Source organism: Carcharodon carcharias, chromosome 15 (genome assembly GCF_017639515.1).
Source record: "Carcharodon carcharias isolate sCarCar2 chromosome 15, sCarCar2.pri, whole genome shotgun sequence".
Classification (NCBI taxonomy): domain Eukaryota; kingdom Metazoa; phylum Chordata; class Chondrichthyes; order Lamniformes; family Lamnidae; genus Carcharodon; species Carcharodon carcharias.
In genome coordinates, this window is record NC_054481.1 from 69,713,269 (window position 1) to 69,835,164 (window position 121,896).

General features: G+C 40.1%; 1 protein-coding gene across 1 annotated transcript; it reads left to right on the forward strand.

The window, feature by feature from the left end:
- The first annotated feature begins 30,332 nt into the window (after positions 1-30,332).
- On the forward strand, positions 30,333-115,736 carry rab40c (RAB40c, member RAS oncogene family). The gene is made up of 6 exons (XM_041207414.1): positions 30,333-30,855; positions 81,027-81,087; positions 93,407-93,467; positions 99,478-99,555; positions 111,790-112,012; positions 114,028-115,736. The coding sequence occupies exons 1-6, from the start codon at positions 30,693-30,695 to the stop codon at positions 114,303-114,305; spliced, it is 864 nt and encodes a 287-aa protein (XP_041063348.1). The 5' UTR covers positions 30,333-30,692; the 3' UTR covers positions 114,306-115,736.
- Positions 115,737-121,896: the final 6,160 nt, after the last annotated feature.

A 121,896-nucleotide genomic window follows, 5' to 3' on the forward strand; every position in this document is an offset into this window, starting at 1 on the left:
TACTTTTGAACCATTTTACTGCGGGTTTTTAAACCATTGCGAACTAGGTAGAAACTACAGTACAATCATATTGTACAATTGATTAATATTAATGCATATATTAGAACCTGTCTAAATAATTGTTTCACTACCACAAACACAGCAAATTCCTCCTCCTATAAAAGAGACTGATAAAGTTTGAGGTTTCGTGTAACGAATGAGATAGACACATTGTTGGTGTACGTATCACTTCCTGAGGCAAAAAGTAACCAGCTGGACTTCTTGTTCATTGCCAGACTTTCCCATCCTTCTCACACCTCAAAAAAAACTTCCCAACTGGTAGACATCTAGCAAACTATCTCTAGGTTATGTTTCGATCATAAATGCACAGCTCGCCCCCGACAACAGTCACCAGAGTTTCCCGCAAGAAAGCACACATTACTGGGGGTATGTTGTCAGCCCAGCACCAATTGTTTGCATTTTAAACACATATTGTAAATGAGAATCCTAACCATATATCACTTCATAATTTTTTTTATGAATTGCAACTTCATTTCTCTGCAGGCTTCATAAATGATTAAAGTGAAAAGCATGCATATTGTATGGATGCTTCTTGGTGAGATTTTGTGCCAGGAATAACAATTTACAGATGCCCCCACCCCGAGGCTGGATTTTAAACCCTTTTGAGTCGTCTTGCTTTATCGTTAGATTTTACATCTACAAGCAATCAAAATCTGATTTTTATGCAAACTCACAGAAAAATTGGGTAACCTTATCACATTGGCCAGAGGTTTAATAGCTATTGTTGATGTGGTGAGCCGCATAATCTGTTTTCATAATGAGTTAGTGAACAGCTTATTTACTTCTTCGTTTTGTAATAGAATCATGATCACTGTCTGGGCAAAAAAGATAAGGCTGGTTCAATATAAACAAACCTGCTGTGATAGTTATCTGGTATAGTTGCTAATCTTGAAGCCCACCAGAAATTAAACTCCAGTTGTCACTGTTAAAGCTATTGTATTATTCCCACAGAGGCATTATCATTGTGATAAAATAATGTGAACTATTACCATAAAATACAAAATACCATTTAAGTTATTAAAGTTGGGTCTCCCATAACATTATTTATGAATGTTCAAATCCAACAATGTATATAGGTGCAGTTTGATTTATAAATATTCAGGTGGGTTTGCATCTGTGTTGCAATTTTTGTTATTCCTGGTTCCTGTTCTTTCCTCTCCCACCACCTGACTGCGCAACAATCCCAGCATTAGTCCAATATATGCCCATGGCCCAAGACACAGGGCACAGAAACCTCAATGGCTCACAACTTACCATGATTCTGAATGCTCAAAGCACTATGATCTATCCTTTTATTTTGACATAACTTGCTCTTCTTGCCAGCATCATAAGACGAAACACTTTTGTGGCATATACATACCTGAATAGACAATATATGGGATATAACAAGCAGTCAATTTTTATGTGGCTCAATGCAATGCTCCATCGAGTTTCTACTCTAACCCACCCCCACCCCCAACCCCCACCCCACTCCCTTAAGATCAAGTCATACCAGTCTGAGGCAGGGAGGTGGTAGCTAAAAGTATAAGATTTGCAATCCATTGTCTTCCTGCTATCATAGAAATGGCCCCCAATAGCAGCATCATTCTAATGGCGATCAGTATAGCTTTCCCATATATACAACTGTGAAATATTCTATAAGTTTATACAACGGTATAAATGAGTCTATACAATATGTGCCATTGCAAAGCTGTGTATAAATAAAATGTTATGTAACACAAAAATTTAATAATCCAATATGTAACCTATAACTTTAAAATGGCAGGATAACAGTAGCTCCTGTCCGTAAGAGTCTGGCATCACGCTTCCTCTGTTATGCCGTGGCATCATATCTTTTGATTACCCGAAAATTTAAAGAATACACAAGCACAACTCTGTAATGATTCCAATCTACTGAGTTCATCAAGATCTACTAGATCTGAAACTGAACCAATCAGATTGATCAAAACATTTGGCAAAATCCTTTTAACGACTTTTTTTTTTAAACAATAACTGAAATTTATTGGGGCCTAGATTCATTTGGGCCCCAAAATGAGTATGATTCTGGGGCCATGCAATGCCAGAATGGAGGGGCTTAAGAACCAAATGAATTCATTCTCAAGCGTCCTGGGGGCAAATCAGGTCCAGGGTGACCAGTTCAACAGTAGCCTGAACTTCTGTGCAGGTCAGGTGCAGGCCTCCCCTCTGTCAAATAGGTTACTGATATTTTTGGCTCATAAAATGGGTGCAACAATTAGGTTAGGTTTCAAATCCATAATGTCTAAACAATATGAACATAATAAATAGGAGCAGAAGTAGACAATTCAGTCCCTTGAGTCTGCTCTGTCATTCAATAAGATCATGGCTGATCTAATCTTGCCCTCAATTTCACTTTCTTGCCTGTTTCCCATAACCTTAAACTCACATGTAGTTCAAAAATCTGTCCATCACATCCTCAAATATATTCAATGGCCCAGTCTCCACTGTTCTCTGGAGAAACTATTACAAAGATTAATGACCCTTTGAGAGAATAAATTCCTCCTCATCTGTCTTATATGGCCACACCTTATTCTGAAACCATGACTCCTAGTTCTACATTCCCATATGAGGGGAAACACTCTCTCAGAATCTACCCTGTCAAGCCCCCTCAGAGCCTTATATATTTCAGTAAGATCTCATTCTTCTAAACTCTGATGAATATAGGGCCAATCTGCTCAACCTTTCCTCATAAGACAACCTCTTCTTCCCAGAAATCAAACTAATGAACTTTCCTGAGCTGCCTCCATAGAAAGTACATCCCTCCTTAAATGAAGATCCCAAAACTGTATGCAGTATTCTAGATGTGGTCTCACAAACATCCTGTACAATTGTAGCAAGACGTCCATACTTTTGTAGTCCACCCACACCAACCCCCCCCCCTCCCCCCACTTGGAATAAAAGCCAACATTCCTTTTGCCTTCCTGATTACTTGTTGTCCCTGTAATTTAACTTGTTATGTTTCATGTATGAGGACAACTTGATCACTTCGTACCACAGCATTCTACAGACATTTTTCACATATACTCCATCTGCCAACTTTTTGCCCATTCATTTCCCCTATCTATTCCTTTGCAGACTCTTTGCATCCTCCTCACAACTTGCCTCCATTTCTATCTTTGCATTGTCAGCAAATTTAGCTACAATACACTTGGTCCCTTCATATAAGTCATTAAGATAGACTGTAAATAGCTGAGGCCCCAGTGCTGATCCTGTGGCTCTCCACTAGTTATAGTTTGCCAACCTGAAAAATGACCTGAACCTCTGTTTCCTGTTAGTTAGCTAATACTCTATCCACGTTAATATATTACCCCGGCACCATGAGCTCTTCTCTTGTGTCGTAACCTTTTATGTGGTATCTTGTCAAATGTCTATTTGGAAATCTAGTTCCCCTTTCTCCACCTTGCTTGTTACATCCTCAAAGGACACTTTGTCAAAAACAATTTTCCTTTCATAAAACCATGTTGACTCTTATGAATTGTATTATGATTTTCTAAATGTCCTGCAACTACTTCCTTAATAAATAATTCTAGCATTTTCCCAATGATATTAGACTAACTGGCCTGCACTTTCCTGCTTTCCGTTTATCCATTTTCTTGAACAGAGGTGTTAGACTTGCGGTTTTCTGGGACTTTTCCAGAATCTAGGGCATTTTGGAAGATTACAACCAATCCATCCATTATCTCTGCAGCCACTTCTTTTAAGACCCTAGGATGCAGGTCATCAGGTCCAGGAACTTGTGAGCCTTTAGTCCCATTAGTTTTCCTAGTAAATTTTCTCTAGTGATGGTGATTGTTTTGAATTCCTCCCTCCCTTCCTCATTTGATTTTATACCATTATTGGGATGCTTTTAGCATTTTAAACCATGAAGACAGATATAAAATACTCATTCAAAGTATCTACCATTTCCTTGTTTCCCATTATTAATTCCCCAGTCACATTCTCTAAGGGATCAACGTTTACTTTAGCTAATTTTTAAAAAAATATATATATATACTTGTGGTAGCTCTATTTTTATACTTCTTGCTAATTTATTCTCATAATGTATTTCCCCCCTCTTTATTTTTTAAGTCATCCTTTGCTGGTGTCTAAAATTTTCCCAACCTTCTGGTCTACCACTAATTGTTGCAACATTGTAGGTATTTACTTTCAATCTGATACCTTCCTTAACTTTCTTAGTTAGCCACAGATGGTTCATCTTTCTCTTTCTCAATGGAATAAATAAATAGGCTGGATCACGAGAAAGATGTAAAATTATTTACTTCACAAAAACGCAATTATTTTTTACAATGAAATTATCCCTTGAATCTTTGTTAGTGTTTTCTGTCATTGATGTTTTTACTTGAAGGCTTTTGCTGATACCAAAGCCATGTTTTGCAGGGTACTGTTCCCCAGAGATCTCAATCTGTGAGCTAAAGCGAAGTCCACAGCACTTATGAAACTGTACAACTTGCCAGCGTGCTTTGTAAAATTTTCTCAATATCAGTGGAAAGGTCGATATTCTCATGGAGTAAGAAGGAAACTGAGAATTCCTCTGAGTTTTTCAGTTTTTTATTTTCAAGAACAAGCTGTAGAATGTTTTTCATATAAAGTTTTAAATCAGAAATTGAGCATAAAATGAAGACAATTAGCCAGCCAGAAAGAGAATGAGGGAAAGACAGAGGCTTTATTGGAAGCTGTGCTTTATTTTGTTGGAAGAAGAAACAATTACTTTTTTAGAGAGATACTTAGAGATTGACCCAAAAGCAAAATACTGTGGATGCTGGAAATCTGAAAAAAAACAGAAAGAACTGGAAATAGTCAGTAGATCTGACAGCATCTGTGGAGAGAGAAACAGAGATAATGGGCAGTATTTTGTCCTCATCGAGCAGGCACAGGCGGTGGGCAGGCCCGGGAACAGCCGTGAAAGCGACTGCCGCCCGACCGCAATTTCATGCTGGCGGACCAATTAAGGCCGGCCTACAGCCCAGTGTGAAACCCTTGCTACAGTGCTGCCTGTTTGTGTGTGTGTGTGGGGGTGGGGGGGTGGTATTGGAGGAGGGCTAGCGCGGAAGTTCATGCATACGCACGGGTGCGTACAGGAAAAGTTCCCTGAGGCACAAAGCTGCTTCAGGGAGATGAAGATTTTTCAAAATAAAAAAGAAACATTTAAAAAAGTTAATAACATGTTCCCCCCTCATACGACTCTGTCACGTAAGCAGGGGCATGTTAGAAATTAGTTTGGAAAATTTTACATTTATTTTTAACAACTGATTGAAACCTCATCTCGCCCTTGGTTGAGGTTTCATAAAAACTCCAAAGCCTTTTCACCTGCATGCCAACATTGGACGGGAAGCAAAAAATTCCATTTAATTAGATCTTGAATGGTCTTATTAGGTCTTTCAATTGTCGGCAGGTGCACTGCTGATTCCCACACGTGCCTGCCGACCAAAATATCATGCAAATGCACGATGATGTTGGGACACTTGCCCGTTGTCATCGTGCGTCATTTTGGTTGGGCATGCACCCGCCTGACGAGCGCAATATTCTGCCCAATGTTTCAGCTCTTGTCCTTTCATCAGACCTGGGAGGTGAAATAAGAGAGTGGGGAAAAAAACAAGGGAAAGTCTGTGATAGGGCAGAAGATGGGAGACAAAAATTGCCAAGAGTTGCTGTGACTAGCCAAAGAGAGTAGTAATGGGATGAAAAAGAAACAAAAGATAGGTCCAGAGGAGGTGTGAATGGCAGAATAATGAACAGCAGCCATTCAAAAGCAAAAACAAGAAAAACAAGGTCAAGACTAAAACTTGTAAAAGGTGGCATCACCCAGCTTTACCTCACCACCACTTCTCTCTATCCCTCCACTGTCCCTGTGTTGTCAAACTTCTTATCCAACATCTGGTATTGGATGAGAAGAAATCTCCTCTAATTAAACACAGGGAAGACCAATGCCATTGTCTTCAACCTGCACCTGTTCCCTAGTCATCGATTCCATACACCTCCCTGACCACTGTCTCGGGGTGAACTAGGCCATTCACAACCCTGCTTTTCTATTTGACCCTGAGCTGAGTTTCCAACCCCATGATGTCCCCATCATCAACGTTACTTGCTTCCAGTTCTGCAATATAATCCCTCTCTGTTGCTGCCTCAGCTAACCTTCTGCTGAAACCCTCATCCATGCTCTTGTTACATCCAGATTTGACGATTTCAATGTCCGCCTGGCCAACCTCCCCATGTTGAGCTCATCCAAGCTCTACTGCCTGTGAACTAACTTACACCAAGTTCTGTTCACCAATTACCTCTGTGCTCACTGACCTACACTGGCTCATGCCTCAGCAACATCCAAAATTTAAATATCTCATCTTGGTATTCATACCCTGCCATATCTCCATAACCCCTTCCAATCCTACAAATACTCAAGAACTGTACATTTAGCAATTCTGGCCTCTAGCGCATCCCAACTTTCTTTGCCCCATCATAGGCGGATGTGTCTTCAGCTATGTAAACCCTAAGCTCTGGAATTACCACCCTAAACCTCTTTCTCCTCCTTTAAGGTACTCCTTAAAGATCTATCACTTTGACCAAGCTTTTGATCACCTGTTCTAGTGTCTTCTTCCTTGGCTTTGTGTCAATTATTTTGTCTGATTACTCTCACATGAAACATCTTAGGATATTTGACTACATTAAAGGAGGAATATAAATGTTATGGAATCCGTGGTTTCAAATCTTGTACTTTTTGAGACGGGGCCTAACCAGAAAGGGAAACTGAGGAAGCAAACTGAGAAAGGAGACTGATCTTTCCGGTCTCTAGCAGGAAACTAAGAGTGAAACTGAGATTAGAAACCAAAACTTCTGTGGAGTCTTAAACTGGTTGAAACCACATAAAAGGACACAGAGCCATCTGAGCTAAGGTGATGATCCTAGTACTGCTGTGCAGACAGACTGAAGAAGACAGAGGCTAGATCCAGAAGCTGAGAATAGGCAAACATACAATTGATGCAGTTGTTTCTGCTACGTGTAGATAACATTGGAGGATCTACACCATCCAGACTGTTGTAAACAGAGTTGAAGAGGTTCTGCAAACGTGTGCCACTTTGGTGAAGATCTGTGCCCTTGGAACTCGGGTTGGTTGTGCACTGCTGTTGACTGGGGATCAGGCTACATCCTAGAAGAGGAACTGAAATTCTTCATTAGGAATATAGAATATTGAAGGACTTTGTGACAGAGATGAATGACATATGTACTGAGTGGACTACCAAGCCAATTTGTAAGATCTGTCTTAGTTGTATCTGCCATTTAATATGTATTTTATAGTTTATATCAACTGTAATTTGCATATTAATTCAAGTTTAACTTATGTTGATTCTGGGTGTTAGAATATAGGTGGTTAGGTAAGATAGTATTTAGCATTTGCTTTGCTTGACTCTTGTATAGTAAAAATTCTTCTGTTTCAAACTGTGGAATCTTGTGGCTTCATTATTTTAGTAAATAACTGGGATTTCAGATTTCTTTCTTTAAAAAAAGTTACTGGTCTCTAGCATGATTGTAACAAAATAATTGCAGGTATGTTATTCTGAGACTATAAGCTCTGTTGGGAAGGTAAACATTCCTCCAAGAATATCTCATTCTATTTGCTCTCCTTATAGCTACAGCTGTTTTTGCTCCATCCATCTGCTATTCCCTATTTTCTTCCTCCTCTCAGAGTGGAATTCCTAGAGGACACCCAGCAAGAAATAACTTCAATGTCCAAAAATCCTTAACAGTGCAGAACCTACAATGGGATCTATAAGCACTTTCAAATCTTTAAGGTCAAAAGCGTTGTAGCAAAAAGAATATCTCCAAGCAGCTTTATCTGAGAACAGCGGATAATCCCTTTAAATGTCATTGGAATGACACCTCAATATACGCATCACCCATGGTGGATGGGCAGGAACAGGATGTGACATTAATCAGGCAGGAAGGTGTGAAAATGATGTAAGGTTGTAATAACATCACTTGAACCCAATTTGAATGTTTCATGAGACCTGTTTCGGACAGGAATCATGTTACCTGGAAAACCAAGTCAGCTGTTAAAACTGCTGCCCCAGTTTTGAGAACAAAATGGGCAATAGGAAACTAAAATCATTGCCTGATAGATTTTGAAACCAAGGATTGTCAACAAAATATTTTGGTTAATAAATGGTTTCAAATTTTCACAGAGTCTATCTTCATGCTGTTGAATTATTTTTGAGTTTTTATTTCTAAACAAAGACACAGTGGTATTAAATTCTGAAATATTTTAAGGTAAACACTTTACAAAGGCAGACTAATTACAGATTACAATCTTTTTGCCTGGGCCCTTCCCACACAAACAAACTGCATGGGATGGCCTGCAGTTAAGTGATATACGCTTCACTAATAAGCATATCAGGTTTTCCAATGGACATGAGGAGCCGACAGTAAAGGGATTTAGGTTTTGCTAACATAGCAAACTTCCCCAAAACCAGGGTGTGATTGATTGAACTTAAGGTGCCATCATTATACCTGCAACGAGCCAGCAACCTTCCAAAACAGAAAAGACTTTCACCACTGTAATGTTTAGCTGGCAAGTGATCATCATCGGTGCATTATGCCACTTTCTTGGCAGTTGTCATGATGCTTACATACTGTACCAGTCCTCCAGTTCCTCCTCTCTTAACCCAGCAGAGCAAGACTACAGATGCTGGAAATCTGAAAAAAAGTGCTGGAAATACTCAGCAGGTCTGGCAGCATCTGTGCAGAGAGAAACAGTTACCGTTTCATGTCAATAACTTTTCATCAGAAACTCTGACGTTCCAATAAAAGGTCATTGACCTGAAACAAATGGGCATGATCATGAGTTTTGAATGGGTTAAAATTGGGCCCTTGTTCTTGTTCTTTCTCCACAGATGTTGCCAGACAATTTTCCCTTTAACCTCTGTTTGCTGTGAGAAGCCACCATGCTGTACTGTGTGGTCCCTTTAAGCTTATGGCCATGCATGCGTGCATCTTAGAGAACGTTGCTTGTGCACAGCCTGTTTGTTCCCTATGCAGCACATTCCTGAGCATTTTGCTGCCACACACGTGCACAGCTTTGAGGGAGCTGGCTGCCAGACAAACAGAGTGTCTCCAGAAATGTCTGTTTTATTACACCAAGGCCAAAGCTGGCTATATTCTTTATGTCTGATCCATGGCACCTCCTTGGACTCAACATCACCAGTTGAATGGAGATATAATGTGAGTTATGGGATCACCAGAGGCGTCGGAGAGGAAGGCCATTGGAGTTCAAACAACGTTCTCCTGCTTGGATAAGCCTGTAGGCTTTCTATAGTACAGCTCACAAACAACACTGAATTATGGTCATCTGCTGCATTCTGCAAAACTTAAAATGTAACAAGGACAGCAATTGAAGTTTGGACTGCATGAGGATCTTCATCATCTGATGAGGAAAAGTCAGTGGGATGGAGCATGGGCAGGAATGAAACAATATCTGTTAGCGCCTAGAGATTTTCAGCAGCAGTTAATGGACCGCTGCTTCATCAGAACTACAGCATCCACCCTGCATTAAACAGTCCTGAACACAATCTCTATCAGTCTTTCCAAACATCCAATAAAGTACTTTCAGCCACTGATGACTATTGATATTACTGACACAGAAGGGTCAGCAGTAACTGTGGAACCACTCTGCAGGCAAAGTCACCACTGCACATGGCATAACTTTATAATGGTTTATAGAACTGCCATGGACCAACATTATCACCCATGTGTTAGTCTTTCTGAAGTGATATGTTTGCTAGTGTAGTGCAGTTGTGAGGTGCTCTCCCAGTGACTTCAGCGAGTATGCTGATGCTCAGATGAGGGCTTGTGGTCAGTGACCTCTAGGAGCTTGAGCCTGAGACAAGGCAGCATTGACTGCAGTGTTGACTGCTGCTGGTTTAGTCCTGCAGTGTTGACTGCAGCAATGGCTGCTACTTGGTCAGTCTGTGGCACTGAGCGCTGATGGGTCAGAATGCAGCAGCGACTGCAGCAGTGAATGCTGTTGCGTCGGTCCTGCAGCAATGAGCGCTGATGGGTCAGAATGCAGCAGCGACTGCAGCACTGAATGCTGTTGCGTCGGTCCTGCAGCAGCGAGTGCTGATGGGTCAGAATGCAGCAGTGACTGCAGCACTGAATGCTGTTGTGTCAGTCCTGCAGCAGCGAGCGCTGACGGGTCAGAATGCAGCAGCGACTGCAGAACTGAATGCTGTTGCGTCGGTCCTGCAGCAGCGAGCACTGACAGGTCAGAATGCAGCAGCGACTGCAGCACTGAATGCTGTTGCGTCGGTCCTGCAGCAGCGAGCGCTGACGGGTCAGAATGCAGCAGCGACTGCAGCACTGAATGCTGTTGCGTCGGTCCTGCAGCAGCGAGCGCTGACGGGTCAGAATGCAGCAGCGACTGCAGCACTGAATGCTGTTGCGTCGGTCTTGCAGCAGCGAGCGCTGACGGGTCAGAATGCAGCAGCGACTGCAGCACTGAATGCTGTTGCGTCGGTCCTGCAGCAGCGAGCGCTAATGGGTCAGAATGCAGCAGCGACTGCAGCACTGAATGCTGTTGCGTCGGTCCGGCAGCAGCGACTGCAGCAGGGACTGCTGCTGGCTCAGGCCTGCAGCACCGACTGCTGCTGGCTCAGGCCTGCAGCACCGACTGCTGCTGGCTCAGGCCTGCAGCACCGACTGCTGCTGGCTCAGGCCTGCAGCACCGACTGCTGCTGGCTCAGGCCTGCAGCACCGACTGCTGCTGGCTCAGGCCTGCAGCACCGACTGCTGCTGGCTCAGGCCTGCAGCACCGACTGCTCCTGGCTCAGGCCTGCAGCATTGACTGCCGCTGGGTCAGTCCTGTAACAATGACTGCAGCTCGTTCCGTCCTGCAGTATTAACTGCAACATTTAGTGCTGCTGGGTGACCTGCAGCATTGACTGCTGCTGAGTCAGACTGCAACATTGAGTGCTGCAAGTTCAGTCCTGCAACGTTTGCTGCTGCTAGATCAGTCTGCGGCATTGGCTGTTGCGTTGAGTGCTGCAAGTTGAGTCCTGCAGCATTGTCTGCTTCTGGGTCAGTCTGCAGCATTGATTGCTGATGGGTCAGATTGCATTATTAGCTGCAGCATTGAGTGCTGCTGGGCCAATCTAACTAGCTAACATCATGATAACCATTGGTTGAAGGACTGGTGAGGAAACAACATACATGCAGTCATTCTGTGAGAAAAGTCAATGTGCCACACTTATTTAGCCATTACCAGTCCAATGGGGCTTTTGCTTGGTACTACCACAGATCTACAGAAAAGTAGACTCTAGGAGGTGTGTGACATCATTGAAGCCCATATTAATGTGATGCCCAAGACCATGGATACGCTGGAGCCCAGAGCCTGAATGGCACCAGTTTGCGTTTTAGTCAGTCTATATCGAACTTGCATTAAATTGTCTCAAATTTCGTGTACATAAAATAGCAATCACTTACATGTTCCAAAAGTATTAGAAATGTTTTTTTAATGTTTAAATAAGATGCACCTAGCATTTTCTGGCATATGTATATCTGTCTCCTTTGTTAGACTGGGACTCAAAATGAGTACCTGAGTCTTGCCCTCCCACATGAGTATTTTCAGGTGTGATTGAATATCAAGACCTGTGTGTTTGGAAGCAACCCTGGACCTTACTGGTAAAAGAACTTGTCTTGAAATCCACTGAGTGTAGGCTTAAGTCTTGGGGCTGCCTGACACTCAAATCTATCAACTTCAATTATGATAAATGTTATCAACTGTCAGACAGACTACTAGGTGGAATGCTTGGGAGATGGAGACAAAAGTTAAATCATTCATTTCACTCTACTACATGCAAACTGCCAGTTTGGTTAACAGAGCAGTATTTGTAGTATCAAAGGGATGCTGACAACATGAACCATTCTGGTTCTTACTGAGAGGATAGAAATTCAAAGTTTGAAAAGTGGCAAGAGCAGAAATTACTGCAGATGAGGAATTATAACAATGTATGGGGTACTAAGGTGTAAAGGGACCATTATCTGTATGATCCCAAATTAACAGGCTCTAAACCAACCAGAGGACCTATAGATTTTTATGATGCATCCTGATCTTTCATAGCATTGTATAATTATACACAAATTATTTTCTTCTTTGCCGGTATGATAAATGACCGGTACCAGGTCGAATTGCGTTGAATGCAAAATTGAGAAGGCAAGTCATAAAAATACATGTATGATAATGTACAACGTCAAAGGTTCAACATCAGAGTGCATGACTGGCACCAGATATATGTAATATCAAGCCATAAATCTGCAGGTTTGATATCAGGAGCACATGATGATTAAGAGAATTGTACATACCATGTTCCTTTAATGCTAGCTTGTAATGTTCAGCATTAAGTATTTTATGAAAATCATGCTTGTCTGAATGACATGACAACGATAGCTGTAAGGAAGTTTTTGTGTAAAATATATGAGTTTCTGAGTAGAACTATTTGTTTTCAGGTCTTTTTGAATATAAGCACTTCATACTTCAGTTTTTCTATTGAGAAGGTAGCACATAAAAAGACAGAGACAATTACTACTGGAGATGACCCTTTGACACCTCTAGAGAAATAGGCCCTCCAAATGCAGGCACAGGAATTGGATTGGGTATTGGGACATAGAGAACCAGACAGCATGGTCCCAGTTCAAGGTTTGTGCAACATTTATCCTCGCTTCACTTTGCACTCTATTCAATAACACAATCATTGCTATGAAAACCTGCAGATGGTGGTATTCCCATATGCCTGCTGCTCTTGTCCTTCTGGGAATTGATGCCATGGGTTCGGAAGGTCTTATTGAAGAAGCCTTGGCTGAGTGTACTTTGTAAATAATACACACTGCAGCAACAGCGCGCCAGAGGAGAGACTTAACTTTTAAGGTAATAGTTGGGGGAACCAGTCAAACCGACTGCATTTTTTTCTTTCATGGCATCATGGTACTTAAACATCGCTGGCGAGACCAGCATTTTGTTGTCCAACCTTAATCGCCCTTGAGAAAATGTGGTAAGCCACTTTCTTGAACTGTTGCAGTCCACATGGTGTAGATACACCCACAGTGTTGCTGGGAAGGGACTTCAAGGATTTTGATCCAGTGACAGTGAAGGAATGGCAATATAGTTCCAAGTCAAGATGGTGTGTGGCTTGGATGGGAACTTGTAAGTAGTGGTATTCTCATGCATCTGCTGCCCTTGTCCTTCTAGGTGGTAGAGGTTGGGGTTTTAAAGATACCGTTGAAAGAGTCTTGGTGAGTTGTTGCAGTGCATCTTGTATGTGATATACACTGCTGCTACTGTGTGTCGGTGGTGGAGGGAGTGAATGTTTAAGGTGATGAATGGGATGCCGATCAAATGGACTGCTCTATCCTGGATGATGTTGAGCTTTTTGAGTGCAGCCACAACAGTTTTTGGTCAATGGTAACCCCCCCCCAGATGTTGGTGGTGGGGGGATTCAGCAATGGTAATGCCATTGAATGTCAAGCAGAGGTGGTTAGATTCTCTCTTGATGGAAATGGTAACTCCTTGGTATTTGTGTGGTGTGAATGTTACTTGCCACTTATCAGCCCAAGCCTCAATGTTGTACAGGTCTTGCTGCATGTGAAACCAACTGTTTCAGTATCTGAGGAGTCGTGAATGTAACTGAACACTGCATTCATTAGCGAACATCCCCACTTCTGACCTTATGATGGAAAAAAGGCCATTGATGAAGCCGTTGAAGACGGTTGGGTTGAGGACACTATGCTGAGGTACTCCTGCAGCAATGTCCTGGGGCTGAGACGATTGACCTCCAGCAACCACAACCATCTTCCTTTGTGCTAGTTATGACTCCAGCTAGCAGAGACATTTCCCCTGATTCCCATTGACTTCTTTAATGCAACTTTAATTGCAATCTTAGTGATGTTGCAATCTGGAAGTGTGGCTCACAATGTGACATGCACAGAGCAACACTGATGAGGTGTCAGCTTGACTCATTTAGTCATAATCAAGCATCAAAATCAGGAAGCTGCGGCATCAAACTCAACTCCCTGACTTGAGCACGTTATCTATGTTGATATTGCAGTGCAGTAATGAGGGATTGCCGTATCGTGTATAATTAAACCAGTCTGTTCTGGTGCTTCAGCTCGACAATAAAAATCCCATGGCACTATTTGAGTCAAAACAGATAATTGTCCAGACCAATATTTGTCTCTCACCTTAACTGATGTTTACAGGATCTTGGGTATGTGCAAAAATGGTTGATGTGATTACCTATGTAAATTACTTTGGGGCATTTCTGAGTAATATTACAATGTGCTGTATAAATTTATGCTTTTTTTAAGCGAAATTATAATAAATGCAATTGAACAGAGTAAGGACAAAGGTTATGCCTTTCATAAACAAACAGACACCAGATATTTTGCCATAAATATTATGCCCATCAACATGTAGGCTATTGGCCTGTTCACAAAACAAGAGACTGTTCAAAACAAACAACTACAATTTGATAGCCAATTATTACTGCTTGAAATTTTTGTTACCTTTCAAATTTTTCATATATGGTTATCAGCATAGTTTAAATCAGGGCTGACCAAACTTATTGAACCTAAGAGCTGCTTATGATAATCTCCAGATGTTCAAACGTTGCAAGACATGAACAAACTTTACACAGACCAATTACTGCTAGTAGAGGTCTTGTAAATCTCAATCCTGGCTGCAAGTCTTTGAAAATCTGGCTGATATTTGTCAAGGCTGTATGAAGGAGGTCCATCAGGTGTTGATTTGTAGGGACTGCACGATATTTCGACTTAACAAACTTCATTACGGGGCATACGCCTCTCTGTAGTGTGGCATTAAATTGGAATGTGTTATTAGTTGCTGAAATTTTGTATTTGAGTCTAAAACTGCAACAACTTCAGTAATATTCTTCTTAACAAATTCTCCATCAGAGTATGGGCATTGGCTGTATTATTCAGCTCAGTGGTTCTTGCAGGATATGATCAACAGTATAGCTTCAAATATGAATAGAAAATGCTGGAAACACTCAGCAGGTCAGGCAGCATCTGAGAAGAGAAAAACAATCAATGCTTCAGGTCTGTGACTTTTCATCAAAACTGGAAAATGTCGTAGATATCATAATTTTTAAGGGGGGAAAGGGGAGGAAAGAAAAAAAAGGCCTATGATAGGGTGAAAGACAGGAATAAGCAAATGAACATCATTAACAGCACCTGCTGTACAAAAAAAATGGGAGTGGTGTTTATAATATGAAATTATTGAACTTGATGTTGGGTCCAGAAGGCTGTAAAATGCCTAATCAAAAGATGAAGTGCAGTTCCTCAAACTTTCATTGAATTTCACTGGAGGCAAAGGTCAGAAAGGGAGTGTGATGGAGAATTAAAATGCCAAGTGACCAAAAGACTGAATGGAGGTGTTTGGAAAGCGATGTGACACCTTTTTTGAAGAAAGGGTGTAAGGACAGTCCTAGCAACTGCAGTTGGCATTCGGAGAGGTTTGAGCTAATTTACGGAGAGCCAACATGGAGTTGTAAGAGGCAGGTCATGCTTGACTAATCTAACTGAATTATTTGATGAAGTAACAGATGAACAGAATGAGTGATGTTGTCTATGTAGATTTTAAGAAAGCTTTCGACAAGGTACAACAGAAAAGGCTGCTGAACAAAATTGAGGCTAATGGAAAAGAGTGCCAGTGTACAACAGGATTAAAAACATTGACTTAATACAGAAAGCAGAGGGTCTTGTTAGATGGTTGTTTTTCGGACTGGGGAGTGGTAGACAGTGGTATTTCCCAGGGGTCGGTGCTAGAACCAGTGCTTTTTTTGCTATATATAAATTACTTGGACCTTGGAATGTGGGGTAAAATTTCAAAATTTGCTGATGATATTGAACTTGGAGTGGTAAACATTCAAGGTGATACAAATTGCCTGCAACAGAACATAGGCTAGCAGAACAAGTAGCAGATCGAATTTAATACAGTGAAGTGGGAGATATGTATTTTGGCAGAAGGAACGGGGAGAGGCATTATAGATTTAATGGCATAGTTCTAATGAGTGCGCAGGAACAGAGGGACCTGGGCTGCATCTGCATCGATCTTTGAAGGTGGCAGGGCACATTGAGAGAGTGCTTGGCAAAGCATAAATGATCTTGAGCTTCATAAATAGAGGCATTGAGTACAATAGCAGGAAGGTTATGCTGAATCATTATAAAGCTCTGGTTAGGCCCCAACTAGATTGTTGCATCCAGTTCTGGTCACACACTTTAGGAAAGATGTGAAGATATAGCTCTTGGGGCAAAAGGGATCAAAGGATATAGGGAGAAAGCAGGAGCAGGCTATTGAGTTGGATGATCAGCCACGATCATAATGATGGCGGAGCAGGCTCGAAGGGCCAAATGGCCTACTCCTGCTCCTATTTTCAATGTTTCTATGTCCTTGAGAGGGTGCAGAGGAGATTTACCAGAATGGTTACAGGGACAGTGGGTTTAGTTTCAAGGTTCAGTTGGAAAGCTGGGGTTGCTCTCCTTGGAGCAAAGGAGATTGAGAGGAGATTTGATAGAGATGTACAAGATTATGACAGGCTTAAATAAGGTAGTCAAGAAAAACTCTTCCCATTAGCTGATTGTATAAGGACCAGGGGACACAGATTTAAAATTTTGGGCAAGAAATGCAGGGACAATGAAAAGAACAGCCTTTCTATGCAGCAAATGGTAATGACCTGGAACTTGCTGCCCACGAGGGTGTTGGATTTAGAAACAATCAACAATTTCAAAAGGAAATTGGATGGGCATTTGAAGAAAATAAACTTCTAAGGTTGTGGTGACCAAGTGAGGGAGTGGGACTGGCTAGACTGCTCTGTGGGGAGCCAGCATGGGCTCCTGGACAATGAAAAAGGAGGACCTGAAAGGGCAAGTGTAGTATCTTCTGAGCTTGCCTAGTAAGATGCTGTCGGAAGGGGAGCAGATGTTGGGGGTGATGGATGAGTGGACCAATGAGTTATAGAGGGAATGATTTCTTCAGAATCCTGAAAGGGGAGGGAAATGGAATATGTGTTTCGCAGTTGTATCGCACTGGAGATGGTGAAAATGGTGGAGGATGATCCTGTTGAATGTGGAAGCTAGTGCGATAGAGGTGTGGACAAGAGGAAATCTATTATGGTTCTGGGAGGGAGTTGAAAGGATGAGGTCAGAAGAGCAAGAAATGGGATGGACACAATTGACAGCCCTGTTCACAGATATGGTGGCAACTTACCCCAAGAAAGAGAGAGAGATTGAGGAGGAAAGTGAAGAATCAAAGATTGGCCACATAAGGATGAGCTGGGGAGATGGGCGGAGGAAATTTGAAGCAAAGTCAACGAAAAGCATCTATAATTTCAGTTGTATAAATGGAACAGCAACGTACAAATAAGAGCTTTCTTTTCGCAAGTGGCAATGTGAGACTTGAAAGCTTATATATGCATACTTACATTTTAGAGCTCATAAATACACTGAATCAAAGAATACATTACAAGCAATGGAGAACAAGGGTTTATAAGTTCCAATTTTAAGACAGAAGTTGTTTCTACAAAAGATAAATAAGATTCTGTTTTAGTTTCGTTATGTGATATCACAGAATCACACAGGACAGAAGAGGCCCTTCTGCCCATCGAGTCTGCACCGACACATGAGAAACACCTGACCCACCTACCTAATCCCATTTACCAGCACTTGGCCTATAGCCTTGAATGTTATGACATGCCAAGTGCTCATCCAGGTACTTTTTAAAGGATGTTGGCAACCCGCCTCCACCACCCTCCCAGGCAGTGCATTGCAGACCGTCACCACCCTCTAGTTAAAAAAGTTTTTCCTCACATCCCCCCAAATCTCCTGCCCCTCACATTGAACTTATGTCCCCTCGTGACTGACCCTTCAACTAAGGGGAACAGCAGCTCCCTATCCATCCTGTCCATGCCCCTCATAATCCTGCACACCTCGATCAGGTCGCCCTTCAGTCTTCTCTGCTCCAACGAAAACAACCCAAGTCTATCCAACCTCTCTTCATAACTTAAATGTTTCATCCCAGACAATATCCTGGTGAATCTCCTCTGCACCCCCTCCAGTGCAATCACATCCTTCCTATAATGTGGCAACCAGAACTGCACACAGTACTCCAGCTGTGGCCTCACCAAGGTTCTATACAATTCCAACATGACCTCCCTACTTTTGTAATCTATGCCTCGATTGATAAAGGCAAGTGTCCCATATGCCTTTTTCACCACCCCACTAACATGCCCCTCCGCCTTCAGAGATCTATAGACACACATGCCAAGGTCCCTTTGTTCCTCAGAACTTCCTAGTGTCATGCCGTTCATTGAATACTTCCTTGTCAAATTACTCCTTCCAAAGTGTATCACCTCACACTTTTCAGGGTTAAATTCCATCTGCCTCTTATCTGCCCATTTGACCATCCCATCTCTATCTTTCTGTAGCCTAAGACACTTAATCTTACTGTTAAACACCCAACCAACCTTCGTGTCATCTGCAAACTTACTTTTCCTACCCCCCACATAGTCATCTATGTCATTTATATAAATAACAAATAATAGGGGACCCAGCACAGATCCTTGTGACACGCCACTGGACACTGGCTTCCAGTCACTAAAGCATCCTTCTGTCATCACTCTCTGTCTCCTACAACTAAGCCAATTTTGAATCCACCTTATCAAATTACCCTGTATCCCAAGTGCATTTGCCTTCTTTATAAATCTCCGATGTGGGACCTTTTCAAAGGCTTTGCTGAAATCCATATAAACTACATTAACTGCACTACCCTCATCTACACACCTGGTCACCTCCTCAAAAAATTCAATCAAATTTGTTAGACATGACCTCCCTCTGACAAAGCCATGCTGACTATCCCTGATCAAACCCTGCCTCTCCTAGTGGAGGTAGATTCACTCCTTCAGAATTTTCTCCAATAGTTTCCCTACCACTGACGTGAGACTCACTGGCCTGTAGTTCCCTGGCTTGTCTCTACAACCCTTCTTAAATAGTGGAACCACATTAGCTGTTCTCCAGTTCTCTGGCACCTCCCCCCCGTGAGCCAAAGAGGAATTAAAAATTTGGGTCAGAGCCCCTGCGATCTCCTCCCTTGCCTCCCTCAGCAGTCTGGGACTGATATGGTCAAGAATAAGTCTGTTTAATAGAAATATACTAGTTTCCATGATGGTTGATCCAGAGACAAATAACAACTAACTGATCTTGGTCTTTGTGATAAACATGGACTTCATCCTTCTTCACATTCTAAAATGTGTGTTGGTTATATTTTTTCCTATGAAATTGTGGTTAATCTAGGGCATTGTTTTTTTTTAAATTGTAGCTCTGCCAGCTGATCATGAAATGATTTCATTTTCTCATTCATGTTTTGACCATCTCTGGATAGAGCAAATATACAAGCATTTATAGAAGCAGATGTGAGTTAATTGTAAATGCTACAGCCTTTAAAGACTGGTCTGATGAAATTCCAATAGCAGAACCAAACAATTAGACAGCTTATTAGACTGCTACCAATTTCTATTCACCCAGATGGTAAGAAATACTTAATATGATTACCAGAATGTTCAGAAAGGTTTTCAGGGTTTCATCTAAGTAATTTGTCTGCATTAAAAAGTCTTTGATTTTAAGTGTCAGTTGCCATTGAACCAAGTATATTTCCAGATGCAGCTTTCTGTTACACCTTTACTAACCAGGATAATGTCACAGCAACAAAAGGGATTTCCATGGAGCTGACATATCCTTGTTACATTAAAAAAAAATTCTAAAGAAGGATGCTATAAATCTTGAGGATTCCACTATGCTTTGTTATTTTAGCTTCAAGAACTGATTTAAGTATCAGTGAGATTTAAATACTAAATAGTTACTTTATCTGCTGATTTATTTTGTTTCTGTACAAACGAACATAAGAAATTCAATTACCATTTAAATTGAAATATATGTTGTCACTGTGGTGTTCATTTATTGGCATAGTGAAGAGTTTTAATGGGTAACCCATACAATTTCCAGTGCATAATCACAAACACAAGATGGATTGCTAACCCTAAGATATGCTATTTTCATACACTTCATGCATAATGTTCAGATTCAGTTTACAGGAACTGTCTTTTGCAATAAAGAGCTTCGGCATGGACTGCAAATTGTAACATTATAATCGTTTTTGACTGCAATAAAATGTATATTTATATTATCAATGCAATAATCTCACTGGCCAAACTTTATACAATGATTTATAATGGTAACTGATGTTACTTTATATTTATGAAATAGTACATTGTTCTAAGCCAGGCATTTTATATAAGTCTACTTGTTATTCCTTAAAAAAATCTTTAAAATTATCAATGTTCAGGAACAGGACAAAATTCTATTAAGAAGCAACATAATTGATTTAGATTTAATTTAACATAACTTTCAGCTCTTAGAGAAGCAAAATAGGAGATAAATAGATATTCTATGCTTGCACTGAATATGAAATAGGAGACATGCTAAGTAAAATGGTGGCATGAACACTTTTGTATATTGGGACAGGAATCACAGTGTAGTGGGAAAAATGAGCTAATTCCAGAAAATAGCCATCAAACTAACTGAGAGGTTAATAGTACTTGCTGTTATTTAGCACAAATGCCACAACAACTTTAGGAAATGGCAGATACATGATTAAATTAAGAAATTGAAAAGTTGCTCTAGGAGATGTGCTGCTCCACTGTCACCATCTTATTGTCTGGCTCACCATTCAAATGCATTGAGTGGTGCAGAGTTCCTGTACTTGTAAGGTAGCTATGAAATAAATTTGCCACAGAACAATAAGTCATGTCATTTTAAATCTAAGTATGCTTTTAACTATGTGATGTTTTTATTACTGTCAGTCAACCTCCACACACGCATGCACGCACACATAGACACACACTTTATCGTAGCCAATCCACCTAACCAGCACATCTTTGGACGGTGGGAGGGAACCAGAGCACACGGTGGAAATCCACGCAGGCATGGGGAGAATGTGCAAACTCCATACAGACAAACACCCGAGGTCAGGATCGAACCAGGGTCCCTAGAGCTGAGAGGCAGCAGCACCGAGCCACCCTACTGCCCCTTTACTGCAAATTATGGGTTAGTAATATGTTCTGTATTGTTTTCACTGGCATTGTGAATGTTACGTTCTTTAGAAAAAAACCTACAAATTGGAAAATGTGTATGTCAATATCAATGCAAAATAAAAAGGCTAACATTCACAAGCATGGAGAAAAAGCAACTTTGCAATATCTTGAAAAATGATATATTATTTCAGTTTATGTTCCACTGTTATGTTATTCTTTAGGCTTGGCATAAGTTAACCCACAGGCTCAATTCATGGATTTGCTCTTGAGAGGGATGACCTCTTTTGTTAGAGATGACAGTTCCTACAGTAGATATAATTGCAGGTTGGGGAGTAAAAAGTTTTTCATGTTCCCTATTTAGTTAACGTAAGTATGTTTAAAAGTATCTAGATTACAAGAGGCACTATCGATTTGAATGATGATATCATCCAGTTCAGTTCTCTCTCATTATGGACAGAAGTTACAGGTGTTTTCTGGAGCAGCTCCATTAGAAAACTAACAAGAGATTGGCTTTGATGGTGTCAGAGCCTTGAAAAGACTGCACTGACAGTACTATTGTGTGCTGTGTCTGACTAATAACTGCCTCCACTGAGAATTGTACTGAGATTTTAGGGTTGGGTTTACTTACAACATATTTACAGAGGGAATCACTCAGATCCAACAAAATTGCAGAAGCTCTTAAAGAAATATTGAGCTATGATTCATTTCTCTACTGGTCAATGGGTTTGTCTAAAGATATGTAGAGAATTACATTACATAGAACAAATGAAGACTGGTTTATAAATTACAAAAAATTTATAAAACCTGAAAATAGATATATGTATATTTGGAGATGATGGCGCAGTGGTAATATCACTGGACTAGTCGTCCAGAGGCCCAGACTAATGCTCTGCGTATATGGATTTGAATTGCAGCATGAGAGACGGCGGGATTTAAATTCAGTTATTAGAACCTGGAATTAAAAAGCTAGTCTTGGTAACAGTGACCATGAAACCATTGCTGATTGTCATAAAAGCCCAGCTGGTTTACTAATGTCCTTTAAGGAAGGAAATCTGCTGTCCTTACTGGTCTGGCCTACATATGACTCTAGACCCACAGCAATGTGCATGACTCTTAAGTGACCTCTGAAATGGCATAGCAAGCCATTCAGTTGTATCAAACTGCTACAAAGTCTACAAAAAGGAATGAAACTGGACGGATGACCTGGCATCCATCTAGGCACCAGAAACAACAATGGCAAACCCAGCCCTGTCATCCCTGCAAAGTCCTTCTTACGTCTGGGGCCTATGCCAAAATTTGGAGAGCTGTCCCACAGACTAGTTAAGCAATAGCTTGACATAGTCATACTCACAGAATCATACTTTACAAATAAAGTCTCTAGACACCACCATCCCTGGGTATGCCCTGTCCCATCGACAGAACAGACCCAACAGAAATGCACAGTGGCTTACAGTTGGGAGGGCATTGCCCTGGGAGTTCTCAACATCGACTCCAGACCACATGAAGTCTCATGGCATCAGGTCAAACATGGGCAAGGAAATCTCCTGCTGATTTTCACCTACCGCGCACCTCCCCTTCAGCGGATGAATCAGGACAACTCCATGTTGGACGCCACTTGGAGGAAGCACTGTGGGTGGCAAGGGAACAGAATGTACCCAGGGTGGGGGACCTCAATGTCCATCACCAAAAGTGACTCGATAGCACCACTACAGACGGAGCTGACCAAGTCCTGAAGGACATAGTTGCTAGTCTGGATCTGTGGCAGATTGTGAGGGAACTAAAAAGAGGGAATAGCCTACTTGACCTCGTAACTCATCAATCTACCTGTCACAGATGCATCTGTCTATGACAGTATTGGTAGGAGTGACCATAACATAATTGAAGTCCTGTCCTCAAATTGTGAATACCCTCCATTGTGTTGTGTGGCACTGCCACCGTGCTAATTGGGATAGATTTCAAACAGATCTAGCAACTCAAAACTGGGCATCCAAGAGGCACACTGGACCAGCAGAAATGTATACAACCACAATCTGTAACCTCATGGCCTGGCATATCCCCCAGTTTATCATTACCATCAAGCCAGAGGGTCAACCCTGGTTCAACGACGAGTGCAGGAGGGCATGCCAGGAGCAGCACCAGGCATACCTAATAATGAGGTATCAATCTGGTGAAGCTACAGCACAGGACTACTTGCATGCCAAACAACAAAAGCAGCATGTGATTGCCAGAGTTAAGTGATCCCACAACTAATGGATCAGCTCTAAGCTCTGCAGTCCTGTCACATCCAGTCGTGAATGGTGGCGGACAATTAGACAACTCACTGGAGGAGGAGGCTCCACAAATATCACCATCCTCAATGATGGGGGAGCCCAGCACACCAGTGCAAAAGATAAGGTTGAAGCATTTGCAACAAACATCAGCCAGAAGTTCCAAGTGGATGATCCATCTCAGCCTCCTATAGTGGTTCCCAACATCACAGATGCCAGTCTTCAGAAATTAAATTCACTCCATGTGCTATCAAGAAATGGCTGAAGGCACTGGATATTACAAAAGCTATGGGCCCTGATAACATTCCAGCAAAAGTACTGAAGATTTGTGCTCCATAACTAGCTGCACCTTTAGCCAAGCTGATTCCGGTGCAGCTACAACACTGGCATCTACCCGGCTATGTGGAAAACTGCCCAGGTATGTCTTGTATACAAAAAGCAGAACAAATCCAAGCTGGCTAATAACCGCCCATCAGGCTACTCTTGATCATCAGCAAAGTGATGGAAGGGGTCACCGACAATGCTATCAGGTGGCACTTGTTTTAGCAATAACCTGCTCACTGATGCTCAGTTTGGGTTCCACAAGGGCCACTCAGCTCCTGACCTCCCTACAATCTTGGTTCAAACATGGACAAAAGAGCTGAACTCAAGAGGTGAGGTGAGAGTGACTGCCCTTGACCTGAAGGCAGCATTTGACCAAGCATGGGATCAAGTAGCGCTAGCAAAACTGGAGTTAATGGGAATATCAGGGAAAACTCTCCACAGGTTGGAGTCATACATAGAGGATGATTGTGGTTGTTGGCAGTCAATCATCTCACTCTCAGGGCATTACTGCAGCAATTCCTCAAGGTAGTGTCCTAGGCCCAACCATTTTCAGCTGCTTCATTAATGATCTTCCCTCCATCATAAGGTCAGAGGTGGGAATGTTCGCTGTGGGAACATTTGCTGATTATGCACAATATTCAGCACCATTCGCGACTCCTCAGATACTGAAGCAGTCCATGCCTACATGCAGCAAGACCTGGAGAATTTTCAGGTTTAGGCTGATAAGTGGCAAGTAACATTTGCACCACACAAGTTTCAGCCAATGACCATCTCCAATAAGAGAGAATCTAACCATCTCCCCATGCTGTTAAATGGTATTATCATCACTGAATCTCCCACTATCAATATCTTCAGGAGGTTTAATCATTGACCAGAAACTGAACTGGACCAGCCATATAAATATTGTGGCTAAAAGAGCAAGTCAGAAGCTGGGAATTTTGCAGAGAGTAGCTCACCTCCTGATTCCCCAAAGTCTGTACATCATTTCCAAGGCACAATTCAGGAGTGTGATGAAATACTCCCCACTGCCTGGATGAGTGCAGCTTCAACAACACTCAAGAAGCTCAATGCCACCCAGAATAAAGTGCTTGATTGGCACCCCCTCCACCACTTTCAACATCAACTCCCTCCACCACCAACTCTCAGTGACAGCAGTGTGTACCGTCCACAAGATGCACTGCAGCAACTCACCAAGTATCCTTCAACAACACCTTCCAAACCCACGATCTCTACCACCTGAAAGAAGAAGGACAGCAGATGCTTGGGAACACCATCATCTGCAAGTTCCCCTCCAAGCCACACATTATCTGGCTTGGAAATATGTCACCTTTCCTTCACTGTCGCTGGGTCAAAGTCCTGGAGCTCCCTTTGGGTGTATTTACACCACATGGACTACAATGATTCAAGAAGATGTCTCACCACCACCTTCTCAAAGGCAATTAGGGATGTGCTATAAAAATGTTGGCTAGGACCTGTGAAAGAATTTTAAAAATATGCTGTCACCTGATTTCACAAGCAGACATCTTGCAATTTTCATAAGCTGTATCAATATGGTATTTTTTAGGTCACTTGTGATTTAATTAGGTTGGAATTCCTTTGCCCTTTTAAAGACTGGACATCAGTTATCAACATAATATGACACACATCAGAATTCCAAATGGTTAATTTTTCAGCCCACAGAAAGAGTGAAAGCAGCTACTTCTACCTGTCTGATTCTTCTCAGCAAAATAATTTGTATGAGAGTAAAAATTTATGTTGGATGCAACATAGGCAATATTACTTTGGCTGTTCGTTATACGCCCACCAATATTCAGTACCAACTGCTTCAATAAGGACAGGCTTCCTTTATTTGCCATTCAAGCTGATTCTTCCCCATGATGGAAATCTGAAATGTTTCAATAATCTTTTGGAAACATCCTCTTGACAGCTGTTGGCAAGGGTATAACATAACATAAATAACTGGTTTTCAATGCTTAATTATATTTGCACATGTAGAATTCTATATATTACTGTGTATGAAAGAGTTCCTGTTTAGTTCAGATAGGTTAATACCCTAAAATAACTAAGGAAGAATGACTTCTGTATAGATTAAGCTAAATCAGCTAATATAAAAACTGTCATTTCTAAAATATAATCTTTTCATATGTATAGATTTGCATGCCTGGCTTTTCCTCTGTTAGTTAAACTTGGACCAGGAGCTGTTCTTGTGTAATGGAGAAGCTCAATTGGAAGTGTTTATATCCCATTCAAAAAGGCCAGCTCATTAGTATAGCTTTGATGCAAATTTAAATGGTTGTAAGAAGCACACCAGTAGCAGAATCATAAAATTGATAAATACATATCTTTAGTGACCCTCAAGAAGCATCTCAATCCATTAGCATCCTATATCAAGATTGAAGCGATAGGAGACTAACAGACAACTAATAAAGAATCAGGAATCCCACTGTGCATGAAGAATCTGCGTGCAAGTGGTTGGGCTATTTAATTCACTTCACTACTGAAGTGAAGGAGGTCCCACAAGAGATGATTGCAAGGACAATAGTCCTTTGTATCACTCCAAGGGACCATCCCCATATGTCAACAGTACAAGATTTCTGCTGAAGACTGCATCCAAGGCCAAAGTTGACCATTACTTCCAATCTTCTAGGTTACGCTGATTTCAGGTGCTCTTGCAATATGTGGTATGATTACATCGGCTCTTTGTTGACTCAGATCCTGGGAAGATAATTCTCCATGGTCAAACCAGGAGATACAGAAATTGTTATAAGCATCTTGGTAGATCAGGCTACAATGATTCTTGCCCAATCTGGTATGACTTTTCATTCAGTGCCATGGTATGCATACTGTAATTGGGGTACTTCCAAAGAAGCATTAAAAATTACAATTAGTCAGGTGTTGAGATATCATGGTGGTGCTTTCTATTATCCCACATTCCTATAAATTAGTGTGCACTAATTACCTGCCAAAGCAAGATATGATCACTGCTGCCTCCAGGTGGAGGTGTGCAGTTACTGATGTGTGGGCATCTCTCATATATCTTGACTTACTAAAACCCTCCTCGTTTTCATCCAAACAAGTCAGATAAGTGCCAGTGATGTTATTGGGAAGGAAATTCAATGATTAAATGTTGAGAGAAAAGCATGACCAAAAATTGCAGCAACCGGAAGTAATCTTTTAGACATGAAGTGAAAACAAGACTTCTAATGAGATAGATATATAAAATCACCATTTTCTGAAACGTGTTTCAGATGCAATGACTTCTAGTTCAAATATCTGTCCATCAGCCTTGAATATATTGAATGCCAATCCTCTTTGGGATAGTGAATTCCAAAGATTAGCAACCCTCAGAGGAGAAATTCCTCCTCATCTCCATCTCATCTGGGAGACCAGTTACCTTGAAACTGTGCCCCTGCTAGAAACTTTCTAGCTTTCCTCACAAGGGGAAACATCCTCTCAGCATCTACCCTGTCAAACCCCCTTAGAATCTCATATGTTTCGATGTGATCACTTCTCATCCTTCTAAACTCCCATGAGCATAGGCGCAAGATGTTCAATCTTCTCTAACTGAAATCAACCTAGTGAGCCTTCTCCAAACTGCCTCCAATGCAAGTATGTCCCTCCTTAAGTAAGCAGACCAGCACCTGATCAAATAGCAGTCACCAGTGTATGTGTTTAGCTTACTAGCTTTCTGTCTGTTTCTGGCCACAGTATTTGAGATCAGAGTCATAGCACTTGATCAATATTCTGCTCCAACCCAAATTCAAACATTAGCCTTCAGTAACAGTGCCAGTTGGAGATATACTCTTTCAGGCAAGACATCTGACTGAAGTCCAATCTGCCTGGTTAGGTAGACATAGAAGATCTCATAGCATGAATCAAAGAAGAGTAGAATGTTTTCCAGACCAAGTAACATTCTTAGGGGTCTCCAGGGAACAATGTAAAGGAAATAACAGAAACATGGTCAATCAATGAGATGGAAATGAATATAGGATTCAGGGTACGAGAGTGTCTAGAAAAGGCAAAGTGGACAAAAGAGGTGGTGTGAACCTCCATCTTATAAAAAAAAGATCTATGGAAGCAGGATAACTACAGAATACACTACCCAAGTCAGGTATTTCTAATGGCAAAAATTCCAAACAAACACTAGGGATATGCTATAGACTCCCAGTCAGCAATGGCTATATAAAGGGATGGAAAGGATGTATGAAAACAAAAAGTTTTTAATGGGAGACTTCAACCAACCAATCATAAACTGACAACTCTCCTAGGAAGTGCATACTTCCAAACTACTGAAACTGGTCATTTATTGAGGTCTGATGAAGCTGAATGTCCAACACTACATTGGCAAGAGTTTCTCCAGCCACTGTCCAGAAGCTGCATGCTACTCATCATGCATCAGGCCTTTGGGCAGGGCTGGCAGCTTCTCTTAGTCTGCCAGTGATGACTGGGTGAGTCCATTGTGCACTATGTCCTAGGAGTTTAATCATGTCATTTCTATTCCCACCATCTCAATTAGAGGCAAGGCCATCTCTTATCACTTATTTGTATACCCTACCACTCACAACCTCCTTTCTCCCTCTGCGTTCACCCCTGGAAAAGACTTTACTCCAAGAAACTCACAAAAGTACTTTCAAACTCCAACTGTCTAGCCTTTAACCCTCCATTCTCACAAGACGACCTGAAAGATATAGGTCAGGAATACTCCCCACTTGCCTGGATGAGCTCCCACAACACTCTAGAAGCTTGACACCATCCAGGGCAAAGTAACCCACTTGACTGGCACCCCCATCCACAAAAATTCACTCCCTCTACCATCGACGCATAGAGGCAGCAGCGTGTACCATCTACAAGATGCACTGCAGGAATTCACCAAGGCTCCTTAGACAAAAGTTTGTGAACTCCCCTAGAGCCGCTGTCAGTGTGGGAGAGGGCTGTTTCTCTACCTATCCCAAATCACCTGTATACTGTAGTGTAGACACTTGGTTGCCCTTCACTGCTTCATTATGTGGTTCACATTAGGAGCTATTGAGGTTGGGCATGATTCTTCGCTCATATGAAGTCCACGTAAAAGCATCTCCCATTAGAGAGTCATTAGGGATGCTAGAGCATCACGGAATTGCATCTAATGTTAGACACTGTGTTTTGAGTTTTGCAAGCACAGGCTGGTTGGTACAGCCTGTACCTTGCCAGTTGCAAACAGCGGTTGGGACATGCTTTCCCAACACTAGATGTGATTCTGTGACTGGACAGCATTTGCTAACTAACCCTCAGTGCACAAAGAATTACACTGACAGCCAATGTGAGATTATCAGTCAGGCTCGCACTGTGACACGTTTACGTGTACTGGAAGCTACATATATTAATAAACAGGACTCTGTTCTTTGCCGACAGAAAGCACAAGTACACACATTGCGCCTGTTTCAGCTAAACAAAACAAGTGACAACCATTCGCCGACTCATTCCTCAGGGCAACGCCTTGACCAATCAGGGTAAAGCTGCCTGGTTTAAATTTCAAACAATGGTTAGCAGTTAACTGTCAGTTAACATCACTGGCGCATTCTCCATGGCAACACCTCTACCAATCAGCACTTTCTTCACATACAGCATAAATTGTTGTTTTCCCCTTATATTGGTATTCTTGTGAAGTGTCCTCATGAATGCAAGACGAAAAGCTTTGGCATGTCTCTTCAGCAATATTCGAGTTCTGCACTACCATTGATCTAATTGGCTGACCCGGCTCAAGGGGCTGAATGGCCTACTTATGATTACCTAGCTAACAAGAGAAGTATTTGAGAGGGAGGATGTACCCAACCTTACAAAGGCTGCAGACAGAACAAGGAAGTATGTTACCTTTGTCCCAGTCACATAGAATGTTTCTGATATAACAGCTACTGTACTTCAAAAAGTACTTCATTCACTATGATGAGCTTTGGGCACTATAGAAAGGGACTATACAAACGTAAGCAAAGGCGCAAAATACTGGAAATCTTAGTTCTGGTGAAGGTTTATCGACCTGAAACATTAACTCTGCGTCTTTCTTCACTGATGTTGCCAGGCCTGCTGAGTACTTCCAGCATTTTCTGTTGCTTCCTTATTTCCCTTTTAGATTAGTTCTAATTGTGAGGAGTGTGCGCACCCTTGAGTGAACATTCTCTTTCCTCCCCTCAGATCTGGCTGAAACAGCTGAGTGGGGATGGGTTATCACTTCTTCCAGGCAAGTCAGCAAGTGGAAATAAAGTGAAGGAGCTAACCGGTTAAAAAAAACAACCGTGGGGACCTTACTTACACTTAGTTCATGAAAAGATGTGGGTTCTCACTAGCTGTGCCTCTCTGAAAATCCAACCTTCGTTGGATTGTTTCGCGCCGCTGATTGAATCCGCGAACACTCAGCGATAAACGACGATTACCCCCTTCACTCAACGAACACTGCCTCGCCCGCCGACCCGCACTGACCAATCAGGGTTTGCTCATACATCATGCTAGGCAAGCCGCAGCCAATCACAGCGCAGCTTGAAAGGAGGTGCCGAATGAGCTGTTGTCTGTCAGCGCTCGAGAGCTAGCGTCCATTAGAAGGGCAAGTGGCGCCAAGCTGCGAATAAGAACTGGGCAGGAAGGAATTTCATATTTATATACCTATATCTATCTATATTCCTATAGAAAAGGATTTGCCTCAGACTGGAGTTACCACTGCTCTTTTCGACTGCGCCTCCTCGGCGCTAACGGCAATGCCAGGCGCATGCGCGGGGACGGGCTCTGGGCTGACTGCGCAGGCGCATTGAAGCCCGAGTCAGCTCTTTCCCCCTCCCCCCTCCGGAGTCTCCATTCGGCAAGCGGCCCGGTGACCGTGAGATGAATCACAAAACCGGGCCTCTCACGGAGGATGATGACGACGGCGGCGGCGACGACCAGCCAGGGAAGCCCAGTGAAAACCTACGATTACCTGCTGAAGTTCCTGCTGGTGGGGGACAGCGACGTGGGCAAGGGAGAGATCCTGGAGAGTTTGCAGGATGGAGCCAGCGAGTCCCCATACGCCTACAGCAATGGTAAGTAAGGGAAGCAGGCAACTACATTGGCACAAACACCGCAGCCTCCTCCAGTATTTACAATCCCTGTCCAGGACGCTGAATGCTCCACTTGAGTATTTAAAACACTTTGTTTGCTTTACTAAATAAGGTTTCTCTTGCACGCTTAACTTAGATGTAGTCAAAAAAATCCACGATACGATCAGGGTCTTATAAAATCGAATCACAGAATCTTTAATGTTTTTGGAAGATGCGCTGGAGTATAAACATGAATGTCCTAAAAGGACATCATTATTTCGTGGTTATCTGTGTTTCCTGATGTCAATGCACTATGCATTTTCAATTGATATTGTATGGCAGAAATACTTCTAACCCCGACGTGAGCAGTTCTCTTAGAGGAAAGCTGTCATGTTTGTAAAGATTCATGATCAAATATCTTAAGTTCTGTAACATTCGTAAAAGCTTGCCGAAGTGCAAGTGCTACCAAATTCTTCTGCAGCACTCAAGGATTGTTTAAAATCTAGTAACCTGGACTGGCATTAGAGGTTGGAACATCTTTTTATGTTGAAATTAATTGGTAATATAAAGTGAAAGAAACTAATCAAGTATGAATGTACTGAATCAAACTTACTGTATTATCTCCTGCTGTGCCTTTCGTGTGGCAGCTAATTTCTCTTTTTTGTTTGTAGCAGAGCAGTATGAGAATTGTTTCTGGCATAACCTATTATATGTGAATCATAGTTCTATCAATGGTTTTAAAATCTCCTACCTACTTTAACTGTTTGAAAGGGAAATGCAAGCATAAATGGCATTGAATGCATTTGGGATGTTACAATTGATTTGCAAATGGCTCAGAAATTGCATTCTGTTGTTTTCTAGAGGACAGGTGACAATGCGTTTCTAATATTTCTAGAAGTTTCTTTTGGTTATTGTAAAAGAATGATTGTTAATACTCAAATGTGGTTTAAAATTGACAATGCATGCCATTCTTTTGGTAAATGTTTTGTTTGTAATTATCACCATAAGAACTACAGATGAAGATCAATTGGAATACGTTGCACAATACATAACAGACTCCCTTTTTAAAATATAGAGAATGGGGAAGCAAATAGTTTCCCAGCGGAATTGGAGTCTGGAAAATAGCACATTAAAGTTGTTGAGGCAGGTTCAGTGTCTTGAGCTGTCCAAAAGGACTGGACGTCCTATCTGCTGATGGAGAAACCTTCACTGCAGGTAAATGATGTCAAGTTGCCAAGTCACCCAAACATTTAGTTAAATGCATGTTTCATCTGTTGTATAAATAAACTCTCTCACTTATTGAGTGATTATTTTATTAACATATTAAATCTTTGTTCTTGCAAATGCCATTGCCCTCAAAGCAGTTTGTTGTGAAAAAATTGTTGTTTTGATGTGCTAAGATGCAAGAAAAATAAAAGCAGTTTTTTTTTAAATTAGTTGAATTTAGATAATTGGAAGAAACTAAAATTTTGGTTACTGTTGTTTGCATTGGATATCTTGCTTAGAGGTTTGGTACAAATGTTATTAAATTAATTTGCATGCTATAATTTTAGTCTGTACATGTTTGATCCATTGAGGTGATGTATCCATCGGAATAATTATGTGACATGCGTGTTTATGAAACTGCATTTTGACTTGAGAAAGGGGCTTGATTGGGTTAGCCTGCTGTTAACTCTGATTGTTATCACTCCTCACCTTTGGAGAGAAACAGAGTTAACGTTTAAGGTCAACAATGACCCTTCCGATGAAGAGTCATCATCGATCTGAAATGTTAACTATGTTTCAGGCCACAGGCGCTGCCTGACCTGAGTATTTCCAGCATTTTCTGTTCTTAATTTTGGATTTGCAGTATTTTGCTTTGAAATCAATTCTTGTGTAAGATCAGTTGTGACATGCATGTATTTTTTTATTTTTAGGCAGCTCATTGTTAGGCTTCTCTCTCTTGCTGGGAAGACAAGGTGATCAAAACCACAAATGTTTTGATATCCACTCAATAACAGTAATGGGCTGGCAGAAACTGTCATTATAGCAGGGCATCTTGCTTTTGTCTGGCATTGTACTTTACAGCTTGATCAGAACAAACAATTCACTAATTGAGACAAATAAGTTCAAGCAGTAGCACTTGTGATCTTGGAGTTCCTAGCTGAGTTGTCTTATGGATGGATTTTTTTTGGAAGAGTAGTTTTATTTTAGTTTTGAATTTGTGTTTAAAATTTCTTGTGAAATGATTGATTTAGTGTAATAGGTATAATATGCTGGTAAATGCAAACTAACCCAATTTGATCTTCAGCTGCAAGTCGGGGTGTAGTTTCATAAATATGTTTAATTATTAAGAAGTCTGAAATTTTTTCTGTACACACAACAAACTGCAAGAGTCGATATTGTACGTTGAATATGCACACAAACGCTCCTATAATTTGATTTTTATCCCATGATAACGATGGAGATCATAGCTGGATAAGTTGAGCAGTCTGACAGAGAGGTAACATTTTGAGTAATTTTCAAAATTTTTTTAAATGTATGTGAAAATATTATGTACTGTAGATTTGAACTAGCTATGGTGACCAGCATGATTGAGGGATTTTAGTGATGGAAAGTAAGTGAGAATTCGGTGGACTATACAGTACATAATCCAGATATTGAAGAAACATGCACACTCACAGACATCACTTTGCTTTTATTATTTCTCGATACACAATTTTTGCCTTTGAGCTTTACCATTCTGATTTGTATTTTACCACTGTCTAATTATCAACAAAATTGAGTTTGTCATGTGGGATTGGATCTTGAATGATTTCGTCTTAACATAAAATGTGGTTTCAGGTGGAAAAATATAATAGGCTCTACCAAGATATTAGTTATCCTATGCATGTGATGATTTTGTAACCTTCAATTTGTGTACTACTTCATCTTCCCTGGTAATTCTACCAGATTGCCAGGTACTCAGAGGAGTGAAACTCTGTTTATTATCACTGACTTCCTCGCCTCTGTAGTCACTTTCCTTTTGCTATGTAGATGCACCTCAAGTATATAAAACATTGGTTTTAATCTTTTGAAATCAAATTGTTAACAAAATGGGCATGTTTATTAATACATTAATGTATCAGTTTGTGATGGTCATTATGAATACACAGTTGTTACCATCATTAACTCATTTTTAAACATCTAGCTTGTGTCTTTGCTTCAGTTAGAGCTTCACTATTGTACAAATTTGCGTTTCTTTTTAAGGTATCATATTTTTACTTTTCTTATAGACAATTGCATGTGGCCATTGCAGCACTGTGCTAAAATATACGCATCTTGGGTGCCAGCTGTGGTATAGTCTTAACACTGAGTCAGTAAGTTGAGAGTTCATATCCCGCTCCAGAGATACGAGCCGAGAATCTAGACTGACACTTCAGTAAAGTACTGAGGGAGTGCTGCAGTGTCAGATGCGATATTAAATCATAGTGTGCCCCCTCAGCTTGATGCAAATAATCCCATGGTATTTTTTAAGGAAGAACAGAGATGTTCTCCCTGGCTGCTCAATATTTATCCCTCAACCAATGTGCGGTGGTTCTCGCATTGCTCTTTGTGGGGCACCAGTGTCTAACTCTTTCTCTTTCGAGTACAAACCCATTTCCATCTGTTTCAGATCTTGTTTCATAGTTTGCCATTGTGAGATTTGAACTCTTGATCTTGGGGTTACAAACCCAGTACCATAACCACTTGGCCATTTAGGCCTACCACTGTGTGTAAGTTGGCTTGCTGTGCTTCCTAAATTAATGAGTTGGTGGCTAATAAGACTTTGTGGCAGGGACTGAAAACAATGGCTTCAGTCTTTGCAGTATTAAAGGAAATTTCTGTTCCTCCAGGCTGAGATGTTGGAGCAACAAATCAGACACAGGCAGAATTGAGAAAGATGTTGAGATGGAGCTGCTCGTTGTCAGTGAATTATGTGTTTTTGAATGATGTCACTCAGGGTCAGAATTTAGATGAGAAATAGTAGGGCCCCTAGCTTTATACCTTCGAATCCAAGGGATGTAGACTTGTGCATTTCTGACACACACCGGTTTTGCCATGTATCACCAGTTCTGGCTGGACCATCCCAAATGTTACCAAACCTTGTTCTCCATATTACAAAGGGATATGGGGATAGTGAGGGAAGGTGGAGGTGAGGTTGAAGATCTTATTGAATGGGGGGAGAGGCTCAAAGGGCCAAATGGCCCCCTGCTCCTATAGCATGTACTCTGTCTGAACCATCCACAGATTCATGTTCATCTTTCATAGTGAAGATAACTCTTAGCTTCTTTTCTCTATAATGTCTTCTCTCCTCCACCTTCAACAAGTGCAAGGAGCTCACGTTATTAAGATTGAGATCATCTGTTCAACTATTTCTGGCTTTCCCCCACTTCCTTTCCAACCAAGCCAAACCTTTCCCCAGGCTCCCTGTTGCTCCATTGCTAAACATGTGTCTATCCCTAGTCTCTTGCTTTCTCTCATCTCCCTTTTATGCCTTGCCCACGAGACCAATCTTCTCTCGACTCCATTTCTTCTGTGATAGACTACTCAGCTTCCTTTTCTGCTAACTGACATTGTAAATAGCTCTGGTCATTAAGTACTGTCCCATCCCTTTCAAAACTGCTGTCGTCATCACCCTCCTCCCATAATTCATTCTTATACCCTTTGTCCTTGCAAACTACTGTTCCATCCCCAATCTCCTTTTTCCTGCCAGAGTCCTCAAACATGCTGTGTCTCAAAGCCATGCCCATCTTTCCCTGCTTGAATCATTCCAACCTCTTTTCCATCCCTGCCAAAGCACCCACAAGAGGTTACAAACTGTGGCCTTGGTGAGTTTTCCTCCTTGATCCCTCTATAATCTTTGATAGAGGGCATTGACTGCCTGCAGTGCCACCTTCGTTGTTCAGCTCAGTGGGACTAGATTTGCTTGGCTTTATTGTTGCCTAGCAATGAGGACCTTGACCATCCCACTTGCCTCTGTGTTGTCAGAGCACATATGAACATACAAATTAGGAGCAGGAGTAGGCCACTCGGCCCCTCGAGCCTGCTCTGTCATTCAGTAAGATCATGGTTGATCAGAATGTAACCTCAACCCCACATTCCTGCCTACCCCGATATCCTTTCACCCCCTTGTTTATCAAGAATCTATCTAGCACTGCCTTAAAAATATTCAAAGATTCTGCTTCCATTACCTTTTGTGGAAGAGAGTCCCAAAGACTCTCAACCCTCTGAGAGAAAAAAATTCTCTTCACCTAACTTAAATGAGTGACCCCTTATTTTTAAACAGTGACCCCTAGTCCCAGATTCTCCCACATGAGGAAACATCCTCTCCACATCCACCCTGTCAAGAGCCCTCAGGATCTTGTATGTTTCAATTAAGTCGCCTCTTACTCTTCTAAATCCCAGTGGATACAAGCCAAACCTGTACAGCCTTTCTTTCTAAGACAACCTACCCATTCCTGGTATTCCTTGGGGGAGCTGTAGTTTTTTTCAGCTAAACTTTGAGAAGATCAAAACCCTCGTCTTCAGTCCCAGCTACAAATCTTGTAATGCAGCCACCGATTCAGTTCCTCGCCCCAGCCAATTCTCTGGGCTGAACAATATGGTTGTATTGTTAATTTTATTAATAATTATTAAATATTAATCTTGGCACCCTATTTGACCTTGAGCTCAGCTTCTGACCCTATGTTCTCTCCACCACATAAGTGAATGTATTTTCACCTCTGTAGTATCACACTCTGTAGCAATTACTCTGCTGAGACTCTCAACTATGCTTTTGTGGCTTCCAAACTTGATTTATTCCAATACGCTCTTGGCAGTCCTCCCATCCTCCACCTTAACAATATGTAAACTTCAACTGTCCATGTCCTATGGTGCAACAAGTCCTGTTTATACACCACTCCTGCCCTCACTGATCTGCATCGGATGCCGGTCTCTCAGCACCTGCAATTTAACATTGTTATCTTGGTCCTCACCCCTCCCTATATTTCACTTTCTTCCCCCAAATCAGACATTCTCTTGACACTGCTATTGGTGGTCACACCTTCAAGCTCCTACTCTATATGCTCTGGAGTCACTGAACCTTTTTGCCTTCTCCTCCTTTAGACCTCCTTTAAAAGCCAACTTTCTTAATATTCCTTTCTTGGATTGGTGTGCCTTCTGAATATGCCTCTGTTAAGCACCTTGGTATGTCTTGCTACATTAAAAGTGTTCTCTAATTACCAGTTGTTCATAAGACCACCTAAGACTTGCATATGCTCGTTATATGTACTTGCATGTAAAGTGATCCACTTATGAGATAACCCTCAAAATTCTACCCAAACAACTCTCAGAAGAAAATAATTATAAGATGTATAATCTTGTGTCCCTGCATCTTAACTTGCTACATTGTCCTCCTATTTTCAATCAGCAAGAGCTTGGATTGAGTTGTGGGTGTACAGTATCCTAATTACTTACTTGTACAATAAAACAGTTTGGATTATAATAAAAGAAAAAGGCTGCCTGACAACCCTGACAGCTTTGAACAGATTGTATGGACACACAGTAGGCTGAAGGTAGCCGGGCAAAGAAAGATATTTCCACCCCCTACTCCCCACTCCCTAAATAAATATCAGATGTTTCAAAACTAAAAGCAAAATCAGAAATAAACTGTCAAACAATGAGTGTCCTGTCCAGGAAATAAAGGCAGAAGTATAGATAAACAGTATTGCCCCAGAACTGCAAACTATCCAGTAACCAACATGGAAACCTTTCGCTTGTGTCCAAACCCCACAAGGTAATGGAGAAACCCCACTCAACCTGTCTTGAGACCCCCTTCCCCCTATATCCTCCTCTCCTACCTCCCTAATCTCTTTGCCCATTTAACTTCCCTCTGCTTCCATTCCCATCTTGCTTACTTCCTTTTGTTCTGCTCTGTGTCTCTGCACACCCTATCACTTTCATAATTCTGGTTGATTTACAAAGTGCTCTTGGTATTAACACCGTATGGGCAAAGCTACAAGAGATTGACTGGTTATAAAATAAAAATAGGAGTACCAGAAATACACCAGGTCAAGTAAAGAGAAAATGTGAGTTAATATTTCAGATGTATTCCTTTAGAACTGAATGCACCCAAAAACATCTCTGACTATGCAGATGCTGACTAATCTGTATTTCCAACAGTTTATTTTTTTATTTCTGATTCCTAACATTTTTCCTCAATTTTAAATTAAACATATTGCTATACTGTTGAGTTCAATACCATTGCAATATTTATTTACCAAAGCATTTTGAAAAGAAACATTCAATACATGTTTGCATAAACCATTGTGATTATAGAACAAAATTGGTATACTATTTCTTAGTTAGACCCTTTCAATCTGTTAATTGACCTTTCTTTCCATATATATGAAAGTACTAGGTATCAGAAATAAAGACAAGTGAAGTCGTGCTTCCAGTTTTCAAAAAGAGAAAAAAACCTTGGCAGTTTTGCAGGTTGAGGCCTTTTATCAGAACCTGATGTTATTCTGTTCTCCTTCAAATACCGATGGGCCTAGTGTGTGCTTCCAGCTTTTTCTGTGTTTACTCCTTTTCCATTTAGTGTGATGATATAAATAACCACATGATGTAGAGCTTCCTAGAAAAATATGGCCACAATAGAACTAGTTACGAAAGGCACAAACTATGATTAACACTTGACCTGTAAAATAATGAATGCAAGATTTGTGAATTTAGTAGAATTAGCTGCCTAAACTACTCGTTTGTTCTTTCTAATCACCATCAAATTCCAGGAAATGTGTTAAACCTTGTTATCTATTCCCACTGATTCTGTCTAATGCTGCTTATTGTTTTTCTCAGTTTTCCAAATTACACTCAGTCCCATAATTAAATTTAAAGTAACTAGGATTAGATTTAATATGCATAATTAAAAAAATATTTGGCCATGTTTCCAGCTACACAGCTCAAGTTGTACTTTGTGGCTTTTGTCTTTTGAGAGGAAATATTCTTGTTTACATGCAAAACCTGACCCTATTAAAATAAGATCTTTGTTTAAAGGCAGTAGAGGTCTGTGGACAATTTGGGTGAAATTTTGTGGAAAAATCTGCAGGTCATTGATTGTTTGCAGTAAATCTCTAACCTAACCTTTGTCAAACTTATTTCAGGACCAAAGTAAAACATTGAAAGATTGTTTTCATGGTCTTTTTATTTGCTAAATAGACAGTAAGATAAACCATACTAATTTGTACTGTTTATTTATGACATAATTGCACTTAAAATAACTCTTTGTTCATTAGTGCTGGAGACAGTTCCCAAGTCCTAACTCATCCAAGCAATATTCTTATTAAAGAGCAGGTCAGAAATCCAGCAGTTTATCTGAAAGATCCAGTTTCTTTTGGTAGTTCTACCATAGTGTTATGGACTTGGCTTGGAAGAGTTTTTGATCTGACAGTGTGAGGATCTAAATGTATCTGCATAATAGTATGGGATGCAGAGGAAAATCATGGATTCTTGTTTTTTAATATACTGCTCATAACTGTTGTGTGGTTTCTGTTCAGTAGTTTGACAATTTACTGCAAAAGTTTAAATATTTGCAAGTGGCTAAGGTAAGGTTCAAGCTGTTATCAAAGTGTAATGTTTATATGGAGCAGTTAGATATTGTCATTCAGTATTCATTTTCACCACTTGCGCATAAACCGATGTGCAATGACATGACAAATCACCCTGCCAAGTAGGGGAGATTTCAGTGAGACATGTTCAGAGCCCTGCTGTGTTCAGAATAGCAGTATGTTTTGAGAACCTATGCAGATCAGCTCAGTAAACAGCTGAGGCACCTTTTGTAATGTACTGCTGTGATTTGTAAGTCTTTAATTACATGACTCCTGATCTCAATTATTTTTCCTATGTCTACATCACTAATTATGCACATTGTGGACTTCTGCCCATTGGATAAGTTCTCCCAACTTGAATGGTAAAAAAAGCAGCACTGGATTACGGTTTAAATATAAACTGGTACTCTCTGTAGTCTTTGTCACATATTGGAACACTTCCACGTTGCATCATCGGCTTTGTTTGCTTGTAGGTCCTAAACACAATTCCTCTCTAGCTGTCTATATAGCTGAATATATGTCAAATGAGTTCATTTGGCACTCTGGTGATGTTTATTTTTCAACTGAGGGGGAAAGAGCTGTGTTGGAGAAGATTTGCTTTCAGTATTCTTTAGAAGTGGAACTATTTTGTTAATAGCTTTCGTAATCTCTGTTTCCTCTGAATTGGTAAGAGCAATATCAGACTCTTGATGTTCTTTGTCATTACAAATACTGGTCACTCAGCATTTGTGTCAAATCTTGATAACTTGCATAGTAACCTCATTAGGTATCCTCTTGTCTCTTTTTTCAGAAACCTGATTATTTCTAAGTGCCAATGCTAAATATTGTACTGAAATAAACTAAATGTGTTATTATTTATAATACGTTCTTTGTTTTTAGCCTGAATAATTCTAACTTATAGCTAAATTTTAGTGGTATATTTGTTTCAAATGTATGAACTGAAAATAGCTGACTTTTGATTGAGAATCTTCAGCATTTCTCTTGAGACCATAGAGTCCAATCTTTGCCTTGGGGGAATGCTGCTTAATAGGTTTGGCACAAAAGGAGAGTTTTCATTACAGCTTCAAAAGGATTTTACAAAAGTATGATGGCCTAGGACTAAAGGATTGAGACAAATGCCTCATCTGGCAGATTGAAGCCTTTTGGCATTCTGCTCTCTTCTGCATGAAACATGAGCTCCAAATAATTGAGATTTGATATTTTAATCCTACTCAAGTAGGTACACATAATAAGAACATCTGGCCCATGCATTAGCTTGTTTTGAGAATTTTACATTTTCTGCTCTGTTGTGCTTTCCCTCGCTATCTTATTTCCATGCCTATTCATTTGTTCTTGCAGATTGTTTGCGATATTTCAGCTTGCTTGGTCTTTTGAGGTTTCTGAATTTTAGCATTGGGTGCTCTTGAAATCTAGATTAAAGCAATTTGAGCATAAGAAAAGTGTTGCGTTTTTCAGAATGGGAGTTTTGTCTTTACATTAGCAAGAATATTAATCGTAATATAAAGCAGAAGGCTACAAACTAATATTAAAGATATTTATAGGTAACCTAAACTGAAGCGTTTTGTTTGAAAAGGTGCAATAATGTAATAGTTTTAGAATAATTGACAGCGATTAAAATGTTTCAGATAATTTTATTTTTGTATGATGCATGAAGTTCCATTATTAGATCACTCTCATCCTCTCCACTTCTTACCCTCTTGAGATATCTGTGCTCCTTCTAACTCTGGCCTCCAGAGCATCCCCAATTTCAATTGCTACACCATTGATGGCCATGCCTTCAGTTGCCTAGGCCCAAATCTCTGGAATTCCCTCCAAAAACTCCTCTGGATCTTTCCCTCTCTTTTTCCTTCTTTAAGACATTCCTTGTAAAGTACCTCTTTGTCCAAGCTTTGGTTATCTGACCTAATTTCTCCTTATGCAACTGAGTGTATTTTTTATAAAGCTCCTGTGAAGCACCTTGGGACATTTTTATTATGTTAATGGCACTATATAAACATTAAGTTGTTATTGTCAGTCAGTCAGTTTATATCATCAGAGCACCATTGATTCCATATCTTGTACAGCTTTCCTGATATGGTACCCTATAAGTTAAGAACCTCTGTGCTGTTCTCCTGTTGGTACTAATTTGACACTGCACTTGCTTCAGAGCTGGGAATGATACTGACTTAGGAGTTGATAATAGAGGTCTAGAAAAAGGCCCTTCGACCCATCGAGTCTGCGCCTGTCAAACAAGTGTCTAATTATTCTAATCCCATTTTCCAGCACTAGGCCTATAGCCTTGTATGCCATGGCATCGCAAGTGCATATCCAAATACATCTTAATTGTTATGAGGGTTTCTGCCTCGACCACCCTTTCAGGCAGTGAGTTCCAGATTCCCACCACCCTTTGGGTGAAAACATTCTTCCTCACATCCCCTCTAAACCTCCTGCCCCTTACCTTAAATCTATGCCCCCTGGTTATTGATCCCTCCACCAAAGGGAAAAGTTCCTTCCTGTCTACCCTATTCATGCCCCTCATAATTTTATACATCTCAATCTCCTCTGCTCCAAGGAAAATAACCCCAGTCTATCCAATCTCTCCTCATAACTAAAACTCTCCAGCCCAGGTAACATCCTGGTAAGTCTCCTCTGTACTCTCTCTAGTGCATTCACATCCTTCCTATAATATGGATTCTGGAACTGCACACAATACTCTAGCTGTGGCCTAACCAGTGTTTTATACAATTCCAGCATAACCTCCCAGCTCTTATATTCTATGCTTCGGCTAATAAAGGCAAGTATCCCATATGCCTTCTTAACACCTTATCTACCTGTCCTGCTACCTTAAGGCACCGGTGGACATACACACCAAGGTCCTTCTGATCCTCAGTACTTCCCTCTGCTGTTGTGGAGGGGGGAGAGCAGAACACTGTGCAAGTGTAACTCTTTCGAGTACAAACACGTTTCCATCTGTTCCTATTCAGATGAAGTTACATTGTTTCATAGTTTGCCATTGTGAGATTTGAACTCTTGATCTTGGGGTTACAAGCCCAGTACCATAACTGCTCTGTTAATTGGCATCCAAATACATGTGTGTAATTGTATTTACACAACTTGGTGTTGACCAATTTAAGCTTTAAAGTTTTCTTTTACTGGTTACAATGATATTGCAGAAGCTATGAAGCCCTAGTGGTACGAATCCACCTCTTGAAGGATCTTTGACAGCAACTGCATAAAATTGAAAGAGAGCTCGTTTGACATGGTTAATAGGGGATGACTGAAATTGCAGCAGTAAGCTTGCTGCCATTGCATTTGTACCATTTACGGATTGAGGTACAAATGTTTCTTTCAACACAGTTTGTTTGAGATAGACATAAAAAAGATGAGGAATTTTAAGCGCAAATTGAGTTCCCACAATCATTTTGCTAGTTTACAATGAATTTTGCTAGAAATCTAAGAAGACTCTGACTATACCCCAATGTAATCAGCAAATGATTCTGTATATTTTTAAAAAATAATATTCACTAATTTAAAATCAGTTATTCAGTTGATTTGAAAATTGCTTATTTTTTGTGAAACCCATTTTTGTTGTATTAATCAAACTGCAGTCACCACTCAAATATATCAAGATTTTTTTTTTAAACAAAATATTGAAGCGCTGCCTGATTGTGCTGGTTTGTGGCAGATTTTGTGTTCTGCAATATATACATGAGTTGAAGGAAAGAAAAATGGTTCTCAAAATGGGCACAAAGTGGAAACTTTTATCTTGATATGTCCTGCAGGATATCCATTAGTGTTTGTGATCTGCTACTACTATGAATTTTTAGTTTTTACATAGAAATGGTAGCTCCTTAATAGTTTTAAAAAATATTATTTTGCAGCCTGAAGCTGCAGGAAAATAATAAGTTGGAATTTATATAGTGCTTTTCATGTCATCAGGATATGCCATTGTGCTTCACAGTAATCTCTATTTGAGGAAACTGGAATCAGTTTTGCCTGGTTTTTGAGTGTAAAACAGGTATAACTGATAAACTTTGTAGTTTGACAACCCAGTCTTGATCTATTTGCACACAGTAAGGCCTCACAAATGAGATAAATGACTAGTTAGTCAGTCTTGGTTGAGAGTTCCAGTACAGCTACAACACTGGCATCTACCAGGCTATGTGGAAAATTGCCCAGGTATGTCCTGTACACAAAAAGCAGGATATATCCAAACTGGCCAATTACCACCCCATCAATCTAACCTCCATCATCAGTAAAATAATGGAAGGGGTCATCAACAGTGCTATCAAGCGGCACTTGCTTAGCAAAAACCTGCTCACTGATGCCCAGTTTGTTCTGCCAGGGCCACTTAGTTCCTGACCCCATTACAGCCTTGGTTCAAACATGGACAAAAGAGCTGAACTCCCAAGGTGAGGCGAGAGTGACTTCCCTTGACATCAAGGCAGCATCTGACTGAGTGTGGCATCAAGGAGCCCTAGCAAAACTGGAGTCAGTGGGAATCAGGGGGAATACTTTCCACTAGTTGGAGTCATACCTAACTCAAAGGAAGATGATTGTGGTTGTTGGAGGTCAGTCACCTCAGCTCCAGGACATGACTGCAGGAGTTACTTAGGGTAATGTCCTAGGCCCAACCATTTTCATCTGCTTCATCAATGATCTTTCTTCCATCATAAGGTCAGAAGTGGGGATGTTTGCTGATGATTGGACAATGTTCAGCACCATTCATAGCAACTCAGATACTGAAGCTGTCCATGTCCAAATGCAGCAAGACCTGGACAATTTCCAGGCTTGGGCTATCAAGTGGCAAGTAACATTCACGCCACACTAGTGTCAGGCAATGACCATCTCCATTGAGAGAGAATCCAGCCATCGCCCCTTGACGTTCAATGGCATTACCATCACTGATTCCCCCACTATCACTAACACTTGGGTGTTACCATTGACCAGAAACTAAAGTGGACTAGCCATATAAATTCTGTGGATATGTGATTAGGTTATTGTGAGATACACTAGCTGTTCTGTGCTTCCATTTGGTAGAATGGGGTACAGAATGTGCTGCCTTCATTAGGATTGTGGAAATTCATTTTATAAAGTTATAGCATGTGTACCACTCGCCATTCTGCTCATGAAGTGCTATTTGTTGTCCACTTATTAAAGATTCTGACCAACCATTCAGTGTTACCTAGAAGAGTTGACAGTGACTCCCCTCATTTTGAGGGGACGTTAATTTGGGTGTATAGGGAGCCAAATTGAAAGATTGGAATCAGATCAGGCCACAGTGCTTCAGGGCATTGTTGATGGTACACCATAAGAAATAGCAACAGGAGCAGGCCATTTGGCCCCTCGGGTCTAGTTCAATAAGATCATGCTTGATTTGATTGTGGTCTTAACTCCCCTTTCCTGCCTCTTTCATAATCCTTGACTCCTTTGTAGATATAATAAAATTTGTAACTCTGCCTTGAATATATTCAATGACCCAGCCTCTACTGTTCTTTGGGGCAGAGAATTCCAAAGATTAACAACCCTCAGAAGAAATTTTCCCTCCTCTCCATCTTAAATGGCAGCCCCTTATTTTGAAACTGTGGTCCCTAGTTCTAGATTCCCCAAAGAGGGGGACCATCATCTCAGCATCCACCCTGTCAAGCCCCCTCAGAATCTTTTATGTTTGATAAGATCACCTCTCGTTCTTCTAAACTGCAATAAATATAGGCCCAACCTGCACAGCCTTTTGTCATAAGATACCCATTCATCTCAGGAATGAACCTTCTCTGATCTGCCTCCAGTGCAAGTATATCCACGGTATATGTGAGTAAGTCCAGTCAGCCGGATTCATTACCAAGACCTGGAGAAGTCAACCTGCCATAGCGAGCCCTTCCACTTGGCTCTAGCTATCTTTGCAAGCTTGTGCCCTATCAAGCCCATTATCTGGCCATTCACCTTATGGCTGCTTGAGAAAACTTGCTTTGTATTTATTGGCTGCTGTGTTTGTCTGCATAACAGCAGTCAGTGCATTTGAAAAGCAATTAATTGGTTATGTATATATCCTGAAGACAAAGTGCAGTATAAATGCAGGTTTTTTTTCCTCGTGGTAGAGCAGTGGGATTGTCACTGGACTGGTAACCCAGAGACCCAGGTTCTAATCCCACCATCGTAGATGGTGGAATTTGAATTCAATAAAAATGTGGAATTAAACATCTAATGAAACCATTGTCGATTGCCGTAAAAACCCCATCTGGTTCACTAATCTCCTTTAGAGAAGGAAATCTGCTGTCCTCATCTGCTCTGGCCTAAATGGCCTAGCAAGCCATTCAGTTGTATCAAACCACTACAAACTCAACAAAAAGGAATGAAACCGGACAGACCACCCGGCACCGGAAACAACAACGACAAACCCTGCCGACTTTGCAAAGTCCTCCTTACTAAGGGGGCTTATGCCAAAATTGGGAGAGAGAATCTAACTATCGCCCCTTAACATTCAATGGCATTACCATCACTGAATCCCCTACTATCAACATCTTGAGGGTTATCATTGACCAGAAATTGTACTCGACTAGCCATATAAATACTGTAACTGCAAGAGCAGGTCAGATGCTAAGAATCCTGTAACAAGTTACTCATCTCCTGATTTCCCAAAGCCTGTCCAGCATCTATAAGGCACGTGTCAGGAGTGTGATGAAATACCCTCCACTTGCCTGGATTAGTATGGCTCCAACAACACTCGTGAAGCTTGACACCATCCAGGACAAAGCCAGCTTGATTGGCATCTCTTCCACAAACATTCACTCCCTGCACCACCAACAAACATCGGCAACAGTGTGTACCAAGTATGTATGTCAGTAAGATGCACTGCAGGAATTCATCAAGGCTCCTTGGGCAGCACCTTCCAAACCCACAACCGCTACCATCTAGAAGGACAAGGGCAGTAGATACATGGGAACACCACCCCTCCAAGCCATTCACCATTCTGACTTAGAAATATATCACTGTTCCTTCACTTTCGCTGGGTCAACCCTGGAACTCCCTCCCTAACAGCACTGTGGGCGCACCTACACATGGACTGTAGCGGTTCAAAAAGGCAGCTTACCGCCATCTCCGCAAGGGCATTTTGGGACTGGCAATAACGCTGGCCCAGCCAGCAACACCCACATCCCATAAATGAGTACATTTTTAAAAATCTTGTTGAGCTAGCATTAGCTTTAGCTTAAGTGCTCAGAGCTGACAGTTGATTTGGTTCCAGTTTTTCATCATGGTGGTTCTTATGTTCTTGTTCATTTCCATCTAAACATTTGGGTGAGTTGGGTGTAATATTTTGGGGAAAGAATATGCAATCTGTATTGTGCAAATAAAAACTCTACCTGTAGCTTGTTATGGAGAAGTTCAAACACCTTTCTGTGCATGCTAAATGTCAAATCAACCAGCAAAAAAATATAGTAAAAGATTGTTCAGTGAAATTCTCAATTAATATAAAGTCAAAACTCATTGACTTTCTGGAATTTCACTGACTCTTAATGTAAACTGCTGGCATAATGGTTGAGCTTTTGTAAGTCTGTATAAGAATGCCTTAATAAAAACAAAAATATAGGAAGCAGTCAGCAGGGCAGAGGGAGATATAGAGTCAACACTTCAGGTTGATTTTATCTTTTATTGACTTGAAATGTTAACAGTCTTCCTCCATAGATGCTGCCTGACCTGCTGGAGTATTTCCAGCGTTTTCTGCTTTCATTTCAGATTTCTGCATCTGCAGTATTTAAGTCTATCTAACTGATATGTTGCTGTTGAACAATTCAACAGATCTTGACAGATTGCTCAAACTTTATTTGTTGCCTTATCAAAGATGACAACCTTCTAGTTGTGAACCAAATACACTGGCTCCTGTTTAAATAGTTTTGAGATGGTAACAACTATTGTTTATTCTGCTGGAAATTGCAGTTAGTTTCTGTATTCAATGATCTGCCATCAATGGTATGACTTTGTGTTTGAGAAATATCCATTTAATGTGCATTATTATTTTGAGTTCATGCGAAAAGCTTTAAGATCATCAACATGTGACGTATGTGTCTGTGGAGGAAAGCCTATGCAATTTCCAAATTCTAATGTTACTTGAGGATTGGGGTTTCCCTTCCAGTTAGTACGAAGCTTCAGTAAGATACCTGATCTAAATGTTTGACTGACAGCGCAGCATTTGGAACTGAGATGCAAATCCAGTTTAAACTACATTATCAAAATGGCTGAAATAAAGCCTTAAACTCCCACTAAATGAATATTCTACTTGTCATATTCTACTTTATAAGCAGCATTCTGCTCGAAATTGATAGGAAACATTCTGCAAATGCATAAAGACATTTTCCTTGCTCAAGAACTGCTGTAGGCAACTGGGGTTGAGTTTTCCTTCATTGAACTGGAAGTAGAATTACTATTAATATTTATATTGGCAAACAACATTAGTCACCAATTGTTTGAAAGTTAAACCAGTAATGCTTGAGAATATATTTATTTCATTAATTTATACATCAGCTTAACATTTGTAGAATGGGTTGTCATTGTAAAGTATTGGTTTGTAGGAAAACTTGAGTGTATTGATTTTGTGATATAAGAAAGCAGCCTATGTGTGATGAAGTAATTTATGTCTTTGAGTTTGGGAGGGCTGCACTGTTTATGTTGTGTATGTGCTTATGAAAGAATGATCAAGTTTTTAAGTCAGCATCTGTGCTTATGATTATTGATGATGGGATGGCGGTGTGGATTAATCTGTTTTGCCATGTGAAAAATCATTGCTCAGTAACAGCTGCATTTTCTGTTGGACATATTTTGAACTTATTAGGAATATGAAGATTTTATGCAAATTAAATCATTAACTAAGCAATTCAGCTGTTCTCCCGCGTGCTCCCTCCCCCGCTCGCGTGCGCTCTGATCTAAGTAAAACACCCAACAGTGGGAATTCATTCATTGTTTTTAAGCAGCTATCTGAAAGAGCCTACATTTTAAAATGAATTCACTGTTGCAGCATATGTAAAATCATTGAGAAATGCTAGTAATGCATTTACTCAGATACATGGAAAAAATAGTGTTTCTTGGTTCTCATTAATTCTTTTTTGCCAGTTTAGCAATGGTGATGCTGATGAAGGTTTCACTACTGCAGATTGCTTCTTTGGCGCCTTTTCATTTATGTGCTATGTAGGTGGGAAGAATGTAAAGTAGAGCACAAACCTATGAAGAAGTCACAGAAATGAATTCTCAATTTAAGATGAGGGCAGATGCCCACATCAGTTTCCTCAGGAGCAACCTGCAGCTGTTACAGTCCCATTGGCCTACCATAGGTTTGTTTCGCAAACCTACACTGACTTCTGTTATGATGCTAGTATTCTTTTTAAGCACTAGTTGCAATAGATGATTGACTTAAATGAGAAGTTTATCATTTTAACCTTTTCCCTCAGTCGTAAGTTGAGATTTTTGCTCTACTGTAATGTTTTCTCAAATAGAAAATTTGTTTTGTATTCTTGTGGTTTTGGTTTATTTTAAACTGATCTTTCATAATATTTAAACACGAACAAGATGAATGGACTAAAACAATGATTGGAAGAAACTTTTTGGGAATAGGTATTTAATAGTTGGGCAAGCATTTCGTGTGACAAAGGTACTTTATCTTATTGCAGTGCAAATTCTGTGCATTTGGTGTGCAAATTCTGTTCCAGGTTTTATTTTAACTTGGTCTTTGTGGCATTCATTTTGTATTTTACTGCAAATTTCAGGATTATTTTAAAGATTTAAAGAATCACCATAAGTAAGAGAGAAAACAAGAGCGGGAAAACTTTAATATTAGCTGTTAACATCAGCCCTCAGGTTGATATTCATGAATTAAAACACAGTAGTCATGACAGACCAATAGATTGTTGCTGAAATATGCAAATTTACATATTCTTCCAATGCACTTTTGTACCACTGTTGTCAGAAATTGGGAATAGATGGGAGCATTCAGTAAAATAGGAAGCCTGTAGCTGGATGCAATTTACACCATCGCATTTTCCATCGTGAGTCACCTGAGTGTAGATATTTATGTTCTAGTTCTGTTTGTGTAAGAAGAAATATTTTTATGCTATGAGGAAGTAACAAGCAATATGGGAAAAGGTGAACCTGTACATTTGGTGTACTTGGTTTTCCAAAAGGTATTTGATAAGGTGCCATGTCAAAGGTTACTACACAAAATAAGAGCTCTTGGTGTAGAGGCTAACATATTAGCATGGATAGAAGATTGGTTAGCTAATGGGAAACAAGTAGGAGTAATTGGGTCATTTTTGGGTTGACAAGCTGTAACTAGTGGAGTGCCACAGGGATTGGTGCTGGGGCCTTAACTATTTACAATTTGTATCAATGATTTGGATGAGGGGACTGAATGCATAGTTGCTAAATTTGCTGATAGCACAGAGATAGCTAGGAGAGGAAGTTGTGAAGAGGATGAGAGTCTGCAAAGGGATATAGATAGGTTAAGTGAGGGGGCAAAAATTTGGCAGATAGAGTTTAGTGTGGGAAAATGTGAATTTATCCACTTTGGCAGGCAGAATAGAACAGCAGTATGTTGTTTAAATGGAGGGAGCTTGGAGAATTTGTGGCACGGGGGGATCTGTGTGCCCTAGTACATGAATCATGAGAAGTTAGTGTGCAGGTACAGAAAGTGATCAGGAAAGCAAATGGAATGTTGTGATTAATTGCAAGGGAAATGGAATATAAAAGTTTTGTAACAGTTGTACAGGGCATTGGTGAGACCACATCTTGAGTACTGTATACCATTTTGGCCTCCTTACTTAGGATTTAATTGCATTAGAAGCAGTTCAGAGGAGGCTCACTGGACTGATTCCTTGGATGAAGGGGTTAGCTTATGAAGGAAGGTTGGGCCTGTATCTATTGCAGTTTAGAAGAATGAGCAGTGATCTTATTGAAACATATAAGATCCTGAGGGACTTGAGAGAGTGGATGGTGAGAGGTTATTTCCCCTTAATGGGAGAGACCTAAATCTAGGGAACACAGTTTAAAAATAAGAGGTCTCTGATTTAAGACTGAGATGAGATGTTTTTTTCTCTGAGGATCATTAGTCTGTGCAATTCCCTTCCCCAGAGAACAGTGGAGGCTGAATCATTGAATGTTTTTAAGGCTGAGTTAGATTCTTGATTGACAAGGAATTCAAAGGGTATAGGGGCTAGGCAGGCCACAATTGGATCAGCCACGATCTTATCAAATGGCAGAGCAGGCTCGAGGGACCAAATGGCCTACTCCTAATTCGTATGAATGTATGTATGTGCATATATACTTCTGGTTACATCAAAAAGAACCCTCAGCAAAAATCATTATTTCTTCCTAAGCATCTATACAAATAAAGTCACTATTGGGCTCCACCTTTTTACTGTTGCTGCAGTTTCTAACGTGCTGCTTTCTCTACAAATTGAGTTGAGGCAGAAGTTTTGCCTTCTGTCCAGTATGCTCTGTTTTTTATTATAATAAACTCCCAAAAGTATTTTATTAACAAAGTAGCTTATTTGTTCCTTCCAAAATTGTTTTGATTTTAAGCAGAGTTCTCCAATTGCAAACATTCTTTTTATTTTGGCTCAAAAACATTGGCTGGCAGATTGATTCTTTCACCAGAATTCAGGAAAAACATCTAGCCATTGGGGGTAGAGTTTCTGCTTTGGGTAGAATTGGCAATTTCAGTACGTATTGCACTTGTTTTGATAAGTTCTCCAACCCCGTGAGTTTCTACCATTAACTAATACAATTGGATCAGCATTTCAAAAAGGATTTTTCAAATTTGGCTTTAATTTTTTTTTCTTCATATTGTTTAAGTGGTATCGGTGAAGTTTGATTTGAAACAGCTGAAAATATGTTTTTCACAAAATGCTAAATTAGTGTTAAACAGCCATCTGTGAGTAATCATTTTAAATGACCAAAAATCACATTTTAAATTTGTAAAACAATTTCTAGTTCTATTTAGGCAGAATACTCAGTTTCTTAGTAAATTAAAATAAAAGTTACATTCAAAAGCTTTTAAAACTTACTTCACAGCCAAAAGAGCCAGCTTAATTTTTAAATCCCCCTTGAAGGCCTGCAATCAAACTCAATTCGTGGAAACTTCAAATGGTGATTAATTCATCTGGGGGTGTGAGCAATTTTGTGGGAGGGGACCTGCTTCAAGTATGATGCTTTTCAAATTAGCAGAAAAGATTATGGAAACTAATTATGCTTGAAATCCCATAATTTTTTGCGCCAGTTGCACAGATTTTGGCTGAATTATACTGAAAAAATCAGTGCAATTGAGCGGGAACTCCAGGCCCAGGTTTTCTGCACATAATGCAGCATGTAGGTAGGAATAGGTCATTAAACCCTTTGAGGCTGCTCTGCTAATCAGTTAGGTCATGGTTGATTTGTATCTGAACCCTATCTGCATTCATTTTCTAACCCTAAATACGTTGCCTCACAAAAATCTATCCAGCTCCATTTTAAAATTTACTATTAATGTAACCTCTCAGAGGGGTTGGGAGGAGAATAGAGTTTCAGATTTTCACTATCCTATATGTGAAGAAGTGCTTTCTGCTATTACTCCTATAGCCTAGCTCTAACGTCCCCCTGTTCTGAATTCTCTCCAGAGGAAACAGCTTTTCACAAACCTTCCCTTGAAAGAATGTCCTTTTTTGTAATGTAATAAGCAGGATATGGTATTTGAAACAAAATTTAAATAACTAATGGAGTAAAAAATAGGACAGGTTTTATTGCAGCAACTTAAAATGAAAGCATATCTGTAACCATGATTTATTTAAATTGATATGGCCCTGAGGATAACTTTATGGAAGGATTGATATGTGAAATATAGATCCACTAGGGTATTAGGTTAAGTTAAACAATGCACATTATCTTATTGCTCCATTTGCACATGCTCTATTAGCTATCCTTTATTCTCTATTTGTCCTTGGCACACCTGTAGTCTACAAACCATGACCATAATTGCAACCGTGAATTATAAGAGTAAGTCCTAGTGAGTCATTACAAGAAACAGTGTAAACATTTTGTATGTTGTTATGCCCTAGCGTTGGAGATATGGTAATTTTTATTCAGTAAATTTGTATCACTAGGAATTGGTTTAAGTATTCAACGTTTTCCTCACTGGACAGTGTCCTTTCTTGAATGTTCATAAATGCTGCCCGGCCTACTGTGTTCAATAAAGTATGATTACACTGGATTACTGAATTGAGTTCAAGGACCTTGAGAAAAAAGGGAGGTTTGAAATAAGCCAGAAGTTGGAGAAAAGATGGTAAATAATGTGTTTTTTGAGGAGCCTATGGTACGTTTTAAGGGAAGAGGGCTAATTGCTTTACTCTTGATAACCAGTGGGTGAAGGAAGAAACCAGAGCAAATCTTTACTTGGTATAGATTTATTCACAAAGTGAATCCATGTACATATCTCCTAGCTTGACTCAACCTGTGTCAGTAAATTTCCCTTTATATGTACTTGAGCAACCATCCAATTGAAGCCTACACCTGTATAAACTTCAGTTGATACAATTAACAATGATGTCTGAGGAAAGGAAGCCATTGTCTATATTGGCTAGTTTGAATGCCTGGCAAGGAATTTGAGTGACCAGGAATTGCATGGGATGGGGATCACAAGTGTTGGAAATGCATTTTGTTGTGCGGAGAGAAAACTTCAGAAAAATGGGGGCTTCAGAGCTCAAGTGAGTGGGGAGCCTTGGGGGCAGAAGGAGAGAGATTTGAAGTCTTTGGTTTTGTTTCACCCCTTCCCTCAGCAAGAATTACTGGAAGTATGTGTTTTAGAGCAAGGGTGAGGCATTTCAGTGGGCTTCAAGAAAGAACAAAAACAGAAATACCTGGAAAAACTCAGCAGGTCTAGTTTTTCCAAGTATTTCTGTTTGTTTTTGTTTTGGATTTCCAGCATCCACAGTTTTTTGCTTTTATCTCTGGCTTCAAGAAAGAGTTGGTAGAGAAGTTACAAAACCTGCCTCTTTAATCATCTCTTATAAGTATGTTGCCCATGGCTCAGTTGGTAGCACTCTTACCTCTGTGTCACAAGGTTTTGGCTTCAAATATCACTCCATCACTTGAATATCAACATGATTTTCGTGCTCCATTGTAGTACTGAGTGAGTGTGGTGCAGCTGAAGTCTGCCCTCTCAAGTGGATGTAAAAAAAAATCTCATGGCATTGATTTGAAAAGAACAAGGGAGTTATCCCTGATGCTCTGGCCAGTATTTATCCCTCAGCTGACAGATAATTTGGTCATTATCACATTGCTTACTGTGCACAAAATTGGCTGCCTTGTTTCCTACATTACAACAATAATTACAATTCAACAAGTACTTGATTGGCCATAAAGCACTTTGAGACATCTGGTGGTTGTAAAGAGCATTTAAAAGAGAAGGAAGACTTGCATTTATCTAAATAGAAACAGAGTAAATGTACATTGAGCAGTTTGAGAAGAGGCTTTGAGTGCTAGGGTATGGTGACCATAGACTCTGCTACTGACTGTGGTTTGAAAAGTGACGAAACACACAGTTGAACAGTCAGGAATGGTGAGTCTGTCCTGGGTCAAAGGCCTGAAGCAGATTTGATGGTTTTAAAGTTAATGTTCAGTTGAATAGAACGGCCAGTTGAGGTTTACAGGGACAGTAACATTATGTACATGTGAGTTATATGGAATATACAGTATGGAAACAGGCCATTCAGCTCAATTAGTCCATGCAATCCTTGAGCCTTCTCTGATCCTTCCTCATCTAATTCTATTAACATACCCCTCTTATTCTTTCCTCCCTTGTGCTTAGCAAGCTTCCCCTTAAATGTATTTCTGCTACTCAAATGCTCTAGGTGTTCAAAATTCAAGAGTGGGAAGACACAGAGAAACTGTTTGTGTTAATGGAAGGGTCGAGAATCAGATAACACTGATTTATAAGGATTGGTGAAAGAACCAAAGGTGATAAAAAGGAAAAAACTTGCTAATGGTGACAATTTGGAATGCACTGCCTGAAAGGGTGGGAGAGGCAGGTTCAGCCATGGCTTTCAAAAGGAAATTGAATAAACACTTGCAGGGCTATGAGGAAAGGGTGGGATTTGCAGAAAGCCAGCATGGACACAATGAGCCAAATGACCACCTTCTGTGCTGAAGTTATTTTATAGTAAATAAAAATGAGACCATTATCATTTTCACTCTTCAACGGAGTGATACCTATAATTAACAGGCATCTTGCAGTGCTCTATGAGCCAGTACCGTAACAGCTATGTAAAGAGCGTTTCTATTACCTTCTGCCAGGTGGCTATTTGAGATTATATGACAGCAGGATTAAAATATTCCCCCCCCCCCCCCTAATTAGTAGCTGCCTTGAATTTATTGTTGAGACACAGCTCATGGCTTCCAGGAAACAGGATGTCCTGTCACAACCTCCTTCAGCCTGCCCAGTGTTATTTTGCATGAAATGCAATTAACATTTAAGGCCAGAAATGTCTCTTCAATTCACTGTCAATAGAATTAGTGAGCTTTAATTGGGATTTCAACTATAGTATTTTTATCCAACAGCATCATTGTGAAATTAAGTTAATACATTAGGGGTTGGAAGGAATAATTTGGTCGCAAAAGCTAAGGGGAAACTAAAAGTATTCCACTGAGGTTCTCATGTTCTGAGAAAGTTACACTTTACCTTTTGATGTTTTACTATAAAATTTCCTTTAGAAAAAAACTATTATTTACTTTTTAATACAATGTTTAAAGAAGCTCAATTCTAAGTATTGAGTAGTGGCTAGTGGTTCCATCAGTAGCACAATAAGCTTTGTTTAATTTTCTGTACTGTGTATACGGAAAAGTTCCTATTTATTAGGCCAAGCCATTTGTGTCAGCTTTTGACCACTCTTCTAGACTGAGGTCAGTTCCCTGACCTAACATGGTATACTAAGACGAACAATACTATTGTTCTGAATATTGCACCTAGTTATAGTGGGCAATTTTTAAAGTGGTGGAATCTTTCAAGTTGTGAATATGCAGCTTTGAATAAATTATTTCTCTTCCTGCTCCCCCTTTTGCTTAGGTCTCATTGGACCACTTCATTTCAGATTTAGAAGGCAAGTAGATGATCTGTTTCCCATATCTCTGGTACTCTTGAATCGCCCGTTAGATATGTGAGTGTGGCCAGAGAGACTGAAGAAGCACCTGATCGCTACTTATTGTATTCCCTGATTTTAAAAAATGACCCAGTGTAAGAAATCATCTTGTTGGAATTCAACAGCACTTGGGTAGGCAATGAAACCTCGGTTTCCAGCCTCAGTGAGCCATGAACGTGGTGATGCAGCTAGCCACAGGTGGTGGAGCTGTGTGAAATGGAAGAGAGCTCAATTTCTACTGATGCCAAAAGCTTGGTGGGGAGTGATTATTATTTGATAAAGTTCCTAAATGCAACAACAGATGCCTAGAATACAGAGATAGATTAAAATCATTGAAAGAGACATTATATTGTCTGAGCCATGCAGGATTGGGAGTTAGTTAGTTCAGTTGGTTGGTTGGATGGCTGGTTTGTGATACAGAGTGACGCCAACAGCATAGGTTCAATTCCTGTGCTGGCCCCACCTTCTCGACCTCGCCCCTCAGGTTAAACTCGCCACCAAGTCATCTCTCTTTCTAATGAGAGAGCAGCCTATGGCTCTCTGGGAATATGGCAACTTTCATTTCGTTATTCACCATTATCTCACAGTAATGGATTACCATATGCTGTACATGTATTAACTTGGGAACCAGCAGTGTTCATATAGCTAAAAAAAATCAGCTATGCTGTTAGCAAGAGTCTTTAAATTGTCATTTAAAAATGGTGTGCAGCACATTTGAAAAGCTGTATGCTCTGTCTCGGGTAGAATATTGAATCCATCCATTTAATTCCTAAGGTGTAACATGTTATGGGGAAAAGTGACCAAGGAAGGCCATGTTTTCTGCTAGAGGGTGAGGCATGTTAGACATGTTTCCCACTTGTTTTATGGTGCAGGCTGGGGAACTGGTTGTCACTGTCTCCTGGACTTGGAGAGATAAAGGAGGGAAGTAAAACTATAGTTTAAAAAAAAACAAGTGTTTTGTTTCTGCTGAGAGGCAATGTGTCTTAATTAATGGGAATGAAGTGGTCATTCCTCCCTGATAAAGTGAACTGAAAAGAAGGGAATACCCTTGGGAGTCGTTCCAAATCTATTTTGGGACAGGAATCTGCAGTTTTTGGCCAGCTCCTTTAAGAAAACAAGCTGTTATTATTTTACTTCATGAAAACTATATGCTATTGGGAAAACATCTGCCCCAATTCCCCCCAGAAACAAACTGATGAATGTTCCATGGGAATTTAAAAAAAAACTTGGCTCCAAAGCACTGTAATTTTATGGGTGCATTAGCCAAAACTGCTTCCACATTGCTGTCATTGAAAATAAAAGCAAAATATTGCAGATGTTGGAAATCTGAAATAAAAACAAAATGCTGGAAAACCACAGCAGGTCTGGTAGCATCTGTGGAGAGAGAAACAGAATTAACATTTCCAGTCCACTGCCAGACTTGCTGAGGTATTCCAGCATTTTCTGTTTTTTTTTTTTATTGCTGTCATCTATAGCTGGTGGTGGGTTTGCTCTATCAGAGCTTGTCCTGCTGTGTTATCCTTTACTTCCCCAAAAGAGCTGGAAAGCTACTGGAAGATGCCACTGAGGTGCCTCTTTGGTGAAACAGTTTTCAGTTATTAATAATCAGATAAGAGCAAGGATGGAGAGCTAATCTGGTCAATTAATTTGGAGGTGCTTCAAACAGATTCAGCTTGGCTCAAGACCTCATTACAGTCTTGGTACAAAATGGACAAAGGAGCTGAATTCCAGAGGTGAGGTGAGAGTAACTACCCTTGACATCAAGACAACATTTGACCAAGGGTAGCATCAAGGAGCCCTAGCAAAATTGACATCAATAAGAATCAGTGGGAAAAGATCTCCACTGGTTGGAATCATACATAGTACTAAAGAAGATGGTTGTTGGGAGGCCAATCATCTCACTCCTGGACATCACTGCAGGAGTTTCTCAGAGTAGTGGCTTCAGCCCAACCGTCTTCAGCTGCTTCAGCAATGACCTGCAGTTCATCATAAGATCAGAAGTGGGGATGTTTGTAGGTGATTGCACAGGGTTCAGATTCTGAAGCAGTCCGTGCTCACATGCAGAAGGACCTGGACAACATTCAGGCTTGGGCTAAGGTTCAAGTAACGTTTACGGCACACAAGTGCCAGAAATGACCATCTCCAACAAGAGAGAATCCAACCATTTCCTTTGACGTTCAACAGCATTACCCTTTCTGAATCAAAAACAAATACCTGGAAAAACTCAGCAGGTCTGACAGCATCGGCAGAGAAGAAGCTGCCAGACCTGCTGAGTTTTTCCAGGTATTTCTGTTTTTGTTTTGGATTTCCAGCATCCGCAGTTTTTTGTTTTTAACCCTTTCTGAATCCCCCAATGTCAACATCCTGATCCACCCATTGGGCACAAACTGAACTGGACTAGCCATATAAATACTGTGGTTACAAGAGCAGGTCAGAAGCTAGGAATTCTGTAGCAAGGAACTCACCACCTGACTCCCCAAAGCCTGTCCACCATCTACAAGGCACAAGTCAGGAGTGTGATGGATACTCTCCATTTGCCTGGATGAGTGCAGCTTCAACAACACTCAAGAAGCTTGACATCATCCAGGGCAAAGCAGATGGCTCGTTTCTAAATGTCAGCCACATTGCTATGGAACTGGAGTCACCATGTAGGCCAGATTTCCTTCCCTAAAGGACATTAGTGAACAAGATAGTTTCATAAACAATATTACTAGCTTTTAATTCCAGATTGTATTAGTTCAATTTAAATTCCATCAGCTACCATGGTGGGATTTGAACTTTTATCCCCAGAGGAAGAGCCAGGGCCTCTGGATTACTAACTAATCCAATGACATGGCCACGACAACGCTCTCTTCCCCATGCACGCAGTGGGGGCCGAGGCTGGTGCTACATCGGGGATGCAAATCGAAAACCCTTTTCTATTTAAAATATCACATTTCTATATCTTAAGTGACATTTAATTGCCTTTCTCTAGGAAATCCTCATTTAATTTTACTCTTAAGTTGTTGCATCAAAAGGTAGTACAGTCTTTCACTTTAATCTTAGTTTCAGAAAATGTGAAACATGAAACCAAGATTTTTTTTGCCTGTTGGCACAGTATTTAGAATAGCTAATGTTATCATTAAAATAGTCATATGTAAGAAAAGTTTGGACAGCTTTCCAGTGTGTAGCTTGAAGCTCTACAAGGTAAATTCATTGTTTGTTATACCTTGGACATTATTTTAATAATGTGTATGTGGTATCTGCATTTCAGCTATGTCCTCAACTGTGTCACATTGATGAGAATCTGCACCTATCACCTCTTAACCCAGTTATTTCTTTATTTCCACCTTTTTCTCCCTAAATTTCAATTCTGCTCTTTAGGTCATTTTTGAATTTTGGTTTGTGCTTCTTGGTATTGCTCCCAGAGAATGCTTTTAAGCACAGCTCTGCTTTTCCCTCCTAATTTGGCACAGAGGAGACAGCACAGCAGTATACAGTCAGGAGGGAGTTGCCCTGGGAATCCTCAGCATTGACTCCAGGATCTCATGGCATCAGTCAAACATGGGCAATGAAACCTGCTGATTACCATCTACCAGCTGATGAATCTGTACTCCTCCATGTTAAACATCACTTGGAGGAAGCATTGAGGGTGGCAAAGGCACAGAATGTACTCTGGCTGGAGGACTTCAAAATCCATCACTAAGAGTGGCTCAGTAGCACCACTACTGGCCAGGCCTGAGGGACATATCTGCCAGATTCAGTTTGCAGGAGTTAGCGAGGGAATGAACAAGACAGAAAGACGTAAGTCTACCTGTCCATGATGGTGTTGGTAGGAGTGACCACTATAGTCCTTGTGAAGACAAAATTCCATCTTCACACTGAGACTATCCTCCATTGTGTTGGTAGGTACTCGCACTGTGCTAAATGCAATAGATTCAGAACAGATCTTGCAGCTCAAAACTGGGTACCCATGAGACTCCATGGGCAATCAGCAGAGCAGAATTATATTCAACCACAATCTGTAATTCATTAAATGACATCCCTCGCTTTACCATTGCCATCATCCCAGGAGATCAACCCTGATTCCATGAAGATGCAGGAGGGTATGCCAGGAGCAGCACCAGGCATACCTAAAAAATGAAGTGCCAGCCTGGTGAAGCTAGAACAGAGGACCCCATTCATGTCAAATGGCAGAAGCAGCATGCTGTAGAGAGACAGCTAAGCAATCCTGCAACCAACAGATCAGATCAAAGGTCTGCAGTCCTGCCACATCCAGTCATGAATAGTGGTGTTCAATTAAACAATTAACCAAAAGAGGAGGCTCCACAAATACTTATATTCTTAATGATGGGGGAGCCCAGCACATCAGTGCAAAAGATTCGGTTGAAGCATTTGCAACCATCTTCAACCAGGAGTGTGCAGTGGTTGGTCCATCCCAGCTTCCTCATGAGGTGCCCAGCATCAGAGATGCCAATTTTCAGCCAATTCAATTCACTCCACGTAATATCAATAAACGACTGAAGGCACTGAACACTGTGAAGGCCATGGGCCCTGACAACATCCTGGCAATAGCTCTAAAGATTTGTGCTCCAAAACTAGCCATGTCCCTAGTCATGCTGTTCCAGAACAATACTGGAATCTACCCAACAATGTGGAAAATTGCTCAACTACATCCTGTCAACAAAAAGCAGGACAAATTCAGTCCAGCCAATTATGGCCCCGTCAGCCTACTCCTCTTCAACAGCAAAGCGATGGAAGGTGGTGTTCGACAGTGCTATCAGGTGGCACTTACTTAGTAATAACCCTCTCATTGATGCTCAGTTTGGGTTCCACCAGGGCCACTCAGCTCCTGACCTCATTACAGCCTTAGCCCAAACATGGACAGTAGAGCTGAACTCCAGAGGCTAGTGTGACTGTCCTTGACATCAAGGCAGCATTTGACCATGTGACATCAAGGAGCCCTAGCAAAATTTAAAATCAATGGGAAAAGGGGGCTAGTGGTGGTGGGGTGGGGTGGAAAACTTTTCATTGGTTGAAGTCATACTGGCACAAAGTCTCAGGATATCACTGCAGGAGTTCCTTGGGGTAGTGTCCTAGGTCCAACCATCTGCTTCATCAATGACCTTCTTTTGATCATAAGTCAGAAGTGGGGATATTTGTCAATGATTGAAAAGTGTTCAGTACCATACGCAACTGCGCAACTACTCAGCAGTCCGTGTCCATGTGCAGAAAGACTTGGCCAACATACAGGATTGTGCTGATGTGTGGCATGAACTCTACTTGCCACTTAAGTGTCAGGAAATGACTATCTCCAACAAGGAAGAATCTAACCATCTCCCCATGACTTTCAAGTCTTGTAGGGCTAGGGGAAAAAGCAGAGGAATGCAACTAATTGGACAGCACTTTCGAAGAGTTGGCAGAGATACGATGGGCGAGCAGCCGCCCCCTGTGCTGTATAATTCTATGATTACCATCACTGAATCCCCCGTCATCAACATCCTTGGGGGTTACCATTGACCAGAAACTGAACTGGACTAGCCATTTAACCACTCTGGCTGCAAGAGTAGGCAAGAAGCTGGGAATTCTGCAACGAGTAAATCGCCCCCTGACTCCCCAAAGCCAGTCCACTATCTACAAGTCTCAAGTCAGGAGTGTAAAGGAATACTCTCCTCTTGCCTGGATGCAGTTCCAACAATACTGAACAAGCTTGACACCACCCAGGACAAAGCAGCCCACTTGATCAGCATCCCATTCACCAACTTAAGCACCACCACCACTGACGCATAGTGGCAGCAGTGTGCACCATAAATAAGATGCACTGCAGCAACTCACCAAGGCTCCTTCAACAGCACCGTCTAAACCCATGACATCTCCCACCTAGAAGGACAGGGGCAGCAGATGCATGGGAGCACCACCACCACTTGCAAGTTCCCCTCCAAGCTACACACCATCCTGAACTAAAGCTACATCACTGTTCCTTTGCTGTCACTGGATCAAAATCCTGAATTTCTCTTCATAAAAGCACTATGGGTGTGCCTCCACCACATGGACTGCAGCAATTCAAGAAGGTGGCTCACCAGCATCTTCTCGAGGGCTGTTACAATGCCAGTGACGTCCAAATCCCATGAAAGAATAAAGGGCATTCTAACATGATTCTGTAATCCTGAAAATTCCAAAATGCAGAAATGATGTGGTCCTAAGCATTCTGAACTGGAGAGGTTATAAGTCATTCTGTAAAAGTACTTTATTGAGCATTCTGAGGAAGCAAAAGGCACTATATAAATGCAAGTTTATCTTTTATATGTCCAGATTAAAATGGAAAATTGCTTTTAATGTTGTTGTAATTACATTCTCTTCTCTGTCACACTCCTGATGGAGCTGTTACAGTTTCATTGGGGGAGAGTTATGATTACATGATAGCAACTGCCTATGTAATCCTGTCATAAATGTGGCGATAGTAATATGTAATGGGAATATAGAAATCAAGAGTATTTCAAATGGGGACTGAATTTGACCTCTGTACCCTGTTCTAGTTATTCCCCTGCCCGCTAGTTTTAACTGTGTACTTGGTATTGGCTTCCATTTTAGTATGGTTTGCTAGACCACATAGTACCTCTGATGAACTTGCCTATTACTAAGTGCTTTTGTGGAAATGGACTTCAGTTAAAGGCACAGTTTGGCTGTATTGGCAGTGTTCAAGTGGGAACACAGTCCTCATGGAGAACCACTGATCATTTTCTATGTTAAGTTTAGCTTTCTTAATTCCAGTTACAGTGATTCATGCGTAAGAAATATTAACATCTAGCTATAATGTGTAGTAGAAATTATGTACTGTGCTTTTAATTTATATCTATAATTAATATGTATACCTGAAAATGTTATCTTCCCTTTTGATCCTGAGGGTCCTTGCATGGGCTTCCTGGGTTTCTATGGCTCATTTGCTCGTTTAATATGGGATTATATGATATGTATTGTCTTATATTGCTGCATGATTCTTTGCTGTTAGTTGAGCCAGCTACTGTACATTACTAACCAATGTACACAGCTTTTATCTCACACTCTTCATCCATCTTGATATGACAGGTTTTGCTGGGATTTTGTAGCATGGGACCATATATATTTTAGCTCCTTACTGGAATTAAAATACCAGTTTTCTTATTTCAGTCCATTGGTAACTCCTATGACAAACAGACTTTTGCATATTCTTTTCAAAATCATACCTATTTCAGCTTGTGACATGGCAAATAGATTGTGTATACTCATTTCCACAAAGCCATCTACTCCTGTGCGACCATCCTTCCCCATCCCCATCAAGTATCTCCCCCTCCCCCCATGCTTTAATCCCCCTCTTCTGCAATTTGAAGAAAAATCAAGATATCAATGCAAATTGTTGTATGTATGATGGATTATCTTACGCATTTTTTATTCATTCATGGGATGTGGGCTTCACTGGCTGGGCCAGCATTTATTGCCCATCCCTAGTTGCCCTTGAGAAGGTGGTGATGAGCTGCCTTCTTGAACCACTGCAGTGCATGTGGTGTAGGTACAACCACAGTGCTGTTAGGAAGGGAGTTCCGGGATTTTGACCCAACAGTGAAGGAACAGCGATATATTTCCAAGTCAGGATGGTGAGTGACCTGGAGGGGAACTTCCAGATGGTGTTGTTACCATCTATCTGCTGCCCTTGTCCTACTAGATAGCAGTGGCCATTGGTTTGGAAGGTGCTGTATAAAGAGCCTTGGTGAGTTCCATTTTCGAAGTGTTAATTCACCCTTTCATTTTCTGAGTTATCTGAAATGTTTATTTTGTTGGTCACCTGCCAAAGCTGTTGCTGTTTTTAAAAAAAATGAAATTGCTGTGTGAGAACAGGGAGCCTGAATTGCAAATTTACTGTTGGTTAATAAATGGAAATATGTTAAATGTGCTAAGTGTTGGAGAGGTGTATGATTTTTACAGCAGGAACAGAGTTAGAATCATAGAGTCTTACAGAAGCAATTTAGTCATTTGTGTCTATACAGGCTCTTTGAAAGAACTGTCGATTAGCTTCTCTATGTAGATCCTTCCCTGTAGTCCTGTTAACTTTTCCTTTTCAGGTACTTGAATGTTCCTGTTAATTCTGCTCCTATCTCTCCTTGCAGATGATAGTTTCCTGCCTACCAACATTTCTCCTCATTTCTCTCTGGTTCTTTAGCCAATTATCTTAAATCTGTGTCCTCTGGTACTGACTCTGGCCAGTGAAAACCATTTCTCCTTTACTCTTCTCAAACCTATCATCATTTTGAACATTGCTATTATATCTCCCTTAACTTTTTATGCGCTAGGAGAATTCCAGCTTCTCTAGTATCTCCATTTAATTGAATTCCCTAATTACTGGTAGCATCCTGGTAAATCTGCATCCTCCTCAAGGCCTTGACATCTTTCCAAAAATCTGGTGTCCAGAATTGGACGACATAATCCAGTTGAGATCTAACCAGTGATTTATAAAGATTTAGTAAAATCCCTTTTTGTTATCCACCTTTTTTGTTATAAAGCCATGATTCCCAAATGCTTTAACAGTCTTCCCAACTTGTCCTGCCAACTTTTTTGTAATTTTTTGCCCTAGAGTATACATCTTTTATTTCGTTAAATTATTAGGACCTACCTTGCAATGACTTGTGCCATAGCCAATTTTAATAAACACCCAGTGTTATCACTGTTGGGAGATCATACTTGCTGGAAATCCACTATCCGTTTATAATGGTTTTGATGGAGTGCATTGTTGTGAAAAGGGGGGTATTATTACCCGATAGTGCGTAAGAGTGTTAGAGAATTACTTTCTACTTTATAACTGGGAAGAAGTTGGATAATCAAGGGTAGGTTTTGAAAATCTGCACCAGTGTGTTTACAGTTTGAATGATTTTTGGAAAAATCAGCAACTCGAAATATACTTTGTAGTCATTCTACCATACCAACAAAACCTCAATTGTTGGACTTTCTTTTGTATAGATTGGTCTTATGTAATTGATTTTTTTAATCCTCAGAGTAGTGTGGATAGAAAGCTAGATTAGGTTTAGGAAATGTTTTTTCTGATTGCTGAAAGGAACTGGGCTGACATCTTGAAAACAACACTTGTCAATTTCCTATTCAATTCTTAGCTTGGAGAATTGTAAATTGTAGATGTGCTGAGGCTCCAAGTACTATTTTAAAAAAACTACTCAACCACTGCAAACATGGGTATGACCAAATGGCCATCATTCCATGAGTTCTTGTATATTACTTGGCATTTAAGATCAGTTAATGGAAGAGAAAGCAAACTGTGCACATTTCCAATATTAATTGTGCCAACAAAACTAAAGGGGGTCAGTGATGGTGGAAAACAGTCAATAGGAAATCTGCAGCCTGTTTAATACCTGCCAGTTCCTTTTTCCATTTAAGTCAATAGAAAAGAAAGTTGGATGGTTATAAAGTGGACTGCTGATTCACTTTGATAAAAGCAAAATACTGCAGATGCTGGAAACCTAGAACAAAAACAAAAGTACCTGGAAAAACTCAGCAGGTCTGACAGCATCTGCGGAGAGGGATACAGTTGATGTTTCGAATCCGTATGACCCTTCATCAGACCCTTGCATATCTCATCATACGGACTCGAAACATCAACTGTATCCCTCCCCGCAAATGCTGTCAGACCTGCTGAGTTTTTCCAGGTATTTTTGTTCTAGATTTCCCTTTACCTGTTTTGAGCTACTACCGATAAACAATTCATCACCAAGATGTTTGCATTGTACTTGCTGTGAGATCCAGATTCTAAACCACCTCCTAGTGTGCATATCTCTTTTTTTGTTATGGTATTCTTTTTAAGTAAAACTACTTACTATAAATTTCTCCCTGTAGTTCAAGGACAAAAGTTAAATATAATCTCTTAATTGCACCACAATATGTTGTTAAAGTGACCAGCTGCTTATGCCCCTAATTTTTTTTAATGTGAATGAGACATGCCAAAAAGAACATCAAAGAAATGATTGGGGTCTTCTGTGTTAAATATTCTCGGGCAAAATTGAAATCTGCTTCAATTTTTAAAATTTCAAGTAAGTTTAATTTTAAAAGATTCCGGATGTTGGAGCTTGTGGCACTTTATTAAATGTTAACTGATCTTGCTTAAGAGTTGTGTAGTTAACAGGAATTTATAATTTTGCAATAATCTGGATGTCACAGTTTAACACAAGCTAGCAAGGGGAGGGAAGTGAGGCTGATTTATTTACACAGTAGCTGGAGCATTTAAGTGACATATGACAAGTACTGAATTCATCATTATCTTATGGCAATTTGAGGAGATAATTCCCTTGTTCTGCTGTTAATTGGACTTGTTTACCAGGTATACATTTTAAAAGTTTTCCAGCATTTTCAAAATCATGCGGTTTGTATTTTAGTGTTCAGACGTTGTCTAGCTTCATACAGAAAATTGTCTCTACATATATGTGATGCCAAAATGATCTTTTTTCTGTAATTGAGAATATATTGAGTTTTGACCTATGCTGCCTGTTATTGACACTTGTTAAATGAATTTGATGGTAATGAAAGGATAGGTGACTGTTGAGAAGGCCAGAGTAATCAATATTTTGTCAGAAGACAGCTGATGCGTCGGATTTGGTGTACACAGTATGAGTAACTGTGTTGTGATTAGTGTACAAGGTAAGCAAGCTCTTTTGGTTGATTTGACCTTCAGCCTAGAGAGAACGAGAAAGTGCAGTGAGATTAATCTAGCAGGATTTTCCTAATTCTGTATGGATCTTAGCCTTCTAACAGCAAATGGAATAATTTTCCTACCATTAGGAATCTTTCAGGTTAAACCTATTAAACCAAATCAACAAAATGAGGACAAATCAAGCACAGCCCCTAATTCAGGTCAGTTGTAAAACTAAAGACAAAATTTAAAGGAAATTTACAACGTTGTAGACTTGAAATCTCCTAATACCAACATAGTAACTTTACTTACGGAAAACACTCAGCAGATTAGGCAATATCTGTGGATAGAGAAAGTTATTGTTTTAAGGTGTTCTTTCATCAGAACTGGAAGATGATGGAGATTAACAGCTTTTTAAAGCAAGTACAGGGCCAGAAAAAAGAGACAGGGAAGAACAAAGGGGAAGGTCTGTGATCAGACAGAGGGCAGGAGTTATTAAATGACAAAAGGAATGCTGGTGCAATATAAGAAGAGGTAAATAATGACACAAGGAAAGAAGCAGATGATGGTAACAGAGGAGATTGAATGGTTAGAGCTGAATATCAGAAGAGGAAGCACTGAAAACCAGGCAGAGAAGGAAAAGGCACCCATGGCCAAGAATGTGGCAAATAAAATTGGGTAAATCACTCCAAGCATCAGCCCACACCACCTCTACTTCCAGTGACTCTGGTGTAGCCACCCTTCATTACAGAAGCCTGCTGTCTGAGAAAATGGAAGCAATGGCTAAGATCTAAAGTTGTTAAACTTAATGTAAAGTGCCAGTAGATGAGGTAGTGTTCTTCAAATTTGAACTTAATTAGTGCTATATAAGAGACCAAGGACAGAGAGGTCAGAGTAGCATGGAGAATTAAATTGGCAAGCAGCTGGACTGATTAGAGGTGTTCAGCAAAGCAATCACCCAGTCTGCGGTTTGTCCCCTGATATATAGAAGTCTGTATCATGAGCAGCAAATATAGTGTACTAAGTTAGAAGTACGTGTAAATTGCTGTTTCAACTGGAATAAGTGTTTGGGATCCTAGACAATGGGAAGGAAGGAGGTGAAAGGGCAAGTGTAGCATCTCCTGAACTTGCTTTGAAAGGTGTCAGGTGAAGGGGTACAGGTGGAAGTGTGAACCATGGTGTCACAGAGGGAACCGTCCCTTTGCAATGCTGAAAGGGAAAGGAAGGGGAAGATGTGTTTATTGATATTGCATTAGAGTTGGCAGAAATGGACAAGCATATGAACAGTGAAGTTTTCTTTGGTAAAGATTAAAAATGTCTGCTCTACTAGTAAGCATGTTTTTATTTGCCCAAATTACTCTTAAGTTGACCCTGGTCTCTTCTTTCTCCCCACTCCCAAAAGATAAAATTCCTCATTTGCTTGCATGAATTTCTCTCTCACACAGTTTCTCAGTCTGCTTAATATTTATCTTATCATGGTTTCAATATTCAGAGGCACAAGCAGCTCACCATGACCTTTTTCAAGGGTATTTAGATGTAGGCGATAAATGCTGGCCTTGCCAGCAATGCCCACACCCTATGGCTTATAATGTTGTGAAGAATAGTAGTATGTCTGAAAATTGGAATTGTTTTTGAAACCAACAAAACGTCAGCAAAAGTTAATAAAAAGGGGAAAAATAGCATTGAGAATTAATTAGCCAGGAATATAAAAACAGATTGTAAGAGCTTTTACAAGCGTATTAAAAGGAGAGTAAAAAAAGTAAATTTTGATCCCTTGGAGGCTGAGACAGGAGAAATTATCTTGAGGAAGTGACAGAGATATTGAACAAATATTTTGCGCCTTTCTTCAGAGTAGAAGACACAAATTGCATACCAGAAATGGAAGGTAACCTACGGATATTGCTGGGAAGGTCAACGTTTATTGCCCACTCTAAATGCCGTTGTGAATGTCGTGGAGAGCTTCTTGCACCTCTGAATATTGAAACCATGAACCTATTCTAAAAAGGAGGGGGAGAGAAAAGCAGGAACTACAGGCCTGTTAGCATGAAATCAATTGCCAGGAAATGTTGGAATCTATTATTAAGGAAGTCTGATCAGAAAAGTCAACAACGTTTTTACGAATGGGAAATCATGCTTGACAAATTTATTAGAGATTTCTGAGGATGTAACTGGTAGGGTAGATAAAGGGAAACCAGTATATTTAGAGTTCCAAATAACGTGCCACATAAAAGGTTAATGCACAAGATAAGGACTCATGGAGTTGGGTGTAATATATGAGCATGGAGAGAGGATTGGTTAACAGACAGGAAGCAAAAAGTATGGATAAACAAAGCATTTTCAAGTTGGCAGGATGTGACTACTGGAGTACTGCAAGGATCAGTGCTCGGGTCTTGGCTGTTGACAATCTGGTCTAAGTTGAGAGTAATGTATCTAAGTTATTGACACTACAAGCTAGATGAAAATGTAGGCTGTAAAGACATCACAAAGAGGCTGCAAAGAGATGTTAGACAGCTTAAGTGAATGGGTAACAAGGTGATAGATGGAATATAATGTGGGAAAGTGTGTGGTTATGCACTTTGGTAAAAATAGAAAAGCAGAATATGTTTATAAGATATGAAGCTTGGGTATACTTGTATAAAGAGCACAAAGTTAGCATGCAGGTACAGCAAGCAATTAGAAAGGCAAATTGCTTGTTAGCTTTCATTGCAAAGGGATTGGAATGCAAGAATAAAGAAGTCTTGCTGCAATTGTACAGGGTTTTGGTGAGACCACACCTGAAGTACTGTGTACAATTTTTGTCTCCATAATTTAAGGAAGGATATGCCTGCAATGGAGGCAGTGCAGCAAATGTTCACTAGATTGGTATGAGAGGGTTGTACTACAGTGAGAGGCTGAGTAATTTGGGCCTATACCCTTGTTTAGAAGAATGGTCATTGAACCATAGAAGATTCTTAAGGGGCTTGACAGGGTAGACACAGGTTGTTTCTCTTGGCTGGGAATCTACAACATGAGAGCACAGTCTCAGGATGAGGGGCCAATCATTTAGGACTGAGAAAAGGAGAAATGTTTTCTTGTGAGTACTTCTTTGTTCATTTCTCTACCCCAGAACGTTGTGGATACTTTGAGCATATTTAAGGCAAAGTTAGATAGATTTTTGAAGTCATAGGCAATCAAGGGAAATAGGGAGCAATTGCAAAGTGGATTGAGGCCAAGGATGGTGGAGCAGGCTCGAAGGAGTTGACCGTACAAGCCCACTCCTCCTATTTATTATGTTAATGAACAAATAAACAAGTTTTAATTTCAGTTTGCTTGCTTCGGTACCTTTTTACCTGACTAGAATTTACTCCTCTGAGTATTCATTCATGTTAGGTTCAGCGTAACCTGATCATGCGCCATTCATAACGATGTCCCCTATGGTATAACTGAGCCAAGGCTCTCCTTGTATACTGCTGCATCGGTGTTGCATACAAATATGGTGAGCCTGGCAAGCTGGTCATGAAGGAAGGACCTTTAGGAATTCAAGTTCTTGGTTGATTCTTTCAAACTAGATTTTACTAAGGTTTTGGAGTCTTAAAGAAAGAGATTTGATAGGTTCCAGTAAAAGCAAAGCCTTAGAAGAGGGAGAACAAAGACACAATTAAGGGGAAAGAATCTATTAATTGTGTGGAAAAGATGATACTCATATGTTGAAACTGCAACTTCTCAATAATTTTGGTATTTCAAAAGAAAAAAGTGCCATTAAAACTTTCCTTTGGTTCATCCCCTCTTAGTGATTTAACTAACTTATGCTGTGGGAAATTGAAGTTAGCCCATTCCTCTTCTAAAATTGTTAAATCCTGGCACCAGGATTGTTCCCCACTGGTGTAGAAGCAGGTCTGTGAAAGTTGTTAACTAAATTAGTCTCTTTCCTGTTTGATATTTATCATATCCTGTACTATTGGCCAGTGAGGTTCCCCGCTGATGTAGAAGCAGGTCTGTGAAAGTTGGTAACTAAATTAGTCTCTTTCCTGTTTGCTTTTTATCATATCCTGTACTATTGGCCAGTGAGGTTCCCTGCTGGTGGAGAAGCAGGTCTGTGAAAATTGGTAACTAAATTATTCTCTTTTCTGTTTGCTATTTATCATATCCTGTACTATTGGCCAGTGAGAAAAATATTAGATTTGTGCACATGGATAAAGCTTGGCTTCTGGGCCCATATGAAAACTTTATATCAAAATATTGTACAAATAGGGATTATGTAGCTTAATGTAGTATTTTGGTTTGGGTTTTACATGGGATAATATGGTATTAAAACAGGCCATTTGGCCCCACCAGCCCATGCCAGTTTTTATGCTCTACTCGAACCTTCTCCCCTCTCTCGATAAGCACCAAGTGGTAGTTTTACAGTGAAGATTCTTCCAGGTGAAAAATTTCTCAAACTTCCAATATTGTAATATACATCATAAGAAATGTTTTGGAGAATAAGCGACAGAATCCATGTTCTGAAATCAATCGAAGGAAATTTTATTTCCAACTTTTAAAAGTCCTGCATATCACATCTGTTGCTGCTTGTCTGAGATGTAGCACTGTAATCCTCAGATTATTTTATAACCTGTCAACTGGCACAGGTCACCGTTACGTAAAATTCCAAATAGCCAGTGTTTGAATATTTGAGGAACATCTGAAGATAAGATCCAGCTTTTTTTTTTGTTTCGTGGGGAGAGAGTTGATGGTGGAGATGGTGCACTATATTTATACTATATTACATGCTGAAAGCTTCAATGTTTGAGTTCTTTGACTGTGACCATGGGTTTTCTTGCAATTTTTGGCTTAAGTGCCTAGCTCAACAGAAATAAGGAAAATTGATCAGGGTCTTGTATGGAAATTATGGTTGAACTATCCCCTTAAGGTAAACGAAGGATTGTATTGAAGACAGAGATAAAATCTTGATCATTCTGTTAGAATGCTGGTCTTTTCACATAGGAGGCTTTAGGGGAGAAAGTTGAATTGAATCCAGTATTTTAATGTATCAAGAAACTACAGCCCTTGCATACCTATTTGTTAATTATATATTTAATCTATAAGTTTAAAATTGTGCTGTATTGACCTAGAAGAATTTTGTGTATAAATCAGCATTTAAATTGCTTACCTTAGAATTATAAATCGTTGATGCATTGCTTTTGTTCTAAATTGCATTCTCCCTGTGGTATTGAATAATTTAGAGGATTAATAATTCAAGATCGTTCCCTGCATCTTTCTGGAATGTAGCAGTGAAGAAAGTGTAGAGAGTTTTTAATGATGCACTTTGAAATAGAAAAAGAATGAGGCTAAATGCTAGTAATCAAATCACTAAATCCCTGAAGTTCTAAATTGTTTTCCTTGATCTCCATGCAATTATCTAATCCCATAGGCTTTTAAAAAAAAAATTGGGAGTGTTTCTTGTTTCAATTTTTACTATTGGTACAGTCAGTAACAGCAAAAAAAAATCCTTCCATTCAGGCAGTTGATTTCTTTTTAGTTTTTAAGTCTTTTTTCCAACTGGTATAAATTACATACTGTGTTTAAACAAATTTTGCAATATGAAAGTGCCATTTAAATAGAGCATTTGTTCTGAACATCAGGTCAAAAGATAAATTACTCTTCTGGTTTTGACATGGCAAATGGTCAAGCAATGCTCCCATTTAGCTTCAATAATATTTAAATTACAACAAAATGCAGAAGCCTTGTGTAATGTTTAACAGGAGAATTTTAATTGCCAAACATCTCTCTACATTTCATTTAGTTTGGGTACATTTCACCAGGTGAGGTACAAAAGTATTGTGAAAATAGTAAAATCCTGATTCTTTATATTGTAAATCAATTTTACTCATACAATTAGCTACAGCCTTCAGATCAATCACTCCAGTCATAGGAAGAAAGTTTGTATGCAATTCTATACTACTGAATTAACTTTGGACATTCTTTGAGCTATGGAGGCTTTTTAATAAGCAGGGTAAAACACTACAAAGAGCAATGCACTCCAGGGAGTTGGCCGTTTCAGAGTTTCTCTTTAATTGTATAGACCTAGCTTTTTCTCGGAGGGTATCGTGCCATTAGTAGCTCTACTAAAACAGATTGTCATGTGTTCATGGAGAAAGGAACTTCCCCAGAGAAAGCTTTTTGGTTTATGCATGCAGTGCCTTTATTGACTTTAGCATACATACATACAGGAATGGATTCAAAGGATAGCTGCAGGCACATCTCAAAAACTTGCAAATTAATACAATTTTTATTATAATCCTGAAGTTGCGTACATTATAAGAAGCAACTGGAAAATTCATAAATGTATTTTTATATGTTTTAGTTATAATTTTTGAAATTTGTTCTCCACACTCTGCATTTGCACCACAAGTTTAGTGTTTGTGCCAAGCAGTTTTGGCTTCAACATTTGATTTGCATAATGCATAAACTGCTTTCAAATAAACTAAAACCTACTTAGTTATTTTCAGCAGCTGATGCCAACATAGGAGGTGACCACAAGTAACTCCACTTAGTACTCTCATGTGGTACAGGCAATGAGAAATTGGTAAATGAATGGTAAATTATACTGGGAACCTTTCTTTGATGCAAAATCAAGCCCTCTTCTAAGTCTTGTTTGCTGTTTTACCTGCTGGCCTTTACGTTTACAATCTGAACCAATTTTAGAACAAAGCTCCCTTGATGGTTCAGCCATTTAAATGCATAATAAATGTAGCTGAATTGCTGCCAACTTTGTGTCTGACAAAGGGGGAATTGACAAAATATCCACTGTCTGCCCTTCTTCATGTGCTCGCTGACCAAGACAGGTCTAACAGCACTGGTAGTCCAAGGAGGCAGATCCCAAATCCACCCCAGTCAGAGCAGGAATCAAACCCTGTGCCATTGGCACCAATCTGATGCACACTGGCCATCCAGCCAACTAAGTTAACTGGCGCCCCTACAGAGTCCAAGTTGCTGTGACAGTATACATGGAGCAACTTATAGGAATGGTAAAAGCCCAAATTTCTTTCTATTACATGGCTGACCAGGAATCTCTTCCGCTCTTATTGCCTGCCAGTGACATGTGTTGGAAGGATTTACTACTTGATACTTAACCTGTTTGGCCACGTTATGAATGAATTTTCCTTGGCCATCAACTCCTGGAGTAGGACTTGAACCTGGAGTTCTGACTCAGAGGCAGGGATGCTACCCACTGCATCACAAGACCTCCCTGGCCACCCTGGTGTCAATAATATGACCAAGGACCGAGAATTGACCTTCTGCATTGTAGCTAACATAAAGGACAAAGAACGTTCCAGTTGGCATGATTTGAATTTTCGTCAAGGGAAGTTGGTTTTCATAACTCTGTTTCATAATTGAATAAGCATAAATTTCAGAATTTTTTCTCTATTTGAACTAAGATGAAAATACTACTACTGTGGCTTGTACTATAAAATATTGTGGTAACTTACTCTTTATTATACCAGTATATAATTGAATCTTAATGAAACAAAACTAGACAAACCTATCAAAGAATGCGCAGTAAAGGATAGTGAAATTTTTTGGTATATTTATTACACATTTGAAAATTGCATTATGCCTATGTGATGGACATGTCTGTCTGATTTCACCTCAAGAGTTTAAACATTCATTTTTATTCAAACCATCAGATGTTGCCCATAGTTAATTAGATATTTTACCAAGCAGGAGTGTTATATCATGTGGGATGCATGAATCTTACTCGGGAAATCTTTAAGACCACAAAGTATTACTAATCAAACCCATTAAAAGTTTATTCACAGTTTATTTTTTGTTGAGGAAATTTAACAATTGGACGTGCATTTTGACTTGGAGTCCAAGCACCATGTACTTTATTTTAACTGTTTAATCTTAGTACTCTAATTAAAAACCAAGGACCAAGTGTCTGTTTTGCTCTTTTATGCTAAGATTTTTGGAATTACAGGATACAGACATTGTGATTTGTATTTATCAAGTATTTTGCGAGGAATGGGGGAAGATATGTGCTTTTCAGTTTTTGGAATTGAGGGGTTAACAGGGCATCTAGGACCTTGGTGAATGATGGTATAATAGTCTACCTCAACTAATGAAATCATTTGAATGATTAGGAAAGTGGCAGCTAAGACACAGGTTGACACAATCACGTGCAGTAAAGTGTGTAGTTCTAAACTCTTTTACTTTAGCCTATGGAATTTAACACACAAACATGTGAATAGGCAGCCTCCTGCCCAGGGTTCAGATTGGCAATTACAGATACCTCCCGTTTAGAGCATCTTCCAATCATGCATTCCCGTTTTATGCGGTTTTGAAAGTGGGAAAATTCCCGAATACCGCTGCTGCCGCGACCTCAATTTTTGATTTAGCGCGGTTGATAAGTTAAGCAGCGACCCAAAATTTAGTTCGTTTCAAAGCTTTCAGAGCGACCTGAATTTTGGTAAAAGACTGTACAGTGCGCAGTGAGCTGTTGGTCACCCAGCAGCTGAGCTGGGCCGCATGGCCTTCACCCTCCATCAGCCGTGCCGATCTCCCGCTCGCTCAGCCGGGTTACCACCTCAAGGTTATTTCCCCCGCCGGACAGAATCTCAGCCCGGTGGGCAGCCACGCTCTCAAAGTGGTTGTGGGTGGCGATGGCGAGGAGCGGCCGGGAGTTGGTCAGGCTGGTTTAGGTGCTTGAGGTTGCACAGGGCCAGGCCTAAGCCTCGGCCTGTGTCCAGGACCAGATCACGGTGCAAGCCCCGCAGCAGACAAATGCTACTCCAGTTCCCAGATCAGGTACAGATTGTCCCGTCAGCTGCTGTTGCCAGAATCACTTGTGCTCTTGGAAGAATGTTCCTGCCCTTTTGACTAATATTTTATGACCGGTTCCTTTGTGCTGTGTTGGTTCAGATGTCATTCGGGTTTTTTCAGGTGACGCTTGCTGTGTCCGGTGCGGTTGTAAAGAACCAACAGTGTTTCGGTAGGAACATAAACCATTTTCCTCTGGCACGCCGTTTTTCTGGAACAGTTTAGGTTGCTACACGAGTGATGGGTGTTGGGGAAGCAACTTGGGAACCGAAGGAAGCTGGATATTTTGTAGCAATGCACAGAATGTATTTCGTGGGGAATCAGCGTTGTGATTGTTGGTTGCATACCAATTAATGGGCCTACATACTTTGACGGTGTTCAAGCTGAAATGAATTTCGTACCAACTTAACCCCCGCAGCAAGTCACTTTAACAAATCAGTTTATAACTTGTAACCTGATTGTGTGCTCTGTGGCAGGTGCATAATGATCATCATTTAACTGCTAACCGGTTTCAATTTGGAAAGCCACTAGAAACATAAGTAACTCTATTAGCAGAGTCCTTACATCATTAACTAATGGCCCAAATTTTCTGCAGCGAATGTAATTAGTTTTTTTTACAGTGCTTGGCGCCCGTAGAGACATTGACCGTGAGTTCCAGTTTTTGCGAGGCTGACTACAGAGGGGCCTAGATCATTCAACAGTTTGGGGCACTTTGCAATGCACAATGTAACTCATCCTTGCTACAAATTGCTGATTTTTTTAACCACACTAGTAACTGTGTGCATATTTAATTCGCTGTTATTTGCTAGAACATTCTGGGTGTTTTGTTTACTGGCCTATTGAAAGACGATTTGGAGATTGCAAGAACCCTAGTTATTGAGAGATTATAGCGTTGTAGAGGTCTACAGCACAGAAAAAGGCCCATCGAGTCTGCGCCGCTCAAGCAAGTATCCAACTATTCTAATCCCATTTTCCAGCACTAGGCCCAGAGCCTTGTATGCCATGGCATCGCAAGTGCACATCCAAATACTTCTTAAATGTTATGAGGGTTTCTGCCTCTACCACCCCTTCAGGCAGTGAGTTCCAGATTCCCACTGCTCTCTGGGTGAAAAAAATCTTCCTCTCATCCCCTGTAAACCTCCTGTCCCTTACCTTAAATCTATGCCCCCTAGTTATTGATCCCTCCACCAAGGGGAAAAGTTCCTTCCTGTCTACCCTATCTCTGCCCCTCATAATTTTATGCACCTCAATCATATCTTTCCCCCCCCCCCCCCCCCCATCACCTCTGCTCCAGGGGATATAACCCCAATCTATCCAATCTCTCCTCGTAACTAAAACTCGCCAGCCCAGGCAACATCCTGGTAAATCTCCTCTGTACTCTCTTTAGTGCAATCACATCCTTCCTATAATGCAGATTCCAGAACTGCATGCAATACTCTAGCTGTGGACTAACCAGTGTTTTATACAGCTCCAGCATAACCTCCCTGCTCTTATGTTCAATGCCTCGGCTAATAAAGGCAAGTATCCCATATGCTTTCTTAACCACCTTATCTACGTGTCCTGCTACCTTAAGGGACCAGTGGATATGCACACCAAGGCCCCTCTGATCCTCAGCACTTCCCAGTCAGGGTCCTGCCGTTCATCATGTACTCCCGTGCCTTGTTTGTCTTGCCCAAGTGCATCACCTCACACTTATCTGGATTAAATTCCATTTGCCACTTATCAGACCATCTGACCAGCCCATCTATGTCCTCTGTAATCTAAGGCTGTCCTCCTTGCTATTTACCACCCCACCAATTTTCGTGTCATCTTACTGCAAACTTACTGATCAACCCTCCTACATTCAAGTCTAAATCGTTTATAGATACCGCAAACAGCAAGGGACCCAACACTGATCCCTGTGGAACCCCACTGGACATAGGCATCCAGTCACAAAAATGCCCCTCGACCGTCGCCCTTTGCTTCCTGCCATTCAGCCAATTCTGGATCCAAGTTGCCTTGGATCACATGGGCTCTTAGCTTCATTATCAGCCTCCCATGCGGGACCTTATCAAAAGCCTTGCTGAAGTCCAAGTTGGCTACATCAAATGCAGTGCCCTTATCTACACACCTGGTCACCTCTTCAAAAAATTCAATCAAATTGGTCAGATATGACACCCCCCCCCCCCGCCCCTCCACCTGCCTCTCCAAGTGTAGATTAATTCTGTCCCTCAGAATTACCTCCAACAGTTTCCCCACCACGGAGGTTAGACTGACTGGCCTGTAGTTCCTTGGTTTATCCCTCCCTCCCTTCTTGAATAATAGTACCACATTGATTGCCCTCCTGTCCTCTGGCACTGCTCCTGTGGCCAGAGAGGCATTGAAAATTATTGCCAGCACCCCTGCTATCACCTCCTCACTCAACAGCCTGAGATACATTTCATCTGGGCCTGGAGATTTATCTACTTTTAAGCCTGCCAGACCACTTAGAACCTCCTCCCTTTCTATGCTAATTTCTTTAATTATATTACAATCCTTCTGTCTGAATACCATACCCATGTTGTCCCTCTCACTTGTGAACGCCTGACACAAAGTATTCATTTAGAACCCTACCTGCGTCTTCCGGCTCCACACACAAATTACCACTATGGTCCTTAATGGGCCCTACTCTTTCCCTAGTTATCCCCTTACTCTTAATGTACTTATAAAGGAAAATCCAAAGTTATTTTACTTTTACCTGCCAATATTTTTTCATGTCCCCTTTTTGCTCTCCGAATTTCATTTTTAAGTTTCCCCCCTACACATTCTTTACTCCCCTAGGGCTTCTGCTGTTTTGAGCCCTCGGTATCTGCCATAAGCCTCCCTTTTCCTCTTTATCCAATCCTGTATATCCCTCGACACCCAGGGTTCCCTGGATTTGTTGGTCCCACCCTTTGTCTTTACTGGATTATGTTGGTCTTGTACGCTCGCTATTTCCTTCTTGAATGAGTCCCACTGCTCTGACGCAGATTTACCTAAAAGTAGCTGCTCCCAGTCCACTCTGGTCAAATCATATCTGATCTTATTAAAATCGGCCTTCCCCCAATTTAGAACTCTGATTTCTGGCCCATTCTTGTCCTTTTCCATAACAACCTTGAATCTAACAGAGTTATGATCACTATCTGCAAAATGCTCTCCCACTGATACCTCTACCACTTGCCCGACATCATTCCCTAAAATTAAGTCCAGGATGCCCCCTCTCTTGTAGGATCTTCTACATACTGATTTAAAAATCTCTCCTGGATGCATTTTAAGAATTCTGCTCCCTCTAAACCTATCACACTGAGTAACCCAGTTAATGTTGGGGAAGTTGAAATCCCCCACTATTACTACCCTATTATTTTTACGCTTCTCTGAAATTTGCCTACATATCTGCTCTTCAATTTCTCTCTGTTTGGGGGCCTAATGTACACTCCCAGCAACGTGATTGCTCCTTGTTTTTTTTTTTCAGTTCTACCATTTGCCTTCATATTATCTACAGGTATTTGTTTTGAGAAGCTATCTGGGCCAGCTATATCTGTGCAACACCCCTGGTTTAACCAGGTCAAGCTGATTCTAGGTGAGAGTGCCGGTGTGTATTTGTTATGGACTCAGGATCTTGTAATGCAGTGATTTGGTTAAATTAAGTACAGTATTGCTCACTTATCTGTCATTTTACCTTTGAGCATACTTCTTTCTCCTCACAGCTGGTATAGTTTAACCTGAAATATATGGTCTGTTCTTAGTGTTTTTCCATCTGAGATATCAGGAGTATGATTGGCATGTTGTACAATATCTAACTTAATCTATTGGTAAAGGGATAGATTATTATCCCTGAGGCAAACTATATTTAGTTCACTCCACATTTGTTCATAGGCATAAACCTGTATATGAAAGCTGCCTTTGTCAGTGGAAAAAAAAGTCATGTCGGGAAACAGGCTGCATTAAAACACCCATGTCCTATTTACATTTTTTAGTCAATTTCCAAAATCGAAACTTGTCATGGAATTCTGTTACCAATGTGTATGCTAGCTTTCCCCATCAGCCTGGGAAGAAAATCATGACAATTTGCAGGAAAGCAGTACTGACTGTAAAATCTGAATTTCATTCTTGTTTTTGAGACCTCCATCTAAAATTACATTTTTGTTAAGCTGAACTGTCTGAAAATTTTCTGGCAGTTGATTTGCAGACTGGAGGCACATGAGTGGATCACTGAGCTTGGAACTTTTTGCATTAGTGCAATGGTGATGCAATTTCTATGAACTTGGAATAATTTCTTTGTTTTCTGCTTTTTTGGAAATAGTTATATGGTGATTTTGATATGGATTAATATTTGGTTAAAGCCAGCATTATTAGGGGCTTGATGGGGGAGGTGTCACATTGCACAAGCTTGATATAGCATGAAATGAAGGAAGAAAAAAAAGCCATATAATCCCTTTATCTCACATGGGCATCCATTTCCTGTAAGAACCCTATCTGACCATTTTTAATTTGCATGTTTGAAAATCATGTTCATTTACTGCAGACAAAAATTGAGAATTAACACAATTCTCATTCTGAATTTACCACAGTAGTCAAGCAGTTGATCACCGAATGGAGCTAATATCTTAGTTTGGAACTTCTTTAGTTCTTAATCTATTGTACAAAACAAAAATAGTAAAAACAGAAGCCATCTCTTCAACATCAATTCCATTCATTATCTAGAAAAGGTTTTCAAGATGTATGTTATTCTTCTGCGAACTTAAATCTGTTTGAATTGTTTTTTATTTCTTTGGGTTTTCTTCCTGTTAAGTAATCTAAAATTTCCAGTAATCTTTCTAGTATTCCTTTGAAATAGCCTTCATGTTTTGTAATATGGTGACTACATATGGACACAGCATAATGCCTCACAAATGTGTGGTAGAATGTGCACGTCCCTTGAATAGAAGATATTTTATAGAGGTACTTGGATGCCCTAATGTCCAGTCAAGTGCTGCACCATTTTTTTTTCTTCCGTTTGCAAGGTAAAGGCTATATTAACCCATAGAACATTGAAGAAGAATTGTCTTACAGGACATGTGGACAGCTGATCACCAATGCGCTGCATGTCATGGTGTATTATTTTATGGATTAATACTTGAAAACGGTGTCAAATTCTGCTTGGTTGCAAGCAGATGAATCTTTAGATTCCTGTGCTTTCAAAAATGGCCTTGAAAAGGAAATTGAGTAAATAAAACGTTTAAACTAAATAAATTGGGGGGAGGGACTACATAGTTATTACAATAAAGTAAATTAGATAGAAATCAAATTAAAATGGGGAATAAAGGAATATGTGAAAAGCAAAACTGAAATTTAAATATTTAAAATAAAATGTAGGTTTTAGTTTAAAATAAATTGATAGTAAAAAATCCGCTCCTGACTTTTTGAGTGGCTTTATTATTGATGTGACTCTCACTATGTGAGTAAACAATGACAGGAGCATGGTGGATTTCCTTGCCTGTCAGAAGGTGAAATACTATAATGATATTTGAGTCAAGGACTCCAGTTGCAGCAAAGGTTCGCTGAGTCAGTTGCCAGACTCCTGTTCTCTAAAGTTGTAAATCTGAGATTTCCCATTAATGGCCATTTGCAGTTCATCTGTTCAGTCAGTATCTTTTTGATTTTAAGCACTTGCTCCAAGCATCGTGCTTTCTTAGTAATTTAGAAATAGAAAGTTTCCAGATATTATTAATACTTTCATTGAAACCTTTCAGAAGTATGGTCAACAGCGGTGTACAGATCACTGCTCACAGCTGTCTGGTGAGAGTTATACTGTACTATTTTCACTTTTGGCACTGATCTCTTCTGAGGCACCTCATGGTGTGGTGTTGTAAGCTATTTAGTATGGTTGTAAGTTAATTGCTGAACTTGAACCAAAATAGAAAATGTTACCAGAATTTGGAGCAAATTGGTACTTTTTGTAATTTATAGAATGGCATGAAGAAATTGCACAATGCTGAAACAAAATAATGGAGAGGTTCACAAAGTTGATCAATTGTACAAAAAAAAACTCTTCTATTTTTGCAGGAATTGACTATAAGACCACTACAATCCTGCTGGATGGCAGGCGTGTAAAGCTAGAGCTCTGGTAAGATGATATATTTTATAAATTTTTTTTTGGTTTGTCATATTAATTATTGTGGCAGTACTTTATGCAGGTTTTTCAAAATATTGATGAGGAAGGGTTCAGTAACATACACAGATTTTGTTTTTTCACAAAGTAGATTTACCCACCTCACCCCAGGCTTTTCATATATTGCCCAGGTCCATTTCTTAAACTATTATACAATGAACAGGAAAACCCATGGCATATGTTTCCTTTAGCTCTGAATCTAATCCTTGCAACTACATATGGTCAGGAGTTGACAACGTACTTTCACTTAAAGACTAATCCATCGAACTTCACACTGTTGCCACTTTAAAGTTGGCTGAAATTGCTAACCAAAGTGTTTAGCATTCAGTGATTAAGAGACAGTTGCAAGCTAACTTTAATTCTTACGTAATATGGCTATAAGATTATTGAACCCAAATATTCAGTTCTCACAAATATGCTTCACTTTGAAAACCTTTAAGCACGTGCTAATAGAAGGGTTGTGCTTTACGTTTAGAATATTCATAATTGTGAAACAGAAGCTTATCCGTTTTAACCAATTTAATGAAGGTTCGCTTTCAGTAAAAACAAAATAGTTTTTTCCTGGACAAATTTAATAATTCTATTCTAATTATGTGTTGGTGACAAGAACAGCATTTGTCACTTCTCCCTAGTTGCCATGAGAAGGAGACAATAAAGGAGTTTCTTTGATACAACTGAGTGACTTGTTATGCCATTTTCAGAGAATATTTCAGAGTCAACCACATTGATATGGATCTGGAGTCACATATAAGCCAGACCGATAAAGGCACAGCAAGCTTCATTCCCTTACAATTAGTGAATCAAATAGGTTTTTAAGATAATCCAACAGCTTCAGGGTCATTATTGCTTATAGTTGCTGCTTCCCAAGTTTTGTAAATTGAATTCCAATTTTCAATTATTATAGTGGAATTTGAACTCTAGTTCTCTGGATTGTCAGTTGTGCTTCAGTGATAGCACTTTATTCTGAGTCCAAAAGTTGCAGATCTACTCCAGAGACTTGGGCACACAACTCAGTGTAGTACTGAGGGAATGCTGCATTGTTGGAGATGCTGTCTATCGGATGATTAACATTACACTGTTGATGATGGATGCTATTCGAAGAAGAATATGGCTGTTTGCCTGGCAAACCTGTGTCAAAAGAAGAACATATCCGTTCAAGTTGTGGTTTTATGACACTTTGCTGTGCTCAAATTAGCTGCCACATCACAGGCTACGCCAGCATTTATTGCTCATCCCTAATTGCCCTTGTTCAGGTGTTTAAGAGTCAACCACATTTTTGTGGGTCACATGTAGGCCAGACCAGGTAGGGAGAGTAGATTTCCTTCCCTAAAGGACATTAGTGAACCAGATGGGTTTTTTGCAACAATCAGCAAAGGTTTCATGGTCGTCTTCAGACTTTTAATTCCAGATTTTTATTGAATTCAAATTTCACCATCTTCCCGTGGTGGGATTTGAGCCCAGGTGCCCAGAGCATTATCCTGGGTCTCTGAAATATTAGTCCAGTGATAATACCAATATGCCATCGCCTCCCTACTTTACAACAGTGATTAGACTTTAAAACGTACTTCATTGGCTGTAATGCAGTTTGGGACGTTCTAAGGTCGTGAAAGGTGTGATATAAATGAAAGTTATTTTTCTTCATCTTCCTATTTTCCCCAGGGCAGGCATTCAGTTCCTCAAGCCTGTTCCACCATTCAAGTAGATCATGGTTGCTCAAGTCAACATTAAACTACCATGCCTCATGGCAAAACAATTCCTATTAGAAGTTTCTCTCTAGAATACAGCATAATGATACTTTGTAAATGAATGCAATGTATTGCTGTAACAAAAGATTATCCACTGCTTGTCTGCCAAAAATCATTCACTCAAGCATTGTTTGTGGATTAGACACATAGTTGAACCTGTGGTGTATTTATATAAAATTGTTGTCATCCCAGCTAACTAAAACAAAGTACAAGCTGCTTTAAAAGAAAAATGTAAACATTCCTTGTACACCAGGAAAGGGTGTCCGACACTTGCTAGAACCAAATGTGTTCATTTCGCTTCCTTTGCCTCTCCAAAGGAGGTGTGGTCATTCAGGATTTCCTGTTGAGCACTGCATCATACGAACATAGGAGCAGAAATAGGCCATTCGGCCCCTCAAGCCTGCTCTGCCATTCGATAAGATCATGGCTGATCTATTGGCTTTCAAATTCCACATTCCTATCTACCTCCGCTAACCTTTTGATTCCCTTGTCTAACAAGAATCAATCTATCTCTACCTTGAAAGTATTCAATGACCGCCAACTCCACTGATTTTGGAGGCAGAGTTTAGAAGTTGCACAACCCTCAGAAAAAAATTTCTCCTCACCTCTGCCCCAACAGGGCAGCGCCTAATTTTAAAACAGTGCCCATAGTTCTGGACTCATTTACCAGAGGAAACATCCTTTCCAAGTCCACCTTGTCAATACTGTTCGGGATCTTATATACTTCAATCAAGTCATCCCTCACTCTGCTAAACTCCAGTGGAAGCAAGCCCAGTCTATTTAACCTTTCCTCATGAGGCAACCTGTTCATTTCAGGTATCAATCTAGTGTACCTCCTCTGAACCACCTCCAATGCATTTATGTCCTTCCTTGAATAAGGAGGCCAAAATTGTGCACACTATTCAAGATGTGGTCTTACCAATGTCCTGTATAACTGAAGCATAACATCCTTACTTTTATGTTGAATTCCACTCTTAATAAAGGATAGCATTCCATTAGTTGCCTTTATTACATACTGTACCTGCATACTATTTGTGACTCCTGCACCAGAACATCTAGATCCCTCTGCACTTCAGAATTCTGGGGCTGTTCTCGTTTAAGTAATACTCTGATTTTTTAATTCATCCTGCCATCTGCAAATGCCTGTCACCTGCAAATTTAGCTATCATGCTTTCACTTCCCTCATCTAAGTTATTGATATCAATTGTAAAAGGCTGAGGCCCCAGCATAGATCCCTGTGTACTTCACTTCTCACATCCTGCCATTCAGAAAAAGACCCATTAATGCATACTCTGTTTTCTGCCACCCAGCCAATCGTCATCCATAATAATATGTTACTACCTACACCATGAGCTTTTATTTTCCACAATAACCGTTGATGTAGCACCTTTATCAGATGTCTTCTTGAAATCCAAGTACAGCATGTCCACAGGCTCCCCTTTATCCACAACACATGTTACTCCTTCAAAAAAACTCCACTACATTGGTTGAACATGATTTCCTTTTCACAAAATCATGCTGACTCTTCCCAATTACCTTGAGTTTCTCTAAGTGCCCAGCTGTATCCTCCTTAATGATCGATTCTAACATGTTCCCCATGACAAATGTCATGCTAACTCGCCTATAGTTTCCTGTTTTCTGCCTCCCTTCTTGAATAGAGGGGTATTATTTGCTATTTACCAGTCTGATGGAACCTTTCCAAAATTTCTAGTCAATTTTGGAAAATTAGCACCAGTGCATCTACTCCCTCCATTAGACGCCTCTTTTAAGACTCTAGGATGAAGTCCATGAGGACCTAGAAACTTGTCAGCCTGCAGCTCCATCAGTTTGTGCAGTACTGCTTCCCAAATGATTTTAATTTCACCAAGTTCCCCTTTCCCTTCTACCTTCTGATTTATAGCTATTACTGGAATGTTTTTTGTATCCTTTATAGACAGAAGCAAAATATTTGTTCATTTCATCCGCCATTTCCTTATTATCTACTGTTAACTCCCCACTGTCATTCACTCACTTTACTTACTCTCCTCTTTTTTAATGCCTTTAGAAATGCTTGCTATCCATTTTTACAATCAATGTAACGTTAAATACGTCAATCATGTAAAACCGTAACATACTGAATTGAACATTTGTAATAGATTGACACAATTTCAAAGATTCCCTGAAATAGTTTTTATCTTGCAGGAAGTTATGTTTAAAAATCAACCTAAGAAAACTGCTACTAGTTTGATTTTCACATAGTGACCATTACTCTGTTTTGAAGGAAAAGAGAACATTCTTTCCAAGACCAAACTAATGAATATACATAGCTAAATAGCAATTTTTAACTACTGTATCCATTTAGTAACCTTAATGCAACCTTTACTCGCAGCAATTCAATAATACCTTGATAACATTCAGTGATGTAAAGGAAAAAATTGAAAGGAGGTAAATTGATGAGAGGTTTTTGCACCAATGAAATTCAAATAGTTTTTTTCAAAAAGGGATAGCTTTAATATTTAGAATCAGTGACAAATTTTCAAACGTAGAAACTTAAGATTCCCAGAAACTTAGATTCCCAGATTCTAGATAAGTTATATTGTACCAACTCATAATTTGGCATGCTGCACTGAGGTTACTAGATGGGTGATTTTCTTTTTGAGAAAAAATCCATATTTCCTAGAAACAGTGAAAATGCCATTTGTTTTCCTTCTCATTTGAGGAACATTTGTTCAGATATTTTATTGAGAAATTTATGTCTGACGTGGAAATCGGTGTTACTTTTCATAATGTTTCATACCCAAATCCAGTTTTGTAAACCTGTGCTCTTTCAGTAGCAAAGATCTCCCTAGATTTCTGATCTAATTAATGCCAACTCTATTACTAATCGTAATTAGGCTGGTGGCATATGAACATATAAATTAGGAGCAGAAGTACATAACTAAGAGCAGGAGTAGGCAATTCAGCCCCTCAAGCCTGCCTCGCCATTCAATATGATCATGGCTGATCTCATTTTGGCCTCAACTCCAATTTCCCGCCCTCTCCCCATTACCTTTCAACCCGTTACTAATTAAAAATCTCTCTATCACCTCCTTAAATTTATTCAACATCCTGGCATCCACTGCACTCTGAGGTAGTGAATTCCACAGATTCACGACCCTGTGAGAAAATTCCTCCTCATCTCTGATTTAAATCTACCACCCCTTAGCCTAAAACTATGGCCTCTCGCTCTAGAATGCCCCACAAGGGGAAACATCTGTTCCATGTCTACTTTGTCTACTGCCTTTAGCATCTTACATACATCAGTTGGATCTCCTCTCATTCTTCTAAACTCTAGCAAGTATAGGCCTAAACTGCTCATTCTCTCCTCACAAGACAAGCCCTGCAATTCTGGAATCAATCTAGTGAACCTCCTCAACCGCCTCCAATGCAACTACATCCTTCCTCAAGTAAGGGGACCAAAATTGTGCACAGTACTCCAGGTATGATCTCACCAAAGCCTTGTACAGTTGCAACAACACTTGCCTATTTTTATACTTTATTCCTTTAGCAATAAATGCCAAGATTCCATTTGCCTTCCTTATTACCTGCTGTACCTGCATACTAACTTTCAGCGATTCATGCACAAGGACACCCAGATCCTTCTGCACTGAAGTATTCTGAAGTTTCTCTCCATTTAAATAATAAGTCACCTTTTTATTCTTCCAACCAAACACGTTAAACTCCACCTGCCACATTTTGGCCCATTCACCTAACCTATCCATATCCATTTGTAAATTTCTTATTTCTTCATTGCAACTTACTTTCCCACCAATTTTGGTATCATCTGCGAATTTAGCTATGGTACCTTCTATCCCTGAATCCAAGTTATTAATATAGATTGTAAATAGTTGGGGCCCAAGGACTGAACCCTGTGGCACCCCACTAGTTACAGTCTGCCATCCAGAAAAAGACCTATTTATCCCGACTCTCTGCTTTTTATTGGTTAGCCAATCCTCTATCCAAGCTAATATATTACCGCAACTCTGTGATCTTATCTTGTGTATTAATCTTTTGTGAAGCACCTTATCAAAGGCCTTCTGGAAGTCCAGATATACTACATCTACAGGATCCCCATTATCCACTTTGCTTGTCACATCTTCAAAGAACTCTAGCAAATTAGTCAAACATGTTTTACTCTTCATAAAAAAAAATGCTGACTCTGATGGATTACATTTTGACTTTCCAAATGCCCCATCACTACTTCCTTAATAATGGTTCCAACAATTTCCCAACGAAAGACGTTAAACTAACAGGTCTATGGTCACCTACTTTCTGCCTCCCCCCCCCCCCCCCCCCCCCCCCCCCGCCCCGCCCCGCCCCACCAAACCACCCTTTTCGAATAAAAGCATATTAGCATTTTTCCAATCCACTGGAACCTTTCCAGAATCCAGGGAATTTTGAAATATTATAACCAGTGCATCCACTATCTCCGCTGCCACTTCCTTTAAGACCCCGAGATGTAGGCCATCAGGTCCTGGGGACTTGTCACCCTTTAATCCCAGTAGTTTGCTCAGTACTTTTTCTCTAGTGATGGTAATTGTTCTAAGTTCCTCCTTCTCTATACCCTCTACCTGTTACTGTGGGGTAGTACCAGTGTCCTCCACCATGAAAACTGAGGCAAAATATGGATTAAACGTCTCTGCCATTTCTGCATTCCCCACTATTAACTCCCCAGTCTCATCCTCCAAGGGATCAACATTCACTTTAGCTACTCTCTCTTTATATACTTGTAGAAGCTTTTGCTATCAGTTTTTACATTTTGAAGTAGGCCATTCGGCCCCTCGAGCCTGCTCCTCCACTCAATAAGATCATGGCTGATCTGGTTGGCGTTGAGGGCACACTTTCCTGCTTACCTCTGATAATCTTTCACCCCCCTGTTTGTCAAGGATCTATCTCTACCTTAAAAATATTCTGGGGAAGAGAGTTTCAGAGACTTATGACTCTCTCTGAGAAAATAATTGTCTCCATTTCTATCTTAAATGGGAGACCCTTTATTTTTAAACTCCCTCTCTAGTCCTAGTCACTCCCACAAGGGGAATGATCCTTCTAGCATCCACTCTATCCAGTCCCCTCGGGATCTTTGTATGTTTCAATAAAATCAACTCTCAATCGCCTAAACTCCAATAAATGCAGGCCTGATCTGTCCAAGTTTCCTTATCAAACAGCCCACTCATCCAAGGAATCAGTCGAATAAACCGTCTCTGAACTGATTCTAATGCAATTATATGCTTTCTTAAATAGGGAGACTAAAACTCAAGACTGGTCTCACCAATGCCCTGTATAACTGTAGCAAAACATCCTTCCTTTTATATTCCATTCCCCTTGCAATAAATGACAACATTCCATTTGCCTGCCAAATCACTTACTGTACCTGCATACTAACCTCTTTGTGATTCATATACCAGGACACCTAGATCCTTCTACCACAGAGTTCTGCAATCTCTCTGCATTTAGATAATATGTTGCTTTTCTATTCAAACAGTTATCACATTTCAGGCCCACCCATATAAAAATGGAGCAAATATACAAATTAAACCAGTAGTCTGGAAGGTAACCAAAGCCTGTTCATGGGCTGGGGTGATGGAAGAATAAGAAGGCAGCTACAGATTAATTACTCCTTAGTTGTGGGAGAGTACTTCTGAGATGATGGAGGTTTTTATTAAAAGCAAATTTTGTTTTTGCAGTTTTTTTTGTAGCGGTTGGGTAGTTTATACAGATTTTTAGAAGGTGATCAGTAAGATGCCTCAGGAGACTTGCTATGTTATTTATTCCTTCTTACATTATTTATTACCCAATGGCGAGAAGTTTTTTCTATTCATTCATGGGATGTGGGCATCGCTGGCTAGGCCAGCATTTATTGCCCATCTCTAAACGCCCCTGAGAAGGTGGTGGTGAGCTGCCATCTTGAACTGCTGCAGTCCATGTGGTGTAGGTACACTCACAGTGCTATTAGGGCCATTCCTTTTAGACTTTTTAGCTGTTTGATACAACTGAATGGCTTGCTCTGGCATTTCAAAGGGCATTTAAGAGTCAACCACATTGATGTGGATCTGGAGTTGCATGTAGGCGAGACCAGGTAAGGACAGCAGATTTCCTTCCCTAAAATGAACTAGATGGGGTTTTTACAACAGTCGAAATGGTTTCATGGTCATCATTAAACTTTTAATTCCAGATTTTAATTGAATTCAAATTCCACCATCTGCCGTGATGGAATTCGAACTCCGGTCACCAGACCATTACTCTGGGCCTCTGGATTACTAGTCCAGTAACAGTACCACTACAGTACCACCCCCCCTTTAGCTGAAAGGAGCTGGAGGGCAGGAGATAATTGGTGTGTGATTTGCAGGTGTAATTCAGCCTTCATTTTTAAATAATACATTTTGACCATTTTTATTACCTGTGCACAAATTTGTGAAGCTGAGAACTAAATTGTTTGCAGCATACTTTCTCTGCAATATGGGCTGAGCAGCTGTCAGATGCCAAACAGAGGGGCTACTGTTAAAACTGGCAGGAGGTTGTAATCACAGTTTGCCAAGTTTACATAACCACTTCCATTATAAATGCACACATTGGAAGCTATAATGAAAAAAATTGACACAGAAAGTACACACAGATGCATGTGTGTTGTTCTCTATCCCCCATGCATTAGCTCAATTATGTAAACAACAAGTAATTTACTAACTTCACTGTTTAATCTGAATGCATTTGTCGTTCATTGTGTTGGAAAATCTTTTTGATCCATGTCTGAACAGCTAGAGGTCAGCCACCATTGCATTCATTCAGATTTTTCTGAATTAGAAAGCTCCGAGGTAGTCAAGTTTTTAACAAGAAAGCTGTGGGGATTGCACTGAAACTGAACTTAGGAATTATTGAAGGAGAGCTTGAGGTCACCTTGTTTTAAGTTGAGTGAGATGATTTGCTTATGGGACAGCATGGTGTGTTACTATTATGCAGTTGGGTTGAATCAAGAGAGTAGATTGATTGTTAACTGCTAAGCTGTAACTCTTTCGAGTACAAACACGTTTCCATCTGTTCCTATTCAGATGAAGTTACATTGTTTCATGGTTTGCCATGGTGAGATTTGAACTCTTGATCTTGGGGTTACAAGCCCAGTACCATAACCACTTGGCTATTTAGGCCAAGCCCAACTGCGATGCTGTATGTTCACTACACTATGAAATGAAGCAACTTAATTCATGTGGGCTTTGTCCCTCCAAATGTTTTGGTCCATCTCTAGAATATCAAAGAAATACACTCAAAATGCTCAGTAAAGATCCCAAGGAAGGAATTATTGCACCCTTGTGTTATATTATAATGCAGGTGGATATAAAATAACATGAGTCACCTAGCATAAAATGCTCTGACATCATACAGAAATGATTGTCACTGAACCAACCAAGGCATCTATGGCAGATCCAAGTTTAATTTTAGTCTCCGTCCCTCTTGCTTTTTGCTCTCGCTGTCTATCATCTTGTTTCTATTCTTTATCTTCTCCTTTTTAACTGTGTGTTTGTCCTTTTGTGGGCAAAGATGACCATGACATCGATTCAAATTCATTGTGTTAAGTTTCAAGCGAAATATGTTCAAAGATGTCTAATTGGTCCAATTTGAGCTTGAAAAGATATGTTGCATGTTTTACGTACATGTATTGCTAGCGTGGAAGAAGTGCTTGTGACATGGGCTTGTGAAGTTCACGTTTCCCGTTGGCTAGTGCGACTGTTCTGTTGATGGGAGGTGATGCCATTGTTGAAGACACTACGCCATATAGAGCAATCCTTTACAATGTCTCAGCAATGTTGAGACCTTTGGGTGCCCTTGAAGCACTTTTTCCAGCCTCCATGCAAACGCTCCCCTTGAATTAGCTTGCCATAGAAGAGTTTTTTTAGCAAGCGCTCATTCTGGGAATATGTCCTACCCATTTTATCTGAGATGTCTTCACATTGTGGAAGCTAGGAATATCGGCCAGGCAGAGAAACTTAGGAACCTTGGGCTGGATTTTACAGGGCGCTGTGGTCCCTGTCAAGGTGAAGAATGGCTGCTCGACAGCCATTTAATGGCTCATTGGCTGGCCGAGCCTGGCAAAGGAGAGAGGATGGGGGGCAGGTGTTTGAGAGGTTGGCTAGGGAGAGGAGAAATGAGGCTCTCACCTTGGAGAGGGCCCTCTGATGTGCCCATTAAGGAGGGGCACCCCTGCCTGCAAGCAACTGGCACAGTGAGGTGGGCCCCTTCTGCCGCTGGTTAAATCCCGGTGGTGGCAGGATAAGACCCATAAGTGACCCTCGCCAGTGGTAAAATTACGCTGGAGTGGGCTGGTCGGCAGCAGGCTGCCTGCAGCTGGATTTTACATGCCCCACCTGCCTTCAAATCCAGCGGCAGGGAAGTGTAAAATCCAGCCTCTTATCCAGTGATTAATCGTCACAAGCAGGTCATGTGAAAGTAATGTAACTTGTTTGTGTGCCTGGAGTAAACTATTCATTCATAAGCACACAAGAGAGTGAGAAGGACAACTGCTCTTGTACCTTCACTTTTATTGAGAGACTTCTCTTTCTGTTTGTTTTTGAAGCTTATCAAAGGCAACATGGCCTTAACTATTATGGCACTGACTTTGTTGTCAGTGTGAACTACCCCAAGAAGGGGCTGCCAAAGTAGTTAAATTTGGCCGTTGCTTCGCTTTGACTGTTGGCTCGGTGGTTGATAGGTAGCTTCACGTACTGCTTTTGTTGTGATGTGACTTCAGTCTTTTTGGTTCTGATGATGAGACCACAGTTACCACATGCAGAAGAGAAGTGGTCCATTCTTTGTTGCATTTCTTTTTCTGAACAGACATTTAGGGCACATTCATCAGCGAAAATAAAGTTATGGACCACAGGGAGGTTATGCTGGAACTGTATAAAACACTGGTTAGGCCACAGCTAGAGTATTGTGAGCAGTTCTGGAATCTGCATCATAGGAAGGAAGTGATTGCACTAGAGAGTCAGAGATTTACCAGGATGTTGCCTGGGCTGGAGAGTTTTAGTTATGAGGAGAGATTGGATAGACTGGGGTTATTTTCCTTGGAGCAAAGGAAATTGAGGGGGGGACATGATTGAGGTGTATAAAATTGAGGGACATGGGGTAGACAGGAAGGAATTTTTCCCCTTGGTGGAGGGATCAATAACCAGGGGGCATAGATTTAAGATAAGGGGCAGGAGGTTTAGAGGGGATGTGAGGAAGAATTTTTTTCACCCAGAGGGTGGTGGGAATCTGGAACTCACTGCCTGAAGGGGTGGTAGAGGCAGAAACCCTCATAACATTTAAGGAGTATTTGGATGTGCATTTGCGATGCCATGGCATACAAGGCTATGGGCCTAGTGCTGGAAAATGGAATTAGAATAGTTAGGTACTTGTTTGACTGCCGCAGACCCGATGGGCCGAAGGGCCTTTCTCTGTGCTGTGGACTTCTATGACTCTTGAGTTTCATGCGTTTTGGTTTAGCTTGTAATCTTAAATGAAAAACCTTGCAGTTTGTGCGATATCTATCGTGGATGCCACTTTTGCTAACACATGACAGAGCATCATGCTGAGCAGGATAGGAGCCAATACCCATTGCAACTTCACTCCATTTGTGAATACGAAGGCGTCAGAATATTCTCCACCATCCAGGACATGAACAAGCATGCCATTGTGGAATTGCCATACAATAATGATGAATTTTTCTGGACAGCCAAATTTTGCCACGATCTTCCATAAACTAGCTGTGTCGAAGGCTAGAGTCAGATCAACAAAGGCTGAATATAAATTGCAGCCTGTTGAGCCTGTTCTGCCATTCAATCTGATTATGGCTGACCTTGGGCTTCAGCTCTACTGTCCATTCCCCACTTCCCTTGATTCTTTGAGACACCAAAAATCTGTCTATTTCAGCCTTAAAAGTATTCAATGATGGAGCATCCACAACCCTCTGGGAAGAGAATTCCAAAGATTCACAACCCTTTGAGTGAAATAATTTTCTCTCATCTTAGTCCCAAATGATCATCTGCTTATCCTGAGACACTCCCCCTGCATTTTACATTCCCCAACCAATGGAAACAATCTCTCAGCATCTACCCTATCAAGTCTCTTCAGAAATTTGTAGGTTTCAATGAAATCGCTTCTCGTGTTGATATTTGTGTCCAGATAGCAACCCAATTCTGATACCTGGGCAAGTAACAAATTAAATGAAGCAGTTTGTGAAGCTTCAATGACACAAAATGCCATAAATCCACATACAAATGTAAAAATACAAATTATTTCAATAATAGGGAAATAGGTTATTTGTCCCAACATCAGTTTACAGAATGAAAGTATTTTCTACAATTCTTTTAAGTTGGAAACTCATTTACTGATCTTGGAGGAGAAGTTTTGATAATTTTGCCAAATTATTGCCACCTGTGTGTTTTACCCCAAGAGCAGATGTTAAGCAATTCTAACATCAGTTTTGAGGTAATTGCTTTGAAAGAATGTTATTTTGCTGATAAATTTGTTCTTTGTTTCAGGGACACTTCGGGTCAGGGGAGGTTCTGCACGATCTTTAGGTCCTATTCCAGGGGTGCACAGGTATGCAAAATTTAGATTAAGTGATTATTCTGATTATTAAAGTCAAATAAAAGTACAGAAATATCTAGACTACTTTTGTTTCAAAAAATCTGCCACCACATAAAATAAATTGCAAAACTTGATTGGTGCATAAACCTAATGAGTTACAAATCTCTTTTAAGCAGCATATTGTTGCATTCTACCTGTTGACAATGTAATTGTATTCCGCGTGACTATATTTTTTAAAACCCACGATAAATTGCCATAAGGGGTCTGCTAGGTCAGCATAGTTGACTACTGATGAACTGCATAATGAAGTAGAATGGTCTGGATTAAATGGCTGTTTTCCATAAACTGCAAGTTTAATTATAGAGATCTGAGTACAAGAAATATGTACTTTCTTGGTATTGGGAAGGGAATAAGCGATCTTCTGGTCTGCTGTTGAGCACCCTTGTTAATTGTGCAACATCAGAAGTGGATGTGAGGAAAAAAGTTTATGTATTTTAAATTTGAAATGTTGTCGAAATAAGCACTAAACTAGAAATTCTATATAATTAAAGCAAATTCAATAGTAAATATATCACAGGTGTAGTAGGTTGCTGAGATTGCGGCTGGTCCATTATCTAGGAAGCTATATTCTACGTCTAATGACACTATGTTATCTGAGTGCGCTTGACACCTGTATTGTGTGCCCAAAATGGGCAAGTGTTCCATTCCCCAGCTCTACCATCGCTCTGCTTAACGGAAGACAAAAATTCACTAATTGTTGAAATAGGATGGAAGCTCAGATTTTGTTATGACGGAGGAAGCCATCAGCCTCCACCATCATTACTCCACTGAAATTAGAGCAATCTTTGCATGTGCGGACTCCCAAAGTGATTCTGTGGTTCTCCAGAGAGTACACTGTTGAGGCACGCAATGACTAATCAGTGAGAATCAATTGAATTAACACAACTTCCACCCTTGCTATTAGTCTCACTGTTTAAAAACCCTTGAGAAAGTTGCACCTTGTTGAATGAGACTTAATTGGGCTTTAACGGTGTACTGACTTCATAATTACTGCTAAAACACTCCCTGACCCTGAAAAGCTAATTTTTATATTTGGGATGTGAAATGTTTTTCTATAAGAACCCACATCTTCTTTAAAAAGATGAAGAATCTTTTTAAAGTTTTTTTTAACTTCATTTCAGCTTCTATCTTAATGCGATAATTTATTTTGCTATCTGAAAACTTCAATTAAAGATGAAGGATATTAAGTGCTTTAACTGGTTTGCTGTGTGGGGAATACCTCAATGTGACTGGGTGTTTACTTGCTGACATCGCTGCTGCTGCATGCGAAGTTATTCCCTTGTCTTGGCACCAGCTTTAAAGCACTGTCAGAAAAGGGGAAAAAACGCCACAGAGATCACTAGATTGTTGTGGGCAGCTTTATTCCAGGCTGGTGGTGTGCCTATAATATTGGAAGAACTGTTTAAAAACTTAGTTTCGCTAATGGGACACATTGAGTAGTTTGATATCATGTTGGTGTTGGAGAATAGAACACTTTTCGGGCATTGGCAAGTCTCTAAGATCTTAATAAGCATTCATAAATAGGTTTCTGTCGAAAATTTCTTTAAACCTCATTGTTAAAATCCCCTTTTTTGATTCTAATGTTTTGGTGAAATGAAGTTAAGTAATCTGTGATCTAGTTAATAGTACATTACTGGGCTAAGATGTTTTTGGCATTTCACCCCAATTTTGTTAATTTCCCATAGTGACACAGCTGAACCATAAAGTGACTGTGCTGGAGGGAAATTATACTTCGATTAAGCTTTTCTACATTAAGATTTAAAAGCAAGAGTTAACATATAATGTGGTTGTGCTACCAAGTTAATAAGAGTTAATAGGTTAAGAATCTATTTTAGGCTTTACAAGAATACAATTCTTTGTCTTTTCACTAAGAAAAGAGAAGTACTCAATTTCTTGTGAATTTACAAAGTTAAGCTATTGCTGAAAAGAGAGACATATTGCCAAAGCTTTTTGTTTTGCATTTATCAGAACAAATGCAATATGCCAAATTCAAACACTGACTACAATTTATGCTGCAGGAGAAAAGGGGTACTGATTCACAGGTTGGCAGGTAGACTCTGGCTGAGGTGTTACCATGGAGAAAGCAACAGGGAAGTATCGACTCCCCACGCTTGGGGATAATTCAGAAATGGCACAGGCTTGAGCATATTTCCTTTTGTTTGCAGAGAATAGTTTCCTGCTTGAAAGGTGAGCTTGCAAAATGAGCAAATGACTAGGCCCTTATTTGCAAGATTGCTGATAAGATCAATCTTGATTCAAATGCTTATATTGACTGGTTACGGTAGGCTGTGATAGACAATAGTGGAGCTTCGGCAACATGTCTCTTTTCAGCAATATTCAAGTTCTGTACTACCAAACAAAAGTTAGTAAAATTGAAAAGCAATCTGAGTATGCTGCTAAACACTTTTCCTCTTAATTAAAAAACCTACAATAAAAATATCCTGACTGAAAATTTGACTTGTATTATCAAAAATGAATTAACTGTAGTTGACTATTGTATCTATATATTTATTGGTGGGGTGGCATTTCTTGCCATTGCTCATTAGACATTTTCCCTCGCCCTTCTGCTCCAATATTTTGTCCATGTAAATTGCTGGAAATGTGAACTGATAATAGGGCACCTAGACACCCGAGACCTCGGTGACCAACATTCTAGATCCTTAACCTATGAGAGTTAAGGATGCAGTTACAGAAAGAAATGACAAGTGGGGAAGAAACATTGGATTAAAAGTGAGAAAGAAGAAATGTTTTTTAAAAATTTGGGCCTGAGAGGTTTATAGGCATTGTAGGAACATAAAACTTCTCATTTAATAAAGTAATTATGCTGTTACATACCAGCCTTAACTTTCTGTGGCATATTTAATGGAAAAATAATGTGCACATGCAGCAACTTCGCAAAACTCACGGGGAATTTGGCTGCCACTGTGTACCAAGGTAACTTTCATAAGAACATAAGTGGGAGCAGAAATTGGCATCCAAATTCAGCTATTGATTCTAAACTGTGGTTGGGATTCTTATCACTGACTCATAACTCATTCAAAACGTGTGTAAGAAAGTTTAATTTCAGTTCTGTTTAACCCTGGGGAACCTAATCTTGCAAAGAAACCAAGCTATTTTTACTAACCAGAAATAATCTGGATTTGAAACCACAGAGGACTCTATAGCTAGTTAGTAATTCTGTTTCCATAAAAATAAAGTAGCCACAAAAACTGATGATTTTTAAAGGAAAATTTTTGATTTAAATGCCAGACAAAGGTATACTGCTGCTATCATTTCTGTTCCATTCAGTTTTCTTGGTTTAATCTTTGTAATTGAATTGTATATGAAATGAGTATATTCCCCTGTTTCCTTTAAGGTGGTTGCTTCCTCTGTAAAACGAAGTGCGAGGATATAATTTTCCTCCACCGTTGATATGGGTACCAAATAATAAGTTCTGATGGTTACATAATATAGAAAAGATGTGTCTTGCCAGTGAACTTATCTGGCCCTCAACACCCCAGAATAGCTGTATTCATTCATACCCTCTTTCAAGAATATTTTAATATTGTTGACTTCAACTTTTCAACTTCTTAAGCCAGGAAAATTGAAAAAGGCTACTTCCCTCATTGAAGGAAAAAGGCTGCTCTCTTACTGATGCAAAACAAACAAAGAGGAGGCTTCATCAAGTCTCAGGATGCAGGAAATTCAAAATGCTTGTGTCTGGAGAGAAGACCACGGAGCTAGGACTATTTGATTAATTGAGGGGCACTGGCAATGGTGTTCAGTGGGCAGCATTTAGAGCGGAGTGAGTGACAGTGAAATAAATGTGGAGGCTCCCATAAATGGGTTATCTTTTATTAGAAAATAATTTTTTGCCATTAGGTCAAGTTCCACAAGTGCACTGACAACTTCCACCGCTTCACTCAACCTCTCCACTCCTTCTGTGGTGTCATACTGCTTGCTCATCCAATTCTGAGATGAGATGTAATTTCCTCCAGTTAAAGGAAAGAAAGAAAGAGAATTTGTAGTAATGTAACACTTTTCACAACCTCAGGGCATAACAAAGTACTTTGAAGCCAATAAAATGATATAAAATAATTTGAAATCCAGTAACTGTTGTTATGTACGCAAATAAAGCATTGCTTTGTGCACAGCAAAGTCCCACAAACCACAATGAGATAGATAAATGACCAAATAGTCTGTTTTAGTTATGTTCGTTAGGAGAGAAATATTGGCTAGTTCACAAGAACTCCTGGCCCTTTTCCATTCCAGTAAATAGGTTTGTTTTTAACATATATGTGTTGAGATAACTGCACAGAACAAAAGGTTGAGTTCCCTGTCCCTGTTTACACATCATTCCAATGGTAGAGCTAATACCTGCAACTTGAAGTAATTGAGTAGAGTAGAGTAAACTCCATGATTTTATCACTGGCATAGTGACTGCACCATCAGAGGCTTATTTTCATTTAGTACCCCCACCCCTCCCCCATCTCATATGTCTGGTTTCATACAAAAGAGTATATAAATGTTCCAGCTTGCTGCACCAGCACTTAACCGTTTCACAAACTTTTTGAAGTTCCTTGGGACTTATTTACTGAAGGCACTGTATAAATGCACATTATTGTGCTGCAAGACTCTATTTGACCTGTTGTGCCTGGGCTGCTCTTTGCAAGAACAGTTGTGCTATGTCCCACAAATCCATATTTTGCCTCTAACTATACTTCAAGTACTTATCCAACTTCCTCTTAAAATTATTTATGGAATCAGCTTCCACCACATTTTTTCGGGTACGAAGTTCCAGATCCTGATAACCAATTGGAAAACAATTATCCTTTGCCTTCAGATCTTTTGCTAATTATTTTAAATCCATGGCCTTTGATTCACTCATCAGAGGGAATGCTTTTCCCTTATTTACTTCTCCATTAGGTCATCTCTTAGTCTTTTCTGTTTCAAAGAGAACCATCTTAACTATTCCAAAGTCCCTTGTTCCCTTTAAAATTTGGTGTGCATGGCCAGATTTTCAGTGCGCAGTACCATTAATTTTTTTGTGTCCACAAAAGCATGGTACTTGAACTTAGCTGTATCTTGCAGGCTTCTGCACAGCAGTGCATGCATATAGCCTAGTGGGCACTTTGCTCAAAATTGAAGTTCCTCCTAACTGGTAAATCTTCTCTCTAAGACCTTTATATGTTAGCTGAAGTGTTCTGACCAGAATTGTCCACAATACTCCAGCTGCAGCCTAACCAGTGATTTATGAAGTTTCAGCATCATATCTTTGCCTGTATATTCTATTATTTATAAATTCAAGTAACCCAAATGCTTTTGAAACACCTTACCAACTTGCCCTGCCACCCTGAACAATTTGTCTATTTGGGTATCAAGGTATTTCTGCTTATCTAGGCTTTTTGTAGCATGCTGTCTTTCCATAGTATTCATCCCAAAGTGCATCACTTCACATTTCTTCATACTTAAATCCATCTGCCATGCTTTCTTCACATCCTTAATTGCCATGTTACACGAGTGCCGTTTACAGATATATATCCAAAATAATAGCAGAAATCTAAAATAAAAGACGATGGAAATTGAAGCCTATAATTTAATTATATGGCTCTGATGTTCAACTACATGCCATGCTCTTGCAGCTTTGTCATTGGGGGCCCTTAATTTAAATTGTCACTATTTGAAAAACTAATTGTGTGGAAAGAGCACTTTGTGCAACATATAAATGTAAGTATTTATTTTAAGTTATATAGCTTATATAGAATTGCACAATAGCAGTTTTGATTTTGCTGTCTTGGAAGCTCCTATAGTAGTTGCCTTCTGTTTTCCTTGATTCCCATTGCTCATGTATATTCAGCTGGTTATATCTACAACTTCAATTCAATGAATGTTGTGACTAAACTTCTTATTTCGATGCATTTACCTATGCTCTTAGAAAAACGATGCAATTAATGGAATTGTTGAAAATTGTTTTGTTTCTCAGGGTATACTCTTAGTTTATGACATCACTAATAGATGGTCCTTTGATGGGATTGATCGTTGGATCAAGGAAATTGATGAGGTGAGGTGCTTTTCTTTTTGTCTAAGTAACACCTAGACCACTGCTGGAACTGTCACTTAAGCTAATTCATACCTTGTCTCATGTGTCTTGTTTAATTAGATTTGATTTTTTCTCAAAAGCAAAATACTGCACCTGCTGGAAACCTGAAATAAAAACAAAGCATGTTGGAAATACTCAGGTCAACCAACGTCTATGGAGAGAAAAGCAGAGTTAACATTTCAGCTCTATGACCTTTCATAGAATTCTGTTCCAGAATTGCTGGAGGCAACCCAAGCCTTTTGAAATGAAAATAAACTGTTGCAAATAACAACCAAATATAAATTTGGTTTTATCATAGAATAATTACAGCACAGAAGGAGGCTATTTGGCCCATTATGTCTGTGCCAGCTCTCTGCAAGAGTTGCTCCGCTAGCTCCATTCTGCCACCCCTTCCCTGTAACCCTGCAAATATTTTTAGGTGCTTATGCAATTCCCTTTTGAAACCCATGATAGAACCTGTCTCCTCCACCCTTTCAGATGGTGCATTCCAGATCCTAACCACTCATTGAGTAAAAAAAAGGTTTCCCTCATGTTGCTTTTGGTTCTTTTGCCAATCACCTTAAATCAGTGTCTTCTAGTTCTTGACCCTTCTGCCAATGGGAGCAGTTTCTATCTATCTCCTCTGCTAGTTTATGATAAGTACTGTATTTGTGGTTAGATATATGTGTACGGAATGAATGGGGCAACTTTCCTATCCTGTGCACTCCTGGCTTGGTCTAGCAACTGTGAGAATGGGTGTATACTTTTGTGGAACTGTCGGTCTTTCAGATCTTTAACTTTAAGGCTTTCTGGTTTCTGATCTTCATCAGCAGTTAGCTTCAATAGCATCCAAATATCTTAGGGAGCAATAGAAATGAAAAGGAAAGACTTGGTCAAATGTCTTTGTCCTGCTCCCTGGACACCTAAGGTCAGTGAAGACCTTGGAACAGGCTTTGGCTTTGAGTTCCACTGGGTGTACTTGTACTAAACTGCTCTATGCATTGTAACAGAAAAAGGTGGCAATGCAGAAAACATCCCTTCCACCTCATACGTGGCTATGAAGGCGTATGCATACTGTAGGTCCGAGCCCACCTAGTGACAGGCCTATGCCTCTTTTTCTGACACCTCGAACCCAGGACATGCGTTTCCTTACAGCAGAGATGTCAGGAAAATTATGACAGAGATGGCAGATACAAAATGTAGACGTGACAGGAAATGGAAGAATACGCTGGAAAAAGGATGCCTTTAAAAAGACTGAATAAGGCTGATGTGTGTTTTTTAGAATGTATGAAAATCATCATGCTTCTAGAATTATGAAAAGGGAACATATTTTGCTTGTTGAGTTTCTGTATATTATTCTACCACTTGGATTGATGGTTGACTGTTATAGCACCAAAAACAAGAAAGATTTCCTTGTATTTGACGATTGTAATAAAATCATAAACACCAAAACAAAGTTTGCATATAATAGTCAATTCTTCTACTTCCAGAACGGAGTATCATCAATAATCAGTACGAGCGATGTCTGTGAAATGTCGTGATCTGCTTGTGGATGTCAGTCTCCCCATATGTCCTCACCCATACTTCCACACAATCTCGGCTTGCTTGTCCTTGGCCCTCTTCTTCTCGTCAACTAGCTTCTGGCCACCATTCACTCCTTCCCTAATATTCTGCTTAACCAACAGGAATCACATCTAGAAAATCCTTGGCAGTCAACCCTAATGAATAAAAGAGTTTTAAATTGTTTAATGCTGGCATCCAGTTGCAACTCCAGCCTCTCGATTTCCTCCTCCCCTCCCACACTTTGACACCGAGTGTCTCTATCCCCAGTGCTGGCAGGCACCAAAGCGTTCTCGCTGCTTCCATTCACATGTTTCACTCACCCCACCCCTGAGGCAGGGGGCCTTAGGGAGAGAGTTCCCGAGCATGAGACGGAGGCAGCTAATGGCATGGATTGTAGTCATGTGACAAAGGGAGAAAGTACACAGGCTGAGGCTGAAGGAGCAAAGATCTTAGTTCAGCTGTATAACGGGAACAGTTTGAGAGGTGAGGTGTGCTATGGAAAGGTTTAAGACTTTGAAGCATTGGGGAACTAGAACTTAATGTAGGCCAGCTTAGGATGATGGACGAGCAGGACTCTGGGCTGGATAGGATATAGGCAGCAAAGTTTGGATGAGATGAAGTTTAGGGAGTGTACAGGATGGATAGGGCCAGCTAGGAAGAGTAATGTAGTCTGTAGATGACATAGGCATGGATAATGGTTTTAGTGGTTCTTTGGTTAAGTTAAGTGCAGAAGCAGGCTTTGGTGGACGTGCAACTGGCAACCTTTAATGGTCAGAGTATTGGTTTGGTAGTTCAGCTTTGGGCATTGAATGTAATATGGAGGCTGCAAATGGCCCAGTTCACCCTGACCGTGTCAGTGAGGGTGATGTATGGAGCTTGTGCTGAGAACTTGTAGGTTGTGGCAGAGGTTGAAGACAATGAAAATCTTTTCAATTTTACTAGAAGAAATTGCAGTTCATCCAAGACGAGATGTTGGACAAATGGAAGGGAGAGAGAGTGTTGGAGAGTTGGCATTGGTTGTAATCAGTGTAGCTTGTGGAAGCTTGTGATTTGGCATTTGTCTGATATTTCTCTATCTTAATGGGCGTAGCTTGTTTACGTTGTAGCTTAACAGGAGAGCAAAAACAGTTTCATGCCAACACTTCACAGTCTGGCTCTAACAACATGTCGCACAATTTTGCTTCATAAGTGTGCTGTAACACAAAGCTGACCTGACTACGATGCAAAGTAGTTCAATTACATGAAATTACTGGGTTAAATTTTGAATGTCTGTGCTTAAAAAATACTTTCATTTCAAATGGAAATTCTCAAGCAGGGTGAAATGTACAGATTGGTTTCAGTTTTGTGGCATGGCAAATTGGATTTGAGTAGTTTAAAAGGAACTTACCCAGTTTATTTGTGTATGTGTGTAAATTGTGTGTGAGTTCACCAGAAAACCTTAATTTCCAGCTGCACTAATGGAATCATTGTGAATTGCTAGCATGCAAGTATACCAATCCTCAGTGGACATAACTTTATGCTCTTATTACTGTAATGCAACTTGTATACAGCTAGCCATTCACTGTGGAAATATAGAAGACAAAGATCTGGCACAGGCGCGACAGGCCAAATGGCCTCTTTTTGTGCTGTATCCTTCTACGATATTAATCATTTTTTCATGCAACCATCAGTGGTCTATTTCACTGAAGGATATGCAAGAAGTCTTTTAGAAGTACTCTTTTTAAATTCATCCACTAGAGTGCTGACATTTCAGTTCTGTAACTATTATTACCTCATTCATAAACATGCACCTTGCCTTTAGTGAATGGTCTTAATATTTCTAGTAGATTTTTGCTGTTTATCAATATTAAATGTATTTAATATTGTTTCTTCTATCATCTTTCATTGGGTAGAATTGCAATGAAGGCAAATGAAAATAGCTTCTTTCCACTGCCAGGATGAATGACCTATTTCCTGCTTTCCTTACTACAGAAAGGAAACACTGGTCTCGCTAGAATTTCAAAGATGATTACATTGTCACATTCATTTAATCATAAATGGCAAAATATGTAAGACTAGAATTTCCATAAAATTGCCTGAGTTTGAAATTTACAAGCTAAATTGTACAAAAGAATGGTCCAATATTCTTTTGCATTCTACCATCATACTCCACATACAATAAATTATGATTCAAAACGGACGAAGCAGCTCAGCTGTAAAGATATTATTCCTATTGTATAGAATACCTGTGCCCATGAAGTCTCAACTAGTCTCTGTTCTAATGTATGTTGTGCTTATGCTTAGAAGGTGAATGTCACAGTTCACTAAAGGTAGTGACAGGGTGCAAAAAAAAATCAAAAAAGCTAGTGAAATCTAAGTCTTTATTTCTAAAGAGGAGAAGGTTTTGTTTGCATACCAGTATTGTCAAAGCCCTGATTAGACTACATGTGGAGTAATATGCACACTTCTAGGTACCACACCTTTTAAAGAATATATTTACCTTAGAAGGAATGCATTGAAGATTCACCAGAACGTTAACAGGGTTTTATGGGCTAAATTATAGAGAGAGATTACATAAACAGGGACTGTATTCCCTAGGATATAGAATGTTAAGGGATTCTTTGTCTGAGATTTTTAGGATTTTGAAAGGATTTGCTCAGGTAGTTGGAGAGAAACCTCTGCTGCTGGTGGGGGAGGACAAGGAGATATAATCTTAAAATCAGAGCCAGAATATTTGGGAGAGGAGTTAGGAATTTCTCTTCAAAATTCACATTAAACCTGAAATTACTAAGATTTTTACTAGCCAAAGGGTGTTAAGGGATATGGAACCAAGGAAGGTGGATGAAGTTAGGATACAGATTATTCACAATCTTATTGAATGACAGAATAGGCTTGAGGGGTTGATTGGCCTACTCCTGTTCCTATGTCAAAGTACTTTGTCTCTTCCTCCTTCCCAAACCTAGGGACGCTGAAGATAAAAGTCGTGAGCACATTTGGCATCATATTAGGCTAGATTACTTCATACAATATTGTGCCCTATCTCCAACCCCAGATCACCCTCGAATGTACAAAACACCCCAGAATCCTTTCCTTGATGTCACACTACCTCAGCCACATCTTTTCCTACTTCCCTCTTTTTCTGTCCATATCCTTGCCTCTGACAAAAAGTGCAAGGATCTTGTTTTTTTTTTTCCTTCTTTGCCGCCCCCTCACCCTATCATTACCAGTTGAATACTGATGGACCACTTCCTGTGCCATTGATCCTTTCTGCACCTAACTTCTTGGCCAATAATCTTCTCAGCTCAGTATACAACAACAAAGTCAATTGACCCCCATTTTCTTGGGCTTTGGTTTGCTCCCTGTTTAAGAATGCAGTCTCATCAAACTCTCCAACAATGGCTCTGTCACCAACCTTACTTTCCTTTGTAGAATTCTTGATAGTGTTATCACCATGTACCCGGTCCCTACTTCCCCCATTGCTCACTGTTCAAAACCCTTCAGTCTATTTTCTGCTGGTCAAATTCACTGACAACATTCTTGTAACATGCAATTCTAATGTAATGTGCTATTAGAATCAAGTGTGTTTATGATCACTCTCTTTGTTCTCTTTAATCTGCCGGAGATGTTCTACATGGTTAACCCATTCCGATTGTCTTTGCTCAGTGGTTTATTTCCCTGTCAGAGTCTTTGCATAGTTACATTCCTGCACATTCAGACATGGTGAATCTATCTTGTGCAGTCACCTTGAGTCTCCGTAAGGTTTTATACTTGGTCCCGTTCTTTTCCTCGACTTGGCATTATTTGTAAACATGGAACTGGTTTTCATATGATTGTTGATAACAATCATACGAAACTTTATCTCTGTCAAAACCCTCATTTTATTTAAACTAAACTTTGGTAAGGCTGAAGCCATCATGTCCTGTCCCCGCAAAAGTTCCACACCCTATTACATTTCCCTCTGGCTGTTTGCTCAGGCTGAAACCTTTGGTGTAGAACTTCAATATCCTGCTTGACCCTGAGCTTACGTTCAAATCCCACATTCTAGGTTTCATATTGGATACCATCTCCTGCCTCACTCCTGCTGCCACTGAAATACTTCAGCCACATCTTCATAATCTCTCAGCTCAATTATTCTCAATGCTTTCTTCACTGACCTCCGTATTTTAATTCTTCACAAACTGCAACTTTTCTAAAACTCTGTTATCTACAGATTGACTGCCCACCCTTTAGTGCATTCAGTTCAAAATCCTTGATATGTTCAGGTCCCTTCTTGGCAACCTTGTCTAGTCCTACAGTGTACACACTATGCTTTTGAAACTGCCATTTATATTCCTACTTTCTTTGCTCCACCTTAATTGGTGGAGCCTTCAGTCAGCTCAGTCCTACACACACGTGCACACTCCGCTATGCTCCACTCCCTTGCTATCTCTTTCCCCTAAAATGTCTCATCACAACCTACTTCTCTCTTGACTACCTAACCTAATTAGCATCCCATGCCCCCCCCTCCCGCCCAACCATCATCAGTTGTTGGTGTTGCTATATTTTACTTGAAAGACACTATAACAATGAAGTTGTGCACCTAATGCCAGACTAGGGGACAAAACTGGAAACCTCCAAGTGCCTGACTCAACTACTTCCTGGATAAGCTCCCCCAGGGATCGGGGAACATCTTTAGGGATTAAGTTTTTAATTATTGTAAAGGGTAGTTAAAGAATGTGGTGAATAACTGCTGAAACTAGTCTTGTAACTGCACAGGTTATTATGCAGAATACAATGTCCTTTTTTTCATTCGTCCATGGGATATGGGCATTGCTGGTTAGGCCAGCATTTATTGCCCATTCCTTAAATGTTTGAAGGGCAATCTTAAGAGTCAACCACATTGCTGTGGGTCTGGAGTCACATGTAGGCCAGCAGATTTCCTTCCCTAAAGGACATTAGTGAACCATATGGATTTTTATGACAATCAGCAATGGTTTCATGGTCACCATCAGACTTCTGAATTCAATAAAAATCTGGAATTAAATTTCATCATCTGCTGTAAAGGGATTTGAACCCAGGTCTTCAGAGCATTACCCTGGGTCTCTGGAATACTAGTCCAGTGACAATACCACTACGCTACTACCTCCCACAAATCTACATTTTTTTTTTGTGTTGCAATATTTTTAAGTGGCATAACTAGAAAAACCTGTTGTTGTTTAAGTCCAAGTTTGTCTAACAAACTTGGCAAACAATTGCACCACTGGTATTTTTACCTTCTCGTGAAGTAACTGGAGTCAGTTTTGGAAATTAAAGTTTAATGCTATAGATTGAAAAGGAGTATTATTCATGGAGATCCACTGTGTTGTACTCATGTAATACACTAAAAGTTGTTTTTACTTGGATCAGTGAGAAGTTGGCAGGATCATAATTTTATTTATGGCAATGTATTAATACATGGAAATGTGTGATTATGAAATGGGGCTGAAAATGTATAAACATGTAATTTACAGAGGAATATAGTACAAACATTTTAAACATTTGTCCACTAATATCACCACTAATATTATTCACTAGTAATGTCCACTAATATTTAAAGAAGAAAGCAGTAGTGCATCACTAACCACCATCATGTGTGTGTGGAGATGATGTTTGGCAGACTTTGGATGGTGGCAGGAAACATTTTTCGTTAAGATATTCCCATATTGTGGATGGGATGCAGTTGTACCAAATGTTCCATTGTTCACCCTCTTATGAGAGCCTGTAAGTAAAAATAAACAAAACGGGGAAAAAAAACTGCAAGTTAAGGAGGAATTCTATAGATAAATACCTACAAATAACAAGGTTCACCTGTAGAGTTACACTTTTATTTGTGAGGCCATTCTGTCAATGAAAATGATTTTTTTTCTTGTTTGAATTTCAAGAGCTGTCTGATTTTCTTTGTGTGGATGAAACAATTTGCATAACTTTGCTATTTTGCAAAACGCTTCTTACTTGTTTACATCGTTTGACTAGAAGTAAGTGCCAAAAACTCTGAAAAAAATTACGTTACTTGACACAAAATTTAAATCAACAAACTTAATCTTAGAATATTCCAAAAATAATTTAATTTCAGTTGTAGCTAGTTGTACAAAACAAATATGTAGCAAATGATTTTAAGCAACATCACTGGGATTTCACCTGATTTCATGGCCAATTTCAAATTTTTGCAGTGTAAATTTGTTTTTTAAGGGAGGTTATTAAATTTTAGATGGAAGTTAGAGGTAACTGCAAAAGTTGCTCGTGGTTTTATAACAGAATCTATTTCCTTTGAGAGAATAATATAAATCAATTACGCTTATAAAGTGTCACTACTCAGAACATAGAGCTGTACCACATAATTAACCATTCTGCATTGAAATGTCATCCTCTTGCAGATGGGTTGAAATAACTAAGTGAATTGGAGAGGTTTGGAGTGTTTCTATAAATATTATGGCTTATTTATTCTAAAAGAATGACAGATAATTATGGAAGTATCATTTAACACTGTTCAGAATTAAAACAGTGTATCAGAAGCTTTTATTCTAAACTGTAGATAGTTCCCCTATTAAAACACATTCTAATTGTGTATTTGAGTTTTAGCATGGTTTGTAAATTGGGGAACTTGCCCAAATAATTTTCATTTTAACACGGTTACTGTGCATGTGTTAGGAACTGCGTTGTAACTACAGGTGCTCGGTCTTTTTTTTAATGCTTCCCTCTCCCGACCTCTTCACTGCTTCCTGCTCACTGCACCTCACTCGCAATCTCAACTCCCAGTGAGGGAAGTAGTCAGGAGGGTAAGGGGGCAGTGATGAGCAGGTGGGAGTAAGGGATTTGGGAGAGGGAAGTGATAAGCAGGAGGGAGTGAGAAGGGTGGCAAGTGAGTCATGTGAAGCAGCAAGCAGGAGGTGGGAAGCAGCGAGCGGGAGGCTAGTAAGGTAGTAAGTAGAGGATTTTTGGGCTAATTAGATTCGAGGTTTTTAATGCAAAAATTACGTAACTCACCCTTATTACAAGGTTCCTTATGAGAAAGTGATTTTCATTTGGCACGATTTTTAGGAACACAAGGAATGCTAAATGAGGGATAGCCGTATTTCTCTTACACTAAAAATTAAAATGACAGATTATGCCTGTAGCCATATATAACTTCATATTTGGAACTCTTGACCTCTATTCAGAAGGACAAAAAACTGTGGACCAGGAGCAAAGGTGTTCACTATTTCAAAGAAGCAATGTAATTGTTAACTAAAAGTCCTACAACACAATCTGTTGCAACAAGGTGGCAAAAACTGTCAAATCCTACAAATTAGTGTAGTTATCTGACATTGCACTTTAGAAATGTTGCAAAAGTATGCAGACCAGATTCTTGAAGAATTCTATATTTTAAGAAATGAGTACTCTTAATATTCCACAATGAGGCATTCAAGAGTTGTATCAGGAATAAATGTTCAGGTCATTGTCCTTGTGGTGTAAACATCTTTGTGATTTTTATGCAAAGATTAAATTTCATATTTAATCAACATAGGTATTCTTTTCCATTTGATAGTTAACATAGTTCTTAAATGGTATTGTTCTACACAGTGAACAAAGATTTACTCTTATTTGGAATTATATCCCAAGCGTGTGTCCTTTTCCACATCCTTCATTAATTTACAATTTGGCATAATTGGAAGTGTGGTTTAGGAAAATTCTTTCCAATTGGACTTCCAAGCTCTGCTAAAATCAGCTGATGAAGAAATCGACAGGTTCTCGATAGAGAGCAGTGCAGTTTCCTTTTTTATATTTTTATGAAAGAAAGAAACTTGTACATATATGTTGTCACGACTCACTGGGGATAGTCTGCTGTAATATCAAGCCTCACTATTCCCTGAGCCGAGACAAATGTGAAAAGTTTGACCAAACCACCAGATTGTCCCAATTCTACCTAACTGTTTAATTTAGATTAACAGAATGCAAGCACCAGGTTTGTAAACCTAATAAGTAAACACTGTTTATTGAGCAGTTATTAACCAATGGCAAAAGTGAGAAATGTGAGCTGCTAATTTTTAACTCTACCTCCTCTTAAATCCCATACACACACATACAAGACACACAAAAACATGGATTTTAAGGGTAGGATAAAACAGTTCAGCATCAGTTCCGGAGTACAGGATTCGATGGGTTGATTTTGATCAATGCTTCCAAATTCCTTTCTTTCCTTGTTGATGACATGAGGTGGCCTTCCAGCACTTCCAGTATTTAGTTCACTGGGTGAGGACTTGCCTTTCAGTGTCTCCAACAGTGATTTTTCTCTTTTGCCTCTTGACAGGGGTTTTCAGAGAGAGAGAGAGAGAGCAGGTTATAGAGATATGAGAAGAAAAGCCAGCTAGCTGTTATTGTGGAATTACTAGAATCTTCCACGCACAGGAGAAATAGGTTTTAGGTTGTCTTCCTTTCAGGCTAGGAGCTATTCAACTGCACTGTCTCACACAAAACCTAGTCAGGAGTTGTTGCCAGACAGCTTCCTTGGTCCAGTACTCCTTTCTGGCACCATTCTGTCTTTCATGGCACACTCCGTTCTAGGACTGCAACATTGTATATATCTCTCATCCTGTTCCAGTGGATATGTCTCTCAACCTACAGCTATTGCAATCCCAATCCACAGTCAACAGAAATAAAAAGTTATGTTCCTTACAATGTACATAATGTCACTGTTATAAGGAAACGTGGCAGTAAATCTATACAATGCCATGAACAACAATGAAATACGTGACTAGGTAATCTGTTTCTGGTGTTTCAGGGATGAGTGTTGGCCAGGACATCTGGGCCAGAATCTTCCGTTCGACATGCAGGGGCAGGCCAGCCCCCACACGGACGCGTAAAATGATGTGTGGTGATGCTGGGCGTGTGTCCCGACGTCACTGTGTGTCGTTCCAATCTTCAGTTCAGCAGGGGTGCACCGAAGTCAGCTGCACACCAGCTGAACTGTCAAAGGCCTGTTAAGGCCTAATTACCTAATTGAAGTGATTGTCAGGGCTGCCCGTCCCATCATAAGGCGAAGAGCCCGGGCGGCCTTCACATTTCTCATGAAACCTCATCTGTCAGATGAGGTTTCATGAAGGGTTTATAAATTAAATAATTTTTATTAAAATTCATAAACATATCCCAGCTCTTGTGTGACACTGTCACATGAGGGGATATGTCTGAATAATTTTATTATTTCATTTTAAAAATCTTTTGAACTGAACTTAATCTCCCTGAGGCACAGAGCTGGCCCCGACTCTCCCCCCACCCCCCCCAAGCCTGCACAGGTAGCGCTGAGCGCTTCCGGTTGCTCGTCATGCTGGGTGGGCCTTAAATGGCCTGCCCATTTAAAATGGCAGCACGCAGCCGATCACGGGTGGCGATCGGATGCATGCCCGCTCCCGACCGGCCCGCCCAATAGGGAGAAAATTCTCCCCCTGGAGGACTTTCCTACAGCAGCAACTTGTATTTATGCAGCACGCTTCACATAAGCATTGTCAAATATAAGTTTGACACTGATCCACATGAGATTTGGACAATTAACCAAAAATTTGGTCAGAGATTTTAAGCGTCTTAACAGAGGAGGGAGATGCACAGAGCTGATTGTAGGCCCTAGGTGGCTGAAGGCATGCCCACTAATGGTGGAGCGATTAAAACCCAGGTTAAGGTGCCAAAATTAGAGTACAGGGATCTGAGTGTTGCAGGACTGGAGAGGTTACAGAGATAGGCTGGGGCATGGAGGGATTTGAAAACAAAGATGAGAATTTTAAAATCAAGACATTGTCAAACTGGCAGCCAATGTAAGTCAGTTATCACACTACACTATGCCACCATCTATCTCGGGGAGATGGTGGCACAGTGAGAATGTCAGAGCTACTAATCCAGAGACCAAGGCTAATGGCCTGGGGACACGAGTTCAAATCCCACTGTAGCAGTTGGTGGAATTTGAATTCAATTAATAAAATCTGGAATTGGAATCTAGTCTCAGTTTCATGGTCATCAATACTATCATTGATTGTCGTAAAAACCCATCTGGTTCACTAATGTCATCCTTACCTGGTCTGGTCTACATGTGACTCCAGACCCACAGCAATGCAGACTCTTAACTGCCCTTTGAGACGGCCTAGCAATCCACTCAGTTCAAGGGCAATTAGGGATGGGAAACAAATGCTGGCCTTGCCAGCAACGCCCACATCCCATGAAAAAATAAAGATGACAACACTGAGTGAACAGGACTTAGTATGAGTTACAGTGCAGACAGCAGAGTTTTTGATGAGCTCAAGTTTATGGAGATAGGAAGCTGACTAGGCAAGTATTGAAATAGTCAAGGATAGTACCATGATTTTTTTTTTTAAACACCTAGCTGACTAGCCAGAAAGGACCACAGTTTCAACATCTCATTCACATGATAGTCTAGGCTGACGCTGTCAGATGTGTTATAAACTCAAGCCTCCGGAGTGGGCTTGAACCCACAACTTTCTGACTTAGCGACTAAAGTACTATTACTAACCAGGTTTGACACTGTCTGGATGCCAGTTATGAATAATTTGAACCAGAAAATTTCATTAAAGGATCAGTACTGATGGGTGAAGAATACAAAAATCAAAACAGATTTAACACCATCAAATATGCACAATGTACAAAGTATCAAGTGGTTTTATATTTTCTTTTCAGCATGCTCCTGGTGTGCCAAGAATCCTGGTTGGTAACAGGTTACATCTTGCCTTCAAGCGGCAGGTTCCCACTGAACAGGCACGTGCTTATGCTGAGAAAAATGGGATGACATTCTTTGAAGTCAGCCCACTCTGCAACTTCAATGTGACTGAGTCCTTCACAGAACTGTCTCGGATTGTGCTGATGAGACATGGCATGGAAAGGTTCTGGAAACCAAACCGAGGTAGGAAAAGGTTATGGATTTTTAATTTTTGATCTTTGGAGTGTTTTAAATAAAACATAAATAGGCATTAAAAACATAGTGATCAGCTGGAAGAACTGTTTTTGTTCATGGCTGATCTCATCTTGGATAGTAGTAGGAGCAAAGCAATTAGCCTGAGCAGTCCTGAGCTATCCTTTGGCTCCTGCTTGAATGTGCATGTGGACGTCTGCTGAAATCAGGGTTTGACTCTGCTTCAGTGCTTCCACGTTTGAATAGCACTCACCATCTTTGCTTAAAAATGCCCATTTTGAATGAGGTACCAGAGGGCTACCAGACCCGGTGGAATTGCATTAATAGTTGCTTGGTGAGGAAACAGAAGCGAAGAGATAATTAACATCTTCTGGAAGAGTAGGAATAAATGGGGAAGAATACAGAGATTGTACTATGGGTGGATGTCAATGTAAGAATTTGAGGCAGTTAAGTGATGTCTCAAACTGATAGCTTTTCAGTATTGACTTTTTTAAACCTCTACCCTGCTGCCTCACTGCTATTGTGTGTTCACATGACCTTGCAAAACATCAAATTTGTGATGTAAAATTACATGGGCATTCTGACCTATTGAATCATAAGATTTTTCAAGCAATGAGTTACAATAGACCACTATATCTCTGAATATTTTTGTGTTTAACATGCTTTAGAGACCCTTTGCAATAACATACAACAACCTTTGAGACATATTAAAAGAAAATTAGAGAATAGCTACTTCACCTAGACTTGGTACACTCTAGTGCAAAAGTATACAGTATTTTTCAGCTAGTTCTCCTGATGTGCTGTCGTGCCGAGTGCCTTGCTTGAGATTAACATTATGCCAAATTTGATCTTTTAAATTTTGGAATTATTTTTCCAAAGGGTGCTTCATAACTGGCATTTTTTTCCAAAACTGCACTAAGGATTGTCATTTTATTTTAAAAGATGTGATTTATCTATTTATGCACATAGAAAAACTGTTGATGCTATATATTTTGTATTGATGTCAGTGCAATTAATGTAATTTTGCAATCATCTCTGCCCCCAAGCGAGCAGGCCAGGTAGTGCGGGGGAAAACTAGAGGTTTCCAACTTCATGTTATCAATCCATGTATGGGATCAATAGGCCACACGGTTTCAGGCAAACTTTTGATTCTCTGATACTTGTTATAAGATTAATAAAGTTAAATTGTTCTGCAACAAATTGCACAGGAAAAATGGGTTTGTGAGCAGAGTTCATCCATAAAATAAAAAATCAAGAGCCAAGAGTTGTTAAGATTGTCCTTTGGGCAGACTGAAGCTGGAATTTGATTTGTCCTCCCATTGTCTGAAGGGATGGAAAACCAATCCTGAAAGGCATTTAAAAAAACAATTATAAGTGATCAGGAAAAACTGGCCCAGAAACTGCTCGAAAGAAAATAGTGATCATCATGTTCTAATTAAAATGATAAATACTAACCCTTTGTTACGAAAGGGAGTACCTTGGCACTTTGTTTGCCATTATGTCTGTTGTCATTGTTTAAATTGGGCTTGTGACCATAACACACACTAGTTTGAATTACTGCTTAATAAACAATGTGCAGTTGTTGATTCCTTGTAACTACTTATTTGTTTGGCTTCTAATGTTTCTTTAAATAGTGTTTACAGTTTCATTGAGTCAAATTCCCCAAATGAAATCTTGAAGCCTTATTTGTGCAGCAGGTCATCTTGTTCGAAACCACGTTATAGTATAACTAAAGCCATATTTTAAATAGATTCTGCATGGGTGCAGACATCCTGAAAATTGTGGCAATTTTCTGATTGCCCTTAGACTTATAAATAGTGTTAATAGTTAACCATTTGAAGATAGTGAAGCGTTGACCCCCCCACCCCCACCCCCACCCCCAATTCTCAAAAGTAATCTATAATGTTGCAGGTTTCTGGATGCTTCTGGTGAATTTTAAACTCTTGAGTTAAGATTAAAGCAGTACTCAAAACTGTACTTAATTTTGTCTTTTTCTTTTTCCTCAGTTTTCACACTGCAAGACCTTTGTTGCCGAGCCATTGTTTCCTGCACACCTGTTCACCTTATTGACAAACTACCACTACCTGTTGCCATAAAAAGCCACCTCAAGTCTTTTTCCATGGCCAATGGAATGAATGCTGTCATGATGCATGGGCGTTCGTACTCTCTGGCCTCAAGCAGCAGTGGAAGTAAAGGGAACAGCTTGAAGAGGTCAACTAAACCCCCCCGACCGCCACAGAGTCCACCTCAGAGCTGCACACGCACTAACTGCAAAATCTCTTAGCAAAAAGGTTTTGTTTCAAGCTGTCCTGTTTGGCAGGAACTTTGCCAGCTGGTCAAGCTTGGAACCTGAACTCCCATGAAACAGTTCTTGCAGCTTCCTGCTGGACCAAATGAAGATGTACTCCGCATTTTTCAAAGGAACACCTCTCTTTTTGATCAATGAGTAAACACGCTAGTTGAAACAGACACTCATTACATTTTGTTTTGACAATTTGCACTGAAATTTCAAACTAGAGTGTTTTAAAGAGGCTTGCAGGTGCCACTGTTAATAAAGGGACAAGCAATTTTAAGGAAGGTGGTACTGGCATGTTTACACGGCTTTGATCGGAACATAAATCTTTACCTTTGTCCTCATGACTAATATATTATTGCTATGTGGTGAAAAGAAGAATCTCTGGGAATTTAACCAGTACAAATGCAAAGAATGCTCTTGCTACTATAATTCTTACTAGCGTCACTAAAATCCGTGCCTTTTAATATTATAGACTATATCTAGCCTGCAATGGCCTGCATGTGGCCTTTCATACCTTAACCATGCCTTGCATCTTTATCTTCTATAGACCAGGACAACTCTTAAGATCAAAGGTTGACTGACAAGGTCATATGTTTTCCACAATTCTTAATACAAAGATTAATAATATGTATTACTATTTAATTTATATGCTATAGACTACTTGTAATATTTTTCCCTGTTGTAATGTATGATGCCATCATTGATTTAGTCGTTGTTTAACTGTCTTCCACATTAGCAAAAGTTGTGGTAATCTCACTTCAAGTGATGGAAATTTAATCTCCACCTCCAACTTCTCGACAAATCAGGTATGATGTCATTATTTTTGGCAACCTCAAGTAATTTCAAGACATCATATATAAATCAACTGAACAAAAACTTTTCGGTTGATCTTTTCATGTCTTTTCAGGTCGTTAGAGCAAAAGGGTTTCTGGCAATGATTTTAGCGTTTGTAGTATGCCAGAAGCACCCTGCCACCACTTCTTCTCTCACCCCTTTTCTCCTTTCTAACAAAGGAAAAGAAATAGAACTGTCTCCCTCTTTTGTAAGTGATAACTGTGTTTCTCCTCTTTCTATAAAAAAATCTTTGCATCTTTGGCCAATAATTGTAACAGCTTTCTATTATGATGACACTTGTGAAAGGTAAACTGACTAAATGGAGAGAATGCATAGGAGAGACCTACTGTAACACTGAGGATAGGCCACCTTCTGCACCTGAACTGGATAATATTTGCAGTATCACCTAGTCTTTTTGAGAAAAAAGGGAACAATTGAAGTAAAATGTTCAATTATGTAAAACACTATTTCGCATTTATTATAGCTGCTGTGACACTTGAGAATGATTTTTAAGTGTTTTATTGGCATTTTTTCTTTGTACAGTTTCAATGTTCAACTGTGAAATACATTTTTTTTTCAAAATAAGGTGCCTGGTTTGTCATCTTGCATTTATTAAATTACCCAATGCACTTCAGCGACACATCGTGTTATAGTCTTTCCAAGAAATTGTAAAATATGGATGAAATTTTAGAAATGGTTGTTAAGTTGTAAAATATTTCAGATAACCATTTATTGTAGGCTGCCTTCGCCATCTCAGTACCCAGCATATAGGTACAGAGCCACAGCTGTATGAAGTCCACATTGAAGAGCAACTGCCTGGCTGATAGCGCTTGGAAGGAGCACAAAATTAAGTAGATGTCACATACTGTACACTTTTACTAAGTGCAAGCACCAGGAAAGTAAAAAGTAAATAGAGCAAACTATGGGGGAGGGGTGGGGGAAGTTGCATCTTACTTGCAATGTACTGTGGAAATTTGTTTCAGAAGTGAAACTTACGTAGGTAGTGGGTCATAAGCACCTTTGATGTTCAGCGACATTATTATTGTTGAATCCCCCCCTATCAATATCCCAGGGCTTACCATTGACTAGAAAGTTACTGGACCAGCCATATAAATACTGGGGTTACAAGAGAAGGTGAGGGGCTGGGAACTCTGTGGTGAGTAAACTAACCACCTGACTCCCCAAAGCCTGTCCACCAGCTACAAGGCACAAGTCAAGTGTGTGATGGAATACTTTAAGTTGGCTGAGGGAGTGCACGCAACACTCAAGAAGCTTGACACCATCCATTGGGTCCTTTTTGACCCTAATGAGCTTCTGACCCCGTAAGCTCTCCATCACTAGGACTATCTATTTCCATCTCCATGACATTGCCTGTCTCCACCCCTACCTCAGTTCATCTACTAAAAACTTCATCTATCCCTTTGTTACTTTTAGACTAAGCTACTGCAATGCCCTCCTCACCAGTCTCTCATCTCTGTTCTGAAAAACCCATATTGACTCCTGGTCCAGCAACTCCTTAATTTTAAAATTCTCATACTTGTTTTCAAATTCCTCCATGGCATCATCCCTTCCTACCTCTCTCACCTCCTCCAATCCCCCAAGATCTCTGCTGTCTTGAGATTCCAGATTTTCACTGTTCCATTGGCAGCTATGCCTTCAGCTGCCTATGCACTAAACTCTGTACTTGCATGTCTAACCTTCTCTGGGTTTTTCTTACATTTTCTGAAGTATCATAAAGGATATCTTTTTCCTAATGTCCCCTCACTTAGCTCAATGTTGGATTTTGTTTCAAAGTACTCTGCAAGATGAGAAATCCAATCCAGTCATGCACAGCAAATCATAAAACATCATAACACAAAAACAGGTCTTTGGCCCAAGTCAGTGCTAGTGTTTCTCCATGCTAGTGTAATCCTACTTCACTGCTCATTCCCATGCTTCCCTTTTGCATAAACACATTCTCTTTTTAAAAAAGACAGTGGCCCAGGCCTTCGCCACAATGGAGAGGCCCATGGTCGTGCTGCATATGGCAGGCAAGCCTGGAAATTGTAAATCCCACCCCGAACACCAAATTTCTTATTCCCACAAGGCAGGACTGGAGTCAGGCCTGAGGGTTTGCACATGCACGATTTATGGAGACTGCTAGGCTTTTAAATCATCTGCTGCTTCTGCTGAAGTGGGATTTTGGTAGGCCAGGACTATAAAATCCAGAATGTGCAGATTAGACCAGATAAGAGCTGGTGGATTTGTTTGATTAGCCAGGGTATCGCTTTAGATATGGTCCCAGGACACCTTTGAGAGAGGTAAGGCACCCTTTTTTAAAGTTCCCAAAAGTCAACATGATTGTGCTAGAAAGTGCATAAACTCCTTAGAACTGTGAAAGAATATCAAGCTGTCAAAGGATATTGGGTGAATTGTCAGGGAGGGGATAAGGGCAAAGGATAGTGGGTGGAGGGCATTGGTTGGCATAAATTGGTATGGGGGCTATAAAAGGCCATGTGGACCTGGGGGACATAGGGGATGTGAGGGGCTATAGTCGGGGTGGGTGGCGTAAAGGTGAATAGGTTAACATGGGGCAATGGCGGGGTGGGTTAGGTTTATGAGGTGATATAAGTTAGCATGGTGGGTGAAAGGGAGTGAGGGCTGGAGGACATTTTTTGTATTCTAAGTGCCAGAGCACAGGTAAGCCTTCCAACCAGCCCACCTCTGTATCCAGCAGCCACCACGCGTGTCCCTGGGGCAGCAGGCTCAATTTCTAATCCACCTGCCTTCTGAAACGAAAATCGGAACTGCGGGCAACCGTTTTTAAAGGTCAGGTTCATAGGGCCAGAAAAATCTGGGCCATTATGAAGTTTACTTTAACAAGATTGTACTAGCAGATTTCACTTTGTAACAGCCATATAAAATAAATACAAAACTCCTAACCTTTTCTAAGCTACTGATTAATTTATGTCCTAATTAGCAGAACAGTCCATCGTTGGTTTCTGTATCATAACCTTCATAATCTCACATTTATATCAGGATAATGAACCTTCTCAGCTCGTTTAAAAAAAATGCTAACTTCAAGTCTCTTCTTCTCTGTAACCCTTCATCACAAAAAGTAGTAACTCCAAGTGCCTTTCTGCTAAATGCAGTCAACAGAGAGAAGAGCCAATTTTGTAAGTGTCTGGGTACTTTTGTAAGTACCTGATAACTGATGTGCCAAATTTAGCAATCTGAATTGTTATTTTTGTCATTTTCAGTGATGCATCAGCTTAATTGTAGGCATTCCTCTGCAAAGTGCTCCCAAACCAATAGTCACAATTATTTTCAGTGATTTAGTCATATAGCACTGCTCACACGTTTAAAATGGTAATTGCTTTCTGAAGTTTAATCTTTTAAATGTGTTAATTAACTTGATACTGTATTTTTTAAAGACTTTTCATGCACCTGTTACTGCATTATCTTTGTAGCATTACTTTCTCTTGCTGCTTGCTACCATATTTTGCATTGAAGACTTCTTTTGCAGATACCTTTCACCACAACATTGTGAAGGTGATTCATTAGGAATTCCATGGATATTGATGAAATTGGAAGTATCTTAAGCACAGGGAACAAAGGAAAATGTACACCTTAGTCACATCCCAGGAGCAAGGTCTGTAGATGTAGGTACATTTGGCTGTTGCCTGAAAGCTGTCTTAGCCATCTACACTTCACAAGGGAGGTTGTGACTGAGTTACGTCATCTGCTCAGAACTACCTCCAGCCAAGATTTATACTACTGGTTATTTTTGCTATGTTGCAGAATGGAGTGAAGCTGACTCAGAGTGAAGACTTGGGAGTTTTAAGTGTTAATTTTGTTCTTAAATTTTGCTCTTAAAATCTTAATTAGCTGTAACTGGAAAGTACTGTGTAAGCAGGCTAAGTTCTTTCTTGCAGTTTAGACAGGGTAAACTCACTCTCAGCCGTAGGAGCTGAGTAGTTAATTAGTTAACTGGTTGAATCTGGTTACTGTATCACCAGTTCAGTTTATTATAAATTCAGGGTTTAGTACAGATGACTAACTGAGTGAAGACTTGGAGTTTGGTGAGAAGGGAGTTGGGAGGAGGGGCAGAAGGAATTGTTTGTTTCCTCTTTCTATCTTTCTCAACCAATAGAAATTGGTTCTTCCTCTACTACAGGGAAATGAGCCAGCTGTTTGGTGAGTATCTGGTAAGTGGGTAATTCTATTCTATCCCTAAGGTTTAAAATACTGCACAATTTGATGGTAAACTTAAAATATATAAGAAAGCAACATAAATAACTGATCAATATAATTAAGTAATTATTTAAAACACATTAAGGATGACAGGGCAGGTGATGTGTCAAGGCTACAGTGGGTGGGAGCTCCTGGTAACATTGTGATCCAGGGCGAACACATCTGCTAGATGAATTATTAGGAGTGAAATAACCCTGATAAATCTAGCACCAAACCTGCAATATTTTAGTATGTATCTGTTTAACATGTTTAATTTTGTTTTTAAAAAGGAAGTGAATTTGCGGCTTGAGGAACTTCAGCTCAGAGTCATTGAGCTGGAGGCTGAGCTGCAGACTCTGCGACACATCAGGGAGGGGGAAAGCTACCTGGTTGCTTTATACCAGGAGGCAGTCACACCATTTAAAAGGATATTATGATTTGGTCAATGGCCAAGGACAGGAGGGTGTGACTGCAAGTGAGGCAGGTAAGGGGACGCAGAGGGCAGGAGTGCAGAAGTGTGATCCTCTGCAATTGTCCAATAGTTTTGAGGTTCTCCCAGCTTGTTTGGATGAGAGTGGAGTCTGGGCTGCAGGGTGGATGAGCAAATTAGCCATGGCACTGTGGTACAGGAAGCCACCCAAGTCGGGGAGCTAAAAGGAATGTAGTGGTAGTACGGGACACCATATTAAAGGAGGTTGACACTTCTCTGTAGCAAAGAGCGAGAGTCCAGATGGCTTTGTTGCCTGCCCTGTGCCAAGGTTTGGGACATCTGCTCAGGGCTGGAGAGGAACTAGTAGTGGGAGGCAGAGGATCCAGTTGCTGTGGCCCATGTAGGTCCAAAGACGTAGGCAGGATGAGGAAGGGTGCTCTGCATAGTCAGTATGAGGAGCTAGGCACCAAATTAAGCAGAACGTCAAAGGTAATAATTTCTGGATTATTACCTGAGCCACGCACAAATTGGCATAGGGCAAATAAGATTAGAGCAATTAATGCGTGGCTCAAAGACTGGTGTGGGAGAAGTGGGTTCTGGTTTGTGGGGCACTAGCACCAGTACTGGGGAAAGTGGGTTCTGGACCATTGGGATGGTCTACACCTGAATCGTGCTGGGGCTGGTGACTTTGCAAGCTGCCTAAGTAAGGAAGTAGAGAGGGTTTTAAACTGAAGAGTGAGGCAAGAGATCAGATTTGCGTAGACGTGGTAAACCAAAGAGTAGAGACAAGGCAAGAGAGGCAGGTATTAATATGGGAAATGATAGACTGTGACAGGAAGGGACAGACAGATAAATCTAAGAGTAAATCAGCAGATAAGGTTAGACATGTCAAAAATAATAGGGCATAACTAAAGGCTCTGTATCTAAATGCAAGTAGCATTCAAAACAAGACAGATGAACTGATAGTGCAAATAGAAATAAGTAAGTATGATCTGATGACCATACAGAGACATGGCTACAGGATGACATAGATTGGGACCTGAATATTGAAGGGTATGTGACATTTAGAAAGGACAGGAATTTAGGAGGTGGAGGGGTGGCTCTTAATTAATTATGGTATTAGCAAATTAGAGAGGGATGACCTAAGTTTAGGAAACCAGGATGTAGAAGTGGTTTGGGTTAAGGTGAGGAATGATAAAGACAAGAAGTCACTTGTGGGAGTAGTGTAAGGCTCCGTAATTAACTACACAGTAGGACAGAGTATAAAAGAAGAGATAATGGGAGCTTGCCAGAAAGATTCCAGCATTAACCATGAGGGATTTTAATCTACATATAGACTAGAAAAATCAGATGGACAAAGGGAGCATAGATGAGTTCATAGGATGTTTTTGAGATAGTTTCTTAGAACAGCACATTTTGAAGCCAACCAGAGAGCAGGTTATATTAGCTATGCCTGTCTCTTTGTGGGGTATGTGGAACATTACTTATTCCAGTCCTACTCCAGCCCCCTTCCACAACTCTTTCTCCAGTACATCGATGATTACTTCGGTGCTGCTTCATGCTTTTGTCGGGACTTGGAAAAATTTATTAATTTTGCTTCCAATCTCCCCCCTTCCATCATTTTCACATGGTCCATCTCTGACACTTCCCTTCCCTTCCTTGACCTCTCTGTCTCAATCTCTGGTGATAGACTGTCCACCCATATCCATTACAAGCCTACCGACTCCCACATCTACCTCGACTACAGCTCCTCACACCCCGCTTCCTCTAAGGACTCCATCCCATTCTCTCAGTTCCTTTGCCTCCATTGCATCTGTTCTGATGAAGCTACCTTCAAAAACAGTTCGTCTGACATGCCCTCCTTCCTTAACCAAGGTTTTCCACCCACGGTTGTTGACAGGGCCCTCAACCGTATCCGGCCCATCTCCCGCGCATCCACCCTCACACCTTCTCCTCTCTCCCAGAAACATGATAGGGTCCCCCTTGTCCTCACTTATCACCCCACCAGCCTCCGCATTCAAAGGATCATCCTCCACCATTTCTGCCAACTCCAGCATGATGCCACCACCAAACACATCTTCCTTTCACCCCCTCCCCGGGTAA

Coding starts and splice junctions, on each gene's coding strand:
- rab40c (XM_041207414.1), top strand. CDS start 30,693: ATGATGACGACGGCGGCGGCGACGACCAGCCAGGGAAGCCCAGTGAAA. Junction 30,856..81,026: donor CCCATACGCCTACAGCAATG/GTAAGTAAGGGA, acceptor CTATTTTTGCAG/GAATTGACTATAAGACCACT. Junction 93,468..99,477: donor CCTATTCCAGGGGTGCACAG/GTATGCAAAATT, acceptor TTTGTTTCTCAG/GGTATACTCTTAGTTTATGA.